Source organism: Vanellus vanellus (genome assembly GCF_965231255.1).
Source record: "Vanellus vanellus genome assembly, chromosome: 1".
Classification (NCBI taxonomy): domain Eukaryota; kingdom Metazoa; phylum Chordata; class Aves; order Charadriiformes; family Charadriidae; genus Vanellus; species Vanellus vanellus.
In genome coordinates, this window is record NC_138905.1 from 122867760 (window position 1) to 123011938 (window position 144179).

Sequence of the window (144179 nt, forward strand, 5' to 3'; positions counted from 1 at the left end):
GTGGGCAGGGAGGCATGTGCCCAGGCACCGGTGGATGCTGGTGCGGACCCTTCATAGCTGCTGTGCTCCTTCATCGTGATGTGATTTGAAAAATTAGAACAGGCGCTGTCGTTGCTTTAGGCTTGCTTCCCGTTGAAATTACCCACTTTTGAATTCAACACCTGAATAGGGCTTTATGTGTCAAAAACAAGCATTAAAATGGAATTACAAGATTTCGCTTGTTTTTGCTGAAAGCTAATCTGGCCCATTATCTTTGCATTAAGGACAGCTCCAATTCTAGAGATTAACATCTAATCCGCATATGCGTTTTCCAATAGTGCTTTTAGGTATTCTACAGAAGTCACAAATACTCTGAAGCAGCTACTAGAATATCTCTAATGTGTTTAGTGCTGCGTTTACATCATTTTGCCAACGATTTGCTGCAAATGGGCTAAACCCCATGTAAGAAAAATGGCAACGTACCTTACTGGGTCCAGCTCCTCTCTCACCTCTTCAGATACATTACAGCAGCTTTCCAGTATCTGAAGGGGGCCTGCAAGAAAGCTGGAGAGGGACTTTTTACAAGGATGTGTAGTAATAGGATGAGGGGGAATGGCTTCAAACTGGCAGACAGTTGATTTAGATTAGATATTAGGAAGAAATTTTTCACTCTGAGGCTGGTAAGGCACTGGAACAGATTGCCCAGAGAAGTTGTGGATGCCCCATCGCTGGAGGTGTTTAAGGCCAGGTTGGATGGGGCTTTGAGCAACCTGGTCTAGTGGGAGGTGTTCCTGCCCGTGGCAGGGGGGGTGGAAATGGATGATCTTTAATGTCTCTTCCAACCTAAACCATGCTGTGCTTTTTTGCCACTGTCAGCTCTTTTGGTCGTTTTGTAAACCTGCTAAGCTGCCTGTAAAAGGAGTGGGTTGTTGTTTTTTTTTTTTCCACTCACAGACTTGTGCCACTGCCGCGTCTGTCCTGACATGAGTGTGGCTGTGTGCTGAGCCGGCACGAAAACCAAATGAGCTGCTTGGTTTCATCTGGAAGAGTTCCCTGATCTGGTTTGTTGTGCCTGTATGCAGACAACTGCTCTGGCACAATAGGGCCTACTATGGTAATGGGAACCAACAACTAGGAAAGCAGTTGGATCTGTTCGCATAAACCAGTTTATGCAGTGACACTGGCTGCAGTGCCAGTGAAACATTTGTGAAACTAACCTGAGCTCGTAAATCTCACAAGGCCCTGCTAACTTTTTCACGTGTACTTGGATATTTCTCAGCCAGGCAGAAACAAACTGGTCTCGCGTAATTATTTTCTCGTCCACAGTTCTCCAAAAGGGCTTGTGTCACAGATGGAGAACTGCTGTGCTGGAATTACCCTGCTGAAAAAATTGTGTTCTTTAAGGTGTGTACACACACGTGTGCACGTATAATTATGTCTTACTGTGCAGGTATTTGTTATCAGTATTCTTAATTTGTCAGTTTCCCTAGTGAAAGTGTAGCCAATAAGAGTGGAGCCCACATAGCAACTTGCATATACTGGCACCAGGCAGCAGTTACTCTCTGTAGTTCTTACCTTAAGCAGATGATTTGGGAAAATTTTGAACGTAATTCTCAAAGATTGTGTGGTTTGAAGGGACATAAGACTCGATCTGACTGCATTTCATCATTGAGACTGGTTGACTTGATGTTATTAAAGTTGTCTGGATGTCTTAATTCCCTGTAAATCAGATTTTTCTTGATTCTAATGAAATCTAGGCAAGGATTTCATGCTGTAGAATTATTTGGGATTTAAGTTGTCTCTAAGTAGGTTAATTTTGTCAAATACAACATTCACAATTATTTGGATACTTTCTCATTCTTCAAGAATAGCTTGTTCATTAATATTTTTTTCAAACGTTTCTAATTTTAAACATTTTGATGGAGCGCTTAGATAGATATATTTTTCATCTATATGTGTGTGGTTGCAGCTGTTATTACCAGATGCATGTTTGTTGAGTATAAGGTTTGTTTTCCATTCAGGGTATCCAATAGCTGCTCAGATTAACTTTTGATCATACTTGCCAGCAAGCTTAATCACTGGAATTTTGTTAAAAAATGAACCTCTGCAAAACATAGACTGTAAAGCAAACTGATTAAAAAAATAGGGATGATTATATATGGACTTTGTGAGAAAATTTACATGTAAAAACTAAAAAACTTGCATTGGTTGTATGTGTAAATATGAGAAGCTACTATTTTTTTGTGATGCAAGTATTGTACTGTAGGGCCAAGTTGTGTAAGTACTCTGAATAGTTTGGTTTTTTTTTTTTAATGCTAACATTTGTTTCATTTTCAGTATAAAAATATTTGGAATAAAGTGATATCCTGGAGCCAGGCTGTCTTTTTCTAGATCTGTAGTTTCAGCCCTTTTTGATTTGTAGACCCCTAAATTTTTTTTAGTGAAGGTTTGGACCTTGTGCAACTAATCTAAAACTAATGACATCGGGTTATTTTCATTTAGAGAGCTTTAGAAGTATCTCAGATACCCTTAGGCACTCCTGTATTAGCAGCGGAGAAAGAGTTTTGCGGAGAAAGAGTTTTGCAGAGAAAACCTTGGTTTGGGGGAAGAGAAGGAGAGTGGTTAGAGAAAGAAGAACGCACCTCAGAAGAAAGGTCACGCAGTATACTTTTGCTTTATTTCAGTGGGGAAACCTCGACTAGGTATAGATGCTAAAATCTTTCATCTTGGTAAATTTTCTTTTGACACTTGTGTCTGTATAGAGAGGTTCATTCTGTACTTCGATAGCTTTAGGAGGATATACTGCTGCTGCATCCCCTTCTCCAAGGTAGTGTGGCTTTCCAAACTCTACGGTTCTCCCGTCGCTGCTGTAATAGCAGAAATGCAGTACCCAAGGGACAGAGAGTTGTTATGTCTGTCTTCTTTCCCACCAAAAACTCTGGAATTGCTATTGCCAAGGACATGTTGCAGAGGGAGATCATTAATCTCTAAGAAACTGCCTCCTCTTTCAGTTGGCCCTGAAAATCTTATCAGTGGAGCAAATGCTAATGCTGCAGGACATGCTATGGCTGTTACCCCGTTCCTTCAGATACCGGCTTCTATCCCAGAACTTCTTGGAAATTAAGTGCTGTTACTTGTGATCACAGAAAACACTTGAATGAACCGGTTCCTTTCAGCCACTGTTGAATGCAGCAAGTGTCTCTGGAAACACTAGAATACTAGAGGTCTAGCTTTATCAATTCCACGTGTTCTGCCAAAACACAGGTAACTTATAGAATTGCCAAAATACAGACACAGAATTTTCTACCAGTTTCTCATTGCTGACAGCTGTGCATGGAAAAGGTGCCTGGATTTTTGTTTTGTTTTGTTTTGTTTTTCTAATATATTTGTATGAAACCTCCCACAACAAATGCTAGCAGGTAAAAATAAATCTTACTTTTTCTAGTAGAAAACTGTCACTTATCTTGTCGCAAAAATGTGGACAGTTAGCAATATTCAGAGAGACAATCAGGCAGTAAGATACACAATGAAAATATAAAAATCGCAGTGATTCCGTAACTGCTGTGAAGTTACAGAAGTCAAGAACTGCTTTCTGAAGATTTTAATTTCTTATCAGGAAAATAACTATAATACAGTATAATGTAAAACTGTCTTCATTCCTGGAAGTGCTGTTTCTGAGTGCCACATTTTGAGCTTTTTTAGCTGTCACCCTCAGTCTTCTGCAAATAGCACAATCTAGTTAATATTTTCCACTCAGAATCCACATGCCTAGCGGCTCCGACAGTTTCAGATAAACGCTGCCAGACAACGACAAGCTAGATAGTAATATCGCCCTAGGAAACTGCTACATAGTAATAAACACATATCTACTTAAAAAGGTGATAGTTCCGTGGGTTGGACAATGATTCAGAGGAAAATACGCTACAAGTATTAGGGCATGTGTTCTCTAAGCGGGCAGATGGTCATGGTACTATGATTGTTGGTTAAAAGAATAACGTGTCTTCATTAGCAACTAGGAAGCCATTCCTGAGTACTTTAATAAACACCTTGATAAAAAGCTGTGGGAGCAGCTGAAATACAAAATCTGTCATGGTGCAGCAGATAGGGTGCAATTTCATGTTATCAGTTTTCACAGCTCTGATTAACTTCAGCTGGAGTTTGGTGTCTGAGCCTTCTAAAAATAAAATCCAGAGTATTCTGATTACAGTGGAAGTGTGTAAGACAATATTAAAAAGTGGCTTTGATTTCCTAGTTACAAGTGCGTACATCCTGGCTCTTTATTTTAGACAAACTGTGTGCAAAGAAATCCAGGAAAAAGCAAATGGAAAGACGGACGATATGGCAAGCGTATTGTATAATTCTGTCTGTATGCCAACTCCAAGCAAGGAAAAGCAAAGAAAAATGAAGTGTCATGTGCTTGTTATAAAAAAAGGAAGTCTCATGCTTTTGTTCATGTTTAGCAAAGTTTATTTTCAGGAATAATAAATGGAATGATAGTGCGAAATTTTGCATTAGTACAATAATTATGTTTATCATCCTGTTTTCCTGTAAATGTGGCTTTAGGGATCAAGTTTCTTGGCAGAAAGCACTGTGACTGTAGCCTCAGTTCTCTAGAAGGTTTATATAAGTGAATCAGAGCAACAAAGAGCTATTAGTGCTATGGTATATTTTAAGTCAGCTTGATGCTTTAATTCCTCGCTATCAGTCAGACAGTTTTGGCCTCAAACAACAGTCTTCTGGGGTTAGAGATTATACAGAGATGGTTGGCATTTTTCAGAGTAGCAGCAAGTGCATTTGTGTTTGTGCATTGCTAAGATGCTGCAAAAATGTGGTATATGTTGAGTAGATTATTTTTCTTTTCAGAAGATTGTAACCAATTGTTAGAGGTGATCTGTAGTACTCATCAAGTAAAAAATACAAAAGTTAGGAAGTAAACCTATTGGCTTGCTGAAAAATTGCATCTACATTTCTTTGCTTCATGAAATGGTAGTGGAATTGTTATTTCTAGATGGTACTTTTTGGTTTGTGCAGCCAAAAAGCAATTTTTTGGTTTGTGCATGTACTATACCTGAGGGTGCTGTTGTGTCACTGAGTCATTTCATGTGTGACATTAACGTACTGGTCCTAAGACTACAAAATGTGTATTCTGAGGAGAGCTTGCAATTTATAACAACTTTAAACTTATTCTTGTGCCATTCTGTGCATGATAAAGATAAGCCCATGATTTGAGATGAGGAACTGAAACTTGCTTTCAGGCAGTGAGTACAGAAATCCTGCCCTGTAACAACTGTGGGTCAACTTTTGCATTTCTATGGCCTGTGCAGTCTTACTGATGTCATCTCTGTACTGATTTATTCATTACTGAGTAGAAAGTTCAAGTGGAATAGCAAAAGTAACCAAGATACGGAATTACTGATGTCTTTATGTTTATGCTACTGGCTGAATTTATTATTGTCAATTCTGTACCGTCTAATTACATTCTTTGCATGATGAGTTCAGACCCAAAACAGAGCAGGGATTTATTTAGTGAATGTTGCTTTACACTTCTGAAGTACAGAAACAATGCTCTGGAAGAGGCCTTTTCCCCTGACCTGCTTCTCTGTCAATTTAGCGCTCTTCCACGCAGTTCCCTGTGGCACTTCCTTATGTATGAACCAATTATATACGGACAACAGAGAGGCTGATTGCCTCTCCAGTACAAGCATCTTGCTTGGGGCCTAACTGGTGGTAATGTGCTATATTCTAGGCATTTGGTAGGTGCGTGTGTTTACAAAGCGCTCTATACGCATGTCATTTTGAATGCTGAGTGTGGAGAGGCAAAATTTGGCCATGCCATTACACAGTTGGCTTCCCCTCCCTCAAATATACAAACATAACTCCCCCCAATGTCATTCTCTTAGTTGTGTTGGCAGAGATCATAGCTCTAGACTGCACATGACCAGTACAACTGGAATACTTACTGGAGAACAACAGGATAAGTGTTTCTGGTTGAAAACAACTCTGACGGTAAAATCACACACATGAGCTGGACTGCTTTGGTTGCCAGACTCTTCACAATCTGATGACTTCTTACAGCATCTTCCTTGGTGCTGTCATAGGACTTCTTGGGCAAAAAACAAACCAAAACAGCACTTAAAAATTTTTTTTTTTAATGGCCAGACTACCCAGAGTTTTAATCAAAGTTTGAAGACCTAATGGAGGTCCCTACACAGGTAGCTAAGCAGCAGGTCTCTCACCAAGAATCCTCATTTGACACTAGAGCTAGAAAGAGTCAGTGTCAGTAAGATGGAAATGATGGAAGGGAGGACCTCAGGCAGGGTACCTCAGTTCTTCAGTCTAAGCTAGGGTTGTATGGTGGTACAAATGCACATGCACTGCACGTGTCTCAGGGCTTCATATCTAAGTATCAATTTTGCTGCAGCTGTGGAGTTCCACCTCGCAATTAATGTCCTTTTGGGCAGGCTGCAGTGAAACTTCAGCGTTATGGTGCACATGACATGCATTGCCACAAGATAGTATCTGATGTTTTTCTGCACAAATTGTGAAGCTGAACAGAATCATTACAAAAAGGTTGAAGAGATGCAGACAAATCTGTGCTTTAAACTGTTCTTGATTTTTATACTTTGTGATGATTCTATGCCTGAGGCATTATTGTTTGTACTGCAGATATGAGAAGACATTTCACTAGCTGTGGTATCTGATGGCTCGGAACTGGAGAAGTCTTAGCTTTATATTGCCCCCAAGGTTGAAATTGGCTTTAAGGTTATGCAGGTATATTTTTACACTAGATTAGAAGATGGTGGCACTTACCAGTTGGCTAATTAAAGCACAGAAAATACTGAGAGTCTCAGAGGGGCATAGAAGGACCTGTTGTGTTTCAGTGTATGTGGCCATTCTTTCTCCTCTTACGGTCTCCTCCTATTTCCATCATAGCACAAAGTAGTATTAAAGTTGTCTCTAAATACAAAAGGGAAGTTCCCTGTTGGAGAGAACCTGGTGAAAATACAAATTTTCCTCTGTATGTGGACGATGGAGGTAGTCAAAGTGGGAAAAGATAGAGGATGCCATGCTGCCAGGATAGTGTACAGGTGAATTTTTGCTGGAACCTGACACACTCGCAGGAGAGATTAGCATTTTCCAGGCTAGAGAAGAGGGTAGGTTTGAGTGATTTAGAGCTAGTCTTAAATCCTGACCTCAGTGGCTGTGGAATCTCACCCCTGCAGTCTCGTCAATGGACTCTGGAGTTACTGAAGGGGCGTATTTGTTCCCAGGAATCTGCAGAAACGTGCACAGAAACGCTGTCCTCTTCTCTCTGGCAGGCTGCTCAACTGCCTGGGTATGGTTCCTCTTCCCCCTACCCCCCCGCCCCTTCAGCTGGACATTTTTTCATTTAATTTAGGGCTGTAAAAGTTCTGGGAATATGTGCAGGCTGTCTGCATTGGAAACTTTTCTGCATTGCTTCGCAACTGCTGCAGACCTACATTGTGATGAGAGCTAGTCTGTGGTCTTGTTTTATTTATTAGTACAACGCTGACCTGGAAGCGAGAAAGTGAGAGGGGATTCTGTAATTCATTACATATTTGACATCCTATTTTAAAAAGCTGATCAATTGATCTTTAGTTTATTTTGTTTCCTTAGTTGGCAGTGTTGCTCTTGGAGGCTGGCTGGCACGTGTGGTATTTTGGGTGTTGCCTAGCTTTTGTGTATGAGACCTGCAGAAGGGCAGACCTGTCCATTTTAAACTATAGCTTGTAGTAGATAAATTCTCCACTCTACCTGGATAAAGCTGTAGTAACCAACACTGTCTTGTGGTTTCTGTTGGCCAAACATTTTTGAAAGATTGTATCTGGAATTATTTTGCTGTTAAAGCTCAAATGACACACTTTCTTCCTTTATATGTTTCATCATTCCCTCTATTTTAGGTCAGATGATTCATCTCTGCATTAATGCTTCTGCATTTCCATTGCCTTAATTGGGTCTTTTGGAGTTATTACAGTCTATATGGAATTGACAAACACTATTTCTAACAACATACAGATTTGTCCCCCTCCCTCTTCTCTGCTCTGCTTTGCTCTGCTCTGCTCTGCCCTGCTCTGCCTTGCCCTGCCCTGCCCTTCTCCTTTCCCTGATTCCCCCTCCTCACCTTCCTCAGTCCCAGGTGGTTTCTTTCTTCTTGTCTTTTCTGCACTACAGCTTTTCAGGGAGTGAGATGGAGGGTTTCGCTCACTCTGGTGCTAAAATGTGACTTGTTTTCTTTAGCCATGGGTTAGCTCAGAGGAAAGTCCTCATGACTTTTCATGCTGTTTTAAGTTATAGCCAGGTATCTACAAAAGCCCTTTCAGGGAGAGGATGTCAGGAGATGGCCTGAACCAGCATGTTTGCTAAGTACTTGAGATACTATGTCTGCAGTTATTGGTATGCATTTTTTACCAGCAGGTCCCAGCGCACAGAGGGTGACATGGTTGCTTTTCTTCCCCGCTCTGACCGTTTCCCACCAAGGTGTGCCTTCAGCCACCAAGAACAGGCCTCCACTCGAGCGCATACCAACACAAGGGCAGCAATTGCTTCTGTGTACAGTGATTAAAAACTGGGCTCAACCTAATCGCCTATCCATATGTCAGTTGGGTGCAGCTGGTGGGTATGAAGAGGTAGTTGCAGGTGTTGTAGTTAACCATAGTTTAACAGATTACTGTTTGCTGTCTAAGCTGAAAAATCTGGCTGGAAACATGTTTTTAGCCAGTGGCAAACAAAATAAAATGCCACTAAGAATGGTGAACATCTAAGTGTTTAATATTTAAAAATGCCACCTATGATGCCAAATTGTTAACAGATTTGTGTTCAAAGATGATGTATGCATTTACATTTTAAAGAAAGCGTTTGAAAATGAAGTCATTTGTCATTACTACTTACACAGAACTCTCTGTTTGGGATTTTAAAATTCTGAAGTTAAAGAGGACTATTACAATCGTGTAATACACCTCTGCATGTAAAAAGTCCACAAAGCCTTTCATTAACCCTGCACTGAATTTATAGCTTCTGGTAGAGTTTTACCTTTTCTGCTTGCTTGAAAGACTTGAACCTTTCAAAGTCATCTCCTCTCTAGTTAAAAAAAAATATATTAGGAAAGCAAGGAGCATTTCCTCTGAAAATGTTTTAAGCAAAAAAGGTAATTAACATTATAGCAAAAAATCTAACAAATTTCCAGGACTGGAAGTTGTAACTTCAAGAACAAAAAGGTGGGGTTGTTTTAACAGTGAGGATTATTAACCACTGGAAAAATTTGCTGAGGGTTGTAGCGGCTTCTCTGTCATCAAGACTGGGTTCCTGTCTGGAGGTTTTGCCACAGACTGTGCATGTGGCCTGCACATTCCCACAGGTGTGGAGGTGTGTCCAGAGCCCGTGGGAAAGCTTCAGCAGGAAAAAGGCCCTCACAGGTCTTCTTGAAGCTCTGAATGGGGCAGGCTGAAGGATAATGTTGAGTGGACATAGCCAAATTCTTAATTCCTGCTAGACTGCATACGGATTGTTGTCACTTGATAGCTACAGATTTCAGTGAACTTAAGAGATTTGTTTGTGTTTTTTAATCTGCTGAAATTTCTGGACATCTGTTTAGCTTCAAGTATGGGCTTATTGGAATAAAACCTAGGTGAAACTTCGCATTGTATCACTAACGGATGACCTAAAAATAACAAATTCAGGGCATTCTCTCAAGACATAGCAATCATTTCCTGTTGCCTGGCAATATCTCCGGCACTGAATACAGAACTGGGAATTTATTTTATGATGCTCTGAAGAAAAATTTGTTTACAATTTTCCACTGTGATTCCCCCGAGAGGAAGAACCCATGGCTCATACAGAGAGAGCAAACGTTAATGACACCTTCTATTCATCTTGGCAAATTTATGACCAAGTTTGTGTTCCTCTGTCTATATTTCCATAAATATTTACTGAAAGACACCGTTGTGTTAGCTCAAATTCATCCCACTTATTTTCAGTGGGAATTAACTTAAACTTATTCTAAATAGCTTATTCTAGCATAATTTAAATTTTAGTTTATTTTTAAGTACTCTTTTTTAATAGTCCTGTCTTCACCTGGCATGCAAAAATCTTTTCCCTTTTCTTCAAGGAGGACTAAGAATTTTTCTAATGTCACTCTAGATGACGTTTTATTACCTATACAGTATTCATGATTTGTTTTAAAGGGAACCTCACACACCCACAATGTCCTATGCTTGATAGAAAAATGTGAAGACCCTAATTTCATAGCATGCTTCAAGCAAGTAAGCTGCTGCATACACCCCTGAACAACAGTATTTGTCATCACTTACAGGACTGGGGTGTTTTTGTGACTGAATTTGGCACCCAACAATAAAAATGACAAGTTGAATGTCTTTGTTCTCCTGGAATATACCAATAAGAGGAGGACAGAAACCTTCATGGTTTCTTGGGCTGGGATACATTTTTCCTATGACCTGGGATACACCCAGTGTAAACCTTCAATCTGCATTTTGGGGGGAATACATTAACACTGGAAATAGGCTTATATGAACCACCTCCACAAAGAAGGTCATGAAATAAATCAGGCAGAGCCATTCCGATGACAGCCACAGTGGACCTATTACACATTTAGAAAACAAACGCATGCTAAAATCAACAGTTTCAAATAGTTTGAGTTTCTTCTCATTTATTCAATCCCTCTGATAACAGTAAACCCCCCTATTTCCTTTTATGGTAAATTCTGTTAGAGTGGATCCTGCTGTTGATGGGAGAGCTAATCAAAATTAGGCTTAGCTGGTGATGAGCTCAACTGAGCAAGTGAGATTTTGTTCTTGTTTTTCTTTTGTTTACATGGTAACTGTCTCTTTCCTTTTCCCATACAAATAAATGTCATGTAGCATAGCTGAGATGTGCTGCCTTTTATTTGCCAGAAGAAGTTGCTAATAATTGAATCACTTGAACACTGAAATTCAGAGGCAAGACTTTTCATCAGAAAGAATATTGATATATGCTACAGGATGAACTTTGTGGCATGACACAACAACCCTGTCACACCTATGTCCTAAAAATAATAAATTTTTTTGTTCCTATAGGAAAGGTGATGAAGTTTTCCAGATCATCAAAATTCGCCATTCAAGTCACACATTTTTTTTGCAGCATCTCAATGGTTTTAAACATAACCTCAGCAGCAGCTTCTTTCATAGTACAGGAAAATAATTCAGACATCAAAGTGATCCAAAGTCAGTCCAACAAATACTTCTTGAAGAGAATGGATTTTGAACTGATCCTTAAACACACAAAACCAAAATAAGTTTCATGTGTTTTCATAGCAGCTAATTGCATAATGTGATTTAGCTTGAATGCAGAGAGCTGGAAAGAATAAACAAGTTAATAAGGTGCTATGGGACTTGCCTTTATGGTGCGCATGTAAAGACTTGTTAAGGGTAGAGGCTTAAACTAAAGTGATAGATTAAAGCTTCTGGAGGGTGCTTACAACATCCAGCTCAAGCATCCAATGCGCAGGGAGCCATTTCCCTCCTCATTGATTGCACACAGTTGCCAGAGACTGTAATGCAGGCCACTGCTTCTATTTCTTTTTTTTACTCTTGTCTCTCATCTACTTGTACCAGAACTGGTCCTTCCTTGTCATGATTGCTTTCTGTATAAATTGTAATGCTTGAAGAGTGTAATAATCATGGCTGAAAAACGAATTTTGTAAGATCAAGTTTGAACAGGCCGATATAGTTCCATTGTTTTAAATATTAATAATGTTGAATCAAATAAAATTCCTCTGGCAATGATTGTTTCTTTGCATGTCTGTATATATACACATATATATGTATGCATGTACCTGTATGTATCTGTTTCTATAGACATAAAGAAACATATAGTGCATATGTTTGTGTGTGAATGTAAACATATATGTAAAAAAATAAATGTATATAATGACAGAGACATGATAAGAAAAAAACCTGAGCAAAACGTTCATCTGCATTTACTATTCAGACTGCTAGAAATGTAAAAGTGGAAAGGCAGCAAAAGACCTAAGAGTAAATTAGACTAAAAAGACCTCTCTGCTTGGATATTCGTTAGTGCTGTTTGTAGGAATGCAGGAAAGATTTTCATAAGTGGACACTGAGTTATGTGCATAACCCTTACCCTTTTGGGAAAACAGTCCTCTCAAATTTATTTTTAGACAACTCTAGATTGAAAATCAGCCCATTTTGAGTTAGGGGCTATGTAGTTGCATAATCTGGGCACATGACTTCAAAATTCAGATGTTCGTTCTTAAAAAAAGAAGCTAGACCTCCCATTTTTGTACTTGGCACAGCCAAGATATGATCCTCCTGATCATATCTCCCTTGGAGGGTATTTCAGTAGCATCTTAAAGGCAAAAATGTTCAGACTATCCCTCCTTTTCTCTGCCCCAAGGACCAGAGAGAATTATGCAGAGCCCATTTTTCCACGTCTGCGTTACCCTTGTGGCAAATGAAACTGCAGGTAATTTGCTGTGGTTTTGGCTGCTTTCTGTCACTCACTGCAGCTCTTCAGAACACAAAACTGCCTCAGCCCTGCCATTTTTGACATGGAACTATTGCTTTAGTTGTGGGCCATATGATAAATGCTTTCTTACCGGACCCTTGTTATCATAAAGATATACTTGTTACCATGAGGATACATTTTGGTGTCCTTCCACAGCATGAGGTTTCTACCTTGCTTGTGAGGAAACATATTCACCACGTCCTAGAGGAAGCATCAAATTCCAGCACTGGCATCAGGGTGATTTTCTCAGACTGATAATTAAGGGTCTACCCATTTGCTGCTGTTTATAAGCCCCTGGGGCTCATCATGTGAACTTTTCCAGTGTCTAAAGTTGTGTTAAGTATTCTTCTTCCTCTTGCTTCTGGAAGTACAAGGTCTATCAAAACCAGATCTTTGCAAGCAGGAAGCGACATTGCCCTTCAGTGTATTTCGTCTTAGGTGCATGATTGCTTAGAATCAGGGGCGTATAAGCAAAGCATTCATTTGCTCTTGTCATCAGCTAAGCTTGTGCTTTCTTAAATCCATCGCAGCTAAGTTTTGTGGACTGTCCTGAAGCCTCTTGTGACTTTGCCAGTTGCCCCTGGTCCGTCCATCAATCCCATCAGATCTCTGAGAAGAAAAGAACAGTGACCTGACTGAAAATGTGCTAGATGCAATCCTATTTCATTTGCCTCCCACTTTTTAAGAAGTGCACACACATTCTCTTATCTCTCATTACACTGTTGTAACTGATGCACATAATTATGTCAGCCGTACTACCTTTTGGGGGAGACCGACACACCCTTGACTTCTGCCTTTCAATGAGAATTTGAGGCATTAGATCAGTTCATGAGCTCTGTCTCTCGAGTAGAACAATATTCAGTAGTTTTTAGAATATGATAGAAATTAATTGCAGAAATGAAGAGCGATGGAATATGTGTGCTGATATTTATACTTGGCATTTGAATGATAAATGAAAGTTAATCACAACAACAATCCTTCAGTGGTAGCATTATCATTATTATATCTATAAACCGAAGGCCCTATCATTTTCAGCAGCAAGTAACAGAGAAAACGCTCCCTGCCCCTGAGCACTTCCAATCCAAATATCATGAAGGACAGGGTTATGTGCCTCCTTAACCAAAGCCAGATGTTTGATTTCAAGGAGGGAATTAAAATCTATTTTCGCTAGGGAATTTTTCTCATGCAGAAGTTCAGCTTGGGAGAAAGCACACAGGAAGTTTCCCTACTGGCATTTGTGCTAATTAAGGGTGCAGAACAGATTCAGTAAATAACCCACTGTTTTCACAAGCCAATAAACATTTTGAAAAGCATCTCCTTTTGAGCTTTAAATATCAACTCTCAATATCTGGCAAAATGTGATTATTTTATTTCTTGAGTTAAATAGAGTGAGATAATTTTAGTTGGGGTTTTTGTAGTCTGAAAACTGGAAGGAGAGAAAAATCAAGAAAATTATTTCCCTCCTATTTTACAGTGCATGACCAAATATTTCTCTTTACCTGAGAATGCCAAAGCCTGGTGTGAAGTCTCTTTGCGCTCCAAACATCGAACCTCTTTGCCAGGCAGCTCTCCTTTTTCCTGATTAGGTTTGCAAAGAAGGTGATCGATTGTTTTGCTTATGGATTACCGAGGCAGTGGTGCAGTATAATCTTTATTCCAAATCAAGCATTTAGATTTCTACTTCCCCTTTCAGCACTATGCTATCATAGAGAAACTGCCAGTGTTTGTGTCAGCAGTTGATGCTGTTAGGAGGTAGGAATGGGTTTATTTTGCTGAGTACCTGGAGAAGCAGACGGTACTATCCAGCTGAGGCAGGGGCTGCATTTAGGGGAGGGTGTAGAAAAAGCAGCAGTTTTCCTGGCATCAGAAGTGGAAATACCAGTGCTGAAAAACTCTGCTGAGATGGAGCGCAGTTCTTTCCCAGTATAATGAAAAACTCACACTGTGAGGATGGAGACTTCCTGCTGGCCGCACAGCCCTGCAAAGTGCCCCCCTTGCAAGAGACCTGTGGGCTAATATTAGGCTTTCACTTTTCCATTACTTAGCTCATGGGTACTGATGGAATAACTGCTGCTAGCATGCTGGAAAACACTCTGCAAGCAGGAGGATTGCTCTCCTCTGTTAAAGCAAAAGCTTGAACTCGACAGATGCTTCAGATGACAGAAGTCACTTGGTGGGTGAAACCATGGCGAATGTGTATGTGTCAAAATGCAGAGTCAGAGCAGGATGCTAATAGCCTCCTGCTGAGTAATTCAGAGGGCCGTTTAGCCCCGTAGTGCCTTCCGGGCAAGTCTGAATATTTGTTCAGACCTGGCTTTGTTCTGACAGACACCTGGCGCAGGGGTTCTTACAAATAGTTGGTAATCTTTATTCGGGGCAAGGGTATAAGCAAGGGCGCGGAAAACCCATAGATCCTTTGATTTTAATCACACTGGTGATTTAGTATCAATCTCAAAACAGAAATAATTTCAAAACAACAGTTGCACTTCACAGCAGGCAGGATTTTCTTTAAAAAAAAAAAAAAAAAGAAAAAACGAAAAGCATTTCCTCACTGTATACAGTGAGATCTCTGAAACTACCGGTGACTTCACTGTTGTTCAGATTCCCTGAGAGATACAGGTTTGGGCTCATAACTGGTCATTACATTTTGTCAGAAAGATTAAAGATTAAAACTCTTACTCTTTTTCTTGCAGCCCAAGCTTCCCTTTACCCCAAACGTCCACTCCATATTGTTTTTAATCATTTGGCATTTTAGTCATTTGATGTTCTTCTGCCTACTTAAAAAGCTCCCTGCCTCCTTGTACTTAGTAACCCAGTGTTTGTCTGGGTCGATCACAATTACAGGTATTAATGGGGAGAAAAAAAAGAAACAATACACCTCCCCCCAAAAACTTACCGCATTCCTTCTTCTGAACAAATCTATTCAAGTGTTTGTACCTTCTAACCAGGTTAAAACGTGCTGGTTTTTTGCAACCTTTCCTGAAGTCCTTGCTCAGGACGCAGACAGTAGGAGCGGGGTACCATCACTTGCCTCGTCTGCACAGTAGGTTCCCTTAGTCCAGTGTTTCTGCTTTGAAAGGCTCCTCTTCCTTCATGAGCTTCTCTGCTTTTAATTGAGCTGGTTCAGGAGCACACGGAAACAATTTTCCTTTAGGTCCTTCAAAGTGAGAAGCTTCCTATAAGCATTTAAAGCTAATGCATCAATAGAAGATCTTACACAAATTGTGAAAAATCTTCTGGGGTTTGGACCATAGATTACCTTCTGCAACAATTTAGAAAAATCTCTCATCAGAAACGTGTACTTGGGTCTGTGTGTGTATCTCTGTATCTCTCAGCTGGAAGTAAGGGCCAAATCTTAGGCTGACTCACAGCGAAAAGCAGATTGTATATCTTGGTTATTTTATTTTGTGCTTCAAATCTGCTTAACAGAGGCAGGCTTTGCATGTGTGTGCAAGAGAGGGATTCACAAGGGGAATTGCCAGTTGCATGCACTGTCCTCTGCCCTTCCCATCCGTTTCCCGGCTGTGTGTTGGATGGGTTTAGGAGGGATAAGAAATGGGAAGTCATCCTTATTCCAAGAGGAACAGCAGTCAAAAATGGGTTACAGGCAGCAGCACCAGCACAAACCAGTGAAGCCTGGCCCCATCCGTGGGCTGGTCACTGGTGTTTGCAAGAGGTTGCTGTTCTTGAGCTCCGTGGCATCAGGTCAGCAAGGAAATGCGAGACCAGTGTTGGTGCTGTGTTCCCAGTCCTTTGCTGCAGGGAGCTGATGGTCCAGCCAGCAAGACACAGCGAGAAGGGGCTCTGGTCCCATCACTAAGTGGCGATACAGGCTGGGTGTGATACTCTTTGCTGAGTAGGACCTTCAGGTGGAGTTGGCCCTTGTACCCCAATGGGAGATGCTGAGCGGGAGACCCTTTGACTTTTCTTCCAAGTAAGTCTTCATAGCAAAGGGCAATACGCACCGCCCAGACCATTTTCTTTCAAAAACGCCTGTTTTTTAGAGTTATAAACAAAAAGTGTACTACGAAATGTCTTCGATGGGACTTAATTCCCTGCAGCACTGCTAAATCATGCACGAGGTGTGATCAACAGTCTCATCTGGTACCAAACTCAGCGTTGGGAATGGGACCGTGCCATCAAAGCACTGGAGCAAACAAGAGCTTCTCTGTGCTGAGATTGCACAAGCAGCACTGAGTTGGAGGAGCAAGGCCAGGCAGAGGTTCAGCATGACCTCCGCCTGACTCATATTTTTTCCTCCTGTTACCAATAAGAACTTTTTCCTCATGAGTCACTTTAAAACAGTTTGTGCGTGTTCAGGGAAAAAAACAAAACCCGAAGATTTTCCTGAGGAACAGTTTGTCGATGAGACGGAACAAATCACTGAATACAGTCAGGGACTGTTCTGCCTGCACAGTTGAGCTAATGAACTCTTAGGGCTTTAAGTGAATAGAGTTTTTTTACTGTCATTTGTGCATATCCCTTCATCTTTAATGCACTTTTCTCTGGAACACATCAGAGAAATAAGCAAGTGTTACTATTCTACTTTTTGGAGATGCATCTGAAGCTCAGGGAAACAAAGATCCCTTCAAAAAATTGCCAGTTTAGCTGTTGTCCATCCTAACATGGGCCTAGCATATGCTGGCAAAACAGTGCTTTTTCTATTCTACTTTTTTTCTCAGGTAACATAAGCAAAAGCGTATTTCTGGTATGGTAGCCACGGTTTTCACAAGGTCTGAAATAGCGGGCTTTCTCCCCGCCCCGTGACTTCATTGCAGTGGCAGATTTGACCTGTGTGACTTGCTCGTGGCTGCACAAGAGGTCCGTGGCAGGGGCAGGGAATTCAAGTCCCTGAAATCGTGGACTAGAGTTTTAACTCAGAGCTGAGTAGTTCAAGTTTCTGGGAAGTTCTGTCCTCTGCAGGGACTAGCCATTAAGGTGTCCATTATACGTATTGATTTTCAGAGGCTGGAATAAGTTTGTATCCTGATGACAGGAGTGATTTATTTTGTTTTGTCTTTACTGCAAAAAGGTTACTTCTGGCTAAGTCAGCCTGTTCCTCTCTTCTAACACCTTTTGGCCTTGCTGACCATTTTAAGCCAGTTTTGACAGATCAGCTTCAGGCTCAAAGTTACGTTGCTGCAGGCTTCGCAAATATCAGGATTGGAGAAGAGGAGAGAAACCTTAGCAATGCCCCACTAAGGGAAAGACTGTGGTTTGAGCTCAGCCCTTATCAGACATCGGAAATGTCACAGCAAAGGCAGTTTTTAAGACTGCCATGATGGTGAGACAAAATTCACTGAGAGACACAGGCACCAGGGAACACAATCGTGGGGCAGAAATCAGACAGAAATTGGGTCTCATCTGAATTTCTTGTCACCTTCATTGGCAGCTAGCAGCATGGTTTTGCCTTTGCATTCCTGACCTGGATCATTTTATTTCCACTGTGAGATCCTCAGGACTGGTGGCACCTCCATCCATTCCTGCAGTCTGCTGTAGCCGTAGTCTGGGCTTTCTCAGACTGACAGGCTCTAATCAGATTGAAATCTGATGGTGGGAGCCTGGAAGAGTTATCTGGGAGAAATTTCCTAACAGCTGATTTTGAGAGGTCAGGTTAAACGATTTAATGGTTCTCAAGCTTTAGGTCCTATATCTCTATGGGAAGTCATGCTGGCTTCTGGAGCACAGAACAGATTTGTTAGATTTCCCATGGAGTCCAAATGTTCTGTTTCCTGTGTGCAAACCAGTCTGTCTTGAAACATCATGATCATTTTGGGCATCTGAAATAGTGATTACTTCACAGACAAAATAATGCAAAGCAAAAAGAAATATTCCAGCAACTGACCTTTCTGTGTCAAATTCCTAGCCTAAAGAAGATCAGGATCTTCTAAATGACTAACTAAATCAAAAGTGAGTCTGTCTAAAGAAATAAATGCCTAAAAAGTATGATGAGCAAGCCTGCTGTCAGCCACAATATTCCAATTACTGATAGTACAGTCTAGGAGAGTCAAATTCCATCTTTAAAAATCGGCTTCTTGATCCTGGAAAATTATCCATGAATGGATTTTGACATGGCTTTTATTGGCACAGCCCTTCTTTGTATAAATTGCATACTTCAGATCAATTCAGACATTACAAACATAACTGCAGAAAATATAAACAGCAGAGCCAGGAGAACTGATCAGCTCCAGATGACTGGGCCAGGAGGACTGTGATGAGCGCCTTCCAGAGTAGAGTCCAGCTCACTAACAGCACCACACAGCCAGGGCTTTTAATCCACTAAACACCTCCTTCTCCATTCCTCTTTCCATAGACCTTCCTCACCACCAAAGCAAAAGTGAGCAAATTTTCTAATGGGGTCCTAAGATGATGCCTAGTTGAAAGCAATAAGGGAAAAAAGACCAAAAAATTGTCTATAAAATACACCAGTGGCTACTGAAAATATAATTACATGTAATCAGCCGTGCACGTACAGGTAGTCAGTTTTCCAAAATGATGGATGAATCTATCTAGTTTCCCTGCAGGAGACACTCTGTTGACTTATGCTGAGTAAGTGCAACTCATTCCAGCAACTGCAGTAATACGAAGAGCACATGCTAGTGCCTGGGATGCAGGGCGCCACCTTCAACTTACTGCAGTTAATGCAGTGCAAGAATATGTCTGGAAGATGTGAAAGCGGTTGAACAGGACATAGGATGCGTGCTTAATTGCCTGAGTGGTCTCTTCCAGTATCTGCATTTCTAAAAAAGTAAGTTGCTGTGTGCCTAAATGATTGTAACTGAAGAAATAACGCAGATATGGATCAGAACCTCAAGGAATTTGCGAGTTACAAGGTAAATCCTGAAAAACACGTGGCGTCTGTATCCATTTCTTGTTTAAATTAAACACCCACTGACTTTACTTACAGTTTTGTTTGAAAGGGGAGTTCTGCATATTCTGTATTTATGAATGGTTTCATTCACTACTGCAGCAACGTTACTCCCTGTTAATTGCCTCACCCTGAACGTAAGCCTGCTGCAGCTGCCGGCCATAAGACTAAACTGTAAATATGCAAAGTTTTATCCATGTTTTTTTTAATAGTCCTAAAGATGAGCATGTATACTTAAGTCTTTTAGAACGGGGACGTTAGTTCTTTACTGCAATTTGGAGGATCATACTTCAGTCATAGAAGTCCTCAGCGGTGAAGATGATGACATCTGTTTTATAGTTAGCTCTGGGAAGCAGCAACTGTTTAAGACATATGGCAACCCTATCCACCAATTTAGGGTTGTAAGTGGGAGACCCCAGTTGCAATCCAATTCAGATGCCAGTCTGGAATTACCTATATTTGAATCTGGGCAGGACATACACTTCTTGCAGAAGGTGCCAAGTAATTTCTAAGGCCTATAGACCTTTTCTGTTAGTGCTAGCTGAAAAAAATTCAATCAAGACTTCCCCCCCCCCGAAAATTGGGATAGTTTGTTAAAAAAAAAATAAAATGTAAAAGACCATGAACAAATCTTTTTATCTACAAATTGAACTTCACTGATTCAAGTTCTCTTTTTCTTATTAGTGGGATTTTTGAGTCAGATTGCATCCTCTGTGCAGCCTACAGCCGGGGTCTCCCTGTTGCCTCCCTGTGCTGACAGGAGATGGAAGTGGTGTATCTGGGGGATACAGCCTGACCACACATCCTGTTGAGTGCCAGAGAAGAGTGCTAAGGTACACATTCTCCTTAGGCTATTTTTTTTTTTTTAGTTTTTTTTGGTTGAAATATTCTCCTCTACCCATTTTTCCACTTTACAAAACCATTTTTCAATTGAAGTTTGAGCAAGCCTTATTTTTCCTTATTTTTTCTCTGCCCCCCCCCCTCCCTTTTTTTTTTCCTCATGAGCTTGATATTTTATCTTCCAAGCCAGAAGAACAGCTCACATGTGCCTCGACACTACGTGGATCCCCAGCTCTGCCCTCTGCCAGAGGATCTAAACCATCCAACAACTCCCCTGTTGGCCCTGCATGTCCTCCAGCCCCAGCTCTCCCACCTTGTGAGTGCTAACGTGGTGATTGCCCAGCAGTGTTTTACAGAAGCGCTATTACTGGTAGTTTGAACGTACACAAATGAGGGAGTTTGTGGTTCTGGCTCCCTCGCATCTGGCTCTTTCATCCACATGAAATTGGCTATAATACTGTAATATGTATTTAAGTGCTGGTCTGAACATATTGCCTGAGCTCCAAGAACCGTACCTGTGATTTTCCATAGTTCAGTGTCAGCTCCTCATAAAATGTTGTATTGTGTTTACTCCTTTTCTTTGCATGGGCCAAGCGATATTGCACTGAAGTTATTGTCCTGCATTGTAAAGCTGCAGGCACATTTATCTTGGGAAAATGCCTTCACGATTGAAACAATGAGAAGAAAGGGATTTTGGATACTCAAATCTCCTGAGTCATGCCCTGCCTAATAAGGTTCTTGTTTGCCCAGCGTTGCTCTGGTTTATGTGATGCTGAAATTGCGATGAAATGAGGAGCAGCTAGTGAAACCGCTTAAATTGGGGAAACACCATTGACATAGACATTTGCTTTTTACTCTTAGTTTGTTTGCAAAGTATAAAATTAAAGACCTAAAAAACAGTATCACCTGAAGTGTGGATAGAAATGAAATTCAAGATGCATATACCTGACATGCGAGGCATGTGAATCTGGCTCCTAGCTGTCAGGTGTTCAAGATGCGAGGGGGAATAAGTGCTCAGAAGGATAAACATGGACTAAACCAGCAGTTTTGAAGTGCCTTTTTCTCAAAGGCGGGCAGGGGTGTGGGCAGCCAAGCTGAGCCAGGTAGAAGAGGCAGGTTCCCCGGGGGAGAGCGCAAAGGAGAGAGAACCGGCAAAATTCCCACCGGAGCCGCTTTGTTTCTGTTGCCAGTAGTTATCACCCACTTGCAAAAGGTAAAAAAAAAAAACAAAACAGAGCGCCTTTTCCCCTAATCCCAAAGCCTGCACGTAGGGACGATCGAGCTCTACTGCCTTGGAAACGAAGAGATATGAAGGGTTTATCGAGGACGGGCGATACAATGGCCAGCATCACTCTTATTTCTGTTCTCATCCTCTGGACAGCCACACAGCAGGGAAGGGGAAATGAAATTACAGGTGAGTGATGCAAACCTGGTCAGAGGACCACAACTGTTATGTAGGACGGCTTAGTTTGGATGTGGGGTATCTCTTTATTTGAAATAAACCGGCCAAGGTGGCCACTCTCCAGAGAACTGGCAATGTCTCAGCGACTATTTAAGTAGATAATTAAACAAAGAAAATCTAACCAAGCCAAAAGACAACCTTTGTCCCCAACTCTTTGTCCCCAGGCATAAGCATTGTCATTTCCTTTGTACCAGAAATGAATGAGTAGGATTCCTGCTTTGCATTCAGTAATGTGCAAATTTTTCTGAAAATTGTTATTAAAATAAACTTTTGGAGGAAATCGTGTAGTAATATACCTGGCAAATTCCTAGCAATGCATAAAAGGAGGCTGCAGAATACATGGTATGGGTTGTAATTTGGAAAAACCTAACCCGATTGCTAGGTTGTAATCGCCAAATTAAATCCTAATTTGCTCTTAATTTCTGGTTTGATTTATTTAGATGATAAAAGATCGTGATTTTTGGCTGCCTTTTTTCGCATTTTTTTACTTAAGTGGTTTTGCAAGACTCAGTTAAAATACAAACTATATTTTTTGAAGCCTTGCAGACTTTCCTGTTATTTTGTCCAAGTCGCATTTAAAAAAGAGGCTGCTACAGACTGACGGTCAGCAGAACCCCCATTCTAGTGCCATTTAAAGTCAACGTTGTTGACTTTAAAAAGGATTTGGAATACCGAGAAAAAATTAAGCCCTTAATCTACTTTTCTTCATGTTTCGGAGCCTTTGCATTTTAAAGCTGAGTTTCAATCTGCCCTCTGTGAACCTGTTCCAACAGATTACTTCTAAGGTTATGTCAAGACAAGAAAGGGGCTTGCCTTTGGCTCTTGCTGTTCTCCGGCAAGAAAAGATTTTGCAGATCGCAGCTCACAGTGGCGTTTCTGGCACTTGAGCAGTGAAGTTTCCAGAATCGCAGCTAAGTCTGTGGCATGAATGAATGCTATCAACCATTTTTTTTTATTGCTGATTTTTTAATCATGCTCTCAGATCCGATCTGGGTTTGACCTTGAACTCTAAGCAGCCTGCTCCTAATGCAGGCTTCCCTTTCAGCTTTTCCTCTCAGTATTTGTTTCTATTAATAAATTATTTGCTTTAATTGTTTCTGCTCTTGCTTAACGTAATAAAATACATACTTTCTCTGACAGTGCTGAAAGCTGGTGGTTACTAAGATAAAAGCCTCAAATCCAGAAATGATAGGTGTAACGCAGCCCTGCTAATGTCAGGTGTCTGCCTTCTCCCGCTTTGTGACTGACTTCGTCTTTGTGTTGCTGGAAACAGCAGCCCGTGCATTTTAATTCCATTTGATCGTGCCATAATCCCATAGATGGGGGTAATGAGACTAGAAAGCCAATTTGCTAAAGAGCCCAAATTGATCTAAACCACATTGCTCTGCAGGAAACTGCTGTCAGCTAATAATTGAACTTTATGAGTGTCAAAGCTTGTTTTAAACTGGCTGGAGTGATGGATGACGGCAAGGTTGGTGGTGCTGCACCTTTCCCTGTCACCTTCAGGGTAACCTCTTCCAGCGAGGGTATCTTTTTGCACAACCATAGCCATATCTCAAACCTTCTCTTTGGGCTTTTGCAGCCTCATTCTGTACGTCGTATCAATGTTTAAGTATGAAATATGATTTCATATCTGCTCTGACAGCTGTAGCTTCTAATTATAAACTGTATCTAATTCTATACCGTTTTATTCTCAGTTTCATACCTGTATTTATGTTGCACATTGCTGTAGAGCCTAAGCCAGCTCAGCTGACTCTGGAATTTTTAGCTTTCCAGTGCTATGTCCTGGCTGCAGCCGCAGCTCTGCACGGACGACACGAATCTTCAGTGCCCTCCGTACTGGGTTGTTCTCTTCCAGCGTCTGCTTGGCTCTAGCCATGCTCGTATATGAGCTCTGGAGAAATGGAGGGCTCCTAGTGGTGAGGAGCCAGGCTGAACTCTTCTTGCTTACCTGCTCTCCCCCCTCTAACATCGTTTCAAAGGTTAATAGTATGATTCCTTAATATAACAGTTTCTTTTTCTCGTTAACATAGAAAAAAATTTGTCCTGCTCCTCCCACCTTCCCTGATCTCCAACAGATGTTTGTGCTCTTTCTCCAGATAGAGACTAGATCCAAAATTATTTAGATACTCTTTCCATTCCACTTTGGGTATTTAGTCATTCAGGTCCCAAACTAATAAATAAAAAAAAAAGCTGAAACAAAATTTTATTTTTTCCTATCTCTAGAAGCACTTTCTGGGGTAGATATTCTTGGAGCATTCTTAACATGCAGCAAGAGAATGCTTTACAAAATGTGATGACAGCTACCTGTTTCTTGTAAGGCACTCGTGCCTGATGTGAAGTGGTAATTGATCAAATGCATTGGATAAAAAGCAGTCCTTGATCTCCGATTTCTGCTCCAGAACCCACATTTGTTCTCTTTTCCCCTCTCCCAGAGGGATGTCCTAAAGCTAACGAGGGGAGGGAGGCCACCTTATTTTCTCTGGCTCACTTCACCTTCAATTCCCTCCTGCACAGCCACCTACATGCCACGGCTGGGTACGAGCCTTCATGGCCCTGGTCAGACCTCCATCCTGGCCATTGGGGTCCTCTCCTTGGTCAGGCAGGGTATGAGTTTCAGCCCCTCAGCTTGAGACAGGCTGGGTGTCCTTCCTACTCCTCATGACCATTGCCTTTCACTCTCTTAAGGACAAAGAACAGCCCTGGTGCTTTTTAAGGACGTGAAGGCCTTTCGGTTGCTGTCCCTGGAGCTAGCTTCAGGGACTGGACACAGAGGTACCCTGCTTGGGGCTGGGAGGAGGAGGAAGCAGGGAGTGGGATTTCCAGACATACCCTCATTCTTGATATTTTCCTGCTGACCTGGTCTAAGCAGCAGCTCCCTGGAGCCTGCTGGGAGGTCTCTTTTGAATATCTAAGGCAGGAGATATCTTTCAGGCTGTTCTTATTTGAGCAGTTCCTAGGATTAGGGCTGGAGGCAGACCTTCTGAGTGATTTGGTTGAGCCAGCTTGAGGGACGTTCTGTGGCTTATGGTATCTATGCCATGCATTCTTCTGGACTGTCCTCGCTCTACAAATGGATCGTCCTGTTCAAAGCTCTTTTGCCAGTCCTGTTCAAATTGCACGTTTATCTTTTGTTTAGCTGGAAAGCTAAGCATGATAAAACGAGATGATTCCTAAGAACCTGACAATATTTTCTCTTGAATTTTTTTACGTGACATGTTTTTGGGCAGGAGATAAACTATCCAAATAAGATAAGCTGTAAATATTTTAGTTGTGTGCTTGTTGTGTATACTATGTTAGCTTCAGTCTGTCTGTTGACAGGCCCTGGTCCCCTCAGACCTCTCAAAAATAACAGTCCTGCCATACTTGAATCCCTGCAGCTAATTCATATTTATCCTTATTAAAGTTTCTTTTGCTTTGTCTAAAGGGTGATATAGGCATTTTAATTCTATCCCACCTATTTCCCAAATGGGCCACAGGGTGACTCAGTCCCTCTGGCTTCTATGACATCTCATTAGGAGACAGCCTGATGTCTGTGACATGATTGTAGTTTCTTACTGCTAATTCTTAAACTCCATCTGGTTTTGTTGCTGTTGTTGTTTGAGTTTCTTTGTGGTGGGTTGTTGGTTTTTTTTCCTACTCCTGCTCATTTGTCTTTTAAGTAAAGCATGTAACAAATTTGCTCCTCATCACGACTGATTTCACAACTCCAGAAACTGAGTCCCATTCCCAGACCTGCATGAAATTATGTAGTTAATGAACTTATTACTAACTTCGTTTATACTGAAGTCAATGAACCGCAGCAGCTCTCAAAGGGCCTGGTCTAATATGGTCAGCTACAAATGTGGATAGGCAACATAGGAGCTCCAGGAATATCTTTTGTGTCAGATACCTGAAAGTCCTTCCAAATGATGCATGAATACCCAGTTTTAGCCTAAGGCAATGTCTGAAGGATGTCTTATTCCAGACATCTACTGTGACTCATCTGCCCATGAGTTCCTCACCCTTCATTCCCTTTATAGTCAGCGGAGAAAGGCGAACACTTTGGCAGCGTAAGCCTGGAGTGGACATCTAAAGAACTTGGATGAGACTGCCCTAGAAGTGCCTATTCTGGTCTGCTGTTAATTTCTATTAACGTATATTAAATTCTTTTGTACTTACTTGAGTTAAATTGCCCTTTATCTGCTTTGCACCTGAAGGCACTGAGACCTCTTTGAATGTTCTGCCAATCTGCATCCTTTCATGACTGAAGTGATGCCTATGACAAGCAGCCACTACTAATTCTTTCTTCTGTCTGTTTTCTGAAGAGATGTTCTTCCTAACATCAGCCTTCCTGGAAATCATTCATCTGAGCTGGTTCTGTCACTGCTTTCTCATAATACTATTTTTAACTAGATACTGCAGGGAACTTATGCTCTAGGGTGACAAGTTAGTGCTGATCCCTTTCTTTCCCATTTGTTTTTTGTTTTTCCTCCCTAGAAAAAGGCCTATCTTTGCTAGGGTACCATCTGTGCAACTATAGCCTGACCAAAAATGTGTTTAAAGTGATTGCCTACCAAAAGTCCTATGAGAAAAGCACTTCCTGTGGAGGATGGATACCATGGATGGTGTGTCCCCGGATGTACTATAAAACACAGTATCGTACTGTTGAAGTCCCTGAAACCATCGTTCTTACAGATTGCTGTGAAGGATATGAGCAAGTTGGACTCTACTGCTCTTTAGGTAAGTTTTAGTAAGATAAATAGTTGAAATAAATGTCAGATGGAAGAAGATTCACTTTAATTGAGACATGCAAAGACTTAATTCAGTTCTGGGCAATCGGTTCCTTTTCACTGACATCGGTGAGTCTGCAAAAATCTACAGTAAACGTGGTCCAACGTGGTAAGGAGTAGACATGAAAGACTAATGCTCCTGATTCTCACTCTTTGCCAGTCCTAGTCACAGATTCACTAAATTTCCGGGGGAGTGTGAAGAAGGCACCTGCTTGTTACCTTTGGAAGGGCTCATCACTTGTCCTGGTTCAGGCCAATATCTGTGGCCATGTGCAATAACTCACGTGGCTGTGCCTGGTGCTGTGTGTGCTCTGAGTGTGCTTGCACTTACAGTAGGAGCTTTCTTCTCAAAAATAATTCAGGATGCACTAGGATAGCATCTCCTTTGATTTGGAGCAGGGTCAGTTCCCAGGATGCAAACCCAGTTTTGGTGTTAATTTAAAACAACCTGTGGCCTCAGGACAAGTTGGTACCAACCGCTTTCTGATCAAAACTACATTTGGGCTCATTTTCTCAGGGCTTCCTTGGTTACCTACGGCTATGTTGGATGATTGGAAACTGGTGAACCTTTTGGTGGATCTGATCTAACTTCTGTGTTTTAACAAGACTCTACTTGGGAAGACTTGAACATCTTTGACTCCAGATGGAAGCTTTTTCCCCTTCCCACATCAGGGCTACCAGTTGTCAACAAGAAATTGCTAATTTTTAGCAGAAATTGAGTTGTAGGTAGAAGGGATTCCTCAGGGAAAATGAACATTTTAATTTTATTTTTTTCTTTAATGGATAAAGCAACATGGTTTTAAGCTGAACAGGCATTTTGGATTAGCTAGGCTAGCACTGAACTATTCCAGTATTCGCAAAAGTTCTGCAGGATATAATTTTGTCTCCTATTTTCAGTATGACATTGCATTTTCTCCATTTCCCCTTTTCAAGTTATTGTCCTGGGAATTTACATAGTGTCAACACTGTAACAAAAGATCAAAAAGGAAAGGTCCTATTGGAGCCATGGCCTTCGCTTTGGGTCATAAGACTTGGGTGACTCAGTTCTATGGGAATGTCCCCAAACCTGCTCCTGTATCGGATCATATAACGTGACATGAGAGGTTGTGAGCCACATGTCTTGTCATGGGATCTGTAAAGAACAATGTGTTCATCCTACTTTTAAGTTGCTTCAGAGCATTGGAAAATGAAACTCCAAACAGTTTTTGCAAGGTATTTGCTCAACAGTTACTGGTAAGATATTGTGTCTAGCAGGAAAATTCCTTTAACATAAAGATGGGAACACAGAAGTGGCCATTGTGTTTTACTTTTTCTTAAAATGATTTGCTAGAGAAAAGGAACGAAAGCATAATAAGATACACATCATCCCTTATTTATTGTATCCTGCAGTTGTTTGGCTCTGTGGCTGCTGTGGAGTGTCAGCCAGGGCAAAATTTGATGTGGAGGTTACAGTATATCCAGGCAGTCTTCTCAGACTGGCAACGGACCTGCTATTGATTGCATGTATTTTCCAAGCAACAGTTCCATGCTGGGGAAAATCTCCAGTAGATCTAATTAATGTCGAATAGTCATGTCAGTAAGGTCTTTTTGATATACATGCACGTGCATACATGTGTGCACAAATGTATCAAATGACAAGGCTGAGAAGCAATCGGAGAAAGTTGCTTTAGTTGCTTTTTAATTCTGTAGTACGAGGAAATAGCTGTCAGCTAAATGTTGAAGAGTTACTAGCTAGTTATGGTTGTCTCTATTTGCACAAGAAACTACATGAGCGATCAGGATTTTCAAGGTGTTTCAGAACCTCTCAAAATCAAGACTGTCCTCTTGGGCGGAAAAAAAAGGCATCCTGGTAACACTTTAAATCTTTTTCCCCGGAATAACTCTATGCCTTTTAAAAGCATCTCAAGGGATATTTTAGGCTTGGGAGCTGTTGATGAGTTTATTTCATCTAACGTTAACAAATCCGTAAAGCTCTTGTAAAGCTTAGCTGCAGAATTTCCACTCTGCCCATGCCACATTGTTGATGGGCACTCTGGGCAGGTTTGCCCATGAAATACTGTGGTCACCTTGACTCTTTTTCCTGTCAAAGTTAATTTGGGAATATTTTAAACCATAAAAGGGTTTGTATGGCTTCTAGGTGATTTCTGTGTTCGCATTATTCCAGTATCTTTGCTTTTCAGGGCATTAGTCATAAATTCTGTGAATGGTAATGCACTGTCTAGACACAGTCTTAAATAAATGATGAAAAGAGAAACTGGAACTGCTGAAATTACTGCACAGCGCACTGTTGAACTACTGTTACTTTCTTCTTGACGTTATCCATGCTGGCATGCTCTGCATCCTGCTAGGAGCAGAAAGGTCTGCATGACCTTTCACAGCAACCCGCTCCTGGCCGCTCCCGCCTTTTCTTCCTAGAAGGAAATATTTACCCCTGCCTGGTATATGGCAGGCCCCACTTTTCTTGTTTCTTTACTGTTGGGGAAAAAAATATCTAGATCATTAATCAAGTTACTGCAGTTGTTCTCACTAGTTGCCCGTCAATCCATTAGGATGGTATTACACACGCACACACAAACTACTTTAACATTTATAAAATGAAAATGGCAAAATTAAGTATCAAGAAGTTAGGAAGTGCTAGAATTAAGTGAAAACAATCTTTTTTCCCCTCTCTTTGTCCCTATGCATGCATACTAGTAAACTCTTTTAATTACCTGATCTGGCGCTGCCTTGCCGCGAGGACCACGTTTCCCTGTGGTGCGCAGGGACGATGGAGCCCCTCCAAGGAGCTTCCCAGTGGCGCGTCATCCTGGACTCCACGTTCAGTGCATGGTGCAGTGCTTTGCTGAGCTGCTCTCTGAATAGAGAATTATTTATCACCTCTTGAGGTGAATCCTGGGGCAACACACAGACAGCAATTTGTCTCCATGAAGCCTGTGGGAAGGGAGGGAGGTTCTCTGCCTTTCACAGCTGGGCAACGGAGCTGCAGAGACACTGATGTCAAGCCGTTTGGTGTGCCTGCTCTCAGACACCTAGGGTGCAGTTTTAATTTTTTTTTTTTAACTTATTTGATTTTGATTTTCAGAGACCTTAGTGCTGCTTATCACAACTTGCCTGGTTAGAGCGCAGAGCCTCATGTCCTCGATGGAGACTGTGAGCAGTCCCCTGATTGCTAAGCAGGTCACGGGGCTGCAGGTCACATTCCTGGACCTGTGAAACCCACAGCTCTGGAAGTTTGTTACGAGTTCGTTGTATGAAACTTTCCCAGCATCTTCCAGGATTTTTTTCAGGGAGAGAAAGGGTCCAATCCTCTGGGCTAGTTTCCAGTTGCTTGAATCAGTGGCATGGCTACTTCTGGTAGCTGGTTTGCTACCCATCTTCCACCTTATTGCTTGAGATGAAACCAGAGAGCTACAGGTAAGAGGTTCCTTCCTTACCTGCCGCCTAACCCTGCTGGATCCCCAGCCAGGGACCGAAAGAGTGCATCAACATGTGATGAAGGCTGGTTTTTAAGCACATGCATACAGACATGCTTTGAAATAAGAAGGCCCAGACAACTTTAATCCTGGAGTTTTGTAACTTGAGAGCTCTTAATTTGCAATGTTAAGGTCATGCTTCAATTGGAGTGTGCTTTGTGTGCATAACTTCTCAAGGTTTTCCGAAAAACAACTGTAAAGTTAAAAAACGTTCATTTTGGGTGTCCAGGTAGCTCGTCAGCAGGGCTGGGATCTTTCAGAGCCTGTGTGCAGACATTGCATGCTGGGTCTAACCAGAGCAGTCGGGACCTGCGCCATAGCTGTCCTCCCTGCTTGGGCTGCCACCAGAAAGCCATGGGACAGAGGTGTCACCCGGGGCATGCGGGCAGCATTGCACCATCCCTCTGGGGTGGGAAGGGGGGACCTCACCCAGAAGCAGGGGTTTCTGGCTGCCCTGGGGTTTGGGTCCCTTGTTTGCCCCCAGCAGCTGCAGAAGTGGGATTATGGGTGTTGGAGAGTACTTCCCTGCCCATTCCCCATCATGTCTCCTTATGGGCCTCTTGTCTGGGAATTGCCTTGTCCCTTTCTGAGCCCACTGAAGCAGTCAGGTGCTGCATTCTCCTGTGCTGACAAATTGCAGAAGTTCACTCCCCTTTGGGTAAAGAAGTGCATGCTTTTACCCATTTTGTTACTGTGGGCTCTGGTGAATAGCAGCTCTGTTTTCACCTTACTCTCTTCTTTTGGGATATCATAAACCTCAGTTGCATCCCCCTCAACCTTCTCCTCTCCACAGCAAAAAGTCCCAGACTTTTTAGTAGTCTGTCCTTGCAGGTTTTCTGCTCCATCCAGTTCCTCACCCCATGCCTTTCCTGGCTGCTTTAACCCCGGGGGGGAGCAGGGGTACCCAGAGTTGAATCCGAACTGCAGGCTCACCGTGCATCCCTGATGGCTCTCCACGGATTTCTGGTGCGAGTGCTGACGGGGCAGAGCATGGCCATGTCACGGTGCTGCTGGTGGGAGGAACCCATTGTCGGTGGCAGTGGCTAAATTTCATTAAGTTTATTCTGAGCATGCACAGACTGGTTTGGTGCTTTGAAGGCCATGTTCCCCTATTGTCCAACAGCTGTATCCTTGCTGAATTTCAGCCTATGGCTCCTGAATGTGCCTAGTGCATGATACAGCTTTTCATAGGGAAGAGTGTTAAATATTTGTCAGACACTGCCCTCCATCCTGGTTAACCCCCAGACAGGCAATCAGGATGGAAAAACATCCATCTGAGCAGGTAAAGTCTAGCAGTGCTCAAAGACCCCGAAAACAGGGTCATATGATGAAAACTGCCAGTTTGCCCTTGTAATTGGCCTTGCCAGGAGTTCTTTCTATAATCTCATAGATTTGTCTCCACCGTCTGCTACCTGAGACGAATGCGGGGTTTCAGTCCCTGGCTATGCCGCACCCTCTGGATGCAACCCGGCCCCTCCAGGTGGAAGGAGGGAGTGGAAAGGGGTTATGGCTGAGCTAATGGTGTCCCTTAGCATCGATCTCCTGGGAGATCCCCCCATCCTGTGGTCACAGCAGACCTAGCGGCTCTCATGCGGGCAAGCTGGTAGCTGAGCTTTCGTTGCTAAGCACTGGGTGCTGCATTTCTGCTTCTGTAGGTTTATGCAAATAACGGAGGAGAGAAGCCTATACTTTATCCAGCTGACAGAGGAGTTGGCTGGCTTCCTCCCCAGTGCTCGCAGTGTTGCTTGGTAGGTGACTCTCCCTGAGGTGATTGAAGTGGAGAGCATAAATTGAATTTTCAAAGTGCATCTGGTACAATTAGGCAGAAATGTGATGTGAATCCATCTCTGTTTCCGCTGATCCGAAAATGATGACCTTTTGATTTTAGATAAATGGCTGGTGTGGCACTCGGCCAGGATTCAATAGTGTTTTCTGAGATTGCATGTGACTCATTAAATCTTTTACACCACAGTAAAACATCCCCCAAAAAGACCCTGGTGGAAAAAGCTGCTTTGAACCTCAAACCTACTTGAACTGCACACCTGAATTGCAGAGCTGGAGGGATTTAGGTGCTTGTGTCAAGCTTACCAAGATCCACCTGGCTGGAATAGTAAGGAGGACTGGTGATGTATTAATAAAGGGAAATCCCTTGGTGCTCGTGTCTGTTCAAGCTCCCGCTGGGAGAGGCTGGTGGGATGGGAGAACCTCCCAGAAGGAGCAGGCAGAGGGTTTCTTTCTCACCCTTTTCCAGGCATGTGTAGAGTTTCCTAATTTGCTGCCCAGAGCTCTCATGGGTCTGACACCAATTCTACTTGAAAGATGCTCACAGCCCTGTGACTGAGCATGTGCTCATTGACTGCGTGCACACAAAGTATACACACATGGTGTATCAAATACCATATAAAGGAGTGTGGGAGAGTGCTGTCCCATGTATCCTCCATGCAAATCTTTGAAATTACGCCTGCAAGTAACTTGCATGCTGCTGAGAGGTCTCAATCAGTGCCTTCCCTGTTCTCCAGCTTGTGGGTTTTGGCAGGTATTTCAGTGGAAGTGTGGACTCCCATAGTTAAGCTATGCCTACTTTTCTTAATTACCTTTCAGAGACCTTTGACAAGGATACTTTGGGCCACCCAAAAGACACAGACAATAGTCTTAAAACCATTGGTCTCGATAGCCTATTTCTTTATGCAAATATGTCTGCACGTCCAGTGGATGACTTTAATTGCCCAGTAATGAATCAAGAGTTTGTAGGACCAAAAACCTGCAGGCACGTAATTACTGGAACAGAAAAATCTTTTAGCTTGATTGGAAAGACCAGAGCTGAGCATTACTTGGCGCCATCTTTGAGAGCGTGGGTGAAGCAACGTTTGTAGAGCTTAGAAATATTTTCATTCTCATCCAGAGAAGAGTATGTGTTGGCACTGAGCCAGGACCACTGTCTGCCCTTAGCTTGGGAAGCAGTAACCTTCTGCCTCAGCTCCCCTCTCTGCACGGCTGTCTGGTGGGGGCTACCAACCTCCTGGGCTGGCTAGCTGGCTGATACGGAGCTGGTGCTGCCAGGCTGCAGACCACAGGCCCTGTCTGCTCTCCTGCCCTTCGGTGTAACCCACTTACCTGTACCTGGGAACAGCATTTTGTCTCCACTCTCATGCAACATCTTCAATTACTATAACTAAAGGTTAACCTTGTCGCAACAAAAGGTTAAATAAAACTCACGATTCCTAGCTTAGACATGACCTATTTCCTTTGATCATTATATATTATTTGGATTAGTCATAGCTGACATCAGGCACATTTTCTGTTTTGTAGTGCTTCAATGTCCCCACATTTAGAAACTAACTATGTATGTATGTATGTATGTATGCATGCATGCATGCATGCATGCATCCATCCATCCATCCATCCATAATTATTAATGGAAAATTATCAATTCAAAACTTCTGTAACAGAAATGTCATGAACAAGAGAAAAATCTGAGAACTTTTACACTCTTGAAATGAAGTAATGGTATTTTAGGCTGCTATTTTCTCCTAAGCCACGACACCATGAAAACCTCAAAGTAGACACACTTCTAAAATGAGGGGGAGGTGTTTGCTGTAAATTAAATAGCACGATTTTATGGAAACAATTTTCTATATTTTTGTTCTCAGAAATGTTTTTGTTACTTAGCACTCAATAGATCCAGTGTATTTGCATCAAGACCTGGTATTTGTCCAATGGAGAATATGGAAACATCTGATTATCCTTGCACGTTCGATACTGAATGTCCAGGGCTTAAAAAATGCTGCAACTCATCCAAAGGAGCAGGCTGTGTGGATCCAATGCCAGAGGGTATGTTATTGATAAATTCAAGACTGCTTCTAATAGAAATATGCTTAATTTTTCCCTCTGAGGGTGGGAGTGGGCAGGAAAACTGTTACCATAGCTCTTCATAAAACAAATATGGGAATCTGCTTTGGACCAATTCCAGGATATTCAGCTTCAGTACTTGCACCCCGGAGCACTGAATGGTGCGTGGGTGCTGTGGGTCCAGTGGACCTTCCTTGACTTCTTGTCCTTCACTGGCGATGCTGCCTGTGTCATATGGCGATTGAGGCCATAGCTGATGGCTGTATGTGGGCCCTTCATAATTTCAAAGTTAAGGCTTGCTTCGTTTTTTCAGAGCCTTCCTATAGCTCTGTCGCTTTCTGTAACATCAGACCTCAGATGACTTGGCTGTTTTATTTTGTACACTTCAGGAAGATCATTCTGGTACAACGTGACAGTGCTTGTGAAAATGGATTTTAATGAATTAATCAGAGTGGATTCCTATCTTCTGAATCATTCACGCCTTTTGCACTCCATGGTATGTACCAACACGAACACTCCTGTGTGTAGCTCGTTGCATCCATGTTTCTGTTAGTCAGTAACCACCACTTGCTCCAGCACAGGAGGGATCTCATAGTCCTCTGTGCTGGGCATAACCTTGCCAGCCAGTCACCACCCCTAATTTATCCCTTATTGGTGAATGTCAGCCTCATCCTCAAGCAGCTCAAGCAACATTGATCTATCAACTTCTTTAGTAAATTTTTCAGGTCTTTCTAAAGACAATTTAAAAACATTCTGAAATATAGGGTTTTTTCCTGCTTAAGCGATGCTTGCTCCAGCTCTGGCTTAGTTCAGTTTTGGGTCTATGACCAACAGGGTCTGGATTTCAAGACCTGCAAAGTGTGGTGTTTTCTGATAAGGAGTTTTGAGTTAAACCTTTCAAGAGAGAAACCTGATCTACAGCACTGGGACCTATATGGCAGGTGGACTCAGCAGCACCAGAAGTTTCACTGTGAAACCCCAGGACTATGGCCAGGGACTGTGCCTGGGCCAAGGGTGTTTTGTTGTCATTCTTGCCACAGAAACAGTGCTGTGGGAGTCAGCAGGGTGTTGCTTTGGCTGTAGGAGGCTCTGCCTGCCTCGTGTGTGGATTAGCACTGGCAACAACACGTGCATTGCCACACGACAGCAGCACGGCATGGCTCTCCCTGTCCCTGACACGGCAGGTAGGAAGAGTCCAAGGCAACCAAGAAAAATACAGCCCTAGCAGAGGAGTGAGGCACGCTCCCCGAAAGGAGGGTCTGCAGGAAGAACCAGGCTACAAACTAAAGCTGCGCTCAGACAGGGGGGCTCGCTCTGTCCTCGAAGTGATATTTAGGAAATGGATTGATGAACTAGGACAAAGACCCTCCAGACCATAAACCCAAAGCATTTCCCTGGTACATATCACCATGCCATGGAGAAAACCAAGCTTGTATGTGTCCTTTGAAAGGTACCCAAGATGGCAGTTGCCTATTTCCCCCATTTTTATTTCTACTCCTCCCCAGTTTCCAGCTGGGAGTGGGATAGTAGCAAAGGATACCCTTCTCCCATCATCAGATAGCACTGACAGGCAGAAGAATAGAAAGTAGCAGTAGCATGGAGATGCTGCATGAATTTACTGAGTCCTCCTACCTGAATTCATCCTTCTCATTACCCTGGTCCTGTAACTGTATAGTAAGGAACAGAGGGCAATGATCTATGGAGACTTTCGTATCTTGGCCTTAAGCAAGCTACAGCAAAGTTGGACACTCAAAATATAGAAAATAAACTGAAGCTTTGCAGTGAGATGTTACTCAGAGGAATGTCTTCCAGACCCTGTCTGCTCCACTGATTGCTAATGCTCAGCCCACCGCCATGTCCCTTCTCTGATCCCTGACTCACGGTTGTGATGACTCGGTCAGTCCTGGGGTCTCTCTGTGTCTCTTAGTCCCAGCTTTCTTGCTCAGCCTATTGCTTTTCTTCTTTTTCTTTCTATTCCCTTTGCCAGCAGTCTTTTTAGTTGCTTAAAGTAAGAAGTGTTGGACAGCTTTATTACAGACGAATTGTAATAGCATGGCTAAAGTATATTCTGTCTATTGAGATTTTGATGTTTAAGCACTACAAGCCAAAGAGCTTTTTTGCTTATCTTCCTGGCTTGCGTTGTCCTGCCTAAACATTTGAGATCTGACATGCAGCTCCACACCTCCCTTTTAGCTTGGCATTACTGTCCTGTAACTGTCATGAAATGTGATAACAAGAAGAGCTCACCTTGCATAAATACAGACCTCAATGTTGCCACTTTTGTACGGTTTCAGAAGAGGTGCTTTCTACACTCAGATTATTATGCATTGCATAGGTTATGCCTTATTGGCATACAGTTGTGCTGATAAAGAAATGAGATACCAAAGTGTTTGTTCCCCTGTTTTCCAGATTACTGGTGCATTACAGCCTTTGAATGCCTCTGTGTACCATATCCAGAGCAACCGTGCAGAAGTATACGCTGGGACAGTGGCCTCCCATGTTCTCATTGGGCTGCATCAGCCAACCCCGCTAGTGGAGGTTTCTTCTTCCTTGAAGGACATTGTGAAGCGTGTGTATGAAGTGATTGACACAGAAGTGCAAGGTTAATTCTTATAAGCCTGTCATGGGGGGCGGGGGGAAGCTTTTTCACGGGGCTTCGTCCATCTTCACTTGGGATTTCATCTGTATGACTATCAATTTGCTTTCAAAAACAGTGTAGTGAATCTTGTAAACTTTGCAAGTACGGCCCTAACCTGTGCTTTATAGAATGGAGAGGGTTGTAGTTAGTTAGTAATTATTTTGGAGTGAATAGTTTGGAAGGGAATAGTCCTGCTTCCTCAATTAAATTTATTTTCTCCTAATAGCATAGCATAGACCATCTTCATATGAAAAAGCAAAGGTGTTCAAAATTTGTAGCACAATCGTTAGCTGTATTAAACAGGCTTTTAAAAAAAGTGTTTAAAGTATTCTTGGAAAGCAGATATAGTCTGTTTTTATAGACACTTATTACTTCCAGTAACTTGCAGGAAACAAGGAGTATCTATAGTCAGTTAATTACTATAGCGTATTACTACCTACTTTTTAAATGTTAGGTAAATATTTAAATATATTTTAATCTACGTATTATTGTGTAGTTATCTGAACATTTTCACTTCTGAAATGCATTCATAAGCACTGTTGTCATCACTTCTGTGTTTACTTTTGAAAACTCAGTCCAACTTTCAGTGAAACCACTGATCTCCTTCCCCTTGCTGCTGACGTTTCTTAGGTTTGGATGACACCCTGCAACTGTAAGCAGGAGCTGCCACTAAATGTCCTTTTATTCCAAAGAGTTGGAGTAAAAAGTGATAGGGTTATAACTGAATGGGGGCTAGCTTTGGGGAAGGGCAGCATTCTGATTTCATTGTACCCATATACACCCAGAACTGTTTTAGCAGAGTTACTGCAGATTTACACTGAATTTATCATATGCAGAGACCAGTCTACATACATTGCAGATCAGTCTCGATGCTGGTATGAATAGCTGTGCAAGATCTGTTCTTCTTCTTAGATGTCAATGAATGCTCCCATGTTGAATTCAATGGTTGTCCTGAGAAAAACACCTGTGTAAATCTGGAGGGTTATTACAGCTGTGACCCTCAGCATGAACATGCATATGTCAACCCTCACCAGCTGAGCCCAAGAAAGGAAGGTAAGAAACGTAGGTCTCACCTTGGGAAATACTGAGAACACTTCTGCAGGACTTTGTGGTCTACCGCAGGAGCCACCTGCGAGGCAAAGATTTCTGGAGCACACAGTGCCCCTTCTCCTCCTGTTGGGAGAAGATGCCAAATAAACCAGGTGTTGGCTATTTCTGACTGAAATGCAGTGTTTATATTTCACATTACCTGGCTGTTTCTCCTGTCTCACCCTCAGCTGTCCTCGCTCACCTGCCAAACCCTCTGGCTTCAGATCCTGACGGCTTCTCGGAGCAAGTCGCTCAGTGTGGGTACACCTCCCCAGCCTCCTGGGGAAATACCATTAGTGACCCTGTTTGTACATGAACTCACCTTCCCATTTTGACTGTGTGACTGCAGCCAGGACTCAGTGGTTGTATAATCCCACCCTGGATTATACAGGGTCCTCTGCTGGAGGTAGACGGCGCTTGGCGATGGGTGGAATAATACTTTTCCGTACCAATTCAGCAAATTATAGAGGCATGTGTTTCCAGCCCACAGACATCAATGGGCCTGCTAATAGGCTTAAAGATAATGAGATATATTATAAGTGCTTGCAGATTCAATGCTTTAGTTAGAAAACAATTTTACAATCCTTTAATCTCAAAAATTAAGATAAAGTATTACTTTATGCTTTTGTGATATGATAATACATTTATTTTCATTTCTATTTATATTACTTCTATTGCTGCTTTTCATCTGCGGAAAACATGAATGGTATTATTTTGGATTTGTTTTGTTAGGAATGATGTAACTCTCTGATAATGCTATTTTTCCCCTAGGCATGACAGCATCTACGCCAAGTTCAGCATTGGATCTTGTTAACACTAGCAATAGCTCTCCATCTATAAGTAATTCAAGTCTCTTGCACATGACTAACCAATCTACAGATGCTGGATGCTGTAAGTAACCTGGGATTTGAATGAGTGTTGTCTTGCTTTTGGTTCATCCACTCTTTGATCCCTTTGTTCGTGGGCTGGTTGAGTTGCAGGAGGGTGTTCACAGAAGCTGGTAATAGTTTTGGAGTGAATCTCCACCTATGGGAACAGAAAGAGAGCGGTTCCCCAAACAGGACATTCAGATCGGGGTCTGTAGTGCTGTGACCACTGGAGAAGCCCCACTGTTATTCCCATGGCTACTGAAGGGAGCCGGCCTCCTGGAAGTGGAGGTGGCCGTGCTGGCTTCTTGAGCCACTTGTGCCTGGTGAACCATTCAAGTGCACATTCCATCATAGGGCTTGTGCTGGATAATCCTCCAGCGTGAGAAGCATGCCAGGGAGGGCCGTGCAAGGCCAACACCACTCGCTCGCCCTCGACCCAGCTCACTGCGTGTTACAGGCTTGTCCTAGAACAAGGTGTGGGAGGATCTGCTGCCAACCACAGGAGGTCCTCCTGGCCACAGCCACCGGGATGCAAGCCTCTTGCTTTTGAGTCTGTGAAGATGTTGGTGGGTTACATGAGTAAGGGAGGTTGGCTGCAGCTACCCTATACTGGACTCAAGCTTTGTGAATACTCTTCCTGCTATACATGATAGCTGTCTGAAGGACTACGATTGGGAACAAACCCCAGTAGATTTGTCTTTATATGGGTGACGTGAGCCCTTTCAGGTGAGAGTTATCACAATCCTTTCAATGACATTTTCTTCTTGTGGGAGGAAATAGCTTTAAGTAGTTCTTTCCCTAGGTTGGAGAGACAGGCTGGATGTTCTTGATCTTCATCCACAACTTCTGATCCAAGCTGAAGTTAGAGGAATTAAACTGAAGTCCCTCTAGGGCAGAGGCAGTATGGCTTTGGGGGCATTTGGCCCCAAATATGATTCAAAGGCTTGGAAACAATTGGGTCCTATTGAAATAATTTAAGAAAACAGCCCTTTTTCTCAGGTTAACCATTAGCATGAAAGAATTGAAGTTGGGGCAGCAGCATGCCATGCTCTCTTGGTTAATGTGGGGGATGATGTTCATCTCACCTGATTCCAGCTGTCTAGAAGAGAGGCGTCTGGTCTGCTTACCATTCGGGCTCTCTCTCTAGTTGGTGGAGTCAGACAGGCTCTGCTGGAGGGCAATTCATCCTACCCAGTTTAGACACCTCCTTCTTCGAGGAGAGGAATAATCTCTGAAGGGTCCTGTCTTTTCCCATTGACATGACAATGATTGCATTGGACTAGAGTGGCATAAATAGGTGAAATACTGCCTACCACTCTGCCCCCAGCCTGTAAAAGCTGGGGTCTGTGGTTTTTTTCCCAGGCATAAATCAAGGCAGACTTTGCCTGAAGAGGTGCATTTTGATGATTAAAGTGACAAGAGGCAAAGAAGGTGTCAACGTATGTAGAGTACACAGATTCACTATTCCTAACTTGTTTCTGTTGCTTGAACCTGTAGCTCACTGGCTGATTATTAGTGTTACTACAGATTCAACACCAGTAGGTATAGTAAAAGGAAATAAAGTAAGCACCCAATCACTGTAATGGGGTGGTTCATGGATGAGGGTACTTGGTACGGTGAGAGGAGCAGAATCTGTCCTGATGTAATTTAAAAAGGAACTTCCCCTATTGATTGTCAAAGTGCTTCTTTATAGTAGATTTAGATTAACACAATGCTTTAAAGATGCAATGTTGCTTTTTCTGTGATGGCTCTTCCTGGGACTGCAATAGATCCCTCTGCAGTTAGAAACCACCGAATCTTCAGCGTCACCAGCAACAGTTTTGAAATGTCCTGGCATGTCAATTCTACTCTGAACCATACTTTCCAAGTCCAAGTGTTCAAGGGAAAAGAGGTTATACAAAACCTGAAGACAGAGGAAATGAAAATAGACGTGTCTGGTCTGGAAGCAGGTGTGATGTATTCAGCAGAGATCAGCTACGAAACCTGTGGAAAAAACAGCATCTCCCATCAAAATGTTAAAACAGGTAAATAGCTACTTCAAAAAAGACATAATTTCTCCCTCTTTCCCTCACCCTCTCTCTCTTCTCCTGCTCACTTGCAGCTCGCCAATGATCCATTTGGTCCTTCCTCAACTCCGTTTCACTCCTCCTTCAGCACTTTTTCTCTCCTCTACCCCAGAATTTATGCAACCCGGACTATCAGGCAGCAGAGCTCTGGCCTTGGTTGGGAAAGCAGTGCTGGAGCTGACTCAGACTATTATAGATATCAGGCTAAGCTAGAATACTTTTTTTTTTTTTTTTTTTTCCTGGCACTGTATACTGCTGCCACCCATCTCCCATCAGGCCCCATTTCTCCTGATTGGCGGCTGTGGCCAGTGAAAAATGCAGTCAACTGGTTTGACAAGGGCTCAGCTAAGCTAACAAGAGTGCCCAGAGGAAGGCCACATTCAGCTGAAAATTTGTGAGTGACCAGGATTAAAGGGAATAACAGGGGCTGTGTCAGAAAGCTTGCAGAATACCTGCATAATTTTGTTCAATTAGCTAGTGATGCTGGCTCCCTGAGAACCTAGTGTGTTGATCAAACACAATTTTGTTTTTCCTTTATCCTTAAATTATTTTCGAAGCCTTCATGCAAATAAAGAAAGAAATCTCCAGAGTGAGAATGCTGCTATTAATGTTTATCCGTAAGAGCCTTCCCTTTGATCAGGCAAGGGATGAGTCCAGTTTGGGTCAGAAGGAAATTACTCCCTTTGTAGTGGGAAAGTAGGAGGTCCAGTGGTTACGGAAACAGGGGGCTGAACTTCAGAGTATGAAGTTGTAGCCCTTGAGAAAAAGAAAAGTTTTCCAAAGATCAGTCCAAAGAGTAACAGCCTCACATTGTTTATACAGGTTAAAGTGGTTAATAGATTCCTTGGCTCTTGGTTTCAGCTTACGTGCTCTGTACATTATCTGTCAGGGCTTACCAGACAGAGAAGTGGCATGCACTGTTTTTTGTTATTATTTTCAGTTTAAGAATGTATTTACTATCCACACTACCAAGATTGGGAAAAAAATAATACTTGTGACTGGTGGGCCAGAGATGAGCTCACAGGCAATTCAACCCTGGATGTAACTCAAACGCAGGAGTTATGTAGGGCCAGGTCCACAAGGATATGTCTATACCCAGCTCTCACGCAGCTGGATTTAGCACCTAAATATCTTTACGGACCTGATGTAAGTGCATCTCCTCAATGTATGGGAGACTTGTAGCAGAATATTGCAGAATATTGGCTTTATTTTCTTGGTTTAATACCAAACTGGTAACCTTCTCCCCCTTCCAACCCCCCCGCCACAATCATCTGGTCTGGGTACATCAGTTCTGAACTGGATCCTTTCCTCTTCTGCTTTGTTAGTGTGTGTTTAAATATTGTGTCCTACAGATGCTGAGATATTTGGTATTACTATGAGGATTCTCAACTACAACTTCACTGAAGATTTCCATAATGCCAGCAGCCCAGCATATGAAGAATTTTCAAGATTGTTGCTCACAGAGGTAATGCTAAAATATCTGTGAGTAATATATTTTTTTCAATTTAGAATCGATTAATGTAATAGAGGATTTTATGCCTGGCTGAAATATCCCTTGAAAATCATCATTATATTTTTTCCTGTGACTTTTCTTTATAATTAAAACAAAATCCAACTGACTAAACAGATCAAGCCCTTTGGCCTTATTAGCAGTGGAGCCAATGAGAATTTTTCCCTACAGAAGAGTAAAGGAATTAAAAACGCAGGCATGCAACAGGGACTCCTTTCCTTGGATCTTTAGTTTGGCAGTAAACTCACACTGAATTGACTTGAGGCTTTTTGATGGATTATTGAAATGACGTTGCTGGCATTCATTTCTGTGCTGTCTTCTCAATGAATATCTGGCTGCTCTCAAAGCTCTTTCTTCTTAAGGAGAAGTGACCAGGTCAGGCTTTTTTCTGCAGCCCCATTCATTGCATGTGCACATGTAGCCCCTGTCCATACTCAGCTGTAATCAGCCATAAACAAAATTTGAGTCCTGAAGTCTGTTGCCAGCTTCCCAAACAGGGCAGATGTTTCAGACGTGGCAATCTCTTACAGTTTTGTTGTAGAGAATGGGGCTCATACAGAAGAACTGGAATCTTCAAAACAAATTCCCAAAACAAAGGGGGACTCATAAACATATGTGAATATAAATCCAAGGAAAAAAAGTGGTAAGGGAGCTATACTTTCGAAGGCAGGACAGAAGAGGTGTTTGTTCACAAGAAATTGCAAGTTGAACCTCCTGACATGGTTTTATTTCCCATAGCCACAAATTGTTTGCTTTTGTTATGGAGGGGGATTTTTGCCAGTCCTCTGAGACTAATGCAGACCTAAATTGGCATCATGAGGTTGGGAAGGAAAAGGGGTGTTGCCCATCTGCATTGATTCTGCCTCCTTGGGTGTTTGGGAGCACAACATCCCCCTCTCACTTCCTCTCTCCTCTCTTTTTCTTGCCTCCCCACCTTGATCTGAACTTAGAGCAGTTAAGCAGCTTGTTTGTAGGAATTTTTGGAGCAAACTCTGGCTGAACAGGAGCAAAGCTGTGTTGATGTATGGTGCTGCATTGTGTGCTCAAAGGCATGCTTTGAGGTGTATGTAGGAACAAAAGGCTCAAGCAAGGAAATGCCTTCTAGAGATGGAAGGCAAAACTACCAACTCCTTCACAGCTTAAATATTGACAGCAATATGCCAGCTTTAATGTTCAGAGTAACACCATTTGTTCAGCTGATGTGTCTACTTACTGGATTGGTAATCAACCATGGTGTAATAGCGATATTGCCTTGAAGCTTAGCTGTCTCAAACACGTTCTCTTGAAGTCATCCACCCCCATTTCTCTTGTCTCTCATAGAAACATGGAATGGTTAGAGTTTGAAGGGACCTTAAAAATCACCTAGTTCCAACCCCCCTGCCATGGGCAGGGACACCTCCCACTAGACCAGGTTGCCCAAAGCCCCATCCAACCTGGCCTTGAACACTTCCAGGGATGGGGCATCCACAACTTCCCTGGGCAACCTGTTCCAGTGCCTCACCACTCTCACAGTAAAGAATTTCTTCCTGATATCTAACCTAAATCTACCCTCTTTCAGTTTAAAACTGTTACCCTTGTCCTATCACTGATAAGGAGTCCCTCCCCACCTTTCCTGTAGGCCCCCTTTAGGTACTGGAACACTGCTATGAGGTCATCCAGAGATTTCTTTGTCATTGGACTTGGACTTGGTCTGGTGAGTTTCAAATAATCACTGGGAGCTAAAGCTATGTCCATATTGATAAATGAAACATTTCTTGAACCATTCTCTGGCACTGATGCCAACTGGCATAAACCATCCTGTACCTGTACAGTTGGGTCTTCCAAAGTACGGTGGTCACATTCAGATTGCCTGTTGGCACTGGCCCCTGGCTGATGCTACGTCTGCCTGGGTACTGCCCGGGAGACTGATACCTAGTAGTAGTCAAAATCAAGCCAGAGTCTGCTGCAGCGACAGTGGAGATGACCAAGTTCCAGTGTCTGGGAGTGCAGAGGTGAATACATAGGAGGCTTGGGACAAAAAGCTTACATGACATACAGAGCTAACATCAAGGGTCTGATGCGCGGAGGCTAACCGGGCCAGTTCAGCTGTGATGCAGGCAAACAGGGGCAGAAGGAATTCTGCTCCCTTGAGCCAAAATGAAGTTTGACTTGTAAGACCAGTGGTCAGATGGGTACCATTTTCAAGAGTACCTAGGTGCACCAAGGAGACTCACACTTCTCTATACCTCAAGAATCTCTGAAAAGTAAGATTTCTGAAACACTTTGAAACCTTTATTTTTACAACATTTTCTATGTTACGCATATATGAATCTTTAAAATGGTACCACCATAGTTCAGTTTTAAAACGAGCTGTTCCTATTGGTTTCCTAATTGTCGATGCTTCTCTCCCTTTGCTCAGCTTGAAAATTCATTTCCACCCAACATTTCTGCTTTATACAAATCTGGAAAGCTGAAAGTGCAGACCGAATCACTGCAAGCCGGAAGCATCATTGTGAGGCTGAGAATCACTGTGCAGGATCCCGAGTTTTCCATCGATACGTCCACATTTGCCCCAGTGCTTTCTTACCTGCACAATGGCTCTGCACTTTTGGTGGATCAGCAAAACACTGTAGTGGAAGGTAAACTATTTTTTGCCCTTTTTTTTTTTTTTTTCAAACAAGAAAACAGGGTTTGTATTTTGATCCTGCATGGTATCGCCAGCATTCTTCACAAAAACTACTTTATAGTGAGACAAAGTATGTGGTTTGTTGGAGGGAAAACCATGATATGAGAAGTCCCCCATGGGCTCTTATCCATAAGCCCAGAAAGGGTTGGACGACGGAGCGTTGGCTGTTCCCAGGTATCTGCAGGCACTGCTCCACTGTGTTTAAGGAGGAGCGCAGCCCTTGGTTTCCCTATTCATTTTCCTCCCTGTCCTCTTTGTGAGCAGTTGGAAGTTTGCCATGTATTTCTCGCACTGAAATGCAGATAGGATTACTGTGGAATATTTGTAGCCTTTAGATACACGTGCCCTCTAGACAGTTTTGTGCTTCAAGGCTGAGGGGCTGTATATGGGCCAGGGTTTAAGAAAAGAAATCTAACATCCTCACTGTAGAAATCCAACCAGAGAAATTCCCAGATGTCCTCTCAGTGAATAGGACTAAAGAAACACGCGTGGAATTTATGTCAAGCTAGGCCTTTGTTTGATCTTCAGTAATCACCATTTTTATCTTCAAAGGGCTGAGTTCTGGCTTCAGGTTTCCCAGCTGGCAGAGCCGGCCAGAGTTCAGAGAGTTGCCAAAGCCAACAGAATGGATTATTCTTCTCCCCCAGTGTATTGAGCCCTTAAAAGCTTATTTACTGTGATCAGGGAAAACTCCCTTTGGGGTTGCAGAGCACAAGGGGAACAGGACAGGAAAAAAGCAGGGGGGAGAAGTTGCACCTGAAGCCTACAAATATCACAGTGGTAACAGGTACTGAATTGCAAGAGGCTGATGTGTGCCAAAGTACTTTACAAACATTATTGATCCTGGGACCGAAAGAGCCAGGAGGAAGAAGGCAATAGCTCTGGACTGTTACTTTAATTGCAGAAAGCTGGGTGGCTTACAGTAGCACCACTCTTAGCCAGGAGCACAGCCAACTCCTCCACTCCTCCTTAGGGGCAGACAAAAAAGGTCGATTTCTCAGCTCTGCCTAAACAAGGATTTGTCTGACATGAGTTTCCTAAAGTCAAATGTGGAAAATAAGGCAAAGGAGTGCAGCACATAAAGGAAAGATTTGTATAATGGGCTGTTTTGCTTCCTGACCCCTGAGAGCCCTTGGACGTGCCCTTTGGCAGTAAGACCGCACAGCTCCTCTTCCACCAGAGGAGCAATGCCACCTGGATCCTCTGTAGAGCCTGGCCACCCAAAGGCTATGTGCTTGGTTTGGCAACAGTGGCAGAGCAGGGACTTCGACTTTGAAACAGCAAGGATGAGAAGTCAGAAAGGACAGCAAAACTGAAGGGAGTGGAGCAATTGCATCTCTCTTTGAAGACTCATAAATTATTAAGTTTACTGCCATGATTAATAGAGACACTAAAATGTCTGTCCGTTGTGTGAGGAATGGTAAGAAAAGAGAAAGGGATGTGTGCTGAGTCAGGCCAGAGATCCATCTAGCACAATATCACATCCTCAGTAGCCGCTAGGAGCCAGTGCCTGGAGAAATCTAAGAGCATGGCAAGTGTAGACGATGCCTCTTGCCAGCGGTCTCTTAACCACCAACTGTTTTCTACTCCAAGACTTCCTGAATCCAAACTGATTTCTTTGGGTTTCTCCTCCATGGGTTTGCTGTGAAATCATGCAAACTTTTAACATCTGCAACATCATTACACAAGGAAATTCACAGATTTTTACCCATTACATGTACCTCTTACAGGTATAATGGGTTATCAGAGTGAACACAAAGGTCGTTTTTTTATAATTCTTGGAGTAGTACTGTTGGTTGAGGTGTGTATGTATTGGGGGGGGGGGGGCACATGCCAAATGTGAAAGGCCAGAGAGATGCCAAGAGTGCAGAAAGAGAAGGCAGAGCACACCTTGGCTGAGATGTAATGGTTATAGAGGAAAAAAATGCAGTGTGTGTATGTATGTGCATGAGTGATGTACTAGTGCCAGTGAGCACCAAGAAGAGAATATAAATGTTTTGGCCTGATGCGTGATTGAATGTGGCCATCAGAGGTGAAGGAATTTGCTTAAATAGCCATGCTAAGTGCTGAGAAAGGAAACCCTCAGAGGCAGTGGAGCCAGTGAATGCAAGTTATTTGGCAATTAGCACGGGAGCTTCTCTCAAGTGGTGTTTGAAGCCATCAGGAGTCACAATTACCTCATAGCATAGTGAGGCATTAGCGAGAGCGCTCTCATAGCTGGTGCTTTAGTCAAAGCTGCAATGTATTCCCTCTGAGTGGCTTAGGCTGTAACATAATTGGCAGATGCTGGCCATGAAGTTGTCTAACTGTCTTGCTCTAATGAGCAAGAAAGGAAAAAGACTTGCAATATTAGCTGGGAGGAAGTAAAAGGGGAAGGCTGTGTGCAAGCAGAAAGATGAACGCAGGCATGTGCATGCACACTTCAGCTCTGCACTTTCTGTTTCTAGAATGGGACTTTCCTTTGTTTCAGGGAAATGATCACAGTGGTTAATCTCTGCATGTTTGCCGAAGAAGCGCTTATGATAATGCATTATTCAAAACGATTTTCTAGGCTCTGATCAGAATTATTTGTCCCAAGACACAGTTTTCAGTTTGGTTTTCTGCCCTCCCTCAGTTACGTCCCTGAGGCAGTGAAGGTGTATGCACAAGGGAGCGCACACAGGGGGGGCTCACATGGGATTCACTGAGATTGTTCATGTCCAAAGCATTAACTCGGCCTTTGCATATTTGCTGGAACAGGGTGTGAATGCTAATACAATACCTCAGATCTAAATCCCTCAAGAGTGAAGAGACTCGGCAATGGAATAGGTCTGTAACTCCACGAAAGAAGCATCTCTAACCGATTCAGAGCAGCTGAAATTGGACATCAGGAACACCCTTAGAGCATATTCATGCATTGATGAGCCAGAATCTCTTTTCTGAGCCTACTTGAAAGAGGGTCACAGTTTTACAGTATTACCTTTGAGAAGTCTTTTATGAAAAGAGTTTTTGCCCTTAGCACTTCCTCTGTTAAGAACTGAAGAGTGCTTCTCGTGGGAGTTACTTGCATTTACCTTTTATTTGAAGCAGAACATTATTTGGATTAAGTCTCTATTTAATATTCTAGCTACTGGTAGCTAGTGGTAACAGATCTATTCATTACCTGATGTATTTGGAGGTACTGTGCACAGAACTTGGCATAATGTCTGCTTTTGATATAGCTATAGTACAAACCTACAGTATTTTTTTCACTCCAAATTAATGTTTACTTCTAAAAAAAATATTAAAAAAGTCTTTACCTCGAGAAAATATTTTTGAGAGTGCAAGGGCAAAGGGTGATTTTTACGTGAGAGAATAACAACACAGATAGTATTCTGCATCATTCAGAGCTTGGCTGTCAGGTAAATGATGAAAAAGCAAGATCACATTCGTAAATTCAAAAACTGAAGACAGGACTACTTTATGATTATTCCTAGCTTAATGTAGCCAGAAGGGAGGCTGTCTGACGGATGTTCTGTTTTGGTCTTACAGACTGGGATGAATGTGCTTCTCATGCCGAGAATGACTGCTCTGTGTTTGCAGAGTGTATCAATTTGATGGGCTCGTACCTGTGCAGATGCAAGACAACCATGGATACCAATCCATCCCGACCTGGAAGAAACTGCGAGGGTGAGCAAAATACTGGCATGTAGTTTCTTATTGCCATGAAGAGTTGGAATAAGTTGTGGCTTTTTGCCTCTGCTTTTATTGCAACTGTTTATCTAGCACACAACATGTATATAGATGCACCTTTGCAGTCTCTGGCTGAAGGAGTACATATGGTCTGTCTCTGAACATGAAGGTGAACCCTATATATATATCTTCAGATGAAATCTCTCTGACATCCTTCTTGATTAACCTAATCACTGATGGCTGAGCAACACGAGGTGTGCTTTTTTCTCTCTTGGTATGTCTGTGGCTAATTTCGTCCCTCTGTAATGATCCATGGCCTGCCAACCAGGAGAGGGGACCCAGGAATCCAATCTGCTTCTTTGTGTAGGCACAAACCAGATTCAACACCATAAAAATCATGTATGCTATGATGTATTAATGAAATATCCAAGACCTGTTTGTGTAAACTTTTATACGTGGCTGACTGGTCTCAGTCCTATTTTCAGGTCATACCCTGGTGCCTCCTCATCCAGTCTGATGTCCCATTTCAACGTGCGCTTGCTGTGTTGCAGGTGAGATTGTGGACCCTCTCACTGAAACAATGGCTCCTGAAGTAACAAACAGCACAGAGTTTGCTCCTGAAGAAGTCAGCCCTTTCCCTGGCACCACTGAGACAGTGGCTGATGTAGACTCCGAGATGAGCACCACTGTACAGCTCTCTGCTGCACTGCCCCTGGGTGACAAGCAAGCACCCCGCGGTCATTTTCCCACCAGTGCTCCTCCAGTGCCTTTGGAAAAAGACCTGGCACCACAGGTGGTCTTTGGCAGGGACAACAACCCCACGGCCACGGGGGTCACAGCCAGCAAGGAACTGGCAATGAGCACAGAGCAGTGGGTGGCCATAAGTCCATCACAGCAAAGCTCTGTGGTGGAGGCTTCGCCCAGTGCATTGCAGCGAGCAGCTGCTCTCACAGATGCGCCCATGGGCACAGCCGGGCAAGAGCAACTCAGGTCGCCATTGCTGGTGTTTCCAAATCAAACAGCCTCTGCTACCACCAGAAGTCACACAGCTTTTGGTGTGCCTCAAGCCAGCTCTCAAGGTGGCCCCAATACAGTTCTGCCGGCCATGGGGGATGCTAGTGTTCCCACCCTCAACACCACTCTCAGAGCACACATAGAGATGGGAAGAGAGAACAACTCTTGGTCCGAGAAATATGCTGGAGCTTTGCCAGGTGCCTCTCTGGCTCCCAGCCCGACGCCAGGCCCAGCCATGGACCACAGTGAGTATATGTTCAGTGGGGGCTTGCACGTATGGTAGTTTGGCTGCATGAGAATCAAAGCCTCACTCAGAGTCAGGAAAGATGCATAGTTGAAATCAGTGGTCTGGGATGAAGGCATCTGAAAGTAGGTTTTTTATGTCAAAATTATTTTCTTGCAGGGATTGGCACTTTTTTTCCAAATTCAACACGTCAAAATAATTTCTCTTTCTGGTAATATGGCAGTTAGTTTTCTCGATGTTACATTCCTTCATCTCAAAGCAGATGAAGCAAATCACACGGTGCATTTGAGCATGGCTCATCGAAACGTACGCTGCTTGTCCTTTTGCCACACATCTTGGTTGCTCCTGCATGCTCTGCCACCAGGGTACTACAGCTCCATAGAGTTACCTCAGAGACACGGGAAGGCAAAGGACCTGCCTCCCTATTCCTCTCAGCAGAGGATGGATTAGGTAGAGTCCCACAAATCCCCTGTGGGGCAGGAGCTGCGTGGAAACCTGTGAGCCACTTTTTCGAAAGCTGTAATTGGGAGTAAGTAGGCTGGCGGGGAGGGCTTACTCGGTTTGGGTTTGGGCAGATGTATTACAGGTAATTAAGGGATTTTTCTGTAGACTGGAGCTGAATCATATTTCGAAATTAGAGTCAAATTTGGTCTTCAAATCATGGTTTTGTTTGGGATAGGAATGCTGCTGTCTCTGCCCATCACTAAATGTATTTTTTCTTTAGTGTGTTAGTAAGTGATAGATATTTTGGTTTTGTTTCTACTTGCCTTTATTCTGTCTCTCAGCCCTCCACATCTCCCCAATCCCAAACTGCACTCCCCCCTGCTCTTTTCTTTTGCCCTCCTGTATGATCTCCTGTTCCTGGGGGTCTCCACTCATCTAGCCCGGCTTCTGGTTCTCCCTCATTCCTTTCTCCCTGGAAAACCTCTTTTTCAGCTGTGTGAGACCAGCTCTGCTGCTTCTCCAGCCTCTCTTGTACCACCAGTCCTGATCACCAATGCCACCGTGTCCACTTCTTTTGTCCTGCTAAGCTCTGGGCACCCATGCCGATGCTCCTGTTCAGCTTTTGTCTTCTCTCTTCTTCATGTTGCATCCTTTGCTCTGTTTGGCACGGGTGAGACCTGTGGACAGAGCCAGGCAAATAACTGATTTGGGACCTTGGTGGCCAAATGGAGGAAACAAATAATTTTGGACCTAAGGACATGTTGACCTGAATTGAAAAGCTCCGTTTACTGCTTTGCTTTGTGCTCCTCCTGTTGCCTTTCAAAGTAGGGAAGAATGAAAAAATGTGGCTTTTTTTTTTTTTTAAATGAAAACAAAACCCGTTCATTTAAAAAAATATATAAAAATAGCTAATTTTAACTGAAAAAAGCAAAGGTCATTTTCTTCCAGCTGGAAAACAAACTGAAAAATTCTACACAAACAAGTTCAGTTTATAAAAACTTGTTTTCTTTTCCTGATGAATCAAATATTCAGCCAAGTGCTTCTGCTGGGAAAGAAGCTTGTGAAGGGATTATGCCTGGGGAACAAGAGGAAGAGCCACTCTGGAGTGGTATCTTACTAGCCCGGGGCAGGAAATTCAGAGAGCAAAAATCCATGTTTGATGAAGTTTGATATATAGCTCCTCCTTGTGGCAACATCTCTGATCTGGAGGGTCAACCTCAGCTAACTCTTCATAGTCAGTCATGTCTTTTAAATACTGATTATTTTTTTTAGTTTGAAAATTGTTTAAAATATTTTCCCTTCTCACCACCAGATGACTGAATGTGGTTTATCACCTAAATACCTATGCTCACATGACAGGACGAGCCGTAGCAAAAAGCAAGCCCAAATCCTTTGATCTGACTGTGGTTGGTGAGGGTTCCTTTGGGATCAGAAATATGCTGGAATAACGGAAGCCTGGTTTGGTGGCTTGCTTTAAGCAGGCACGACTTTCTCCTCTCCCCTGCAAAGCTTTACTTGATGACTATTTCTTTTCCTCCAGCACCTGTCCTAGTTCAAAGGATTATTGTCCCAAATGTGACTGGAACCGGCTTTGATGTAACACAGTCCACAGAGTTTATGCAGAGCCCTGCTTTTCAATTTTTGCTGCTTCAGAAAAAGCAGCTAATATGGGAGACTAAAACTCAGTATAGCAGTCTGACAGTCTCAGATCTGGAGCCTGGTGCCTTATATATTGTTGAAATCAGGACAGATGTGTGTAGGGAGGAAAGGAAGCTGGTACACAAGAAAGTAAAGACTGGTAACTTGATTCAGAAATATTTTTAAATGGAGTCCCTTGCCAGATGATAGAGTTCCTGAAGTCTGGTGAAGACTATCCTTTATTAATATAAAACATTGAAACGTTAGATCTTGGTATGCTAGGAGTGGTGATCTGTTAGCAGCTGGAAGGCGGTGTGAAGACAACTGGCTGGCAATGGTCACGGTGTTGGGTGATGGCAGTGAGCTTGCCTGGTTAGCCACTAAAGGGATATGAATCATGTCTTAAGAAGCCCTTTCTCTCCTGCTTGTGACCACCTTCAGTGTCTGGAGTAACAATGCCAAGACCAGTGATACCGAGAAATAACCTAAAACATTTGAGACTGCCTTAATGTGATTCAGCAGATAAAACTTCAGGCAGGAAGCGTACACCCTGTTGGTGTTCATCTTACCTTACAATAGCTGTCTAAAATGTAGATGTCTAAACTCAGGCAGCTGTCTAACCTTCCTCTGAGGCTGAGGGAGGACCTTGGTGCTGCAGTGATTTGCCCTCTGGAAGGACTGGTGTCTCCTTGTTGAGTGTAGAGGGAGCTGGGACAGCCTAGCTGAGTCCAGGAGAGCAATACAGGTGCCCAAGCATAGCCATAGAGCAGCATTTCAGATGCCCGAGAACACCCAAGACAGAGCTGGCAGATATAAGACCTACAGGAGGTCAGTGCCCTTCTTGAGAATCATCTGGGGGTCAGAGAGGGCAGACGAAGGTGCTGGATGCTTATGCTTAGGCGTTTGGGGTTTTGGCTGCATTTCAGACTGCTGGCCTTCTGCTGTCATGAGCCCGTGTGGGGAGTCATGCCAGTGACTGTCACACACTTGTCCATGGACTACAGTCCATGGAACATGTATTTAAATTGTCTTTTTTTTACTTTGCAGCTGTCCAGAAACTTAGTGGCACAGTACGGATAACAAACGTGAAATACTCTCCGGGCTTTAGCAATACAAGCAGTGAGGAACACCAAACCTTCGCACAGCTCTTTGTTGATGAAGTAAGTGGCTAAGAAGGACGTGACCGGTTACCGGCCTCAATGAAACCACGTGTACAGTCTTTTTCCCAGGAAGGCTATATGCCGCATGTGCATCCCTCGACACAGCTGTAAGGTCCGAGTTCCCCCGACTCTTTGAGACCACAGGATGAACCTGCGGCTGTGTTTTAGAGTGAGATCCGGATTTGGGGATTTTCTGGTGCCTCCATTTCCTCTGCTTTTCATACCCGGTTATACTGGCTTATTGATTTCCTCCAGGGGTGTGGTGAAAAGTTAATGGATATATTCAAAGTGCTCTGATATCCTTGCCCTGCACAGCGGTATATTAATGAACTGTATGATTGTTATTACCCTTTGTCATGGTACCTTAAGGCTGACGTTTCTTATAATCATCCTCGTTTTTGTAGCCCTGTATGTAGAAAGGGAGCGGTTTCTTGATAAGTCACCTCTGCCCTCACTTCTAATTAGAGCGCAGGATATCAAAGCACACCGTGATGTCAGCTGCACCTTTAATGCTCTTGTAATTCTCAGGCATTGCCTTTGACAGTATCACTCTCCTAATTTCTTAGTGAATTTATCAGAAGCCTGTTCCTGCTGGTGTTTACTCAAACACACCTGTGCTTGGAAAACCACTAGTTATGCTGGGCTGCTTTATTGCCTTCCTTATCTCCCCTTAACTGTCTGTGTTTTTAGAGGCCTTGATAGCTATGATGATAGATAAATCCATCGCTGTCGACCGTATGAATTTTCAAATCCTGCAGAAACCTCCCCAGACTCTCCCTGTGTACAGAGTTACAACCTGTCACTGAATTACAGCCGTCCGCAGCGCTTATTCAGGCGGAGGTCAGGCCAGCACAGGGTTAGAGACAACTGCAAGGAGGGAAAAGCATGGTCTGTTTAGCTGCGCATGATGTTTTCTTGGATATTAAATAAGTTTCCCACTGGTTGTTACCGGTTTGCACCTTTCCGGACGTGTTAGAGGAGCACAGCTTTCTCAGAGTTGTTTTGGCCCCAAGCTGTCACGTCAGAAAAACAGTCACAAAATGAGAGTGACGTGATTAGCAAAGTGAAAAGGGAGCAATTCTCCACTGACCTCACTCTCATTCAGCATTGCTCTGTGCCCGAGGCTCTTTTGCAATAGCATAGTATTAAAATGGGTTGAAATGAATATATTTTCTTCATTCAGTCAGATACCTTAATCCAGAAAATCAGGGATACAAATGTATTTGGAAAATTTGTAAAACGATTGCATAAAGGAACAAAAGTTAGTTTTGTGTCAGTTTTACCTGCTTCTCAAAGTTTCAGTCAGAAAATGCTCTCTTGGGATTATAAGGAGCTATCTCCTTTTTCCAGCACACCGGGTTTGTGGATCAGCTGGTGAGATGTATTAGTGGTCACTCCATCTACCTCTGAGCCACTCTATATAGGCTATAGTTGCAAAGCTACTGTAGATGACAAAATATGTTGCAAGTGTTTTATTACAAACGTTGTGTTTCTGGATGCCAAAGAAAAGGAAGTTTAGGAAAACAGAAAGATCTGCGTGTTTTCTTTACAGGTTATAAGGGCCAGAAATTGATCCTTTGAAGTAAGTGAGGAAAGTTTCATGGGCTTTAAAAGCACTATCAGGTTCCAGTTAAATAAACTTTGCCAGAGATTTTTTTTTTTTTTAAACCTCTTTGGAGTCACCATCTACAATTCAGAGGATTTATAAATCCTAATGTGTATAATGTTCTTTAGAGTAGAGCTGCCCCAGCACTTAAGTGCCATGTGGTTAAATTGGCAGCACAGCAAATGGAAATACTGTCCCTTAAATAATGTGTAGATGAGAATGAGGTAAAAACTTGATGTAACAACTTGCACTGTCATTGTCCAGGCTACATTCACCATCCTCCTTGCTGTGCAACTGAAAACCAACATAGCTAAGGGAGAGAGTCTCCTCAGGTTTTGTTCAGCCTGTCTTTTGCAACAGCCAAGAAGGATATCATGGTAGCTAGGGCTTGTCCTCAAGAAAATGAATCAGGAAAACAAAAGGTTTGAATTGAAAGTGCATTCACTGAGGTGCATTAAACTCCTGAGTGGAAAAGGTTGTTTTGATTTTGGGTGTCTTAAACTTCCCTGACTGAGAAAAATTGTGAAACTAATAAATGATATTGCCTTATCCAGGTGACCCCCTCATTTGGAAGTGACATACCCTTTGTTTGACGTAGCTTAATTCACTTAAAATGATTGCAGTTAAAGCTGTCTGAATGTGGAAAGAGTGTTGATACAGGGATTAAGGCAGTTTTGTTATTCCAGTATAATTTCACCCCTTTTATTAATTTGAGTTTATCTGCAACTCAGGACATCCTTAAAGCTGCTGGTGATGGTGGCTGGGCAGATGTGTGCTCTCGTACCTTCTCTCTGAAGGTGCAGCCAAAGCATGGGAGGTTTTTTTATTTTTCTCTTTGAATGAAAAAAACGTCTTCATGCAGGGTTCTCTTCAAATTAATGTATACCTTTTACTTACTTATTTCCGCTTTCCGAACTGTCAGTGCGTCCCCTGCTCTGCCAGCCACGCAGGCTCCTGTGCAGGTACCCATAATAGCTCCAATGAGCTGCTGACATTTTGCTTGGGACCTATGGATGGGTGGTCCCAGAAAACCCACCAAACATGCCACAGCCACCCATGGGGTGAGCCTGGCTGCCCGTGCCTGCCACTTTCCTTTTGCTCAAAAAAACTATTGGCCTTTCCCATCCTGTTAAATTGGTTTTAGTGTGGCTTCCAGCTGGCGCTGAACTTGGCCTTTATCTGCCTCCTATTTTTCTTGGCTAAGCAAAGGACGTTCCCTTCCTTCGACGCTGGTGTTAATTTGGCTCATGTTCTCTCCCTTTCTTGTGGTTCTTCTTTTGTTATACCGATTTCTCCTGGTCTGGCATTGCTAGTGTTTCCTCTGTGTGCTACAGAAATTGTAGATACAGTGATGGATCCCAAGCTAATTTATTTGTCTAGTAAGAAAACCTCATACTCAAGGGTATTATATATGGAATATTTCCTTTTAAGAAGTTCACTCTTTCTTTTCCTTTTTTCTAGCCCACTTCATCAACCATTATTTTGATAACCTAGGGTGTGGTGCCTGTTGTGAAATCATGTAGCCTTCTGGATAAAGGGTTTTGTGGTGTCACCTAGTGGCTAAATACAAATAACGTGAATGTCCCCCTGACACTCAAGCTCTGAGTCCCGCTTTGTGAGGAAAAATATGAATAAGGACAGAACCTAAACAAACAAACAAACAAACAAACAAACAAACAAACAAAGAAAAAGACAAAAATAAATATCCCAAGCCTTAGGTAAAAAGAACCACCAACAAAACAAAATCTTCAGGCGATAGATGAGAAGGGAATGCTGGTGAACTCAGGGATGGGCTAAGAGGATGTCACAGGTGTGTGTATTCAATGTCCAGAAGTTCAGACAAAAACTATGAAAGGTGAAAACTTATGGCTGGCTTCCAAATTTCCAGTACATGCTTGTGAAATGGCAGAAAGAGAGAGGAGAAGGGGCCCAAGAGCCTCAAGGCTTGGTGAAATGGGATATTTTGCGGCTGACAAAGACAGCCTATGGTCTGCCCAGACTTTGGTAGGGAAGTTAGCTCCTTCCATCACACAGTGGGCAAGTAAGTCAGGGATGGATAACACACAGCAGGCAGGTAAGTCAAGCTTGGCATGTAGGTGCGGAGGACCTGTGGTCACCTGGGAGAATCCAGCACGAAATGCATGAGCTCTGTGCATGGATGCAAGAGAAACTGCTTCTCCTGTCGGCTCCCGCCGCCGGCCCTTGCCTTGCCTCTTCCCTGGGCTCTCCCTGGTAGGGGTCACTGCCTGCACCCCTGGCATTACACCGCTGACATCAAGCTCAGCCTTAAACCGATGGCTGAAATCCAGCTGCTCCAGATATTTCCTGCCGAAGATGTGAAGAGGAAGAAGGGGTCGGAGGTGATCACGACGTAGTCCCCACCTGCCCCCTTAATTCTCTGGAAAGTTGAACTAGGCAAGGAAGCGAGCAATGTAGCCTAAAGAGAGGGCCTAAAGCGAAGCGAGATGCTGGGAAAGAGCTGCGACTCTCCTCGCCGGGCAGCGGTGTGCCAGTGCTCACCTGGGCCAGGTGCCGCTCATCCCGGTGTGGTTGCTCTGCTGCTTGGTGCCTTCCTCTCTGCTGGCATCTCCTGGGAGCCTGACAGCCACAGGACGGTGAAGGCAAAGGGCAAGTATGCTGAGAAATCACAAAAAACTAGGTGTTTCTGTGGGTGTTTCCATCTCTCTGTGCCCTGCATTGAAACTAGCGGCTGCTAGGTACAAGGAAGCTGCGTGTATCCCAGGCTCGGGAGGGTTGACAAGGACAGCGAAGGATTTGTCCTTCATGTGCGGCGGGGAGCTGCTGGTTTACTGTGGACAGTCTCCTGTTGCACGCTGCTGACAGTTTCTAAGTGCAATTTTAATGTCAATAGCTCAGAATAGCCTGTACCCCTCGCCTGTTACAGGCTTGAAAGTTATGTCCCACATGTTCTGTTGCTACATTTTACATTTTAAGTGTGGGAGAATGTAAAGAGACTTCTCAGACACATATGAGAGAGATTAAGACACAGGACCTGTGAGTGTCTCCTGGAGAAAGGGAGAGAAGAAAATATACAATACTAATGGAAAAGTTCAGGACATTGGTGGATGGTATCACACAGCCTGGGCTCACCCTGGCATCTGGTCTTCAGCTATGTGCTCTGCCTGCATTGTGGCTAGGGGTGTGTGTGTGTGTGTGTATGCCCTGCTTTCCCTGGGGACATGCAGGTAGACAGGGAGCCCAGTGCAGTCTTATTGGCCCCCTTGTCTGGGCAACTAGAGGAAAAGGACTGAGGTGAGAACTTGTGGGATGTTTACCAGTTTCTCTTTGTGGTGAGTTTCTCAGAAATAAGTTGTGTTTCTGTGTATAATATTTTCTCAACGTGTCCTTTAAAGCTGAATTAATATTAGCCTTGTGTCTTCTCTGGGGTTGGTCCCATGAGATGATGCCATCTGACCTGTGTCTGCTCCTCCTGTGGCTGGTGCTGGGCCTGGAGATGAAGGGTAATGGTTTTGGAAATACAAATGCTGTTGTATGTCCCCCCAGGGCTCCTGCGTATGTTCAGGTGCCCTACTCCATGGACTGCTGTCCTGTGGGAGGAGGAGATGTTCGTATGGGTGGCTGCCCTCCAGAGGTACCTAGCCTTGGAGGGCGGAGAGGGAAGAGGTCGAACACACAGCTCCAGTCTGTTTATCTCTTTGAGAGAGGTTTGTTTCTCCATCTGAGCTGGACAGTGGAGAGGCTGAGCAGCCCAGCTGATGCAAAGCCTCGCACAGGGCTGTGTTTTCCCATCCCACAGAAAGCAGACCATCCTGTTCTCCCATGAGGTAAAGGAGATAGCTTCTGGGGCTATCATGACTAAGGCTCAGTGAGCTTTGAAAAAAATGGCGTTTTCTTTCTTAGGCCACTCACTGGTGAAGTCCAAAGTTACTGTGCACAGACTGTGAATGTTTATTTTACTGATTTCTCTAGACTGACCTAAGTTAAGCTGTGATTTGGTGGTGTAATACTTTGAGGATGGTCGTTCCTATTCAAAATAGTGCAGACCCATTTTCTAGCCCGGCTCTTGGACTCTGGAGGACGACCGTGCATCAGGGCTGTGTGCCCTGATGACAGTCAGAATTTGCAGAAATAATATGATACTCCTCAGGGAAGACTTTAATGAAATATTTCTGACATCAAATGGAAGAATAGCTTGTCAGGAGGTTGAACTGTGTGGCAGCGCTGATGAAATGAAACACCTTTCTGTTTTCTTTACCCTGGTCCAAGCATTTAAAAAGAGGCATTATTTGCTTGGCTCTGGTGAGAAATCACCTGTGAAGAAAGGCTTGAGGGTGGTCTGCTCTAAGCTGTAATGTACCTGAGCTAAGGGAGCCCTCTGAGGCATATATGCAGTGTGGAGGGTCGGGAGGCATCTCCACTTCCATCGGCAGCTCCTCCTCATATTGGGTTGTCCCCTCTCCCTGGAGGCATTTTGAGAGGCAGAACATGGAAGCTTCCCTGTGGTCTCCTTCCTTGCTGTTACAAGAGGCAAGGACCTGTGCCAAATTAAACGGGGTATCTTAATTGTTTAGCTTGTTTAATATTCATGGTTAAATACATACCATATCCTTCAGCTGCTGTACAGTGGAAACTTTAAAAAACAAAAAAGGCCAATTTTCTGCTGCTTCCCTCCAGAGTGTGAATCACAATTGTAATGCATCATGCTCTCTTCTGGGCACTGTACAAAGCCTAAAATGTAATTGTTTCTATCATTCCATCTCCACATTAATTTTGTTTTTATTCCAGATACATAAATCTCTGCCCCTTAAGGTTCTTCAGCAGATGGATGCTGGTCTGATTAAAGTGTTGATAACGGATATTACTAATGGGAGCACAGTGGTAAGTTTCAATTTACTGATTGCAGAAGATGTGGATATCTACTACATCATCACCACTTTTCGTGATGCATTTGGACACAGCTCCTATTTCACAGTTGACAAGAGCAGTCTCTCCATAAATGGTAAGGAGCAGTTTGTATCCCACTAGTTCTTCAGAACTAGAAAGATGATAAAGCCTATGATTAATCTGTATTTTTTGAGGGGAAAGTATCTGTAAAACAGATGGATGAAGAGCCATTCTCTCTCCTTATATTGCTCCTGCTTATCTATCCAATAAGCTTTTTCAGAGAACATCAAAAGGTGAAATAAGAAGTGAGGTACTCTTGATGCAAAAGGACAAAACCGACTGATCTTTTTGGCTATAGCTAGCATTAATTTTATAGAGTAGATATGGAGATGTTAGAAATGGTGGTCACAAATTGAGGGTTTTGTAAGCTACCAGTGGAAACAGGTCCCTGTCCACAGACATAACTAGCTCTGTTTAAAATAATTTCGAAACACATTACCCTCTGCTTTGCACTGATAATTTTGTATGCGATAGAAACCCCCCAAAACAAATAAATGAATGTGTGAATTCTTCTGCACTGGGAGTATGTGTTTTCCTCACACGCCTGTGGGTCAGGAGTTCAGATGAAAGTCCACACTTTACCAAGACCAGCACAATGGCTTGATTGTAGAACTTCTTTTCCTTTATGTGTAATTTAAGTTGGTAACAAGAAACGTTAAGCTCCTGACTAACTGTTGTTGTATTCTGTTTCACAAGTCAATGCATCATCTCTGAAAAAAAAAAACCAAATTCTATATCCTTTATGTGATATATTTGTCCAAAGAAGACTGTCAATTAGAATCTTACGCAAAATGACTTCAGTAACATGTATGTGGTCTGCCCTCTACATTCTCTTTGCCTGTTAACCCTCACAGCTGTGAATCTGGAAAGTTACATACCCCATTAATTAGTAAGATCATGATGATCTTGTGGTAATGCTTTGTAGAGTGCCTGCCACCCTCGAACCTGTGCTAAAACAAATGGTTTGTTCCAGGGACAGGTCCCCACAGAGCAGGTGGTTAGCGCTGCTTTCTGAGTCCTACCTATGGTGGTACACCCTTATTCGCACAGTTTCAATTAGACCTTGGGAAGAGAAAGGGAAGTAAAGCATATTTTTCCTTTCAAAGGTGAAAATTTTGGCCAGCTGAAAATTAAGAAAGCAGCTAGACTGCAACTTGGACCAGTCACACAACCCTCCTGCTTCACTCGTGCTGGGCATTCACTAACCATCTCCTCAGGAGCATGGAATGGGGGAAGCAGCTGAAGAAGCCCCTGGGGTTAGAAGTGTCCCCTTGGGCTGTTGATCAGTTTAGGAGGATAGGAGCTCTGAGGCAGGGTCCCTACATTTCAGTGAGTATCTGCTGAGCAGCATTAGCAGCACAGCTCCTGGAGGGTTTGTCAGTGCCTTGCAATTAGCCCTCTAGGCTGTGCTTCCAGTATCCCACCTCTTCTAGACCCAGCAGCTGCCTGACACGTACAGTACAGTATCACATGTGAGAGGTGTAATCCCACCATGATATCATGGTGATATGACTGTGCTCCCGTTTCAGAACCACCACATTTTCATTTATATGCTCTCCACCTTTGTCTTTTGCTTAAATATGCCCAACAGATTATGATGAGTGCAAAAGCGAAGAAGATGACTGCTCCCCGGATGCATCATGCCATAACACACTTGGGTTTTACCAGTGCAGCTGCAACGAGGGATTTGCTGATGTGCACCCAGAAAGGCCTGGAAGAAGCTGTGAAGGCAAAAAAAAAAAATTATTATCAAATGGCTAACTGAATGCTTAGTGATCTAATCGTTGCTGGATCACGGTCACACTTGCCACATGTCTTGACATTTTGCCAGGGATGAATTTGGTTCATGGTTTTCAGCTGGATCCTAATGGCAAAAGTCTTGCAGTGGACTTAAAGTATTTTTGACTGTAGTACTCTGTTATGAGAGTTTACTATATTAATATTTAATGCTGTCTTTGTAAGGTTCTTTTAACAGTTCTGTTTTCTCATATTTGCCATTAAAATTAGATTGTCAAGACTGTTAGATATTTTCATTAGCAGTAGCAGAGGGGACGGCAGAGATAATAGAGAAGGTAACAGAAAGCACGGGTATGTTGTTTGACCTCTGTGTGGTGATGAAATATTCGTATTACAAACTACTTCACTGTATGAGTGAATTCATCTAGCTTCCCTCTTTCCTTAAATCATTTGTTAGCTGACGTATGATGGGTCTTTAAGCTCTTATATTCTTTTAGGCTTCTTCGGTAATTTGTATTTGTTATTGTAACCACAGCGATAAGTTACTGTTTGGCTGAAGTCACAAGGATTTGTCAGCTGATACCAACCTTTGCTCAGTGTTGTTTAACCAAGATATTTGGCATCACGATAATGAGCTTTTGAGTGATTCAGCTCTGAAAGAGCTCAGACTTTTCTTTTTCTTCCTCTTATATTCAATTAGGCAACTTTTTAATTTGGGGCATTTCCAAAATATGGGGAGTTCCAGAAGGATATATATACGTACAGAGTATACATGTTGCTTGGGAAATAGATGCTATTTGTATGCACAACCCATTAAAATTATTTAAGAGAATTTTTGAGCGATGAAACACATCCTTTGTGTTTCACTGCAAATGGAATTTATTATCTTGGTGCTCTCTAAGTCAGCGGTGGCTGAATACTTATGTTGTTTCTACCAGCAAAGGGCCATGGGGTAACCCCAGAGCCTGTGCTGGATGCTGGGTGTTCGACATACGCATTTATCTCAACCTGTGCTTCCTCTTTTCCCCTGCTTGCTTTCTTCCTGAAACCATTAAAAATTGCTCCTAACACATTTGTTCAACTCCCCACTGTGTCTCTCAGGACACATAAGTGCAACGTGGGCCTGCTACGTGAGGTTGGTCCTGCACTTCCCCCAAAATGGGTTTTTCAAAGCACTCAGGGTCATATCTTTTGGGTACCAACAGGTCACAAATGGGGCCGGGTTTTTTAACAAACTGTACTTGTTTTTACCCCACATCCAGAAGTGTGCAGTCTTCTACAGTACCAGGCAAAAAAAGATGAACACTTGCTGAGCAACTTACGGCTGCGTATCTCTTGCAAGCACTGATCTTCCAAAAGCTGTATATATGTTTTACTTGAGCACATTAATCACTGCAGCTTTCGGGAAATAAAGCACTTCGGCTTTACTCACAGGCACTTTGCGTCTCTCTTGTGCTTTTTCTTAAAAAAAAGCCGCAGCTTTGGCAGTAAGTAGAGCGGGTTAAAAAAACAAAAGCAGCTAGTTTCCTGCCAGGAATGGGGAGTTTCTTCCTAAGGGTTTGCTCTTACCTTACAAAATAAATTTGAATCTGTAAGTTACAACAGTACCTTTATTTTTGTCACTCTTCAGCATTTCCTGTCAGCCAGGAGGCAACACTGACAGATAAGAAACCTGCACACAACACAGTTTTACCTGCGACACCTTTGCAAACTTCAACTCATGTTTCCTCCCCTGCTTCATTGAACTTCTCTGCTGCTGAGCACAAAGCTCTGGAGGACACCACATTCTCCAGCGTGGTGCTGTCTTCTCTCACCACGGATCCTGTGTCAACTCCTGATGTTTCTCCTCAAGCATCTCCTGTCCCGCTCACTAAACCTGTCCAGGAGGTTTCAATTAAAGATGCAGTGAGAGTGTTCTGTGAAATCGAGAAGATCATCCTTGCTGTCCAGAAGAGATTTTTACAGCAGGAGTCTATCCCTGAAGCCTCCTTGTACCTGGGGGAGCCTCGCTGCAACGTGAGCATCAGCAATGGCACTCATGTTGTGCTGCAGGCAGGCTGGAGCGACTGCGGCACTGAAGTTGAGACTGTAAGTCCCTTGAGCTGGTGAAAGCCCGGAGCATTTTTTTTTGGTCTTGGGGATAGGGTAAGAAGGTGGGGGCTGGGGTGGGGAGGGGGGGCAATGGCAGATCCTTACTAGGAATACAGTCTATTAGTTGCTGAAAAGTTGGACAAAATAATTTCTTTGGAGTAAGAAAACCTCTTCCTGTGAGTTGAAAGTTACCTCACTGTTTGGGGAGAAGGGCAAGCAAGAAAGAGAAAGGGAATCTTTGGGGTCAGGCAGCAAAACTCAAGGGCTTCTCCAAACTGAGAGTCACTTCCCATGTCTCTCTAGGTTCTCTCTGCAGCTGTCAGAAGCATCTCTTTTCTTAAAAGCAATTTCATCATCATATTTAGACAAATACCCCCATTTCTACCAGCAATGGGGACAAAGAATGATAGCTATCTCTTTGGATCCCAACCCAAACATTATGCTCGGGTCATGCCAAAGTACAGAAATTCCTTTGTGGAGTGGACTGAGGTAGAGGAGGAAGGCTGGTGGTGGTTTTTTTTTTTTTGTCTCACTGTACAGCAAATAAGATACTACTAGAGGTTTAATCTATTTGATTTTTGCAGCCAGGAGAATGGAGAATTCCTAAGCACTTGAAGCTGGTAAGCCTGTAGCTCTGTTGTATCCCTAGATACACTGATGTTCACAAGTTGTGCTTTCTTCTTTTTGTGTTCCAGAACATGACTAATACTGTAGTGAAAACCATCCTTCGGAATGATGCTTCCACTCAGGGAGTAATCCACCACTTAAAAGTTGCCAGTCCCATCCACTGCGTCTTTCAAAATGATCTCTTGACTTCCTCTGGATACACTGCAGAAGGGTAAGTAACAACCCTCTCTGCTTTGTGATGCTGTTGTGTGGCTGAGTGCTGCTGCATTGGAAAAATCCCCAGGGACCTCAGCTGTATGCAGTGACAGTACTTGCTATGCCAAGTAGCCTGCCATCCTGCGAGTCCTGTGCTCAGATGATCCCTGCTGTGGGGTTCTCTCCTACTCCACCTAATGTGTCAATGGATCCAGCAGCCAACAAGATTGGCAATTGCCTGGCTAAACCATAGACGAAAATAAACCTTTGGGAGCTACTGGCGCAGGTTCAGGAGCCAGATTCCTGACTCCTCCTTGCCTTCCTGGGCAATCACGTGTAGCAATAACAGTATTTTCCTGCTTTTGGAACATAACAGTGATGTATCAACTGATGTTGGGTGCTGAGGATGGCAATTTTTAACCTCCACAAATCCTTATTTGATCAACTTGGCAAAAAGAGATGTAATGCAAATACATTTTTATGGAAGGCCCCATTTTCAAGATGGACTCTAATCCACTGTTCACAGAAAATCAAACCCACACTCACAGAAAAGTTGGCAGCACAAGCTTTGCGCTGATAGTGAATGTTGTCCCTTTGTACAAGTGCACCTCCTCTCTCTTGCCTAGCACCATGCTTATGCAATCGTCGCCAAATCTACTTTCTGTTTCCTAACCCTCCAGACATTGTATTTTCCCTTTCTATTTCCCCACAAAGTTTTTGTCAGGCCCCTTCTCTCTGAGCTCTATAATTTTCTCATGTCCCTCAATGACTGTTCGGATTTGTCCCTTCTTAAGTTTTTGGACTCTGCTCTTCTTCACTAAGTTTTTACCCTCTTTATTTTGAACTTTAAGATAGCTCATAGTCTTGTTCCCCTTCAGCTCCATTCAAATATCTCTTTCTGCTCTATTTGTGTTGCCAAGACATTCCAGCCTTTGGATTTTCCCACTTGCGTTTCCATGCTCCCTACCTTCCCAACTAAAAGCTCGATACATTCTCACCCTTTCCTCTTGAAGAGTGTCCTAATATCCTGGACTGCAGATAACACTTCACTACTTAAATGTGCAAGAGTTGAAGAAACAGGCACTGATTTATAGAAGCACACAGTCAAATTTGTGGTCTTTAAAGGAGGTTAATTGTTGTTTCAGACTTTACACCATCTTTGAGGATTTGCATGGATCTGGACACTTCAGAACAGAAATGCAGTTGTTTATTGGAAACTCCCCGATACCAAAAAATTTCAGTGTCTCTGCCAGTGATGATGTACTGATTGAAGTGGGGATCCAGAGAGCAGATAGCAAGCTCAAGGTGGTCCTCACTGACTGCTGGGCGACTCCAACTAATAATTCAGTGGATCCTCTCTCATTTGCTTTTATCAACAACAGGTACAGCAATGCCACTTGCAAGTAGCGTGTGCCACACCTTAGATCTTCCAGTGGTGCTGACTACTAATGTATTATATTTTAAATGCCTTTTATGTGTGTTCTCATCGTTCATATACACTGTCCCTTACCATTCTGACTGGTCACACCTTCTTTGAACAAGGAAGGTAGGTATGAAAAGAAAATGTTTTCAAAGGGTGATGTGGTAGTTGTTTGACTTTGGTTGTCTTCCCCATAGTTTTGTAAAGGAATAGTACTTTTGACCTGAAGAAATAGGGTTTGGCAGTCAGTAGCAAAAGAACATTGAAAAGTGTGTGCTTTATCGATTTCGCTGTGGTTTAGATATTACCAAGAGCTTATGTGACTTTCATCAATGAAGGTGTAGGTTAGTTGATTCCTATGTGTTGTGACTCACAGACAATATTAATGCAGCCTTTGGTAAAAGAGGAGGTTTGTTCCTGTCTGGATCCCTGATCTCACCCCGATGTCATATTCCCTGGGCTCACCTACCGCTTTAAAATACAGGATAGTCATTTTCCCAGTAACAAAAGCTATTCCTTTTAATATGATGTTATCTCACTTTGTGTTTGGCGAAGCCAAGTTTAAATCCTTCTTTCTGTCACTCTTTCCCTCCTTTTCCAACTCTCAAACCGCTTCTCGAATCTCCTATTCTATTTGGATACTGTGAGAATCAAGCAGCAAATAGCCCCTTATCACCCCTGCACTGATGGAGAGTTGGTGATAGTGGGTCTGGCTGAGGCTTTTTAAGGAAGCCTTACAACCTGAGTTACGTGCTATAACCACAACATGCCTTCTATAGCCCTAGCTGCTATGTATGGTTTTTTTTCTTCCTTTTCAGCTGTCCCATCCCAAATACATACACTACACTGCTAGAGAATGGGAATTCAAGCAAAGCACAGTTTAAGATGAAGATTTTTTCCTTTGTCAACAATTCTGTGGTTTACCTACACTGCAAAATACGTATTTGTATGGAGACACCAGGAAGAACCTGCAGGACAGTAAGTGTTTTGCTCTAATGAGCTATTTTTCTCCACCATGCCATATGCAGTCCTGCTATGGAATCAAAGGAGTAATATTTCCAAGCAGGGGTTAAAATAGCTCTTGAAGCTTTCCTTCATTCTCTGTTGAGAGCAAAGACGAGTGGAGAAGAACTACAACCATATGGAAGTGTCTACCTTTCTTCCTGTTCCTCACCCTCACAGTTAAAAGCATGGAGCTTGCACAGAGATGGGGAAATCAAAGTTGGGGAACCTGAGAACTGAACCTTTCGCCTCTTCATAGGGGTGGCCAGAAGGCAATGAACAGAAGTCACAATGAGACAGGCTGTTCAGAAACGTGTCAGCTCAGATGGACGTGTCACAAAAAAGTGAGCACCTATATTGGCAGCGTCTGCAGGAAAGTCTGAGTAAATTGATTTGGGATGTTTTTCTGTCTTTTTCTTTCCCCTTGAGGTTTGCTTGTCCAGGTGCGGGTTTAGGTGTCAGGAAAGGAAGCTTGGTGGCATTAAGTTTCTAGGGCTGTGACTCTAACAGTATTTATTATGGCTTTTAAAAAAACTATTGCTTTATAAAGCAATAGACCAAGCAATGTTCTGATAGCAGCTTCAGTTTCTGTCTGTGCTCCAAAGGATTGCTTTGTTTCTTTTTACTTCTAAGTAAGCGATACACACTGCTTCATCTAAAAATGTGTTGCTACCATAGAAATAAAAAAAAATGGGTTTTGTTGATGGCTTTTTTTTTTTTTTTTTTTTTTACTTTATAGTGGACACACAGGAATTCTCCTCTCCCTCTGCCAACCTTCCTGGTTCTTTTTCTATCAAGGATGTTTTCATTAAGAGTTTGGTGTTCCTCCATTGTTTAACACTTTCCTCTAGCCCTAAATAACTCAGTTTAAGCCCATTATAAAGCAAACGATCTCTTCCTAAAAGATTAAAAGTGGCTAGCAGAAGATACTTGTTTCCTTTCTCAAAGTATAAAGCTTCCTCCAGATTAAAAAAAAAAAAAAAAAGTAACGACAGGAAACACAACTGACAGATGGAAAGATGGCTCCAGTTTTCACAGCTGCATATGCATGTTGAAAATCAGTGCTTCAGCAACCCCCAGCCTATGCCCTCCTTTGGAGGAGGTGGCGCCCTCCCCGAGTTCACTGTGTGCCCTGCACAGCTGGGGAGGGACGTGGTGGCGGGTGCGAGGCCGGGGAATAAGAGGGGTGGGCAGGACAGGGACTGCGTGGGCTGCTATGGCTGCTGTAAGGAACCAAACAGTTGATTTGCCACTGCGTTTGCTGTTAGAGCAGGCTTATCTGTATGGATTAGATCACAGAATTAACTAAAGGACTGGCTTTGATGTGAATTACAGGGGTAAACAAGGCACAGCAGAGTTAATCAGTGAAGCCCTCTTCTTTCATGTGTTCTATATTATTCATTCCTACATTATTCTTACCTATGTATGAGATATATTGTTCTTTCTCCTATACAAAATTTACCCCCTATGAAAAGTTAGTGAATTCGGTATCTTAGATTGAAATTAAAACGTTACGTGGAGAAGACAAGTACCAGGCACATATACAAAGGACGACAATGGCTTTTGCAAAGAAGGGAAGGGGAGCTGCAGGAGGTGCAAAGGTCAAGGAAAATTGGAGCAAGAACAGAGTATATTTGGAAATAACGTGCGATGTCTGGGAAAGTGCCCAGGGTCTGGGATCTGATCCTCTGATCTGTCCGCTACTCTGAAGGATACTGACTTACTTCAGGGCAGATTTGCTTCAGCTCTTTGCTCACCAAATTGAGACTTACATTTTGCATTATTTCTTCTTACCCAGTCTTTTTATTCGTTCCTTTCTTGGCAGAAAAGAGTAATGTGCTCTAAAGTTTAAAGTAGAAAAAACCAGACAGGCTGGGGAGCAATGTAGCAAGAAATGAGTAAGAAACATGTCTTTGAACAGGAAGAGGAGTGATGTGCCACCACCATGCATGTTTGGTGGAATGTTGCTGCTCCATGGCCACGTGGAACCAAAGAATCAAGGAGCAGCTATGTAACTGTATTCTCTAATGGATCCACCTATCTGGGAAAAATATTCAAGGGTAGGCCAAAGTGGCAACTACATGGGTGTTTTTCAGGGGGCCGACCCAGCTAAAGACACCGTTGCTCGCGGTGGATTTTACAGGTTTTTCAGTGTAACCGGGTTGGTAACACTGGTGAGACATTCTCGTGTAGGCAAGCTGGTAAGACACCCTTGCACTTCCCAGCTTTCTTTTGCTGATTATAGTATGGTACCGCAGTTCCTCTGGTTTTATGCAAAATTCCAGGAGACCCACAGTACATTTTGAATAACTTCGACAGGCTACGGCTCCTATATCAGAGACCTTTAGGTTGCAACTTAAAACAACAAGGTAGCAAACAAACTGAACGGTGCTACCGAGGGAGCGTGCAGAAGATGAGCGTGCTGTGTGTCCTATGAGTGCTGCTCACACAAAGCTAAAGCAGTTAATCCCCAATATTTCACAGGGCAGGGCTTTCAAACTAGTAGTTCCGAGGTTAGTGGTTCACATGTCACTGAAAACTTGTGCGTTGCTTCAAAATGACACACAGCTTGGCAGGGGCTGAAAGTTGCCGCTGCTTTTTCTGGTGCTGGTTGTAGTGTCTGCTGTGCCTGCCATGGGCAGCAGAAACATCCAGCCAAAAATGTTTGCAAAACCTTAGCATATAGAAATAATGAGAAGCTTATTCTCCCATAAGGTTTCTCTAGAACAAACAGAAAGTTAATGAAAAGAAAGAGATTGAATGTATGAAATGTCTGTTCACGGCAGTATTTTCCAGTGTGACTTATTACAGATTTTATACTGATGTTTCCCTAATGCCATTTCTTTTGAACTTACATTTGGTGCCGATTTCAGTTTAACAGAGCATAACATTAAGAAACAAGAACCCCAATGAGTGAGAATAGCACTGGGCTTCCACACGCTCATCAGAAGGCTTTGTATTTTAATTAGTAAGCCATATTACTTGTTGGAGTTTGAATTGTTTGTTGCAGAGATGCCATGCAGTGCGATCCCTGAAGATCGGTGAAACCATCGCTACGCACAGAACATCCTGGGGACCCCTGTGTAAATCAGCTGGTGAGTTATGAATAGATGCTTACAAAAAGGGGACACCGAGTAACCACCATTTTAAGATTCTTTTTCACTGGCAAAGGAACCTGACGACCTGTGATACAAGGTTTTCATGCCACTCTGCGTATTTTTCTCACGAGCAAGTGTTCTTACTGAAGCCATGTGGCAGTGTGGAAAGGCATGTGGCCTCCTCGGTGAAGTGATTGTCAGATTGTCAAGGGAATGTAAAGGGAGAGGATAAAGTGCTTCGTGCAGCTGTTTGCACAGGGTAGCAAGTACAACAGGCACAAAATCAAACAGTTATTGCAATTGTAAAGTGTGAAAGCAGCTTGGAACTTTTAGATTGCAATCAGTTTTTCAAATGTTTACTCTATAGTGTTGTTCGACCGTAATTATATTGAGCTCTGAAGTCCAAAATCAGAGGAGATAACAGATTACGTTGTCGTGTTTCCTTAGACTCCCTGCTGTTGACTTTGTTACTACCATGGGGGAAGGCGGCAGAGCCTAGCTGATGCACAGCACCTTGGTTAATCTGGCAGAGTGGTTAGTTAACAGTCAGGTTAACAGAGATTGAACACCAGCAGCGTGTCCAAGCAAGGTCTAATTTGTTGTGCGTCTGCCTCTTCTGCGTTTACCCTGAGTGATGGTTTCGAGGGCAACTGTGGCCTCTAATATTTTCTGTCATTTGGCCTTCTCCAACCATTTGCATTCATATCTTAGTGTAAAACACTCATTGGGAGTATTTGTGCACACCAACATCAGAGTTTTAACACACGGCTACTGAGAATAAACAGAAGTCACACCCTTTCCTCCTGCTGGCTGCCTGTTTTGCCAGTCACTTAATCTTCTTCTGACTGTGGAGATAAGTTAACGCTGGACAGTTGATGGATCCAGGGTATTTTTTCTCCTATGCTGTGATGGCCACAATCTTCTTTCAGAACTTGAAATGAGCATATTGTATTTTTCTTCTATTTTATGCAAGTATTGGGCTGTTAGAATAGGCCTTCAGTGTTCATTTCAGAATTAGTACTTTTTGAAAAAAAAAAAAACCAACAACTTAGCAATTAATACAGCTTGCTTTGTACAGCACTTACATCAAGTAGATCTCACTCCCATTTTCACCAGACACCCCGACGCATTTGTGATATTGAAAAATGGTCATTAACAAAAGGAACTCTGGTGAGGGGAGCTTTATTTGGGTTGTACTACATCAATTTCTAGGCAAAGGTAGCATTACAAGGTGGTGTCTCCTAATTCCAAGTTGGATACTCACTCATTTGGTGGACAGCCAGCTGAATATGAGCCGGCAGTGTGCCTAGGTGGCCAAGAAGGCCAACAGCACCCTAGCCTGTATCAGGAATAGTGTGGTGAGCAGGACTAGGGAAGTGATCATCCCCCTGTACTCGGCACTGGTGAGGCCCCACGTCGAGTACTGTGTTCGGTTTTGGGCCCCTCACTACAAGAAGGACATTGAGGTGTTGGAGTGCGTCCAGAGAAGGGCTACAAAGCTGGAGAGGGGTCTGGAGGACAAGTCTTATGAGGAGCAACTGAGGGAACTGGGGTTGTTTAGCCTGGAGAAGAGGAGGCTGAGGGAAGATCTTATCACTCTCCACAAGTACCTGAATGGAGGTTGTAGAGAGGTGGGGGCTGACCTCTTCTCCCTGGTGACAAGTGATAGGACGAGAGGAAATGGGTTCAAGTTATGTCAGATGAGGTTTAGATTGGATATTAGGAAACAGTTTTTTCACTGAAAGGGTTATTAAACATTGGAATAGGCTTCCCAGGGAGGTGGTGGATTCACCATCCCTGGAGGTGTTTAAAAAAGGGTAGTACTTGGGGACATAGTTTAGAAGTGTTTTTTGTCAGGGTAGGTTAATGGTTGGACTTGATGATCTTAAAGGCCCCTTCCAACCTCAGCAATTCTATAATTCTATGATCGCATTGTAAGTGTAAGGCTAGACTGAGATAGTGATATACACCTCTATGTTGAAGGAGACAATGTGAATTATGATGTCAGGTAAGATGCTGCAGTGAAACGTGAAAAAAGCATGAACTGCTCTGCTTACGCTGCTTGGCCACACGCTATAGCAAGGACCATTCATACATGTCCTCAGGAAGGCCTGTTCTGTCTGCGTCTGGCTACAGGCTGCCATTTCCACTCTGTGTCTTCTTTTTTATTCCTTTGTTTCACAATGAAATTCAGAAATAAGCCTAAATATATTGTGTAACACTGCTTTGGCCTGTCTTGGAATGATGCCCTGGAGGTTATGTAGCTTGGACACCACTATTGCATACCTCCCTGGCTGCCGACAACGCCCTTTGGCCAAAGATCTTGTCTCTAATTAGAGGTGTGCATGCATTGGTACTTGTCTTTTGTGCATCTCAGGAAGTGCACAAGTGCTTGGCTAAATAAGTGCTGTCCTGCAAATGTATGCAGACAAATAGATGTTTTTGTAGGCGCATCAAGCATTTACAAGAATGAGTTAGAAGTGTGCAAGAGTAATGTACAACCATGAATAGAGGCATAATGTTACAGGGAGAGGGGATTCTACTTGCAGATTTGGACAAATACATGGAATTGTCTACAGGCAAACCAGGTGAACACATTGTGTCACTGGTCAGTGGAGCCTGGGGAGACAGCGGGCAACAAGGGACTTGACTCCTGCCCACACATAGGCATTTAGTGCTCATGACCCATGGTGTCCTGTTCTTTCCTTCCCCTCAGTGTCTGGGTGCTATTCCAAAAGACTACAGGTCTCCTGCAGGTCCCATGCCATGTCTGCCAGACCTGTGCAGACATTGTAGAGGTCCTTGGGCTTCTCAGGTGGCACTAGATGCCTGTGCTTAGGCTACAGAGTTGAGCCCATGGTGACCACTTCAGCATGACTCACTTACCTGCCTCCACTGACTACCCCTGTGGGATCTCTGCTGACTAGGATGGGAGCTTAGAGACCCAGCACACATAGAGAGTCCTTCCCCAAATACTTTATGTTTAAAAAAGTGTTACATATGAGATAAAAGCAAATCAAGTGGCTTTTAATAATGATTAAGATGGGAGAATTCTTTGCCTCTAGGGTCAATCTGAAAGTAAGACAACATTTCAAAATGTCACCAGTGCTGATCCTTTAATTCTTATTTCAACAGAAAATTGTACAGTCAAATTCCAAAGACACACCACACTCATGTCTGCAGGGACTCTACACCTGTATGTGAAAAGAGAACTTGGACTGGGGCTCACAGACCTTTCCAGGAGAATCACCCTCCCCAAAAGGCTGATTCACTTCTGCATCACAGCTCTGTGCTTCAACATGCATGCTGGCTAATTTGTAGGCAAAGCTGGTTTCTTACCCCAGGAAAACATTTAGGAATTTCAATGCTTTTTTCTTTCACTTGTTGTGGTTTTTTTTAGCATCTGATTTGAAGAGAGAGAAGGTGGCTGGGATGGGAGTTGGATACATCATCCTCATTGTCTTTGCTGTGTTTGCTTTTGTGGTGGGAGTTGTGAGCCTTCTCATTTTCCAGTACCAGCAAAAGATGGGAAAATACAACTTCAGAATCAAGTCTGACAACTTCAGCTACCAAGTGTTCTATGATTAGTGATTTCCAGGTTACAAGATGTAAGTACTGAATCATGATCAGTCACTTTTTTTAGCTATTTATCTCTTCCTGAAATGGTTAAATACTTGCAGACGAGCATCCTCTGTTTAAGGGTATTTGAACCTCCTGTCCTGTTTGCTGTGGTTGAAGGTCATAGAAGTATGAATGAAATCCCTACTATTCTCACCTGTTTTCAAATGCTGCAGACTACAGAGGAGGAAGACAGCCTTCTTTTCTTCATCTTCCTTCATGGCTTCAGTCTCTGTCAGAGTAAATGACACACCGCTTTAGAAGAACACAGTAACCGTTTCCACAAAAAGCATATCACTCCTGGTTTTGGATCATGGATTAGTACAATAAAGGAGAGAAAATTTACCACTCTCTTTATAAATCTGCTTCAGAAGCTAATTTGCTTCATAAGTTATCCCTGTCTGCAAAAGCTTGGGTTTAACTTTTTTTGGGGGAGCAGTGTTTTTTGAGAAAATAGTGGGATGTTAGACGTAAAGACCTTGAAATATTGATAATGCATAGGCAGTGCTTACAAGTGCCTGCAGAGAGTCTGAAAAGAAAGCTCTGAGGAATGTTAACCACTACAACATGTTCTGCTCCTGCAACTTGGGAATTTAACACTTTTCCAGAATGCCATAGGATTCAGCACATTTTCTGTAAAATGAGTGTGTTCTAGCTGCTCCACCACAGTTTGTGTGTTTGTCCCTTTAAGAGGAGGAGAGATAGGTGAGAAAGCTGACTTGTTGAAAAAGAACACCTAACCGTTGCTTCACAACTCAAGGATGTTTCCTGGATCAGATCGAATTCTGCTCCTGGAAACAGCCTTATTTGCCATTGTTACCAGAGTTAGTAAATCTTTCCTGATGGAGGCCTCATACATGACAATGCAGCTGCCATGACCACAGTAAATTCCCTAGACTCATCATGATGGTATTTGCAGATAATTTGGTTTGCATCACTAAGTATAATAATGGATTAACATATATCACAGAGAAAGGGCAAGGAAGACTGTACCCCAGCTATCTGCTTGTAAATTCTTGCATAGTCACTATTACCTCTAGTTCCCCTCGTCTTACATTATGGAGACCACCCCCTGGAGTCATGCTTATACACAATCAGCATGTTAGAATCTCAGCTAATGGCTCCTTTTAGATGCTGGAACTATTCAGCTCTTCTTGCTATGTATTTACTTTCTTTGGAAGGTAGTTGATTACCTTTCTCAATCATGATTAGTGTTTTTTTTTTATTTTTTCTAGCGGGATCACGTCTCATCACAGGGAGAACTGAAGCTTGTCTTCACTCAGCATTTGGCTTTCATTACTCTTCATGATGGTGGTCAGGACTGGTTGCAACACTGATTCTTCCAAATTAATTTCGCATATGAAAGGTTTCTAGGTTTCTGGCTTCTGTATCCCTCTTTTTTTTTTTTTTAGCAGTCTGGCTCTTCCCTGGCGTCCTAAGAAATATTTGTCACTGCAGCTCCAGGTTGAAGTGAATTTTGGCATTTTTTTTTCACGGATAAAACTGAAGGGAAAAAAGAAAGACTTCCTCATGATTCTCTATTCAAGTTCTAAGATTTGGCTCTCCCACTGTGCCACGTTTCTGCGTGCCCAGCTTAGCATCACCTGTCCCATTACTTTGGACAAGCTGCATGTTTCTATAAATATTCCAGGAAGAAAATCAGCAAACCCTTAGAGAGATCTCCTTTTCAGTCTGTAATTCACTATTTACTTAAGGTGGGGTTGAAACTTTGAGGCAATGTTGAAGACCCAATTGTGCAACGCCTTAAGTATACAGAAGCTGGAGAACAAGTATTGGATTTGCCACCAAATAAAGAAAAGGCACCACGAATCTGCAGCTTAACCTACTCAGAGTGTTCTTCGGCCTGAGTTTTGAGCTTTGATTGTAAATTATTTAATCGATAAGAACCCGGAGAAAAAAAAAGAAAAAAGAAACTATTTTTGCTACTGGCAGCCCATGTGTTTCAGATAAGGCAGTTGGTACCTATATATTTTGTTTAATTAGACCACAATGATTGTGCAGTCGAGCCACAGAATGTGCTGGCCACCTAAGTAAGAGCACTCCAATTTCAACACAGTAATTATAAATTTGAGCTGAATTTTGCCTGGCTGCAAGACCCTACCATTAATGTAGCAGCACAGGTTTAGCTTACGTGCTCCACTGGGTACAACAACAGTGTGTTCAGCTGGATAAAATGGCACAAAAATCTTTTCCACGCAGTAAGCATCTCCTGCAGAACTCTTTCGCAGAGCGCTCTTCACTCTGCTGCCCCAAACCTCCACTACAGTGAGCGTGTTAGAAGATGGAGAGTAAAGCAGTGTGGTAACGTGTTCCCACCACCCCTTGGTTCTGATTGCTCCATACACTCCCCCTACACAGTGACAGAATCTGCTGCGTCTGGGTTACATGTAATTCAGTAATTTACAGTGAACAAGCTAATCCCTCTTTAAGATCAACGGACACCATTATAAATAACTCTAGCGTATAAATGCTAGCATATAGTTATAAATAACTTCCACATTTTGCAACAGGCTGTGCTGATTGATCTTAGAGGTTATATATACACCTTGTAAATACATCAATATCTTTCAAAATAATCATTTGCATTCTGCTTTTGATTCAAGTGAATCTGTAAGGAGTAAAAAACTTTGACTTGTCTTTTCCTTGCTAAAATATCAGTTACCAGGTCCTGATATAAAAAAGGATCCATTTGATTGCAATTCAGTAGTGAAACTGCATTTTCTTTGCAGTCTTAGAGTCTGATGAACATAACAATTAGCTTTTTATTGTGTAGGAGTCTTAACATTTGTTCAGTTTGCTCTCAAATATATAATGTGTTTACCTTCTGCACACAGTGAAAGGATAAGCTATTTTACTATAAATATTTTTCTAGGTTTTAGTACTTACAATCATGAACTGTGTGACAGTGACAGGACTAGAGATTTGCCTCTTGATTTCAGTGGAGCTAAGCCATTTACGAAAACTGAACATTAGTCTTCAGGATGACATGCAAAGCAGTAGCTTGTATTTGATACCTTGCATGCTCAGCAGAAAGTGCTGTTGTGACTAAGTCTGTTTAACAGAGTTTTGGTGTCTTAATAAAAGTACGCTGGAAACGTATTGTTGACTTTTGTACTGTTATATTTTCCTTTTATGATGTAGTCACAGGTATTAAGATGTACATTGTGCGGATGTGGCAGCTTCTGAAGAACTGTTCAAGTATCAGTATAATGTTCAAACATCACTCAAAACACAATACATGACCTTATCCAAACACCAATGGACTGCAATTACCAACAACTACGGACATGCACTTACTAAGGGTCACTCTTCAACATTACAAAGGGAAAACGTATTCTTAGTTTCATGCTTTGCAGCAAAGACAGCCAAGAGTATTTAATGTTCCCAGTCCAATAATAGTATTGCAGCAATGTGGTGATCCAATCTAAAACCAGTGTCACACCAGCCTCCCCGGGCATTTGATTTGTACAGTTCTGACAGCTGCTCCAAAAGCAGCATATTCAGGGCTTACCCACAATGAAGCCTACCCTGAGGGCATTAGTAGACCTGAGGGCATTAGTAGACCTGACTGGACTCGAGTGTGAAAAGCAGGGAAGAGCACCAGCACTTGCTCCAAATGCTTTCTTTCTCATCCCTGTGCAAAAGTGTTGCACAGGTCCCACCCATTATTTTATTTGTCATTTTTTTCTGTTCTGTTTCAGTGGCTAGCAATCACTGTTTTCTCAGCGCTGTGACCCTTTGTGTCTCCTTTTCATGCTGAGGCACAAACCAGGTTGTTCAATTGAGGTATCATAGAATCACAGAATGGTTTGGGTTGGATGGGATCTTTAAAGATCGTGTAATCCAGCTCTCCTGCCACAGGCAGGGACATCTTTCACTAGATCAGGTTGCTCAAAGCCCCATCCAATCTGACCTTAAATACTTCCAATGATGGGGTATCCACAACTTCTCTGGGCAACCTGTTCCAGTGGTTCACCACCCTCATCTTCTAAATCAACCCTCTTTCAACTTAAAACATGTTGTGTCTCTACAGGCCTTAGTAAAAATTCTCTGTCTTTCTTATGAGCCCCCTTTATATATTGAAAGGCTACAATAAGGTCTCCCTGGAGCTTTCTCTCCTCCAGGTTGAACAACCCCACCTCTCTCAGCCTTTCTTCATAGAACAGGTGTTCCAGCCTACTTATCATTTTTGTGGCCTTCTTCTGGACCTAGTGCCACAGGTCCATGTCTTTACTGTGCTGAGGGATCTAGAGCTGGACACTGTACTCCAGGTGGGGTCTCACCAGAGTGGAGTAGAGGGGGAGGATCACCTCCCTCAACCTGCTGGCCACACTTCTTTTGATGCAGCCCAGGATACAGTCGGCTTTCTGGGCTGCAAGCACACATTGCTGGCTCACATCCAATTTTTCATCCACCAATATCCCCAAGGTCTCTGCAACGCTGCTTTCAATCTATTCATAGATTCGTAGAATCATAGAATCATAGAATTGCTGAGGTTGGAAGGGACCTTTAAGATCATCAAGTCCAACCATTAACCTACCCTGACAAAAACCACTTCTAAACTATGTCCCCAAGTACCACATCTACCCTTTTTTAAACACCTCCAGGGATGGTGAATCCACCACCTCCCTGGGCAGCCTATTCCAATGTTTAATAACCCTTTCAGTGAAAAAACTGTTTCCTAATATCCAATCTAAACCTCATCTGACATAACTTGAACCCATTTCCTCTCGTCCTATCACTTGTCACCAGGGAGAAGAGGTCAGCCCCCACTTCTCTACAACCTTCTTTCAGGTACTTGTAGAGAGTGATAAGATCTTCCCTCATCCTCCTCTTCTCCAGGCTAAATAACCCCAGTTCCCTCAGTTGCTCCTCATAAGACTTGTCCTCCAGACCCCTCTCCAGCTTCATAGCCCTTCTCTGGACGCACTCCAACACCTCAATGTCCTTCTTGTAGTGAGGGGCCCAAAACTGAACACAGTACTCAAGGTGGGGCCTCACCAGTGCCGAGTACAGGGGGATGATCACTTCCCTAGTCCTGCTCACCACACTATTCCTGATGCAGGCTAGGGTGCTGTTGGCCTTCTTGGCCACCTAGGCACACTGCTGGCTCATATTCAGCTGGCTGTCCACCAACACCCCCAGGTCCTTTTCTGCCAGGCAGCTTTCCAGCCACTCTGCCCCAATCCTGTAGCGCTGCATGGGGTTGTTGTGACCCAAGTGCAGGAGCGGCACTTGGCCTTGTTGAACCTCATGCCATTGGCATCAGCCCATCGGTCCAACCTGTCCAGATCCCTCTGCAGAGCCAATCTACCCTCAAGCAGATCAACATGCCCGCCTAGTTTAATGTCGTCTGCGAACTTACTGAGGGTGCATTTGATCCCCTCATCCAGATCATTGATAAAGATATTAAAGAGAACAGGCCCCAGCACCGATCCCTGGGGGACACTACTTGTGACCAGACACCAACTGGATTTAACTCCATTCACCACCACTCTCTAGGCACAGCCATCCAGCCAGTTTTTCACCCAGCAAAGAGTACACCCATCCAGGCCATGAGCAGCCAGTTTCTCCAGGAGAATGCTGTGGGAAATGGTGTCAAAAGCTTTGCAAAAATCCAGGTAGATAACAACCACAGCTTTTCACTCATCCACTAAGTGGGTCACCTTATCATAGAAGGAGATCAGGTTTGTCAGGCATGACCTGCCTTTCACAAACCCATGCTGACTGGGCCTGATCACCCTGTTCTCCTGCATGTGCCATGTAATGGCACTGAGGATGATCTGTTCCATGACCTTCCCAAGCACCGAGGTCACATAGTTCCCTGGATCCTCCTTCCAGCCCTTCTTGTGGATGGGTGTCACATTTGCCAACCTCCAGTTAGCTGGGACCTCCCCAGTTATCCAGGCCACACCAAAGGGGCCAGCACAGAAAGCTGTGCCTTATCTTCACTGTCCCCTGGAAGTGTTTTCATCACCCCACAAACCTTGGGGCTCAGGGCTTTCCTCTTGACTTCAGCCTCAAAACCACTTTTTTCCATTTTCCCAATGGCCGGGGCCAAAAATACCCAACGTCTAGCCATTGCTCCCACACCAAAGGGGCCAGCACACAAAGCTGTACCTTGACCTCACTGTCCCCTGGAAGTGCTTTCACCACCCACAAACCTTGGGGTTCAGAGCTTTCCTCTTGAATTCAGCCTTCATACCCCAGTCTGTATTGATACTGGGGATTGTCCCAACCCAGGTGTAGGAGCTTGCATTTGACCTTGTTAGACTTCATGAGGTTCACATGGACCCACTTCTCAAGCCTATCAAGGTCGCTCTGGATGGCATCCCTTCCCTCTCGTGAATCAACTGCACCACTCAGCTTTGTGTCACCTGCAAACTCACTGGGAGTGCCATCAATTCCACTGTCTATGTCAATGATGAAGAAATTAAAGTGTATTTGTCCCAGTACTGACCCTTGAGATACACCACTTGCTACTGGCTTCCACTCAGACATTAAACTGTTGACTGTAACTTGTTGGGCACAACCGTCCGTACATATGCCCTTAAAGAGGGCAGTTTTCCCAGGGGGTCCCATCCACTAATTCCTTAAACAACTGAAAGTTTGCTTTCCTAAAACTCAGAGTCCTGACTTAACTGTTCACCTGGCCCATATGTCTCAAGATCGTGAATTCCACCAGGGCATGATCACTGCAGCCCAGGCTGCTGCCAGTCTTGACATGTCTATTTAGTTCATCCATGTTGGTAAGCAACAGGGCTAGTGACATTTCTTCTCTGGCTGGGCTGTCTATCACATGGATTAAGAAATTATCCTCAGTGCACTCCAAGAGTGTCCTGGATTGCTTACAGCTTGCTGTGCTGCTTTTCCAGCAGACGTCAGGGTGATGAAACTCTCCCAGCAGGATCAGAGATTGCAAGTGTGAAGTAAGAACACTTTGTCAACACTCCCCTCGATCTGGTGGCCTGTAGTAAACGCCAACTGCAAGGTTTCCTTTGTTGGCTTTGCTCCGAATTTTTACCAATGAGTTCTCAACCCATTCATCACTGTTTTTCAAAGGTAACTCTGTGTGTTCAATCAATTTTTTTTTTAAGAGAGTGTGACCCCCTCACTCCTCCTTCCTTGCCGGTGCCTTTTGAACATTTTATAGCTATTGATTGCAGTGCTCCAGTCATGCGATTTGTTCCACCACTTTTCAGTGATAGCGATTAGATCATAGCTTGCTAGCTGCACAGTGGCTTCCAACTCCTCCTGTTTGTTAGCCATGCTGTGTGCATTGGTATAGAGGCACATAAGTTGGGCTATTGACCACTTCACCTTTTTAGAGGAAAACACCTTAATTCCTTTGAGGCATTTCACAGGTGTTTCCTGTGAATGAGGAAAAGTATGGGGTGCTGCAGGATCTCTCTGTCCCTACCGTTTCACCTCATCTGCTGCTCAGACAAAGTTTGATGGCTTTGGAGGGGTAATTTTAGACTGCTGTGGTCAGTTCCCCACATCAGTGATCAGGCAATTTCAGCAAACAAGTAGTTCTGAGACCAAAGAGAAATCTAGAGGAGCAGCACTGACCATCTCTCCAGTCTGGTGTTGCTCACCTTTTGTTCTGTTAATGAAGCACTGACTCTAGATAATTATGTGAGACAATGGCTGAAAAATGTGTAGAAATGAAATATCAGGATTTAGTTTTGATCCCTTAAATTTTTTCCTAAGAAGCACTTTAGACCAGTGATATGTCTGCCTAATGTCCCTATTGTTCACTGAGAACACAACACTGATGACACCTAATGCAAAACACTCATAGTTTTTTCCTTTCTCTCATATTATAATGCTGCCAAACTCTGGTCCCAACAGGGTTGGGAAAAAGCTGAGATAATTGGAAAATTTCCTTATCCATTAAATTATAGAGGAGCTGACTTTTTAATGCCTATTTGGAAAGTTTTCTTGTAGGCTGCGGAAGGAAACAAGTTAAAGGAACTGAAAATGTTTAACTGAAATTGATTTAAAAACATGATGTCGGCTACGATCTCACAGAAAGCCTAGAGCACAGAGCCGCCTAACGTCGTCTTTGATTTGTTCAGTAACATCTGCTCTGCCTGGGGTAATGTCCTGCAGGGCTTGTGGCTATGACTGAGTAGTATCCTCTCTGCAGAGGTACGTCGTTTCTTCAAGACCTCTCTCTTTTTTTTTTTTTTTTTTTAGATTTCTTTTCTCTCCTTGCTCTCTCCTGATCCTAGCAAGCCCATTGCGGTCAGTGCTTCAGCCTAGAGTTTTCAGGGAATCTCTGCCTGTTTCTCCAACTCACCTCCCTCTGGCTGTGTGAACAGCGACCGCTTTGTGCTAAAGACACTCTTGGGTACGTAGTCTGGATGTGACACTGTCTGCCAGGGCGTAACGCAGAATTGTCAAAGTAGCACCTTTCCACATGCAGCAAATTCCCTTGAAATTGCTCTCTGCCTCTCCTGCCCTTCTTTCCCAAAACAGAGATTTTTCCTCTGAAATCCACAGAGTTTCAGAGACTTAACACAGACACAAAGACTTGTACACTAAAGACAATCATAACACAACTATAAAAGAGGAATCGAGAAAAGCCAGAACATTTGGACATGGCAAGGAAAGGAGCAGTAAAGGACCAAAACAGTGTAGTTCAAATGTTGTACGAAAGTGTCAGTAATAAATCATTGGTGGTGTGCTTGCAATGGATCCTGAAATGTCCACTCACATTATTTTCCTTAAATCAGCTGGTGCTCAGCTCTACCTATAATGAAGGCCATAAAAGTATTGGGATGGTTAGGGTAAATGTGTGTTGCTGCCTAGAAACTGGATTTGTTGAAACAGTAACTGTAAGGAATGAAAAAATATAGCAGTTTTATCCACCTACTTTTGTGTGTGTTTGGGCGTATGTGTTAGACAAAGTTCAGCATGTTTAGGAATACTGCGATTATACAGTGCACAGAGCTTGATTTGATCCCACTTTTCCCCACTTTTCTCCCTTTTTCTCTGCTGATCCCTTTCAGAGAAACTATTAGTAGTAGTGTTTTTTTCCTATGCAAGCTTCTCACACACAAAAATATTTGACAACTTCTGGAAAATTGCAAGTATTTGTAGGACAGACAAAGTTATAAACATTTATTTAAAGAGTAATCTTCTCCTTTTCCTGCTTTACTATGGAAGTTATCAATTAAAAGAAAAAAACAACAGAAAAGTTACATTTCTCTTCCATAATCTTTCTGTGTAATCTTATAAAGAATAAAATCTCTTGAGAGTTGCTTTTCTTTGACTATTTTGTGTCTGCTTTTGCCACAGATAGCTCTGAGAAGGATCAGAACCTAAGGACAATGAGAAGAGAAAATATGCCCCAGGTAGTTTATTGATGGTGCAGTGAATATTTGGCACCTTGCTACGTGGGACGTTTTATCTCAACTGCATGGAGGCTTTGGGCAAATCCAAGAGAAAAATAGGAAAGCTTGATGTAAGCATTGAGGAGTGTTGGGGAACTCCAAGTGTGGTGGCATTATGGAACTACTTTCACTGATATTTGGAAGTCGATCAGGCATGGTGCAGTAGGTTATGGGATAGCAGTATTCTCACCAGGATGATGCAAATCCATTTTAAAGTGCCAAAAAACCTTGCTCGCTCCAGGATTTTGAAGGTGACTGGATTCCAGGAAGAGACTGCCTTTCTGACAGAGACAGTTAGGTACAATTTTCATTTAGGTAAAATATTTCCGGCAAACCATATCACTATATCCTTGGGAATGTGCTGGCAGCTAATAACACTATTGACAGTGTGAGTTCTTCATGCCTTATGTTCAGTAATACTTAAACTCTTCAAATCCACTCAGGAAATATCTGGCTTTGCCTCTTGTACTGCCTAGAGCTTTGATATGAAATGCCAGCCACAAACAATGCTCCTATTTATTAGCTGCCTTTGGCATCTGGCAATTTGAAAGGACGAAGGAAGTGCTTCACATCAGTATTTTGAACAAATATGGCTATTACTAGTACATGAAGATAGAAGGGTCTTGTGTTTGTTCTAGTGCCAACCTTGAGAGAATAATTACTGAGTGTTACATATGAAGAGCTTTCTTAAGCTTAGTCTAGTATATTTAATTGTCGACTGTATCGTACCTGCTCAGTGAGAACTTAGTGTTGTCCATTGAGTTACTCAGCAAAGAATGTGAAAATATAGTTGAACTGGAATTTGGAATGGGATGTTTACTGAATCCAACTTTAATTTTTACAGAACAGCTTTTGCAGAGCACAGGGCCAAAGTCCACAGCTCTTGTCTATGTCAGGAAGGCAAAAATCAGAGGTAACAGTTGAACAAGATGCTGTTGGCTCTTGGAGGTGTTTTGTCTATGTCCCAGAAAGATTTTCAGCTGATAGGTAGTCTGAGGCTACATTATGCAGTACATTTAAAAGTCAGCTGACTTATTCTCAGGAGATACTAGATACTGCTGCCAATTTCCTGAGTTTCTCAGAATTTGTTTGATTATCTGTTCTCCTCCTTTTCACTTGTTGGGCTACAGCTACGACATCTTATTCTTAAACAGAAGGAAGGCACCTCTGTTGTCTTATAGGCATATGAAAAGCACCACCTTGTAAAGTTTAGTGTCTCCCCTGAAATGACATCTAACTCTCACCTGACTTCTATGAAAGCTGAAGTCAGTGTGCCAGGATGTCCAGGCTGTGCTCCTTGTCCTATATCCTGGATGTCCTATACCCTGGACTTCTTTTATGAGACAGTATAACTGACGATAACATACTATCCCTCTTCTGGTACTCCCTAATACAGATCATTGGAGGCTGCACGGCCTGGGAAGATATATGTTTGGTAACTTCCAGGTTTGTTATTTCTAGCACTTCCCCCAAAAGTTGTTTCTTAAACTGATATTGGTATTTTCATGGAGTAAAGCCGTACACATCAGAGAAAAGAACACCTCAGATGACCTATGCTATTGACTTAATTGTCTGTCTTTGTTGTAACCACAAATGGTAGTGTCTTTCAACTGATATGAACAACCGATACTTGTACCATGTCTTGGTATAATGCATCATTGCTTTTACCGCTTTCAATTCCCCAGCAAAACACCAGCGCCATTCATATTCATTCAAATGCTGTGACTGCCTCAGCCAGTTGTCACTGAGAGCAAAGTGTAACATACATTGTCTCGTAGAAACCTCATTCAGGCCTGTGCAGGCATCTGCTCTGTTATTTCACAGGGGCAAATGAAATTGGAAATTAAGGGTAAGAAGTGCAGTTGAAATTAATGTGATGGTGCCTGGGCTTTTTGAAAGTGAGATGCTGAGTAAAAATACAACCAAATCAACCTCCCTTTGTGCAAGTTCTTGATATTTGAAGGAAGTCTGCATGTCAGCTTCTTACTGGAGCTCCTGCTGCGTTTGGCAGATGATGGACGAAGCAGGAGATCTGATAAAGGATGGAACAAGCCCTCAAATTCTTTCAGTGATTGTACAGCTTATTTTTCCTTTGTTAAGGAATGTATGTTAGCAACTGTCAGCTGAACAAAATACGTCTGTGCTCTAAGCCCACTTTCTAGGAGGTCATTTTCTCTCCCAGTCCCCATAAAGACACAAACAGTATGTTTTCTTTTAGTTCCCTCAGGGAGGAAGATGGACCCTGCTAACTTACTTCTGACAGAGTCACTTAGCCATGCTCTGCACATTTAGTGACACAGGTTTAGTTACTTCCGTTACACACAAAAACTAAGATTACAACTGCTGTACTTAAGAAGGGCTTCGTCGTGCCCTTGAAAACCAACTTTACATTAATACCACTATATCTAAGTAAAATCTCATGGAAATTTTTATTGCATTTTTCCTGCAAATGCAGCATTGACCAATACACTCAGCACAACTGGGTGAGTTACTGTTTTGTACCCGTTTTCCCTTTCTCTGTGCTCTCTCCTGGGGACACATGATGATGTCTTTGGCCTCTGCTTTGCTAGGAGACAATTTCACAGGGTCACGAGAAGCAGCTCCTCACAGCTGTACAGTTATATGCACCTGTTTTGAACATAAGATACAAAGAGAGACTTGAACAGGCATAGACGGGGAGTCCGGCAGCTGATACGACATCTTGCTCTGAAAACAAATGGGGAAAATCACAGTTGGTTTTATAGAGCAGCACCTTTCTGGATAAGCTGAGTGGTTTGGTTTGGTGCCAATCACCGGGTACGTAGCAGAAGGACCAGGAGACCGGCTGACAGAAGCTTGCCTGATGTGCGGTTGTAGCCTGGCCGGGCCAGCCAAGCGGCTGCTCTCCGTTGCCACTGTGTCTGGATCAAAGCCGGAGACTGGCACTGGCTGGTGTCCCTGCCTGTCACCTCACCCCAACCTGTTGCCCACCCTGAAGCCAACCCTGGCAGTGGCACAGCTGCCCCCCTCCTTTCTCCAGCCCCTACTTGCCTTCCAGCCCTGCCCTGACTGAGTGCTGGTGGCTGATGGTGGCCTTGGGGTCCAGCCCTGAGCCTGGGGTGGCCCATCCTCCTCAAGTGGTGCAGGAGCCACCTCACCCCGTTCAGTCCCTGACCTCTGCCCATGCTCAGCCGGTAGCAAGCGGCTTCCTTCTTCTGAAGGAAGAGGGGGCAGCCCCTCCTCTGCCTTCCCACATGAACGTTTTTTTTCCTCCCGCCAGCAGTGTCGGGTTTGTTTTTTTTTAACCTGAGTCCTGCCATCACTTTGCTTTGCCGTGCGCTGGTGCCAGTAGTGGGGGAGCACCCAGGGCGGGCAAAGATGGTGGGGAGGCTGAGGACCATCCAGGTGGCTCTGCCAGCTTGCTTGGAGGGTGTCTGCTCACTGCTTGCTGTGGTGGGGAGGTGGACGGGAAGGGCTTGTGGAGGCCCGGAGTACGGAATGTGAGGGGCTGCTGGCCTGGGGCAGGGTGGACAGAAAAGGGTCTTTTTTGTCTCCCCTCTGAGGACCACCTCCTGTTTGGGAGATGTTTTTGGGGACCTCTCCCCTTGCAGGAAGCAGAGCCAAGGGAGGACAAGTGTCATGAGGCTTCTGTAGCAGGAATCGCCCGGCTCACTGAAAGGCAGGGATGGGAAGAGGCCTGAGACTGCAGGCAGGGCACGGGCAGCTGTGGAGGTCTGTGGAGTTCCTGCTGGACTTGGGGGTTTCTGTTTTCAACTGCTCCACCCTGTCAGGGCTGTGTCCACAAAAATGTGAAAATTACAGTATGGGATTCTGCATACGATTTTGTATCTTACATCCCCGTACTTTGATACTCAACTGCTTCCTTTCAGGGACAGATTTTACCAGTGCTCATTATGATGTAGCAGAAGACGTGGACTGCCCAGGTGTTTGGCGTTGTCACAAGTCCTAAAATGTATGTATGCCTCACTGGCAGCATAAATTGCACCATACCACCTCTGGCAGGTCTTAAACACCCTCTGCAGTCCCTTCAGAGGAAACTTGTTATGCTGAGCAGGGCCTAGAGCCTGCAGCCAAATAATATGAAGAAACTGGTATGAGCTCCTGCCCTTCTCTGCAGCTTGGTTATCTGAGTTAGCCCTCAGTAGGAGGACCTTCTGTCCACTCAGCGTGAAGACCCTGGAGTCTCTATGAAGCTGGGCACCTCCGATTTGATTGTGTTGTTTTTCATAGAAAGCGGCCAGACAGGGAGGAGGAGATAGTGATGGTGATTCTAATCACTGTGACTAATCCCACTTGTAGGATATCCTAATAAGCATGTTTGAAAGAAGTTAGCAAAGGGACGTCTCTGAGGCTGCATTGACCAAACTTTGTAAAGATTGGTGGAGCTGTTAAAGTAGTAACCTTGCATAAGCAAGATAAATGTTTTCAGCTGAGAAAGGCTGGTGTGGAAAGCACTTAAATTTCCCCTTTGTATCAGCAGGAGCAAAAACAAGCCCTAAAACTTATCTCTTATGGTAAATTCTTATCCTACTGCATAACACTGCAAAGTTAGTTGCCTCCTTTTCCAGATTTCATAAGTACAAAACCAGGGAGATACAACTGTGCTACACATGCTGAGGTAAGCCAGCAATGAGCTTTGCCTGGAGAAAGTACTTTTGTCACATTACTTCCATGCTTTGTGACTCTACATTGATGGATTTTCCTTCCCAGAAGAAGGTGGAAGCTGTTCAGTATCTGAAATGAAAGTATTGTTTAATTCTTACTACAGTATTTCATTCTGTAGTGAGAACTTTCTAGCAATTTGGCACATTATGCCTGTTTGTCTGCTAAGCAGAAGACATAGAACTAACTGTTCGAAGTAGTTTGAAACCATGCCCCAAATATATCAATCAATGCATGTTTTAATTTTATTTTCTGAATATAGGATATGGATGTTGGATAACTGCATTAATATAAATATTGTGACATTTAATACTAAGTAAAGCAGAACTTTGTTGGAGAAGCTGATCTTCCCATTTCTAACAAAGTCACTTTTTGCATTGCCGTTAACAATCACTAAGGCTGAACAATTCTTGTACTTGGGTGAAAGCTGCACACCTACTAAAAGCTCTGTCTGGTAGATACACGTATACTTGGTAAAAAGGGACTCTCTGCTCTGTCTTTGTATGGCCTGGAAAAATAGGGTGCACTCTTAACGAGATGTTTGCTAATTAATCCTAAAAGATGTGGAAGAAGACTGTCAAAACCAGTGCCAATTGCCTCTAAAGCTCACTCGGTAATTGCTGAAGGGGAAACTGAGCATTCTCACAAGCTTTACGTTACCTTGGATCCCAGGAAATGCTTAGCGCCTGCATACAGACTTCTGTTTTGCGGAGTAGGTGTTAGATATAGATGCTAAGAATACCACAGGTTACCACATTCTTTACAGGTAAACAAAAAAATGTTTTTACTGTTGTGAATGTGTTTAATATTTCCAATACAAACTACTTAAAGTGCTATATTTCCTGGCAGATCTTAAATCTTAATGACTTGGCATGTCTTGGCAGAGTGCATTATATGCATAAATATGTGCATAATATATGTTGTATTCTTTTGTACCACAAATGTATGTAAATTCTCAATGTGTGGTTTTAGCTGTCAAAGGGATTTGCAGAGCTATGCACAAGGAACTCATTATTGATAATCCATATGTGATACAAACATGTAAAGGACTTTTTCCCTAGCTGCCTCATCTGTAACTACCTTTTAGGTTAGTGCTGGTGGTTCTGACCTCAGGAAAGAATTTTCTCACTCATTCCTCCACATCTTCCTCGACCTCTCCCTTTAGAATAGCAACAGATATCGTAATTTAGTTGTTCGCAGTTTGTTGCTGTTCGCTGTGTACTCTTATCTGATAAATACACAATGCCTGTTATGGCTTTCTCTGTTTTTTTTTTTTTTTTTTTTTTTTTGTCCTATGGCAAATGATACACTCTAAAAAATGCCATATCACTTCTTTACAGAACTGGATACTGAGTCATTTCTATGCTTCTTCAAATGGAAATAGCTTCCATAACATAGATCCTGTTCTATAGCTTTAAGTCACCCAAATAACTCTTCCCCTACTGCAGCCAGTGGCATGATTTGAGCATTTATGGTCATATGGGTTGAAATCAAAGAGGAAATGCAGCCCTTTGTAGTACACAGTATGACCCCTGGTAGAAGCCAAGGCCCAAATTTTGGAGGGCAGAGGTAGTGTGAGCCTTCCGTCATATAGTTTTGCCTCTGCTGTGCTCTTGAATGTACTTCCTGCTCGTCTGCCCATGACCTCTCCAGAAAGCATCCCACGGCCTAAAAAGGGTTTGGGGCCTGGTGCATATATGCAATATTTTAGCTCTTCCAACTACTGCATTCACATATGTGGATGGGCATGTATTTTGCATGCTCCCATATTTATATGCAATATAACATTTATTTGTCACTGATGTTTAGAGATGACAAAATGACTCATTTTATAGTTCGACTTCTCCATTGATAACCATCTGGCAAAGCTGTTAACTGTCTACTCGCATTGTTAGAGGGAATTTCCCCAGGTTAGGACACCAAGCTGCAGAAAGCTGTGAGTGAGCCAACTCCAAGATTAGGTGTGTCGTTAGTTCTGTCCTACACCTGTTCATTTTTTCTAGTTTTGACCAGCTAGAAGGTGAGCAGGAACTTTCTTAATTAAAACTGGAATGCGCTTATAGCTCTACCTTTTTGAGGTATCTTACTGTGTGATTGCATCACTATTGAAAACCGCTCTTTCATTCCTGATTCAACGCTCTCCCCTTTTCCCTCTTCCCCCCTTTCTCTTGTGGCTTGTTTGAAAATACTTAGAAAAACTAGAATACTGAGCTTCTGGCAAGGCTGGAGGGCAGCAGGTAAATTCACTACACCAGCCAAATGAACTCACCTGTGGTGGCAAGAGACCACAGTTTGGGTGGTAAATCTCACCAGAACCCTCCATGCTTTTGTTCTCTTATCTGCAGAGAGAAGCCTGGAGAGGCGAAGATTTTGCTTACTTGGAGAAAGGAGGAAAATTTTGGGGAATTTAAGAGAGTTTGGGGAGCCAACCGAAATGAGTCGAATCTCAGGCTTCATGGCATAAGAGTGGGTCCTTTCTGGGATCCTATGAGAGGATGTCTTTGAATGAATAACTTAGCAGAGAGAAGACTGGCCTGTGAAAGAAAACATGCCTTTCCAGTCAGAAAATGAAACTCTACCCGCCATCCCTCCCCATCCCCCTCTATTTTGGGATTGGCAACAATATTAATAACTATTAATTCTAAGTGACGTGGCTCAAATATAATTTGGGTAAGTGTTGCTTCCCAGTGCTAGTACGTAGCAAACAAGCAAAACCAGAAGCCTGTCTATAGATATAGACAGATAATAATACTGTAAAGAATAAATTTATATGCAAACAGGAACACAAATTGGCATGGACTAAGCAATTCCAGTGTGGATTAAGCTACCTGTTTTAACACACCAAATCAAATAAGCAGTTTCTGAACAAATAAAGAAGAAATATGAGTACACACTTATAAGTTTGATTCCTGCGTGCACTGACTGATCCAGAATTTTTTTGCTGGGTCATACCTAATCTTTGTGCTGTTGACATCTCTTCTCATGGGCTCTTTATGTAAGTAAGCATGACTCCCCCTCCGATGTTGGTTACAGGCGAACGTGGGGGAACAGGGAGGAAGGAAGGGGGAGTGGATTTCACAAAAACGTGTCCAGTTGGAGAGTAATGGTGCCTAAGAAACAGTAGAGGCTACATATTTGTTTCTGAATAGCAAGCACCCATTTCCCAGAACTTTTGATGGTCTTAGCAAAGACACATACTAAGGCTCCCTGACTTCCCTAAACACAAAAATGCCCCTTTTCTATATACTACTATTGTCATCTATCTTTGTATTGGAGTAGTGAAAGCAGAAGACCCGTCCAGGGCGCGCTCAGACTAGAATTAGTGACCTGAATGGGAAAGGGCAAAAGCTTTTCTAGCTTAAGGCACCTTCACGTTCATCTACCCACCCTTGCAGTGTAGACTAACCAAGTACATCCCTCTTGGCTAACAGAGGGACACCTTAGGCTCACATCATTTGCCAGTACAAGAATGAAGCACAGACCAGGCCAATGTCTTCCAGCAGGACAGGATGACACAGTTTCCATCTCCCTTTCTCTGCCTGAATCATCCAAACCAAAGCACTGGCTACAGAGCTGTGGGGAAAGCACCCTGGGACAGTGCGTGAACATATTATACTCAGAACTAACTTATTGGCAGACTGTTGAGAGGACTCTCTTCTGTGCCTATTGCTCAGGGATACTCTAAAGCCCCCAAATGCCATGCACACAGCCTTTTAGCTGTCCTGGTAACCCTTTGCTGGACTTGCTTCAGTCACAGTTTGGTCAGGCACAGTTTGTGATCAGTAAATTCACTACTTTCGGGTCGTGTTGCTTATTTGGACATCCTGTATAGTGAAAATCTGAGTCAGGTTTATAAAAATACTTCCACTCAGCTAACAAATCCTGCAGTTAACTAAGAAATCTATAAAGATGTATACTTCCAGAGTACTTGTGTCATTACATTTCTTTAAATAAGTAGGGTGTGTACTTTTCTTTTGTACCTGTATATAAAACTTTCCCCGTGAATTTTTTTCACATGCTGTTTGAGTCACCAACAGGTTAGAAGCAGAGGTTAGAAAGCACTTTTCACCTCACTATTAGCACTGCAAAGTGAGGTGTGTGCTTAGGATTATACAATGAAGGAGAGGCTCCTTCCTTGTCTCCCCATTCCTTTTCACCCCACCTGCCAGTGTGATTTTCCCCACCCCCGTTACTTTGCAGAGCTGAACAGAGAGCTGTCAGCAGCTTGTTGCAAGAGTAATTCAGAATCATCTGGCTTGCGCAGCCAGTGTTCACTTCTTGAGACTGAGTTCATAGTTTCTTTCGTGTCTTCAACAGTAACTAGAAGAAAAGGTTGATAGAAATGCTAAACAAATGTTTTTAACTTGTGTTATGGTAGAGCAGGAAGGCCAGATTGGCTGTGGAGTCACTGTGCTCGGTCCTGACACTCTGTAGACATGACTGTCCCTTCTCCAAAGAGGTTTCAGTGTAAAAATTGACAGTGGAAGAAATAAGCATTGTACAAAATACCCAGTTGCTGGTGTAAAAAAGATTTATGTTTAGTTTTTAACCATACAGTAATATGTCTCCCATACAGTAATATGTGTCATATCATAGAAAGGGAAGTTGCTTATCAACAGCTAGTGTTCTTTGTGGTTTATATTTCATATGTGCATGTATTTATGTATTTCCTGTGTCCTTGTACACTGTAAATACACACATGCCATAAAGACCTTAGCACTGAGGCTTTTTTACTTCAGCGACTTCCGAGTCTACCTCTCCTTATGTCCCACATAAAGGGGCATACACGACCCTCCACCCAATCTACTTTGCACACTGTGGTTTCCGTTCACCTGCAGAAACCTCAGAGAGACAGTGAGGAATGAGTGATGAATGTGTATATGGACAATGCACCTCGAAGTACTCTAGTTACCAGCAGGTAACCTTTTCGTCCTTTCTTGAGGGAGCATTTATGATTCATTCACACTGTAGGTACAGCACTCCCTTTTTAATCCATCTGGAGAGAAGGGGTGCATCTCAGAGTCTTTAGTGAAAGGCAACTGCGAGAACTTTCTGTCAAATATTAAGTCACATTGATATAGGTCTGAAATTGTTCACTACTGGATAAGATGAACTGAAAATATGAGTGTCTGTGCTACTCATGTATATAGTTGCGAGCTTCTACAGGGAGGCCACAGAAGAATCCTGACCTCTTCTGCAATGTGCCATGATTGCTGATTATTGATCCAACTTAGCAATTTCATAGCAAGTGAGTCTATCATCCAGTTTGACATTCTGAATGTGGAGACTAGTATCAGCATGGACACTGACAGCCATGAAGATCCTCAAGTAGGTTTCTGTTGTGTGACCAAAGGACAGTGCTCTTCTAACTTCCAGGGCCTGCAGTGATGCCCCGGCTGTGGTTGCACAAACCAGTGAACTGTCTGGCTCAGGTGCAACTTTTGGATCTTGAAGTGGATCCTCAAGGAAACCGTGTCTTGAAAGATGACTGTTAGAGGGGTCTGCTACCAACATCTGGATTTTTCCTACTTTCCTTGTTGGACAAATAAATGCCAGAAAAGCTGCTTCATAAAGAGAAAAAAAAAAAAATATCCAAGAGTGACTAAGTGCTCTCTGAAAGCTAGGACCTCTTATTTTAATCCCACTTTACCACTACCCTTTGGGAAGACTTTGCCGAGAGTGAACCGATGTCAGACGTTTCAGTGATCAGCCTTCATGCACGGGGCAGAGCCCACATGCTAGTATCACCCATTGCAATCTGACAACGCGAGGGGGCTTGTTTCTGCCCATATCTGATCAGTTAGAAATTGCAGGATCTTGAGTGAAATTTGTATGTCAGACAATGTCCTGCAAAGAATTTCTCCGTCCATTATTAGTGCAACAGGGTGCCTGTAGAGCCCAGGTTCTTAGCACAACTAGCAGGAATGTCAGCCTCATCTTGCATGAAATCCCTGAGAGAAACAGATTCTAGTATATACAGTAACACAATTTCTGTGTTGTCAGTCATTTAATGAAATGTCCAAAACTTGAATTAATTCAGTGGAATGGCTGGTTTCACACCATGACTGTAACATGTGAACCATAAGGAAGTGTTGCGGCTTTCTTCTCAAAACCAAACAGGATTTTCTTAATATAGGAATATAGTATTATTCCTAAAGCTTCTCTGCTTCTGTTCACCTACCACATAGTAAAGTTTTCTACATACAGCTCTCCCCAACTTGCATTCCTATTGTAGCAGTAAATAAACAGGATACATATCCTCACATTGTTTAATCACTTCTATTTATTTGTCTTTTAAGCTTTCTTCAAGGAAATAGAAAGCTTTCCAAGTGTTTGAAATTTCAACATACTGGTCCTCCACTTCTCGTAGTACCAACCGCTCTGCTGCACTCATTCACTTGAAAGCTATCCTTGACAGAAGTGGACAGATTTCTAGCCTCTAAGCAGTGGTATTCATAGCCTTCAGGAACTCCTTTATGTGAGCACTTTTGAGCCAGATATCTAACCATTCACTTGCTCTGTTAATAAAATCAGGGAAATGAAGCTTAGAGAAACCCTTGGGGTAGACGCATTATAAATGTAGTCAAATCATTTTCGTAAAACATTCTGAAAATCTCAAATGGCAGGTGCTATAGAGATGCAAACTTTAAGCTTGTGTTTCACTGTCCTTAGGCATTGAAGTCAAATGACTTTGCCAATGTCGTCAGCACTGGCTTGGAGAGCTTGGAATTTGCTCTGCTAATTGTTAATATTTCCAATGTTTTTAATATTGTTTTATTTGCTGGTGATCAAAGATACTCTTGTTATCATATGCGCTCTACACTTGAAGTGTTTTCCTGACTCAGCTCTGTGTTGTCAAACTGTAATAATCCAACAGTACCTGCTTGATTGTAAACATGTGCTTATGGCCTTTCCTCCTCACTTAAACACTCCAGTGCCTTGCTAAGCTGTGATCCTCACTGTCAGCAATGTGTTGCCATGCAGGTTATCTGGATCCCTCAAGTGGCTATGGCATTATCAGTAAACTGGTATGACTTTTCAAAGGCATAACAATAACAGTGAGCATAGGGCGTTCAGTATTTCTGCTGAACTACCAATGATTCAAAAAGCAGCAAAACACTTCAGCTCTTGAGCGATTCAACAGGAGGTCTGTAGCCATAATCAGACTAAAAAACACTATCTGAAGAAGTTTCAGATATTGTGTCTGATGTCCGGTTTGCACTTTCTCAGGCTTACTTCCTTTGCAGGGCTCATATAGGAGTTTGAAGAAACTTTTTTAAAGGATTGATGCTTTAGAGAAGGATCATTAGCTAAATTTGCCTGGAGTAAGATCTTTTTACTGCATCAACTGTTTCTGGGTGTATCCTTGCTAGATAAAGATGCCATCTTATTATACGTGTATTTTGAAAGCTATGGACAACTAAGGCTGATGGAGGAGAAGATCTCCAAATCAGAAGGTGGGCTAGAAATTTATTAAATTAATATACTCTGGAGAGCAAATCAGATCAACTTAAAGAAAGTGAGGAAAGAAAAGAGCATTCTGAAGAACTGAGATGCAAAGAAACAACAGCGGGGGACAAATCTTAGTCATTGATATCCCGCTGGAGTCTACAGAGGAAGACAATAACAAAGAAACAAAGCCTTCCATTATATTCAATCCTGAAACTGAACAAAACAAGAATATGGGTCACATCCTCCTCCCGCTAATTCTGGCAGGCCCCAGAAGAGTAATTTGCATTCCAGCTAAGCCCTCGCTGTTTGCCATATCTGACTTGCAAAATGATTCCTCCCAAATAATGTCAGAACAGTCACGGATAGCTGAAGCCCAGCTGCCCTTGCCTTGCAGTTGTGTTAACATAGAAAGGAGCTTGATGGCTTTGAGTTGCCCCAGGGCAACATCAAAGGCAAATCAAAAGTCATTCCTTAAGCTAAATCGTCCTTCACGAACTTATGCAGAGCACTAAAAAATTGGCTGTCCTGGTTGGGATGGTAGCAAGCCAAGGCTCTTTAAGCCATCTGTACCCTATTCACAAATGTCACCGACTTCTTGTTCCCACAGCTGTGTTGCACGGCATCATTTTTTGTGTAGATCTGGAGTACAAGAAGGGATTGTGCTGCTGTGCCAGGTACATTGAGCAGTCATTACAGGCAATTATTTTTTTTCAAAATCCACAAAGCTTGGGACTGTTATTGCATAGGGAGTAAAAAGCAGCTGGAAGCATTCAATAGTCCACATACTCATGGAATTAACTTTGTCACCGATTGCGGTAATTGGCATTGACATTCTGTTATGGTGCTGAGGATAGGCAGAAGGGTGGGAGAGTCATATTTTATATTTATATAGATGTTGTGCACATCTTCAGGGTGATGCATGTTATAATACATATAACATTTATATTTGCACAATTATATGAATCACTTATTATCTTTTTTGCGTATGCTCACTCCTTCAAAGATATTCATTATGTCAAAATTTACCTGATCTATGCCTTCATTTACTTACTGTATTTAAGGAGGAAAGAACTGTCTGTGGGATGATTCTATGTAAGGGCTACCTGTTCAGAAAAAAAGGCTGTAGCTGTCTTGTTGCTGGTGAGCAAAAGTAATAATTCTTCATGAAAGAAAAATTAAACTAGTGAAAGAAAATTTAAACTAACAGCCCGTGGGTTCCTCTACAGGCTGGACTAGTGAGAAATACAGTGTCAGTCACTCTACCTGAACATTTAGCAGGGAGCAGCTCCGTTGCCTTCATGCTATATGCACGGGGGGGATCCAACCCAGACTGTAGAACTCAGCTCAATTTCAAGGGTGTTCAAACAGGGAATATGTAGCTGATACACGTAGTTGGTTAAGCCAAAGATATAGAGTGAATTCTTGGAAAGAAATCACTCGTGTAACAGAGCAACTAATTAACGTTCATCATTTAGTCCTCAGGCAAAAGAGATCCCCACATACTCTTAGCATCACTACGTTTTATTCATGATGGTCTCATCTTCTGATTCTGGTTCTGACGTCTTCTAGATCTTACATGTGCCAGTGAGACAATGGAAAAGGCATGTTGGAGCCTTTTCCTGCAAAAATCAGGGAAAAGCTTCCACAAATGTCTTATCTGAACAAAAAGAGATAACGCATTCTCACCAGTGACATCTACGTTTCTAAATAAAAGTGGATCAGGGAGAGAGTTGTCTCACTGAACCTCTGATCTCCCACAGTACTTAACTGTTAGCTCACTCCCTGGTTCTCTCCAAGATAAACCTGTTTTAGAGGAATGAGCTTTTAGCATTGCAATTTTGAGCCAGCTGATGTCTCTAGCCTTGGGGTCCAGGAGCAGTGCATAGCTCTCTTCTATTTAGCAACATTTGTGTTGATGGAGATCTTTTGGCACCATCTGTTCTTTTTCACTTCCCATTCCTAGGAAAAGACTCCTCCTCTGTAAAACCTTGACCTTGTGCCTTCTGTGCAGCCACATGAAGCTAATCACAGCTCTTTGGGAAAAAAGCGATCTAAATCTGGAATCCTGATCCTGGCTGTGGTCATATTCTCTGCATTGGTTTGTAGCAGAGCTCATGCTTTCTAATGAAAGGTCTATAGGTCGGAAAGAGGGTAACCTAAAATGGAGCAAGGTCTTCTTGCATAGTCATTCACTAAGTTATGTAAAAGAAAATGATCAACATAGAGGAGTCCCTGGCAAAAATACTACTCCATTGAAAGGTCTTCAACTTTTTTTTTCGCTGGCTTGAGAACGGAACTGTTGAAAAAAACCTGTTTATGTGAAAAGAAACTCTTCCTGAGAAGTGTGATGATTTCACTGAAATTACTGGGGAGAAGATATCACAAAACTTCTTTCCAAAATACTGTCAAATAGGTGTTATTTTGCCTTTATAATTTTGCATTTTAGATAACTTTGCAATTTAAAACAATTGGGAAATCAAAGTGTTTAAACTCAGATAAGAGTCAAAATGAGACCATTCAGCCTTACTGCAATCAAAAGTTTCCTTAAGACTGATTTTTTTTCCCAGAACACTTTGCATCACAACTTCTCTGGAGAGAGACAGAATATTGAATCCTGAGTCAATATGAGGAAAAAGTTCAAAGTCTCAAAACAACACAGATATTCCTGTGGCTTTCATACCTTCTGGCACTTTAGGAAATGCTGAACCCAAAGGATTTTCAAAATTGTGTGATTGACTTCTATGGACTAAGGCTCGTAAGAGGAGAAAGTGAGTTATAAAATACCCTTCTTAAAAACATCGTGAAACACTATCTGCAGCAAAAATGTGCTTATTGAAAGAGTTCTCTGTTCCAATATGCAGTGGGTGAAATAAAAAGAATTGATCATGGGGGTAGATACAGAGTAGCAGAGTTCTGATTTCAGACTACGTTCGTGGAACAATTAGAACTAGCTCAAAATGTTTCTGCACAGTTCCTGGTTTTGCACCAGGATTTGCTTCACAGAAGACACTGAAGCTGCAACACGACGTGACAGCCCTGCCAGTCTAATACCTGGCAGCTGCCGAGAAGGGCAGTCCCACCCTCTTCTCTAGCTGTATGCCTTGCGTGCCCAGCAGTTGTTGCAAATTCCATGATTTTGTGGCCTCATGAAGAATCACTTCAGCTGGCCGATACTACTAAAATGGATCCTTCAAAAAAGATAAAAAATGGTTGCAAAGAGCTTTCTGGTAGATCAACTAACTTGGTCAGCTCCCTCCTGTGGCTGCATTATTCAACCAATGCAAAACCAGAGAGCAGGGGAGCATACAGCCCTTTTCAGCAGCAGTTTCAGCTTTGCTATAGCATGGAACCACGTGCTGAATGTAAAAAATCTCTTCTCCATTTGCTAGTCTTAGCAGAATAAAACAACTGCCCCCCAATGAGCAGTAAGGCACAAGCTTAGAATGTATACATGTCCGTACATGGAAACGGTGTATTTTCTTCGAAGAATAGCAATTTAAATAGCCCATAAAAGAAAGTAAATCTTCATCTTGCAGATAGAGGATGGGACCATATGTTCAGAGTCTCAAAAGGTGGCTGTGGCAGACCTGAAAAATGAGCTAATTTCACAGAGGCCCAGTCTGATGTTTTAGTCAAGAAGTTCTTCTGAGGTTCTCCGTCACAGTTATGTCTCTGCATCCGTAGGAGGTTTGACATGCTACATAGAATTACAACTGCTATGCTACAGAATATAGATCATCTTCTACACATGAGAAACATCTCAGTGATGCTAGGAAGTCCTATTTTAGAGAAAAAAAAAGAAAATATTTCAGAATTGGGAAAATGAAACGTGAAGAGGAAAACAGAGCCATCGGAGCCATCATATTTCTGTTAGTTAGCAAGAAAGGCATTAGATCCCATGCAGTAAGCCTCCAAGACAGGAGGATCTTCCTTGGGAGTCACTGTTCTAGTTTTGGATGCCTGCTCTATGTAAGTTATATTGTTATTGTTGGTAATAATCCCTGGCAGAGTGCTGTCTTTTGAATTCTACCCTGGAACCCGCAGCTAATTTCTTAATTCTCATCTGTAGCTTATGATTAACATGGATATTTGTTCTCTGGCAGTGGGCTATTTGAATGTGTTTCTGAAGCAGACACTGCGTCAGTGATGCTGCTTGGTGGAGAACTGGATTTTCCTGTTTGGAGTAATTTTCTCTTCTTTCTCTTCCAGTCCAGACTTATGGGCACAATTTTTCTACACAGCTTTATGCAGTGTTGTGTTAGAAATTCCCTGATATAGCTATAACCAAGCTGATGCATCTGCACAGCACAGAAGAAAGTCATGAAAGGTTGCTAATGAAGTCACAGAAGCAGCATAGTCTCATTAGTATTATAGTGGTACCTTTTTTTCAGGACTAATTATCTGTAGTCGAACATCAAGATTACTTGGGCTTTCCTGATTCTGGTTCTAGGGCCACCTTGGCTGGTCCTGTCTCAGGGATGTCTCTGTGGAGTGCTACTGGGTGAGGTAGACATATCTTCTGATGAGGGTGTGCTTTTGCTTTTGTGCCCTGCCCAAATGCAGAACTTAATTTCCCTCTCCCAGAAGACATATCTCCTCTCTTGCACAGAAGGCTTCTCTATACTTTCTGCTATGCTTATTTCCAGAGTAGAGCATTTCAACAAATCCATGAGATGCCTGTTTGGAAGCTGCAGAGTTTCCAAGTTAGATTGTAAACACTGTTTTGTTTCAGCTGTATCTCTGATTCTTTATCTCTGCTGTTTGCTATTGTCCTGGTATTTTGTACTTGATTTCACTTCCATTTGCTCTTTTCAGGATAATGCAATGCAAGTCTGTGAAGGAAAATGTGGGTTTCATCTCATCAGAGTTAGTTAAAGCACACTCATTACCTCTGCGGCTCTCTACTCAGCATCATGCCTCGTTAGCCCTCCACAAAAGGAACTATGCTTTGCCAATTTTAAACAGGAATTGTTTCTAGGAAACCCATTTTCTTTCATTGCAAGGCTGGCACTTCTTGTTTGATGACACTTGGGTTTTTTAAAGCCTCAAACTCCCATAGAAACATAGGTCTTCAGTCCTAGTTCTTCTGTCCTAAATTTTCAATGTTTATAACGCAGCAAAAAGTATCTCAACATGAACATCAAAGTTCCCCAAATCTAGGAGGCAAATGGAGGCACCTCTTGCCCTTGTTTGTTTCCTTTTTTGTTTCTCTCATTATTGTTTTCAAGCCAAGATCACAATTTTTCTTAGCCTGGTTCAGCTGAGCTTTGGATAGTTAGGTATGGGGAGATGGAAGTCAAAAGAGTTCAAGGCTCCTGTGAATTGTTTCTCTGAATTAGGTAACTTTTTTTGTGACTTCTGTGGTCAGAGAGCCACAAAGGTGTCTTAGCCACCTGGGAGTGTCGTTCCCCTTCTCTCCCTCCATATTATGCTGAGTCCCAAATGGCCAAGATGCATGCAATATTCTGTTTTCTAGTAGGTCTTTGTCTTCACAAAGTATACTTTAGAATTGTCTCACCATCTATGTAATATGGACATGGGCTGTGTATAAAGCCCACCGTGATTCATTGCCAAGGAGTATTGACCAATCATTTCAGAAATGGTAGCATGGTTTACAGCCTGAGTTTACAGCTCATAAATGACTTCGTTTTCTGTAGTTCTTCCACACGTGAGCAGGATAACAGCAAGTCTAGGCGTATCTTTCGTGAAATATAGATGAGCCTTAGTGAATAGGAATGTTCTAAAGGTATCTGGAAGTCCTTTGTAGCACAAGGGAAAAATTTCCTTTCTTCTTATCAGCTGGATTGTTCAGGGGCCTGCCAGTCAGGAATTTTTTATCTCAGTCATGCTGTGAGTAAATAAATGCCCCCAGCCCTCAATTTGTCCATGTATAAGAGAGGTTTCACAACACGTAGCTCACATGGTACGCTAAAAAGCAAGTAGCTTCTCAGAGTTATCCCAGTACCCATGTGCACGATATCTATAGTGAGGGAGTTACATGGCTCCCATATTCCATGGAATGCCCCCTGTGCACTGATTTCCTGTTGGGGAGAGGGACAGGAATACTCCTGTTCCTCCCTCAGATTACTTTCTCACCAAATGTAAAGAGGCAAGAGGGAAATCCATCTTGTTGCAAACAGGTCTTCAGTATGGATGATGTGGGAGCAGGGACCCTGTTGGAACATGGTGTGCTGTTTAGGTCTCTGGCCCAGACAGTTTATACAGTGTTGTGTTTGAATGCCTAGTGCTGATACCATCTAACTTCCTTATATCTGATTAACTTTTAATGTTCCTCAGCATTATTTTTTCTCTGGTACGCTTTAAAGCCTCATGGCCAATAAGTTTTGAGTGCACATTTAAACCCATATCCTTTGAATGTTTTTGTATTTTTGTGACCAGTAGAAAATACATATCACGTCTGTGCTATTTGGAATCACACTGAATTAGAAGTGCACGAACCGGCTCCAAATAGGAGAATTGTTGAAAAAAACCCAACATTCTCTCTGACACTGAAACTACAACATGAGAAGGCAATTCTTCTGGAAGCACTTTTGGACAAGGAAGAACCTCACTTCCGTTCATGATTAATGAGAAGGCAAACATAAAATAAAAATCTAAGAGACAGTCCTGAGTTAACATATAATAGGCTGATATTGGAACAAACGCAATGATTTCCACTGAATAATGCAGCTTTACATTGTTCATGTGGGCTGAAGTCTGTGAATTGAAGAGAAAATTCAGTGACAGGGGACTTCTTGCACAAGTAGATGATACAGAATGTTAGCTGGAAATGCCACTGTCGCACAGCTAGTATTAAAAAAATAATAACAATCTATGCCTCCTGCACAAACCTCTTGAGTGACTGTAGAAGGCAGGAGGGTTTGAATGTCTGAATTCCATACTGTGGCCACATTTTGTGACAGTGCAGGTACATCCTGCTTCTAACTAAGTCTGTTTAAATTACAGGCGTTACAGAGGTCCTTTTGTGTTACTCTAAGAAGATGGTGGAACAGATTCTGGTTTCTAACAGTGATGACAGTTATGTGGCCTCACAGACATTCTTATACATGTGGAAAGTACAGTTCCTGCCTAAAAAAACCTTTTTATTTCACTCCCAACACCCACAGAGCAATACACATTCTCACTGCCAGTACTGATATGTTTTTGGAGGTTCTTGGGTGTCTTAGTTTGGCACTACAACATGATAAAAGAAGTTAAAAACAGTATTATCCTCTTGCATTGTGATTTCCCCAAGATATTCCATCTTTCACTAATAAATGGTCAAGTGAGAGTCCGGAAGTGTTTGGTGATGGCTGGCAGAAGGGAGCATTAGAAAATTGAGTACCTCAAAATGGGTTTATCTTTCAGCTGTGAAGTAACTAGCATTTCTCAGTATTTGCTGCTTGTGATTCAAGCTGGCTGAGGGGCTTAGATGCTCACAAGAGTTTTTTTTTCTCCCCACTGTATTCTTTGACTTAATAAAAGATACCGCCTTTGCTCATTCAGCTGCCCTCCATATTTCTTTTAGCTTCATCTTTTTTTTTTTTTTTTTTTTTTTGAGACTCTCAGGCCTTGGTAAACATGGGCTTTTAACAATTTATTATTAAGCAGATGGAAATTAATATCTTAAGTTTTTTTTTTGCAATATAAAGTCCAGAGTCTTTGAGCATCCCAAAGGAATGACAAGGTTTTATAAGTGAACTATACAGCATTTCAATCTTGTTATTTCCCTGTGTATCTTCACCTCCTACCTCTAGATGTAATCTTAGTTTGCTCACAGGCTTTGAAAGATACATGTAAGAAGTAGGTGGTCAGTCAAATCCTGAGTTTATAGGTTGGTGAGATGAGTCAAAAGGCATTTAAAAAGTTTGAGAAGCGTCACTAGTTTCATACTGGAAATTCTCATATCTTTAAGGTGTGTGGCAAAACTTCCTTTATTTGCCAGAAAGCAACACTTATAGTAAAATATATGGCAAGCTGAATTAGAAGTTAGCTTGATTTTCGCACAGGTGTAAAAAGAGAATCAAGGCTGCCTAACAGAGAGGCTTACCTGAGCCTCAGCTTTGGTGGAAGGCTGTAATGAAACAACCAGCCACCCTACTGTATCTATTCCCCTGAAAAAAGGGAAGTCTCTTTTTTTTGTTTTTTTTTGTTTTTTTTTTTAGTTAATGTCATTTGCTATATTTTAGTAAAAATGAGCTTGTACTACTAAATATGAACCTGGTTTGTTCCTTTGGTTCAAAAAGGACTTCTTTCATACAAGTGAAATGCCACTGTACTCTAAAAACCAGTGGTGCTTCTTCTAAGGTAGTTAAAAACCTGATTTAGTAGACTTTGCAGCCAATTTCCTGTGGCTCCCATTTCATAGAAGATGATCGTGGTTAAGAGAGGCAGGGAGTGGCATATCCTGCCCTTTCCTTGACAGCGACAGAAGGCTCTAGTTTGCAAGGGCATTGATGCTCATACATTGTTCACAGATGAGCAGGACCTGTAGAGGTTATGGGAGGGGTTTAGGTCCAAACACTACTCTCGTACCTGGAATGGTACCACCATAAGTGCCCAAGCTGAGGATGAGTTAAAGACTGGTGTTAGGCTAATGGGACCCCAAGAGAGAGAGGAGCCTGAAGACATTGACCCCCTGTGTAAAAGGAAGATGGTATTTCCAATGGTTTATGCAAGAGGAAATAGCTCATATGCATTCTTTAAGCATTTCAGTTAAAGTTGTAAACAAGTGATTGCTAAGAAAACAGATCTGACTGCGTCAGGAGTTCCTACATCAAACAAGGCACGAAGCTGAAATCTGCTACCTCGCACCAGAGAACAATACCTTTTCTTGGGTTCATTTCAAGGACTGTTTGCCTTCATCTTACTTCCCTGTAAAAGTAAAACCAAAATGAAACTAATTTTAGAAAACATAACTGCTGGAGCAAAAGCTAGAATTCATGTAGTTATAGGCATGCCAGCTCTTGGCATATCTATAAAAAACTTGAAAAAAGTTCAGATAAATAATGGTCTTCCTTCTTCAGGCTTTACTTTGCTCCACTTCATACCACCCCACTCCACTCCAGACAGGGAGTGCAGGAAATTTAAGTAAATTCACTGCTCTTGCTACGCCAGCACTGGTAGCATCCCTCAGAGAGGCAGGTATTACCTCCCGGTGTGCTGCAGAGTAAGAGGGAGCCCTTTCCCTTTGCAAAGGACGACAAGAGCTGTCTGTTTAGCAGCATTCCTCTGCACACAGTGTGGCTGAAAAAGAAAAAAACTCACTGAAAATGATTTTAAGAAGGCTTTTATCAGCATAAACCTCGGGCAGGCAAGGGTATTAAAAATATGACATAATGTAAATGTTTAAGTCATTGATGAGCCCACAGGCACACAGAGGCCTGGGGTTTCCACAATGATTTGTCACTGAAGCGAAGGAAGGCAGGTATGGTATCATTGGGGTAAAGCTGTGACCCAAAGTAGGTGATCAGCAGTGACTGTTCGTATCAACTGCCTGTAGTTAGGAGGAGCTTACCTGCTAAAGAAAATGTGGATAAACTCAGCTAAGAATCATAGAATCATAGAATGGTTTAGGTTGAAAAGGACCTTGAAGATCATGGAGTTCCAACCCTCCCTGCCATAGGCAGGGACACCTCCCACTAGACCAGGTTGCCCAAGGCCATGTCCAGCCTGGCCTTGAACACCTCCAGGGATGAGACCTCAACAACCTCTCTGGGCAACCTGTTCCAGTGCCTTACCACCCTCAAAGTGAAAAACTTCTTCCTAATGTTCAATCTGAACCAGCCCTCTTCCAGTTTAAAGCCATTCCCCCTCGTCCTGTCGCCACATGCCCTAGTAAAAAGTCCTTCCCCAGCTCTCCTGTAGGCCCCCTTTAGGTACTGGAAGGCCGCAATAAGATCTCCCCGGAGCCTTCTCTTCTCCAGGCTGAATGGCACCAACTCTCTCAGCCTCTTCTCATAGGAGAGGTGCTCCAGCCCTTGGATTATCCTCGTGGCTCTCCTCTGGACACGCTCCAGCAGGTCCATGTCCTTCTTATGTTGGGGACTCCAGAGCTGGATGCAGTACTCCAGGTGGGGTCTCACGAGAGTGGAGTAGAGGGGCAGAATCACCTCCTTTGACCTGCTGGCCACACTTCTTTTGAGGCAGCCCAGGATATGGTTGGCCTTCTGAGCTGCGATCGCACACTGCTGGCTCGTGTTGAGCTTCTCATCAATCAGCACCCCCAGGTTCTTCTCCTCAGGGCTGTTCTTCAGCCATTCCCCGCTGAGCCTGTATTTGTGCTTGGGATTGCCCCGACCCGGATGTAAGACCTTGCACTTGGCCTTGTTGAACTGCATGAGGTTTGCTCACCTCTGCAGCCTGTCCAGGTCCCTCTGGATGGCATCCCTCCCCTCCAGCATGTCTACCTCACCAAATAGCTTGGTATCATCAGCAAACTTGCTGAGGGTGCACTCAACCCCACTGTCCATGTCGCCGACAAAGACGTTGAACAGTACAGGTCCCAGTACTGACCCCTGAGGAACACCACTTGTCACTGGTCTCCACTTGGACATCGAGCTGTTGACTGCAACTCTTTGAGTGCGACTGTCCAGCCAGTTCTTTATCCACCAAGTGGTCCACTTGTCGAATCCATGTCTCTTCAATTTAGAGACCAGGATATCGCGTGGGACAGTGTCAAACTCTGCACAAGTCCAAGTAGATGATATCAGTTGGTCTTCCCTTGTCCACTGCCGCTGTAACCCCTTCATAGAAGGCCACCAAATTTGTCAGGCATGACTTGCCCTTGATGAATTCATGCTGGCTGTCACCAATCACCTCCTTGTTTTCTACGTGCCTCAGCAGAGTTTCCAGGAGGAGAGGCCTGGTTATCCAGTATTTTCCACCTAGTTCAAAGAGGTGAAGTAGCAGAGATTTATAACCCCTCCAGCATCCTTACAGTACTGGAGAACCAAAGGCTGATATCTGTTTGGTGCATTTCTAGCTATTTGACATTCCAATACAATAAAAATACAAGTTAGAACTGAATACTTAAACATTTACTACTAAATAATTAAAAATAAAGGAAGATTGGGAGGACAAAGTTGTATCTCCTGACTAGAAACTCCTTTGGACTCAGGGCTCTTCAGTTCTGTATCTTAGTCATGCATTGCCCAGGCCCAAGGTGGTTAAAATATTCTGTTTATTGAATATCCTGAACAAAAATTATGTTCAGTTGTGATGCACTGCTCACTGCATTCTGTCTGTCTTTCCTTTTGACTCACTAGCCTTTGAATCACATTCAGACTTTGTTCCATTAAAAAAAAGCAAGCATACTTCAACAGAAAACTTTGGAATTTATTATAGTACAGGTCAGGTGTGAGAATTTCATTACATTGGCTGTGATCCCGTTTGTGTGAGGGATTAGCTGAGGCTGAGATGTAACAATGCAGCCTCACCCCTGTTTAAATTACTGAAGTCTCCAATTCAAAATGTCAGTTTCACAAATGGAAAGAGTACTGCAAGGAGGTGAAAGCTCAGCATGGGGACTTGGAATTACCTTTGGCAATTCATTTTCTCTTTTATTCTGTGTAAGTTAAAATCTATTTGATTTTTACCAGTGCTATTATATTTAAAGGATGTCCTTGAGATCCATTTGAAATGATAATCTGGGGGAAGGGTTGGATGGCTAAAATCAATATAAAATTCAATAACATGTAATATTTACAGTATTTTTTTTAATTTATCTTGAATGTGTAGTATTTCAGCAGGTTTTTTAGTAGAGACATAAAGCTGCTAGTAGATTAAAAAATGAGAGCAAAGTATTTGGAAAACTCTCATCTAAAAAAAGAAACATGCAGTGTCCGACCACTTTTTGTGACTTTTTTAGCCTTAAGCTTGGTTCTGAGACCAATGGATGATCTATTTTGCACTTTTTCTCCCCTGAGAGACTCTTTAGGAGAATATTCATAAGAAAACATGGACTAGGTTGTATTAATTGTGCTGTATTCTCACTGTACTGCAAGAGTTTTTTGAAATAACACCTAGAAATTCAAAGGGCTGCATTATTTTATTCTTACTGTCTAGTTTCATGCCATTCAATGCAGATAAGTCTAAGTCTCTAGCAATCAGTACTTGCTGTTAATAACCCAAAGGATATGAGCACAGGGTCTTACAGTTCAAGCTGTACTGGGATGCAGAAAATGTATGTCGGTAGGAGGGATTTTGCAGAATAAGTATTGTTACATAAGAAGCTTTTATCCACCAAATGATATGAAAATACCACTTTGGTTTTATGGGTAAGTAGATTCAAAATAAGTTAATTAATGTGGTTTATAAGAACTTGATAGACCTTCTCCAGTATAACCTCTTTGAGAATAATTTAAATTTTACACAGAAAAAAACAAAGACCCAGGATAATAACTAAGTGTTGCTCAGGAGTAATATTAACATGAGACAGAAGACTATGTCTGTGTTTTTAGTAGGAACAAAACCACTCCTCAAAGTGAAGGTTAAATTACTTGAGCAAGTAAATGAAATGAGCACGAATTAGCCTGAGAATTTAATCATAGTGGAAAAAAAATTTTATTTTCCCTTTAAAGAAATTTCAGGATTGTTAGAAATGTTGTCATCTTCATCCGTGCAAACTAAAGTAGTAATGATTTATTCATAGAGTTATAGGTAAACACAGGAAAACAATTATATCATCCCATGATTGCTGTGATTTATCATATCAACATAAAGATATGCACAGAAAAAGCAGTCTACCTGAGAGCCAGTAAATATGAAATACGTAATTGCCTTGTAAAAAAAAGAAATGGAAATAATAAAATATACACTAAAAGCTAACAAGAAAATGGTGCTGATAAAATACATTAAGTTCATTATTAATTTTCCTTCTCAAGTATCTAGACATTTCAGATCAGAGAGATCATAGAAGCCTTTAGGTTGAAAAATATCTTTAAGATCATTGACTCCAACTGTACGCCAAAAACTGCATATTACATCACTAGACCATGTCCCTAAATGTAAAAGATATAATATTTTCAGAAAGAAATAACCAAAAAAAAAAAATTGAAGACTATGTGCACTAAAACAGCAAAGCAAGAAATAAGGTAACTAAAAACTGTACTATGACAACAAAAAAAATATTGCAGAAAATCAGTACAGGAAAGAGATACTTAAATCTATGCAAATGAAAAAAGAAATTGCAAAGAAATTTAATGGCAGTGAAGGAAGAGCAAATAAAGCATGTAACTGAAAAAGACGATAGAAAGGAAAAATAAGAAGCTGAAAAAAAATTATACTTGGTAGAGTACTCAAGTAATTCACATAATTACAGGGCAAATATCCAGAATCAACACTGCTAACATGGAAAACGGTAGAGAAACTACGATGGCAATAACAGAAAGAAAAAGCATAACAATTGCTGCCTCTCAGAACAACATACAAAATTCTACAAACAGAGACCAAGCACACAAAACTGTACTCGCTAAAAAAATTTCAAATACGATTACAACGCAAGAAGAAACAGAGACATCCCATTTACTCCCAGCTGCATCCCTGGCCTCAGACACCACCCAGGCCAGCCTTTCCTCCACGCTGGCTGGCAGTGCGGGAACGTTGGCAGGGCGGCCCACCTCCAGAGCCCTCACGCAGGGGCAGGGCACGGCGCAGGCAAGGACCACCTCGTCTTCCACAGGGAGCCCCTCTCCTCCTGCGGCCTCGGCCTCTGCGCCCAGCCGTGCCACGACTGCTCCCGCCGAAGGCCAGAGTCCCACCACGAACCAGGGCAGCAGCATGACCACTCAGCCCAACACCAAGACCTCCCTTTCCCTCCTCGACACCTCTGTGGTCCCCCCATCCACGACAGGGACGGCAGGCGGGCAAGGGCAAACGCAGACGGCGCCCAGCACGACAACGCGGGAAGGGAGCTCACTCGGGCTGTCGGCCAATACGCAGGCGACCAGCACCGCCGTCCCGACGACCAGACCCGACGCCATTGCCACCAGCGTGGGCACAGCCGGTGGCAGCGCTGCCGCCTCCGTGCCTCTCACCCCCAGCTCGGCAGCCACGAGCCGCTTCTCCTCCTCCTCTCCTGCGGGCTCCTCAGCTGCCACTCCCAGCCCACACAGAAGCACCACCAGCGGCACCACTGAGGCGGGCTTGCCCGCCACGTCCCACCCATCCACGACACTCGCGTCCTCCGCTCCTTCCTCCACCCACGGCGCTACGAGCGTCGGGTCGGGCGCTGTGAGCGCAGAGGCCACGAAGCACAGCCCAGCTCCCAGCACGCCCAACGCCCCGCCACCGGCTTCCGCCTCCGGTGCATCCCCGGCCTCAGACACCACCCAGGCCAGCCTTTCCTCCACGCTGGCTGGCAGTGCGGGGACGTTGGCAGGGCGGCCCACCTCCAGAGCCCTCACGCAGGGGCAGGGCACGGCGCAGGCAAGGACCACCTCGTCTTCCACAGGGAGCCCCTCTCCTGCTGCGGCCTCGGCCTCTGCGCCCAGCCGTGCCACGACTGCTCCCGCCGAAGGCCAGAGTCCCACCACGAACCAGGGCAGCAGCATGACCACTCAGCCCAACACCAAGACCTCCCTTTCCCTCCTCGACACCTCTTTGGTCCCCCCATCCACGACAGGGACGGCAGGCGGGCAAGGGCAAACGCAGACGGCGCCCACCACGCCAACGCGGGAAGGGAGCTCACTCGGGCTGTCGGCCAATACGCAGGCGACCAGCACCGCCTTCCCGACGACCAGACCCGACGCCATTGCCACCAGCGTGGGCACAGCCGGTGGCAGCGCTGCCGCCTCCGTGCCTCTCACCCCCAGCTCGGCAGCCACGAGCCGCTTCTCCTCCTCCTCTCCTGCGGGCTCCTCAGCTGCCACTCCCAGCCCACACAGAAGCACCACCAGCGGCACCACTGAGGCGGGCTTGCCCGCCACGTCCCACCCATCCACGACACTCGCGTCCTCCGCTCCTTCCTCCACCCACGGCGCTACGAGCGTCGGGTCGGGCGCTGTGAGCGCAGAGGCCACGAAGCACAGCCCAGCTCCCAGCACGCCCAACGCCCCGCCACCGGCTTCCGCCTCCGGCGCATCCCCGGCCTCAGACACCACCCAGGCCAGCCTTTCCTCCACGCTGGCTGGCAGTGCGGGGACGTTGGCAGGGCGGCCCACCTCCAGAGCCCTCACGCAGGGGCAGGGCACGGCGCAGGCAAGGACCACCTCGTCTTCCACAGGGAGCCCCTCTCCTGCTGCGGCCTCGGCCTCTGCGCCCAGCCGTGCCACGACTGCTCCCGCCGAAGGCCAGAGTCCCACCACGAACCAGGGCAGCAGCATGACCACTCAGCCCAACACCAAGACCTCCCTTTCCCTCCTCGACACCTCTTTGGTCCCCCCATCCACGACAGGGACGGCAGGCGGGCAAGGGCAAACGCAGACGGCGCCCAGCACGACAACGCGGGAAGGGAGCTCACTCGGGCTGTCGGCCAATACGCAGGCGACCAGCACCGCCTTCCCGACGACCAGACCCGACGCCATTGCCACCAGCGTGGGCACAGCCGGTGGCAGCGCTGCCGCCTCCGTGCCTCTCACCCCCAGCTCGGCAGCCACGAGCCGCTTCTCCTCCTCCTCTCCTGCGGGCTCCTCAGCTGCCACTCCCAGCCCACACAGAAGCACCACCAGCGGCACCACTGAGGCGGGCTTGCCCGCCACGTCCCACCCATCCACGACACTCGCGTCCTCCGCTCCTTCCTCCACCCACGGCGCTACGAGCGTCGGGTCGGGCGCTGTGAGCGCAGAGGCCACGAAGCACAGCCCAGCTCCCAGCACGCCCAACGCCCCGCCACCGGCTTCCGCCTCCGGCGCATCCCCGGCCTCAGACACCACCCAGGCCAGCCTTTCCTCCACGCTGGCTGGCAGTGCGGGGACGTTGGCAGGGCGGCCCACCTCCAGAGCCCTCACGCAGGGGCAGGGCACGGCGCAGGCAAGGACCACCTCGTCTTCCACAGGGAGCCCCTCTCCTGCTGCGGCCTCGGCCTCTGCGCCCAGCCGTGCCACGACTGCTCCCGCCGAAGGCCAGAGTCCCACCACGAACCAGGGCAGCAGCATGACCACTCAGCCCAACACCAAGACCTCCCTTTCCCTCCTCGACACCTCTTTGGTCCCCCCATCCACGACAGGGACGGCAGGCGGGCAAGGGCAAACGCAGACGGCGCCCACCACGCCAACGCGGGAAGGGAGCTCACTCGGGCTGTCGGCCAATACGCAAGCGACCAGCACCGCCTTCCCGATGACCAGACCCGACGCCATTGCCAACAGCGTGGGCACAGCCGGTGGCAGCGCTGCCGCCTCCGTGCCTCTCACCCCCAGCTCGGCAGCCACGAGCCGCTTCTCCTCCTCCTCTCCTGCGGGCTCCTCAGCTGCCACTCCTAGCCCACACAGAAGCACCACCAGCGGCACCAATGAGGCGGGCTTGCCCGCCACGTCCCACCCATCCACGACACTCGCGTCCTCCGCTCCTGCCTCCACCCACGGCGCTACGAGCGTCGGGTCGGGCGCTGTGAGCGCAGAGGCCACGAAGCACAGCCCAGCTCCCAGCACGCCCAACGCCCCGCCACCGGCTTCCGCCTCCGGCGCATCCCCGGCCTCAGACACCACCCAGGCCAGCCTTTCCTCCACGCTGGCTGGCAGTGCGGGGACGTTGGCAGGGCGGCCCACCTCCAGAGCCCTCACGCAGGGGCAGGGCACGGCGCAGGCAAGGACCACCTCGTCTTCCACAGGGAGCCCCTCTCCTGCTGCGGCCTCGGCCTCTGCGCCCAGCCGTGCCACGACTGCTCCCGCCGAAGGCCAGAGTCCCACCACGAACCAGGGCAGCAGCATGACCACTCAGCCCAACACCAAGACCTCCCTTTCCCTCCTCGACACCTCTGTGGTCCCCCCATCCACGACAGGGACGGCAGGCGGGCAAGGGCAAACGCAGACGGCGCCCAGCACGACAACGCGGGAAGGGAGCTCACTCGGGCTGTCGGCCAATACGCAGGCGACCAGCACCGCCTTCCCGACGACCAGACCCGACGCCATTGCCACCAGCGTGGGCACAGCCGGTGGCAGCGCTGCCGCCTCCGTGCCTCTCACCCCCAGCTCGGCAGCCACGAGCCGCTTTTCCTCCTCCTCTCCTGCGGGCTCCTCAGCTGCCACTCCCAGCCCACACAGAAGCACCACCAGCGGCACCACTGAGGCGGGCTTGCCCGCCACGTCCCACCCATCCACGACACTCGCGTCCTCCGCTCCTTCCTCCACCCACGGCGCTACGAGCGTCGGGTCGGGCGCTGTGAGCGCAGAGGCCACGAAGCACAGCCCAGCTCCCAGCACGCCCAACGCCCCGCCACCGGCTTCCGCCTCCGGCGCATCCCCGGCCTCAGACACCACCCAGGCCAGCCTTTCCTCCACGCTGGCTGGCAGTGCGGGGACGTTGGCAGGGCGGCCCACCTCCAGAGCCCTCACGCAGGGGCAGGGCACGGCGCAGGCAAGGACCACCTCGTCTTCCACAGGGAGCCCCTCTCCTGCTGCGGCCTCGGCCTCTGCGCCCAGCCGTGCCACGACTGCTCCTGCCGAAGGCCAGAGTCCCACCACGAACCAGGGCAGCAGCATGACCACTCAGCCCAACACCAAGACCTCCCTTTCCCTCCTCGACACCTCTTTGGTCCCCCCATCCACGACAGGGACGGCAGGCGGGCAAGGGCAAACGCAGACGGCGCCCACCACGCCAACGCGGGAAGGGAGCTCACTCGGGCTGTCGGCCAATACGCAGGCGACCAGCACCGCCTTCCCGACGACCAGACCCGACGCCATTGCCACCAGCGTGGGCACAGCCGGTGGCAGCGCTGCCGCCTCCGTGCCTCTCAACCCCAGCTCGGCAGCCACGAGCCGCTTCTCCTCCTCCTCTCCTGCGGGCTCCTCAGCTGCCACTCCCAGCCCACACAGAAGCACCACCAGCGGCACCACTGAGGCGGGCTTGCCCGCCACGTCCCACCCATCCACGACACTCGCGTCCTCCGCTCCTTCCTCCACCCACGGCGCTACGAGCGTCGGGTCGGGCGCTGTGAGCGCAGAGGCCACGAAGCACAGCCCAGCTCCCAGCACGCCCAACGCCCCGCCACCGGCTTCCGCCTCCGGCGCATCCCCGGCCTCAGACACCACCCAGGCCAGCCTTTCCTCCACGCTGGCTGGCAGTGCGGGGACGTTGGCAGGGCGGCCCACCTCCAGAGCCCTCACGCAGGGGCAGGGCACGGCGCAGGCAAGGACCACCTCGTCTTCCACAGGGAGCCCCTCTCCTGCTGCGGCCTCGGCCTCTGCGCCCAGCCGTGCCACGACTGCTCCCGCCGAAGGCCAGAGTCCCACCACGAACCAGGGCAGCAGCATGACCACTCAGCCCAACACCAAGACCTCCCTTTCCCTCCTCGACACCTCTTTGGTCCCCCCATCCACGACAGGGACGGCAGGCGGGCAAGGGCAAACGCAGACGGCGCCCAGCACGACAACGCGGGAAGGGAACTCACTCGGGCTGTCGGCCAATACGCAGGCGACCAGCACCGCCTTCCCGACGACCAGACCCGACGCCATTGCCACCAGCGTGGGCACAGCCGGTGGCAGCGCTGCCGCCTCCGTGCCTCTCACCCCCAGCTCGGCAGCCACGAGCCGCTTCTCCTCCTCCTCTCCTGCGGGCTCCTCAGCTGCCACTCCCAGCCCACACAGAAGCACCACCAGCGGCACCACTGAGGCGGGCTTGCCCGCCACGTCCCACCCATCCACGACACTCGCGTCCTCCGCTCCTTCCTCCACCCACGGCGCTACGAGCGTCGGGTCGGGCGCTGTGAGCGCAGAGGCCACGAAGCACAGCCCAGCTCCCAGCACGCCCAACGCCCCGCCACTGGCTTCCGCCTCCGGCGCATCCCCGGCCTCAGACACCACCCAGGCCAGCCTTTCCTCCACGCTGGCTGGCAGTGCGGGGACGTTGGCAGGGCGGCCCACCTCCAGAGCCCTCACGCAGGGGCAGGGCACGGCGCAGGCAAGGACCACCTCGTCTTCCACAGGGAGCCCCTCTCCTGCTGCGGCCTCGGCCTCTGCGCCCAGCCGTGCCACAACTGTTCCCGCCGAAGGCCAGAGTCCCACCACGAACCAGGGCAGCAGCATGACCACTCAGCCCAACACCAAGACCTCCCTTTCCCTCCTCGACACCTCTTTGGTCCCCCCATCCACGACAGGGACGGCAGGCGGGCAAGGGCAAACGCAGACGGCGCCCAGCACGACAACGCGGGAAGGGAGCTCACTCGGGCTGTCGGCCAATACGCAGGCGACCAGCACCGCCTTCCCGACGACCAGACCCGACGCCATTGCCACCAGCGTGGGCACAGCCGGTGGCAGCGCTGCCGCCTCCGTGCCTCTCACCCCGAGCTCGGCAGCCACGAGCCGCTTCTCCTCCTCCTCTCCTGCGGGCTCCTCAGCTGCCACTCCCAGCCCACACAGAAGCACCACCAGCGGCACCACTGAGGCGGGCTTGCCCGCCACGTCCCACCCATCCACGACACTCGCGTCCTCCGCTCCTTCCTCCACCCACGGCGCTACGAGCGTCGGGTCGGGCGCTGTGAGCGCAGAGGCCACGAAGCACAGCCCAGCTCCCAGCACGCCCAACGCCCCGCCACCGGCTTCCGCCTCCGGCGCATCCCCGGCCTCAGACACCACCCAGGCCAGCCTTTCCTCCACGCTGGCTGGCAGTGCGGGGACGTTGGCAGGGCGGCCCACCTCCAGAGCCCTCACGCAGGGGCAGGGCACGGCGCAGGCAAGGACCACCTCGTCTTCCACAGGGAGCCCCTCTCCTGCTGCGGCCTCAGCCTCTGCGCCCAGCCGTGCCACGACTGCTCCCGCCGAAGGCCAGAGTCCCACCACGAACCAGGGCAGCAGCATGACCACTCAGCCCAACACCAAGACCTCCCTTTCCCTCCTCGACACCTCTTTGGTCCCCCCATCCACGACAGGGACGGCAGGCGGGCAAGGGCAAACGCAGACGGCGCCCACCACGACAACGCGGGAAGGGAGCTCACTCGGGCTGTCGGCCAATACGCAGGCGACCAGCACCGCCTTCCCGATGACCAGACCCGACGCCATTGCCACCAGCGTGGGCACAGCCGGTGGCAGCGCTGCCGCCTCCGTGCCTCTCACCCCCAGCTCGGCAGCCACGAGCAGCTTCTCCTCCTCCTCTCCTGCGGGCTCCTCAGCTGCCACTCCCAGCCCACACAGAAGCACCACCAGCGGCACCACTGAGGCGGGCTTGCCCGCCACGTCCCACCCATCCACGACACTCACGTCCTCCGCTCCTTCCTCCACCCACGGCGCTACGAGCGTCGGGTCGGGCGCTGTGAGCGCAGAGCCCACGAAGCACAGCCCAGCTCCCAGCACGCCCAACGCCCCGCCACCGGCTTCCGCCTCCGGCGCATCCCCGGCCTCAGACACCACCCAGGCCAGCCTTTCCTCCACGCTGGCTGGCAGTGCGGGGACGTTGGCAGGGCGGCCCACCTCCAGAGCCCTCACGCAGGGGCAGGGCACGGCGCAGGCAAGGACCACCTCGTCTTCCACAGGGAGCCCCTCTCCTGCTGCGGCCTCGGCCTCTGCGCCCAGCCGTGCCACGACTGCTCCCGCCGAAGGCCAGAGTCCCACCACGAACCAGGGCAGCAGCATGACCACTCAGCCCAACACCAAGACCTCCCTTTCCCTCCTCGACACCTCTTTGGTCCCCCCATCCACGACAGGGACGGCAGGCGGGCAAGGGCAAACGCAGACGGCGCCCACCACGCCAACGCGGGAAGGGAGCTCACTCGGGCTGTCGGCCAATACGCAGGCGACCAGCACCGCCTTCCCGACGACCAGACCCGACGCCATTGCCACCAGCGTGGGCACAGCCGGTGGCAGCGCTGCCGCCTCCATGCCTCTCACCCCCAGCTCGGCAGCCACGAGCCGCTTCTCCTCCTCCTCTCCTGCGGGCTCCTCAGCTGCCACTCCCAGCCCACACAGAAGCACCACCAGCGGCACCACTGAGGCGGGCTTGCCCGCCACGTCCCACCCATCCATGACACTCGCGTCCTCCGCTCCTTCCTCCACCCACGGCGCTACGAGCGTCGGGTCGGGCGCTGTGAGCGCAGAGGCCACGAAGCACAGCCCAGCTCCCAGCACGCCCAACGCCCCGCCACCGGCTTCCGCCTCCGGCGCATCCCCGGCCTCAGACACCACCCAGGCCAGCCTTTCCTCCACGCTGGCTGGCAGTGCGGGGACGTTGGCAGGGCGGCCCACCTCCAGAGCCCTCACGCAGGGGCAGGGCACGGCGCAGGCAAGGACCACCTCGTCTTCCACAGGGAGCCCCTCTCCTGCTGCGGCCTCGGCCTCTGCGCCCAGCCGTGCCACGACTGCTCCCGCCGAAGGCCAGAGTCCCACCACGAACCAGGGCAGCAGCATGACCACTCAGCCCAACACCAAGACCTCCCTTTCCCTCCTCGACACCTCTTTGGTCCCCCCATCCACGACAGGGACGGCAGGCGGGCAAGGGCAAACGCAGACGGCGCCCAGCACGACAACGCGGGAAGGGAACTCACTCGGGCTGTCGGCCAATACGCAGGCGACCAGCACCGCCTTCCCGATGACCAGACCCGACGCCATTGCCACCAGCGTGGGCACAGCCGGTGGCAGCGCTGCCGCCTCCGTGCCTCTCACCCCCAGCTCGGCAGCCACGAGCCGCTTCTCCTCCTCCTCTCCTGCGGGCTCCTCAGCTGCCACTCCCAGCCCACACAGAAGCACCACCAGCGGCACCACTGAGGCGGGCTTGCCCGCCACGTCCCACCCATCCACGACACTCGCGTCCTCCGCTCCTTCCTCCACCCACGGCGCTACGAGCGTCGGGTCGGGCGCTGTGAGCGCAGAGGCCACGAAGCACAGCCCAGCTCCCAGCACGCCCAACGCCCCGCCACTGGCTTCCGCCTCCGGCGCATCCCCGGCCTCAGACACCACCCAGGCCAGCCTTTCCTCCACGCTGGCTGGCAGTGCGGGGACGTTGGCAGGGCGGCCCACCTCCAGAGCCCTCACGCAGGGGCAGGGCACGGCGCAGGCAAGGACCACCTCGTCTTCCACAGGGAGCCCCTCTCCTGCTGCGGCCTCGGCCTCTGCGCCCAGCCGTGCCACAACTGTTCCCGCCGAAGGCCAGAGTCCCACCACGAACCAGGGCAGCAGCATGACCACTCAGCCCAACACCAAGACCTCCCTTTCCCTCCTCGACACCTCTTTGGTCCCCCCATCCACGACAGGGACGGCAGGCGGGCAAGGGCAAACGCAGACGGCGCCCAGCACGACAACGCGGGAAGGGAGCTCACTCGGGCTGTCGGCCAATACGCAGGCGACCAGCACCGCCTTCCCGACGACCAGACCCGACGCCATTGCCACCAGCGTGGGCACAGCCGGTGGCAGCGCTGCCGCCTCCGTGCCTCTCACCCCCAGCTCGGCAGCCACGAGCAGCTTCTCCTCCTCCTCTCCTGCGGGCTCCTCAGCTGCCACTCCCAGCCCACACAGAAGCACCACCAGCGGCACCACTGAGGCGGGCTTGCCCGCCACGTCCCACCCATCCACGACACTCGCGTCCTCCGCTCCTTCCTCCACCCACGGCGCTACGAGCGTCGGGTCGGGCGCTGTGAGCGCAGAGGCCACGAAGCGCAGCCCAGCTCCCAGCACGCCCAACGCCCCGCCACCGGCTTCCGCCTCCGGCGCATCCCCGGCCTCAGACACCACCCAGGCCAGCCTTTCCTCCACGCTGGCTGGCAGTGCGGGGACGTTGGCAGGGCGGCCCACCTCCAGAGCCCTCACGCAGGGGCAGGGCACGGCGCAGGCAAGGACCACCTCGTCTTCCACAGGGAGCCCCTCTCCTGCTGTGGCCTCGGCCTCTGCGCCCAGCCGTGCCACGACTGCTCCCGCCGAAGGCCAGAGTCCCACCACGAACCAGGGCAGCAGCATGACCACTCAGCCCAACACCAAGACCTCCCTTTCCCTCCTCGACACCTCTTTGGTCCCCCCATCCACGACAGGGACGGCAGGCGGGCAAGGGCAAACGCAGACGGCGCCCACCACGCCAACGCGGGAAGGGAGCTCACTCGGGCTGTCGGCCAATACGCAGGCGACCAGCACCGCCTTCCCGACAACCAGACCCGACGCCATTGCCACCAGCGTGGGCACAGCCGGTGGCAGCGCTGCCGCCTCCGTGCCTCTCACCCCCAGCTCGGCAGCCACGAGCAGCTTCTCCTCCTCCTCTCCTGCGGGCTCCTCAGCTGCCACTCCCAGCCCACACAGAAGCACCACCAGCGGCACCACTGAGGCGGGCTTGCCCGCCACGTCCCACCCATCCACGACACTCACGTCCTCCGCTCCTTCCTCCACCCACGGCGCTACGAGCGTCGGGTCGGGCGCTGTGAGCGCAGAGCCCACGAAGCACAGCCCAGCTCCCAGCACGCCCAACGCCCCGCCACCGGCTTCCGCCTCCGGCGCATCCCCGGCCTCAGACACCACCCAGGCCAGCCTTTCCTCCACGCTGGCTGGCAGTGCGGGGACGTTGGCAGGGCGGCCCACCTCCAGAGCCCTCACGCAGGGGCAGGGCACGGCACAGGCAAGGACCACCTCGTCTTCCACAGGGAGCCCCTCTCCTGCTGCGGCCTCGGCCTCTGCGCCCAGCCGTGCCACGACTGCTCCCGCCGAAGGCCAGAGTCCCACCACGAACCAGGGCAGCAGCATGACCACTCAGCCCAACACCAAGACCTCCCTTTCCCTCCTCGACACCTCTTTGGTCCCCCCATCCACGACAGGGACGGCAGGCGGGCAAGGGCAAACGCAGACGGCGCCCAGCACGACAACGCGGGAAGGGAGCTCACTCGGGCTGTCGGCCAATACGCAGGCGACCAGCACCGCCTTCCCGACGACCAGACCCGACGCCATTGCCACCAGCGTGGGCACAGCCGGTGGCAGCGCTGCCGCCTCCGTGCCTCTCACCCCCAGCTCGGCAGCCACGAGCAGCTTCTCCTCCTCCTCTCCTGCGGGCTCCTCAGCTGCCACTCCCAGCCCACACAGAAGCACCACCAGCGGCACCACTGAGGCGGGCTTGCCCGCCACGTCCCACCCATCCACGACACTCACGTCCTCCGCTCCTTCCTCCACCCACGGCGCTACGAGCGTCGGGTCGGGCGCTGTGAGCGCAGAGGCCACGAAGCGCAGCCCAGCTCCCAGCACGCCCAACGCCCCGCCACCGGCTTCCACCTCCGGCGCATCCCCGGCCTCAGACACCACCCAGGCCAGCCTTTCCTCCACGCTGGCTGGCAGTGCGGGGACGTTGGCAGGGCGGCCCACCTCCAGAGCCCTCACGCAGGGGCAGGGCACGGCGCAGGCAAGGACCACCTCGTCTTCCACAGGGAGCCCCTCTCCTGCTGTGGCCTCGGCCTCTGCGCCCAGCCGTGCCACGACTGCTCCCGCCGAAGGCCAGAGTCCCACCACCAACCAGGGCAGCAGCATGACCACTCAGCCCAACACCAAGACCTCCCTTTCCCTCCTCGACACCTCTTTGGTCCCCCCATCCACGACAGGGACGGCAGGCGGGCAAGGGCAAACGCAGACGGCGCCCACCACGCCAACGCGGGAAGGGAGCTCACTCGGGCTGTCGGCCAATACGCAGGCGACCAGCACCGCCTTCCCGACAACCAGACCCGACGCCATTGCCACCAGCGTGGGCACAGCCGGTGGCAGCGCTGCCGCCTCCGTGCCTCTCACCCCCAGCTCGGCAGCCACGAGCCGCTTCTCCTCCTCCTCTCCTGCGGGCTCCTCAGCTGCCACTCCCAGCCCACACAGAAGCACCACCAGCGGCACCACTGAGGCGGGCTTGCCCGCCACGTCCCACCCATCCACGACACTCGCGTCCTCCGCTCCTTCCTCCACCCACAGCGCTACGAGCGTCGGGTCGGGCGCTGTGAGCGCAGAGGCCACGAAGCACAGCCCAGCTCCCAGCACGCCCAACGCCCCGCCACCGGCTTCCGCCTCCGGCGCATCCCCGGCCTCAGACACCACCCAGGCCAGCCTTTCCTCCACGCTGGCTGGCAGTGCGGGGACGTTGGCAGGGCGGCCCACCTCCAGAGCCCTCACGCAGGGGCAGGGCACGGCGCAGGCAAGGACCACCTCGTCTTCCACAGGGAGCCCCTCTCCTGCTGCGGCCTCGGCCTCTGTGCCCAGCCGTGCCACAACTGCTCCCGCCGAAGGCCAGAGTCCCACCACGAACCAGGGCAGCAGCATGACCACTCAGCCCAACACCAAGACCTCCCTTTCCCTCCTCGACACCTCTTTGGTCCCCCCATCCACGACAGGGACGGCAGGCGGGCAAGGGCAAACGCAGACGGCGCCCACCACGCCAACGCGGGAAGGGAGCTCACTCGGGCTGTCGGCCAATACGCAGGCGACCAGCACCGCCTTCCCGACAACCAGACCCGACGCCATTGCCACCAGCGTGGGCACAGCCGGTGGCAGCGCTGCCGCCTCCGTGCCTCTCACCCCCAGCTCGGCAGCCACGAGCAGCTTCTCCTCCTCCTCTCCTGCGGGCTCCTCAGCTGCCACTCCCAGCCCACACAGAAGCACCACCAGCGGCACCACTGAGGCGGGCTTGCCCGCCACGTCCCACCCATCCACGACACTCACGTCCTCCGCTCCTTCCTCCACCCACGGCGCTACGAGCGTCGGGTCGGGCGCTGTGAGCGCAGAGGCCACGAAGCACAGCCCAGCTCCCAGCACGCCCAACGCCCCGCCACCGGCTTCCGCCTCCGGCGCATCCCCGGCCTCAGACACCACCCAGGCCAGCCTTTCCTCCACGCTGGCTGGCAGTGCGGGGACGTTGGCAGGGCGGCCCACCTCCAGAGCCCTCACGCAGGGGCAGGGCACGGCGCAGGCAAGGACCACCTCGTCTTCCACAGGGAGCCCCTCTCCTGCTGCGGCCTCGGCCTCTGCGCCCAGCCGTGCCACGACTGCTCCCGCCGAAGGCCAGAGTCCCACCACGAACCAGGGCAGCAGCATGACCACTCAGCCCAACACCAAGACCTCCCTTTCCCTCCTCGACACCTCTTTGGTCCCCCCATCCACGACAGGGACGGCAGGCGGGCAAGGGCAAACGCAGACGGCGCCCAGCACGACAATGCGGGAAGGGAGCTCACTCGGGCTGTCGGCCAATACGCAGGCGACCAGCACCGCCTTCCCGACGACCAGACCCGACGCCATTGCCACCAGCGTGGGCACAGCCGGTGGCAGCGCTGCCGCCTCCGTGCCTCTCACCCCCAGCTCGGCAGCCACGAGCCGCTTCTCCTCCTCCTCTCCTGCGGGCTCCTCAGCTGCCACTCCCAGCCCACACAGAAGCACCACCAGCGGCACCACTGAGGCGGGCTTGCCCGCCACGTCCCACCCATCCACGACACTCGCGTCCTCCGCTCCTTCCTCCACCCACGGCGCTACGAGCGTCGGGTCGGGCGCTGTGAGCGCAGAGGCCACGAAGCACAGCCCAACTCCCAGCACGCCCAACGCCCCGCCACCGGCTTCCGCCTCCGGCGCATCCCCGGCCTCAGACACCACCCAGGCCAGCCTTTCCTCCACGCTGGCTGGCAGTGCGGGGACGTTGGCAGGGCGGCCCACCTCCAGAGCCCTCACGCAGGGGCAGGGCACGGCGCAGGCAAGGACCACCTCGTCTTCCACAGGGAGCCCCTCTCCTGCTGTGGCCTCGGCCTCTGCGCCCAGCCGTGCCACGACTGCTCCCGCCGAAGGCCAGAGTCCCACCACGAACCAGGGCAGCAGCATGACCACTCAGCCCAACACCAAGACCTCTCTTTCCCTCCTCGACACCTCTTTGGTCCCCCCATCCACGACAGGGACGGCAGGCGGGCAAGGGCAAACGCAGACGGCGCCCACCACGCCAACGCGGGAAGGGAGCTCACTCGGGCTGTCGGCCAATACGCAGGCGACCAGCACCGCCTTCCCGACAACCAGACCCGACGCCATTGCCACCAGCGTGGGCACAGCCGGTGGCAGCGCTGCCGCCTCCGTGCCTCTCACCCCCAGCTCGGCAGCCACGAGCCGCTTCTCCTCCTCCTCTCCTGCGGGCTCCTCAGCTGCCACTCCCAGCCCACACAGAAGCACCACCAGCGGCACCACTGAGGCGGGCTTGCCCGCCACGTCCCACCCATCCACGACACTCGCGTCCTCCGCTCCTTCCTCCACCCACGGCGCTACGAGCGTCGGGTCGGGCGCTGTGAGCGCAGAGCCCACGAAGCACAGCCCAGCTCCCAGCACGCCCAACGCCCCGCCACCGGCTTCCGCCTCCGGCGCATCCCCGGCCTCAGACACCACCCAGGCCAGCCTTTCCTCCACGCTGGCTGGCAGTGCGGGGACGTTGGCAGGGCGGCCCACCTCCAGAGCCCTCACGCAGGGGCAGGGCACGGCGCAGGCAAGGACCACCTCGTCTTCCACAGGGAGCCCCTCTCCTGCTGCGGCCTCGGCCTCTGCGCCCAGCCGTGCCACGACTGCTCCCGCCGAAGGCCAGAGTCCCACCACGAACCAGGGCAGCAGCATGACCACTCAGCCCAACACCAAGACCTCTCTTTCCCTCCTCGACACCTCTTTGGTCCCCCCATCCACGACAGGGACGGCAGGCGGGCAAGGGCAAACGCAGACGGCGCCCACCACGCCAACGCGGGAAGGGAGCTCACTCGGGCTGTCGGCCAATACGCAGGCGACCAGCACCGCCTTCCCGACGACCAGACCCGACGCCATTGCCACCAGCGTGGGCACAGCCGGTGGCAGCGCTGCCGCCTCCGTGCCTCTCACCCCCAGCTCGGCAGCCACGAGCCGCTTCTCCTCCTCCTCTCCTGCGGGCTCCTCAGCTGCCACTCCCAGCCCACACAGAAGCACCACCAGCGGCACCACTGAGGCGGGCTTGCCCGCCACGTCCCACCCATCCACGACACTCGCGTCCTCCGCTCCTTCCTCCACCCACGGCGCTACGAGCGTCGGGTCGGGCGCTGTGAGCGCAGAGGCCACGAAGCACAGCCCAGCTCCCAGCACGCCCAACGCCCCGCCACCGGCTTCCGCCTCCGGCGCATCCCCGGCCTCAGACACCACCCAGGCCAGCCTTTCCTCCACGCTGGCTGGCAGTGCGGGGACGTTGGCAGGGCGGCCCACCTCCAGAGCCCTCACGCAGGGGCAGGGCACGGCGCAGGCAAGGACCACCTCGTCTTCCACAGGGAGCCCCTCTCCTGCTGTGGCCTCGGCCTCTGCGCCCAGCCGTGCCACGACTGCTCCCGCCGAAGGCCAGAGTCCCACCACGAACCAGGGCAGCAGCATGACCACTCAGCCCAACACCAAGACCTCTCTTTCCCTCCTCGACACCTCTTTGGTCCCCCCATCCACGACAGGGACGGCAGGCGGGCAAGGGCAAACGCAGACGGCGCCCACCACGCCAACGCGGGAAGGGAGCTCACTCGGGCTGTCGGCCAATACGCAGGCGACCAGCACCGCCTTCCCGACAACCAGACCCGACGCCATTGCCACCAGCGTGGGCACAGCCGGTGGCAGCGCTGCCGCCTCCGTGCCTCTCACCCCCAGCTCGGCAGCCACGAGCCGCTTCTCCTCCTCCTCTCCTGCGGGCTCCTCAGCTGCCACTCCCAGCCCACACAGAAGCACCACCAGCGGCACCACTGAGGCGGGCTTGCCCGCCACGTCCCACCCATCCACGACACTCGCGTCCTCCGCTCCTTCCTCCACCCACGGCGCTACGAGCGTCGGGTCGGGCGCTGTGAGCGCAGAGGCCACGAAGCACAGCCCAGCTCCCAGCACGCCCAACGCCCCGCCACCGGCTTCCGCCTCCGGCGCATCCCCGGCCTCAGACACCACCCAGGCCAGCCTTTCCTCCACGCTGGCTGGCAGTGCGGGGACGTTGGCAGGGCGGCCCACCTCCAGAGCCCTCACGCAGGGGCAGGGCACGGCGCAGGCAAGGACCACCTCGTCTTCCACAGGGAGCCCCTCTCCTGCTGCGGCCTCGGCCTCTGCGCCCAGCCGTGCCACGACTGCTCCCGCCGAAGGCCAGAGTCCCACCACGAACCAGGGCAGCAGCATGACCACTCAGCCCAACACCAAGACCTCCCTTTCCCTCCTCGACACCTCTTTGGTCCCCCCATCCACGACAGGGACGGCAGGCGGGCAAGGGCAAACGCAGACGGCGCCCACCACGCCAACGCGGGAAGGGAGCTCACTCGGGCTGTCGGCCAATACGCAGGCGACCAGCACCGCCTTCCCGACAACCAGACCCGACGCCATTGCTACCAGCGTGGGCACAGCCGGTGGCAGCGCTGCCGCCTCCGTGCCTCTCACCCCCAGCTCGGCAGCCACGAGCCGCTTCTCCTCCTCCTCTCCTGCGGGCTCCTCAGCTGCCACTCCCAGCCCACACAGAAGCACCACCAGCGGCACCACTGAGGCGGGCTTGCCCGCCACGTCCCACCCATCCACGACACTCGCGTCCTCCGCTCCTTCCTCCACCCACAGCGCTACGAGCGTCGGGTCGGGCGCTGTGAGCGCAGAGGCCACGAAGCACAGCCCAGCTCCCAGCACGCCCAACGCCCCGCCACCGGCTTCCGCCTCCGGCGCATCCCCGGCCTCAGACACCACCCAGGCCAGCCTTTCCTCCACGCTGGCTGGCAGTGCGGGGACGTTGGCAGGGCGGCCCACCTCCAGAGCCCTCACGCAGGGGCAGGGCACGGCGCAGGCAAGGACCACCTCGTCTTCCACAGGGAGCCCCTCTCCTGCTGCGGCCTCGGCCTCTGCGCCCAGCCGTGCCACAACTGCTCCCGCCGAAGGCCAGAGTCCCACCACGAACCAGGGCAGCAGCATGACCACTCAGCCCAACACCAAGACCTCCCTTTCCCTCCTCGACACCTCTTTGGTCCCCCCATCCACGACAGGGACGGCAGGCGGGCAAGGGCAAACGCAGACGGCGCCCACCACGCCAACGCGGGAAGGGAGCTCACTCGGGCTGTCGGCCAATACGCAGGCGACCAGCACCGCCTTCCCGACAACCAGACCCGACGCCATTGCCACCAGCGTGGGCACAGCCGGTGGCAGCGCTGCCGCCTCCGTGCCTCTCACCCCCAGCTCGGCAGCCACGAGCAGCTTCTCCTCCTCCTCTCCTGCGGGCTCCTCAGCTGCCACTCCCAGCCCACACAGAAGCACCACCAGCGGCACCACTGAGGCGGGCTTGCCCGCCACGTCCCACCCATCCACGACACTCACGTCCTCCGCTCCTTCCTCCACCCACGGCGCTACGAGCGTCGGGTCGGGCGCTGTGAGCGCAGAGGCCACGAAGCACAGCCCAGCTCCCAGCACGCCCAACGCCCCGCCACCGGCTTCCGCCTCCGGCACATCCCCGGCCTCAGACACCACCCAGGCCAGCCTTTCCTCCACGCTGGCTGGCAGTGCGGGGACGTTGGCAGGGCGGCCCACCTCCAGAGCCCTCACGCAGGGGCAGAGCACGGCGCAGGCAAGGACCACCTCGTCTTCCACAGGGAGCCCCTCTCCTGCTGTGGCCTCGGCCTCTGCGCCCAGCCGTGCCACGACTGCTCCCGCCGAAGGCCAGAGTCCCACCACGAACCAGGGCAGCAGCATGACCACTCAGCCCAACACCAAGACCTCTCTTTCCCTCCTCGACACCTCTTTGGTCCCCCCATCCACGACAGGGACGGCAGGCGGGCAAGGGCAAACGCAGACGGCGCCCACCACGCCAACGCGGGAAGGGAGCTCACTCGGGCTGTCGGCCAATACGCAGGCGACCAGCACCGCCTTCCCGACGACCAGACCCGACGCCATTGCCACCAGCGTGGGCACAGCCGGTGGCAGCGCTGCCGCCTCCGTGCCTCTCACCCCCAGCTCGGCAGCCACGAGCCGCTTCTCCTCCTCCTCTCCTGCGGGCTCCTCAGCTGCCACTCCCAGCCCACACAGAAGCACCACCAGCGGCACCACTGAGGCGGGCTTGCCCGCCACGTCCCACCCATCCACGACACTCGCGTCCTCCGCTCCTTCCTCCACCCACGGCGCTACGAGCGTCGGGTCGGGCGCTGTGAGCGCAGAGGCCACGAAGCACAGCCCAGCTCCCAGCACGCCCAACGCCCCGCCACCGGCTTCCGCCTCCGGCGCATCCCCGGCCTCAGACACCACCCAGGCCAGCCTTTCCTCCACGCTGGCTGGCAGTGCGGGGACGTTGGCAGGGCGGCCCACCTCCAGAGCCCTCACGCAGGGGCAGGGCACGGCGCAGGCAAGGACCACCTCGTCTTCCACAGGCAGCCCCTCTCCTGCTGCGGCCTCGGCCTCTGCGCCCAGCCGTGCCACAACTGCTCCCGCCGAAGGCCAGAGTCCCACCACGAACCAGGGCAGCAGCATGACCACTCAGCCCAACACCAAGACCTCCCTTTCCCTCCTCGACACCTCTTTGGTCCCCCCATCCACGACAGGGACGGCAGGCGGGCAACGGCAAACGCAGACGGCGCCCACCACGCCAACGCGGGAAGGGAGCTCACTCGGGCTGTCGGCCAATACGCAGGCGACCAGCACCGCCTTCCCGACAACCAGACCCGACGCCATTGCCACCAGCGTGGGCACAGCCGGTGGCAGCGCTGCCGCCTCCGTGCCTCTCACCCCCAGCTCGGCAGCCACGAGCAGCTTCTCCTCCTCCTCTCCTGCGGGCTCCTCAGCTGCCACTCCCAGCCCACACAGAAGCACCACCAGCGGCACCACTGAGGCGGGCTTGCCCGCCACGTCCCACCCATCCACGACACTCACGTCCTCCGCTCCTTCCTCCACCCACGGCGCTACGAGCGTCGGGTCGGGCGCTGTGAGCGCAGAGGCCACGAAGCACAGCCCAACTCCCAGCACGCCCAACGCCCCGCCACCGGCTTCCGCCTCCGGCGCATCCCCGGCCTCAGACACCACCCAGGCCAGCCTTTCCTCCACGCTGGCTGGCAGTGCGGGGACGTTGGCAGGGCGGCCCACCTCCAGAGCCCTCACGCAGGGGCAGGGCACGGCGCAGGCAAGGACCACCTCGTCTTCCACAGGGAGCCCCTCTCCTGCTGTGGCCTCGGCCTCTGCGCCCAGCCGTGCCACGACTGCTCCCGCCGAAGGCCAGAGTCCCACCACGAACCAGGGCAGCAGCATGACCACTCAGCCCAACACCAAGACCTCTCTTTCCCTCCTCGACACCTCTTTGGTCCCCCCATCCACGACAGGGACGGCAGGCGGGCAAGGGCAAACGCAGACGGCGCCCACCACGCCAACGCGGGAAGGGAGCTCACTCGGGCTGTCGGCCAATACGCAGGCGACCAGCACCGCCTTCCCGACAACCAGACCCGACGCCATTGCCACCAGCGTGGGCACAGCCGGTGGCAGCGCTGCCGCCTCCGTGCCTCTCACCCCCAGCTCGGCAGCCACGAGCCGCTTCTCCTCCTCCTCTCCTGCGGGCTCCTCAGCTGCCACTCCCAGCCCACACAGAAGCACCACCAGCGGCACCACTGAGGCGGGCTTGCCCGCCACGTCCCACCCATCCACGACACTCGCGTCCTCCGCTCCTTCCTCCACCCACAGCGCTACGAGCGTCGGGTCGGGCGCTGTGAGCGCAGAGGCCACGAAGCACAGCCCAGCTCCCAGCACGCCCAACGCCCCGCCACCGGCTTCCGCCTCCGGCGCATCCCCGGCCTCAGACACCACCCAGGCCAGCCTTTCCTCCACGCTGGCTGGCAGTGCGGGGACGTTGGCAGGGCGGCCCACCTCCAGAGCCCTCACGCAGGGGCAGGGCACGGCGCAGGCAAGGACCACCTCGTCTTCCACAGGGAGCCCCTCTCCTGCTGCGGCCTCGGCCTCTGCGCCCAGCCGTGCCACAACTGCTCCCGCCGAAGGCCAGAGTCCCACCACGAACCAGGGCAGCAGCATGACCACTCAGCCCAACACCAAGACCTCCCTTTCCCTCCTCGACACCTCTTTGGTCCCCCCATCCACGACAGGGACGGCAGGCGGGCAACGGCAAACGCAGACGGCGCCCACCACGCCAACGCGGGAAGGGAGCTCACTCGGGCTGTCGGCCAATACGCAGGCGACCAGCACCGCCTTCCCGACAACCAGACCCGACGCCATTGCCACCAGCGTGGGCACAGCCGGTGGCAGCGCTGCCGCCTCCGTGCCTCTCACCCCCAGCTCGGCAGCCACGAGCAGCTTCTCCTCCTCCTCTCCTGCGGGCTCCTCAGCTGCCACTCCCAGCCCACACAGAAGCACCACCAGCGGCACCACTGAGGCGGGCTTGCCCGCCACGTCCCACCCATCCACGACACTCACGTCCTCCGCTCCTTCCTCCACCCACGGCGCTACGAGCGTCGGGTCGGGCGCTGTGAGCGCAGAGGCCACGAAGCACAGCCCAGCTCCCAGCACGCCCAACGCCCCGCCACCGGCTTCCGCCTCCGGCGCATCCCCGGCCTCAGACACCACCCAGGCCAGCCTTTCCTCCACGCTGGCTGGCAGTGCGGGGACGTTGGCAGGGCGGCCCACCTCCAGAGCCCTCACGCAGGGGCAGGGCACGGCGCAGGCAAGGACCACCTCGTCTTCCACAGGGAGCCCCTCTCCTGCTGTGGCCTCGGCCTCTGCGCCCAGCCGTGCCACGACTGCTCCCGCCGAAGGCCAGAGTCCCACCACGAACCAGGGCAGCAGCATGACCACTCAGCCCAACACCAAGACCTCTCTTTCCCTCCTCGACACCTCTTTGGTCCCCCCATCCACGACAGGGACGGCAGGCGGGCAAGGGCAAACGCAGACGGCGCCCACCACGCCAACGCGGGAAGGGAGCTCACTCGGGCTGTCGGCCAATACGCAGGCGACCAGCACCGCCTTCCCGACAACCAGACCCGACGCCATTGCCACCAGCGTGGGCACAGCCGGTGGCAGCGCTGCCGCCTCCGTGCCTCTCACCCCCAGCTCGGCAGCCACGAGCCGCTTCTCCTCCTCCTCTCCTGCGGGCTCCTCAGCTGCCACTCCCAGCCCACACAGAAGCACCACCAGCGGCACCACTGAGGCGGGCTTGCCCGCCACGTCCCACCCATCCACGACACTCGCGTCCTCCGCTCCTTCCTCCACCCACGGCGCTACGAGCGTCGGGTCGGGCGCTGTGAGCGCAGAGGCCACGAAGCACAGCCCAGCTCCCAGCACGCCCAACGCCCCGCCACCGGCTTCCGCCTCCGGCGCATCCCCGGCCTCAGACACCACCCAGGCCAGCCTTTCCTCCACGCTGGCTGGCAGTGCGGGGACGTTGGCAGGGCGGCCCACCTCCAGAGCCCTCACGCAGGGGCAGGGCACGGCGCAGGCAAGGACCACCTCGTCTTCCACAGGGAGCCCCTCTCCTGCTGCGGCCTCGGCCTCTGCGCCCAGCCGTGCCACGACTGCTCCCGCCGAAGGCCAGAGTCCCACCACGAACCAGGGCAGCAGCATGACCACTCAGCCCAACACCAAGACCTCCCTTTCCCTCCTCGACACCTCTTTGGTCCCCCCATCCACGACAGGGACGGCAGGCGGGCAAGGGCAAACGCAGACGGCGCCCACCACGCCAACGCGGGAAGGGAGCTCACTCGGGCTGTCGGCCAATACGCAGGCGACCAGCACCGCCTTCCCGACAACCAGACCCGACGCCATTGCTACCAGCGTGGGCACAGCCGGTGGCAGCGCTGCCGCCTCCGTGCCTCTCACCCCCAGCTCGGCAGCCACGAGCCGCTTCTCCTCCTCCTCTCCTGCGGGCTCCTCAGCTGCCACTCCCAGCCCACACAGAAGCACCACCAGCGGCACCACTGAGGCGGGCTTGCCCGCCACGTCCCACCCATCCACGACACTCGCGTCCTCCGCTCCTTCCTCCACCCACAGCGCTACGAGCGTCGGGTCGGGCGCTGTGAGCGCAGAGGCCACGAAGCACAGCCCAGCTCCCAGCACGCCCAACGCCCCGCCACCGGCTTCCGCCTCCGGCGCATCCCCGGCCTCAGACACCACCCAGGCCAGCCTTTCCTCCACGCTGGCTGGCAGTGCGGGGACGTTGGCAGGGCGGCCCACCTCCAGAGCCCTCACGCAGGGGCAGGGCACGGCGCAGGCAAGGACCACCTCGTCTTCCACAGGGAGCCCCTCTCCTGCTGCGGCCTCGGCCTCTGCGCCCAGCCGTGCCACAACTGCTCCCGCCGAAGGCCAGAGTCCCACCACGAACCAGGGCAGCAGCATGACCACTCAGCCCAACACCAAGACCTCCCTTTCCCTCCTCGACACCTCTTTGGTCCCCCCATCCACGACAGGGACGGCAGGCGGGCAACGGCAAACGCAGACGGCGCCCACCACGCCAACGCGGGAAGGGAGCTCACTCGGGCTGTCGGCCAATACGCAGGCGACCAGCACCGCCTTCCCGACAACCAGACCCGACGCCATTGCCACCAGCGTGGGCACAGCCGGTGGCAGCGCTGCCGCCTCCGTGCCTCTCACCCCCAGCTCGGCAGCCACGAGCAGCTTCTCCTCCTCCTCTCCTGCGGGCTCCTCAGCTGCCACTCCCAGCCCACACAGAAGCACCACCAGCGGCACCACTGAGGCGGGCTTGCCCGCCACGTCCCACCCATCCACGACACTCACGTCCTCCGCTCCTTCCTCCACCCACGGCGCTACGAGCGTCGGGTCGGGCGCTGTGAGCGCAGAGGCCACGAAGCACAGCCCAGCTCCCAGCACGCCCAACGCCCCGCCACCGGCTTCCGCCTCCGGCACATCCCCGGCCTCAGACACCACCCAGGCCAGCCTTTCCTCCACGCTGGCTGGCAGTGCGGGGACGTTGGCAGGGCGGCCCACCTCCAGAGCCCTCACGCAGGGGCAGGGCACGGCGCAGGCAAGGACCACCTCGTCTTCCACAGGGAGCCCCTCTCCTGCTGTGGCCTCGGCCTCTGCGCCCAGCCGTGCCACGACTGCTCCCGCCGAAGGCCAGAGTCCCACCACGAACCAGGGCAGCAGCATGACCACTCAGCCCAACACCAAGACCTCTCTTTCCCTCCTCGACACCTCTTTGGTCCCCCCATCCACGACAGGGACGGCAGGCGGGCAAGGGCAAACGCAGACGGCGCCCACCACGCCAACGCGGGAAGGGAGCTCACTCGGGCTGTCGGCCAATACGCAGGCGACCAGCACCGCCTTCCCGACGACCAGACCCGACGCCATTGCCACCAGCGTGGGCACAGCCGGTGGCAGCGCTGCCGCCTCCGTGCCTCTCACCCCCAGCTCGGCAGCCACGAGCCGCTTCTCCTCCTCCTCTCCTGCGGGCTCCTCAGCTGCCACTCCCAGCCCACACAGAAGCACCACCAGCGGCACCACTGAGGCGGGCTTGCCCGCCACGTCCCACCCATCCACGACACTCGCGTCCTCCGCTCCTTCCTCCACCCACGGCGCTACGAGCGTCGGGTCGGGCGCTGTGAGCGCAGAGGCCACGAAGCACAGCCCAGCTCCCAGCACGCCCAACGCCCCGCCACCGGCTTCCGCCTCCGGCGCATCCCCGGCCTCAGACACCACCCAGGCCAGCCTTTCCTCCACGCTGGCTGGCAGTGCGGGGACGTTGGCAGGGCGGCCCACCTCCAGAGCCCTCACGCAGGGGCAGGGCACGGCGCAGGCAAGGACCACCTCGTCTTCCACAGGGAGCCCCTCTCCTGCTGCGGCCTCGGCCTCTGCGCCCAGCCGTGCCACGACTGCTCCCGCCGAAGGCCAGAGTCCCACCACGAACCAGGGCAGCAGCATGACCACTCAGCCCAACACCAAGACCTCCCTTTCCCTCCTCGACACCTCTTTGGTCCCCCCATCCACGACAGGGACGGCAGGCGGGCAAGGGCAAACGCAGACGGCGCCCAGCACGACAATGCGGGAAGGGAGCTCACTCGGGCTGTCGGCCAATACGCAGGCGACCAGCACCGCCTTCCCGACGACCAGACCCGACGCCATTGCCACCAGCGTGGGCACAGCCGGTGGCAGCGCTGCCGCCTCCGTGCCTCTCACCCCCAGCTCGGCAGCCACGAGCCGCTTCTCCTCCTCCTCTCCTGCGGGCTCCTCAGCTGCCACTCCCAGCCCACACAGAAGCACCACCAGCGGCACCACTGAGGCGGGCTTGCCCGCCACGTCCCACCCATCCACGACACTCGCGTCCTCCGCTCCTTCCTCCACCCACGGCGCTACGAGCGTCGGGTCGGGCGCTGTGAGCGCAGAGGCCACCAAGCACAGCCCAGCTCCCAGCACGCCCAATGCCCCGCCACTGGCTTCCGCCTCCGGCGCATCCCCGGCCTCAGACACCACCCAGGCCAGCCTTTCCTCCACGCTGGCTGGCAGTGCGGGGACGTTGGCAGGGCGGCCCACCTCCAGAGCCCTCACGCAGGGGCAGGGCACGGCGCAGGCAAGGACCACCTCGTCTTCCACAGGGAGCCCCTCTCCTGCTGCGGCCTCGGCCTCTGCGCCCAGCCGTGCCACGACTGCTCCCGCCGAAGGCCAGAGTCCCACCACGAACCAGGGCAGCAGCATGACCACTCAGCCCAACACCAAGACCTCCCTTTCCCTCCTCGACACCTCTGTGGTCCCCCCATCCACGACAGGGACGGCAGGCGGGCAAGGGCAAACGCAGACGGCGCCCACCACACCAACGCGGGAAGGGAGCTCACTCGGGCTGTCGGCCAATACGCAGGCGACCAGCACCGCCTTCCCGACAACCAGACCCGACGCCATTGCCACCAGCGTGGGCACAGCCGGTGGCAGCGCTGCCGCCTCCGTGCCTCTCACCCCCAGCTCGGCAGCCACGAGCCGCTTCTCCTCCTCCTCTCCTGCGGGCTCCTCAGCTGCCACTCCCAGCCCACACAGAAGCACCACCAGCGGCACCACTGAGGCGGGCTTGCCCGCCACGTCCCACCCATCCACGACACTCGCGTCCTCCGCTCCTTCCTCCACCCACGGCGCTACGAGCGTCGGGTCGGGCGCTGTGAGCGCAGAGGCCACGAAGCACAGCCCAGCTCCCAGCACGCCCAACGCCCCGCCACCGGCTTCCGCCTCCGGCGCATCCCCGGCCTCAGACACCACCCAGGCCAGCCTTTCCTCCACGCTGGCTGGCAGTGCGGGGACGTTGGCAGGGCGGCCCACCTCCAGAGCCCTCACGCAGGGGCAGGGCACGGCGCAGGCAAGGACCACCTCGTCTTCCACAGGGAGCCCCTCTCCTGCTGCGGCCTCGGCCTCTGCGCCCAGCCGTGCCACGACTGCTCCCGCCGAAGGCCAGAGTCCCACCACGAACCAGGGCAGCAGCATGACCACTCAGCCCAACACCAAGACCTCCCTTTCCCTCCTCGACACCTCTTTGGTCCCCCCATCCACGACAGGGACGGCAGGCGGGCAAGGGCAAACGCAGACGGCGCCCAGCACGACAATGCGGGAAGGGAGCTCACTCGGGCTGTCGGCCAATACGCAGGCGACCAGCACCGCCTTCCCGACGACCAGACCCGACGCCATTGCCACCAGCGTGGGCACAGCCGGTGGCAGCGCTGCCGCCTCCGTGCCTCTCACCCCCAGCTCGGCAGCCACGAGCCGCTTCTCCTCCTCCTCTCCTGCGGGCTCCTCAGCTGCCACTCCCAGCCCACACAGAAGCACCACCAGCGGCACCACTGAGGCGGGCTTGCCCGCCACGTCCCACCCATCCACGACACTCGCGTCCTCCGCTCCTTCCTCCACCCACGGCGCTACGAGCGTCGGGTCGGGCGCTGTGAGCGCAGAGGCCACCAAGCACAGCCCAGCTCCCAGCACGCCCAATGCCCCGCCACTGGCTTCCGCCTCCGGCGCATCCCCGGCCTCAGACACCACCCAGGCCAGCCTTTCCTCCACGCTGGCTGGCAGTGCGGGGACGTTGGCAGGGCGGCCCACCTCCAGAGCCCTCACGCAGGGGCAGGGCACGGCGCAGGCAAGGACCACCTCGTCTTCCACAGGGAGCCCCTCTCCTGCTGCGGCCTCGGCCTCTGCGCCCAGCCGTGCCACGACTGCTCCCGCCGAAGGCCAGAGTCCCACCACGAACCAGGGCAGCAGCATGACCACTCAGCCCAACACCAAGACCTCCCTTTCCCTCCTCGACACCTCTGTGGTCCCCCCATCCACGACAGGGACGGCAGGCGGGCAAGGGCAAACGCAGACGGCGCCCACCACACCAACGCGGGAAGGGAGCTCACTCGGGCTGTCGGCCAATACGCAGGCGACCAGCACCGCCTTCCCGACAACCAGACCCGACGCCATTGCCACCAGCGTGGGCACAGCCGGTGGCAGCGCTGCCGCCTCCGTGCCTCTCACCCCCAGCTCGGCAGCCACGAGCCGCTTCTCCTCCTCCTCTCCTGCGGGCTCCTCAGCTGCCACTCCCAGCCCACACAGAAGCACCACCAGCGGCACCACTGAGGCGGGCTTGCCCGCCACGTCCCACCCATCCACGACACTCGCGTCCTCCGCTCCTTCCTCCACCCACGGCGCTACGAGCGTCGGGTCGGGCGCTGTGAGCGCAGAGGCCACCAAGCACAGCCCAGCTCCCAGCACGCCCAACGCCCCGCCACCGGCTTCCGCCTCCGGCGCATCCCCGGCCTCAGACACCACCCAGGCCAGCCTTTCCTCCACGCTGGCTGGCAGTGCGGGGACGTTGGCAGGGCGGCCCACCTCCAGAGCCCTCACGCAGGGGCAGGGCACGGCGCAGGCAAGGACCACCTCGTCTTCCACAGGGAGCCCCTCTCCTGCTGCGGCCTCGGCCTCTGCGCCCAGCCGTGCCACGACTGCTCCCGCCGAAGGCCAGAGTCCCACCACGAACCAGGGCAGCAGCATGACCACTCAGCCCAACACCAAGACCTCCCTTTCCCTCCTCGACACCTCTTTGGTCCCCCCATCCACGACAGGGACGGCAGGCGGGCAACGGCAAACGCAGACGGCGCCCACCACGCCAACGCGGGAAGGGAGCTCACTCGGGCTGTCGGCCAATACGCAGGCGACCAGCACCGCCTTCCCGACGACCAGACCCGACGCCATTGCCACCAGCGTGGGCACAGCCGGTGGCAGCGCTGCCGCCTCCGTGCCTCTCACCCCCAGCTCGGCAGCCACGAGCCGCTTCTCCTCCTCCTCTCCTGCGGGCTCCTCAGCTGCCACTCCCAGCCCACACAGAAGCACCACCAGCGGCACCACTGAGGCGGGCTTGCCCGCCACGTCCCACCCATCCACGACACTCGCGTCCTCCGCTCCTTCCTCCACCCACGGCGCTACGAACGTCGGGTCGAGCGCTGTGAGCGCAGAGGCCACGAAGCACAGCCCAGCTCCCAGCACGCCCAACGCCCCGCCACCGGCTTCCGCCTCCGGCGCATCCCCGGCCTCAGACACCACCCAGGCCAGCCTTTCCTCCACGCTGGCTGGCAGTGCGGGGACGCTGGCAGGGCGGCCCACCTCCAGAGCCCTCACGCAGGGGCAGGGCACGGCGCAGGCAAGGACCACCTCGTCTTCCACAGGGAGCCCCTCTCCTGCTGCGGCCTCGGCCTGTGCGCCCAGCCGTGCCACGACTGCTCCCGCCGAAGGCCAGAGTCCCACCACGAACCAGGGCAGCAGCATGACCACTCAGCCCAACACCAAGACCTCCCTTTCCCTCCTCGACACCTCTTTGGTCCCCCCATCCACGACAGGGACGGCAGGCGGGCAAGGGCAAACGCAGACGGCGCCCACCACGCCAACGCGGGAAGGGAGCTCACTCGGGCTGTCGGCCAATACGCAGGCGACCAGCACCGCCTTCCCGACAACCAGACCCGACGCCATTGCCACCAGCGTGGGCACAGCCGGTGGCAGCGCTGCCGCCTCCGTGCCTCTCACCCCCAGCTCGGCAGCCACGAGCCGCTTCTCCTCCTCCTCTCCTGCGGGCTCCTCAGCTGCCACTCCCAGCCCACACAGAAGCACCACCAGCGGCACCACTGAGGCGGGCTTGCCCGCCACGTCCCACCCATCCACGACACTCGCGTCCTCCGCTCCTTCCTCCACCCACGGCGCTACGAGCGTCGGGTCGGGCGCTGTGAGCGCAGAGGCCACGAAGCACAGCCCAGCTCCCAGCACGCCCAACGCCCCGCCACCGGCTTCCGCCTCCGGCGCATCCCCGGCCTCAGACACCACCCAGGCCAGCCTTTCCTCCACGCTGGCTGGCAGTGCGGGGACGTTGGCAGGGCGGCCCACCTCCAGAGCCCTCACGCAGGGGCAGGGCACGGCGCAGGCAAGGACCACCTCGTCTTCCACAGGGAGCCCCTCTCCTGCTGCGGCCTCGGCCTCTGCGCCCAGCCGTGCCACGACTGCTCCCGCCGAAGGCCAGAGTCCCACCACGAACCAGGGCAGCAGCATGACCACTCAGCCCAACACCAAGACCTCCCTTTCCCTCCTCGACACCTCTGTGGTCCCCCCATCCACGACAGGGACGGCAGGCGGGCAACGGCAAACGCAGACGGCGCCCACCACGCCAACGCGGGAAGGGAGCTCACTCGGGCTGTCGGCCAATACGCAGGCGACCAGCACCGCCTTCCCGACGACCAGACCCGACGCCATTGCCACCAGCGTGGGAACAGCCGGTGGCAGCGCTGCCGCCTCCGTGCCTCTCACCCCCAGCTCGGCAGCCACGAGCCGCTTCTCCTCCTCCTCTCCTGCGGGCTCCTCAGCTGCCACTCCCAGCCCACACAGAAGCACCACCAGCGGCACCACTGAGGCGGGCTTGCCCGCCACGTCCCACCCATCCACGACACTCGCGTCCTTCGCTCCTTCCTCCACCCACGGCGCTACGAGCGTCGGGTCGGGCGCTGTGAGCGCAGAGGCCACGAAGCACAGCCCAGCTCCCAGCACGCCCAACGCCCCGCCACCGGCTTCCGCCTCCGGCGCATCCCCAGCCTCAGACACCACCCAGGCCAGCCTTTCCTCCACGCTGGCTGGCAGTGCGGGGACGTTGGCAGGGCGGCCCACCTCCAGAGCCCTCACGCAGGGGCAGGGCACGGCGCAGGCAAGGACCACCTCGTCTTCCACAGGGAGCCCCTCTCCTGCTGCGGCCTCGGCCTCTGCGCCCAGCCGTGCCACGACTGCTCCCGCCGAAGGCCAGAGTCCCACCACGAACCAGGGCAGCAGCATGACCACTCAGCCCAACACCAAGACCTCCCTTTCCCTCCTCGACACCTCTTTGGTCCCCCCATCCACGACAGGGACGGCAGGCGGGCAAGGGCAAACGCAGACGGCGCCCACCACGCCAACGCGGGAAGGGAGCTCACTCGGGCTGTCGGCCAATACGCAGGCGACCAGCACCGCCTTCCCGACGACCAGACCCGACGCCATTGCCACCAGCGTGGGCACAGCCGGTGGCAGCGCTGCCGCCTCCGTGCCTCTCACCCCCAGCTCGGCAGCCACGAGCCGCTTCTCCTCCTCCTCTCCTGCGGGCTCCTCAGCTGCCACTCCCAGCCCACACAGAAGCACCACCAGCGGCACCACTGAGGCGGGCTTGCCCGCCACGTCCCACCCATCCACGACACTCGCGTCCTCCGCTCCTTCCTCCACCCACGGCGCTACGAGCGTCGGGTCGAGCGCTGTGAGCGCAGAGGCCACGAAGCACAGCCCAGCTCCCAGCACGCCCAACGCCCCGCCACCGGCTTCCGCCTCCGGCGCATCCCCGGCCTCAGACACCACCCAGGCCAGCCTTTCCTCCACGCTGGCTGGCAGTGCGGGGACGCTGGCAGGGCGGCCCACCTCCAGAGCCCTCACGCAGGGGCAGGGCACGGCGCAGGCAAGGACCACCTCGTCTTCCACAGGGAGCCCCTCTCCTGCTGCGGCCTCGGCCTCTGCGCCCAGCCGTGCCACGACTGCTCCCGCCGAAGGCCAGAGTCCCACCACGAACCAGGGCAGCAGCATGACCACTCAGTCCAACACCAAGACCTCCCTTTCCTTCCTCGACACCTCTTTGGTCCCCCCATCCACGACAGGGACGGCAGGCGGGCAAGGGCAAACGCAGACGGCGCCCACCACGCCAACGCGGGAAGGGAGCTCACTCGGGCTGTCGGCCAATACGCAGGCGACCAGCACCGCCTTCCCGACGACCAGACCCGACGCCATTGCCACCAGCGTGGGCACAGCCGGTGGCAGCGCTGCCGCCTCCGTGCCTCTCACCCCCAGCTCGGCAGCCACGAGCCGCTTCTCCTCCTCCTCTCCTGCGGGCTCCTCAGCTGCCACTCCCAGCCCACACAGAAGCACCACCAGCGGCACCACTGAGGCGGGCTTGCCCGCCACGTCCCACCCATCCACGACACTCGCGTCCTCCGCTCCTTCCTCCACCCACGGCGCTACGAGCGTCGGGTCGGGCGCTGTGAGCGCAGAGGCCACGAAGCACAGCCCAGCTCCCAGCACGCCCAACGCCCCGCCACCGGCTTCCGCCTCCGGCGCATCCCCGGCCTCAGACACCACCCAGGCCAGCCTTTCCTCCACGCTGGCTGGCAGTGCGGGGACGTTGGCAGGGTGGCCCACCTCCAGAGCCCTCACGCAGGGGCAGGGCACGGCGCAGGCAAGGACCACCTCGTCTTCCACAGGGAGCCCCTCTCCTGCTGCGGCCTCGGCCTCTGCGCCCAGCCGTGCCACGACTGCTCCCGCCGAAGGCCAGAGCCCCACCACGAACCAGGGCAGCAGCATGACCACTCAGCCCAACACCAAGACCTCCCTTTCCCTCCTCGACACCTCTGTGGTCCCCCCATCCACGACAGGGACGGCAGGCGGGCAAGGGCAAACGCAGACGGCGCCCACCACGCCAACGCGGGAAGGGAGCTCACTCGGGCTGTCGGCCAATACGCAGGCGACCAGCACCGCCTTCCCGATGACCAGACCCGACGCCATTGCCACCAGCGTGGGCACAGCCGGTGGCAGCGCTGCCGCCTCCGTGCCTCTCACCCCCAGCTCGGCAGCCACGAGCCGCTTCTCCTCCTCCTCTCCTGCGGGCTCCTCAGCTGCCACTCCCAGCCCACACAGAAGCACCACCAGCGGCACCACTGAGGCGGGCTTGCCCGCCACGTCCCACCCATCCACGACACTCGCGTCCTCCGCTCCTTCCTCCACCCACGGCGCTACGAGCGTCGGGGCGGGCGCTGTGAGCGCAGAGGCCACGAAGCACAGCCCAGCTCCCAGCACGCCCAACGCCCCGCCACCGGCTTCCGCCTCCGGCGCATCCCCGGCCTCAGACACCACCCAGGCCAGCCTTTCCTCCACGCTGGCTGGCAGTGCGGGGACGTTGGCAGGGCGGCCCACCTCCAGAGCCCTCACGCAGGGGCAGGGCACGGCGCAGGCAAGGACCACCTCGTCTTCCACAGGGAGCCCCTCTCCTGCTGCGGCCTCGGCCTCTGCGCCCAGCCGTGCCACAACTGCTCCCGCCGAAGGCCAGAGTCCCACCACGAACCAGGGCAGCAGCATGACCACTCAGCCCAACACCAAGACCTCCCTTTCCCTCCTCGACACCTCTTTGGTCCCCCCATCCATGACGAATTTGCATAATTCAACACCTGTTAATCCTTCTTTTACTGCAAGTTGCTGTAAGTAGTTTTATATTTAATGCTTCATTTATTTGTTTTATTTTTGTGAAAATCTAATATGTATACTTGTATTTTTTTTCTGGTTTTTTGTACTATACATTTGTAGGGTTTTTTTGTATTGAAGCACATGAAATACTGGATCTACTTTCTGTTTTCAAAATCTTTAGCTGTAGTCTGCATTTCTATTAGTAATGTCACACGTTATGTTTATGCAATGTTGTGTCCCACAGTGTTAGTATGCAGTGTAGTTTTTTTGCATAGGTAGAGTTTCATTTGTGAGAACTTTAGTTGTTTTTTTTTCTTTAATTTTGAAATTATCTTTTATGAAATAGTAGAGTCAATTCCATCCTTAGTTAAATTTCATCAAAGTTATTTATTCTGTCTGTGTTCTTTATGTCTTCAATAGTAATCCTCTTGTTGTTACTTTAGTTTTTTCCAAGTGTCTTCTGCTGCCTTCAATGAATATTGAGTAATGAATGTTTTATCATTTTTTAATGCTTAACAAAGTAAAGATGGAAACAAGAAGAACGCAGCCTTTTTCTATTCTGCACCCAAAAAAGTACTTTGGGAAATATTTTTCATTTTTAGAGCATCATAGTATTATTCTAATTTGAATTCAAATATAAGGGCTTAATTCTACCCTGATTTAGAGTCGTATGCTCTCTTGGAATTTTATAGGATATACACAAATTCATGATAAGATATAACTTGGTCTTTCACACCTTTATAAAAACATTGCAGAGACTTCAAATTTTCCTTATGCAATCAGTTTTGCATTAATACTTTTTTCCTTAAAGACACACAGACTATAACTACATTTCTCACAGGAATTTCCTTTTTGTTTTTTAGTCCCTGTTATTTTCTCCATACAGCTGGAGAAGGTGACCAGTACAATGATACAGTTCAGCTGGAAACCTCAAGGTGGCACAAGACACAGTTTTTACAGAGTACGCCTGTGGGAAGGCTCTAGAGAGATTGAGAACAGAAGCCTAAATGAAACAAGTACGGCATTTGAAAATCTCCTTTCTGACAATGAATACCAAATATCCGTGGATGTTTCAACTTGCTCTAAGAACGTCAGTTCCTCCTTGACAGTTCGGACAGGTACTTCCTCAGGAAACTTTTCATTTTTCTATTAGGAGCCTAACACATAGATGGCATGCAGGTGAAATCTTTGTCATTGAGTATCTACATGGATGTGGATAAGCTATATACTGAAATGAATAGCCAAAGGGAGGCCAAACTTAAACCCAGCCTGCAAATTTTTCATAGGGCTAAAATCCAAAGCCTCCCTTGTCCTCCTGCCAAATTCAAAACTAAAACTACAGTAGTTCAACATGCCAGTCTCTCCCAGCTCCGTACTCTTTAATTCCCGAGCCTGACCTGCTCCTGCATCTTACATGCAAGTTGTGCCCACTTTTGAGTTCTCAGTCACATAGCAGCCAGCAGGTTTAAAGCTGTGGTTCTCCTGTAGCCACTTAGCCTCTGACAGCTCAGAGTCCTGCATCTCTTACTGCTTGCTCACTTTGCAAAGCCCAGCTTCTTCTTCAGTAGAAGCAGCAGCTGCAGTATGGCAAATGCTTACAGTAGGATATAGCAGTGTAGTTAAATTCATAAGTGAAATACCTATTCTATTATCTGTTACTGGGAGTCTTGCGCTGTCCTCCCATGGGACAGCGTCTGTGATTCTGGGAGCAACTGTGCCTGGCACATGAAGTGACATGTTGGAAGGAGCAGGGTCAATGCACTGCAGGTCAAGGGCAGGCCTCTACGTGTTCAAAGCTGCCTTGCTGTAAGACACATAACCCAAGGGTATGGTGGTTCTTCCCCTTCACATCACGTAACAGCTTGTCCTCTTCCTTCAGACACACATCAAGTGAAATGCGAGGAATACAATGGTCAGTGCATGGTGCAGAGCATTTATGAAATATATTGTGGCCAACTGTGGTTCAGGGAGTTAACTTGTCTGCATTCGCCTCTGGTCTGCTTTATCCTTAGAGGTACATGGCTGAGGAACCATTTTAAAGAACACTTATATTTTGGCTGGTTATTCTGTCTTGAATATCTCCACAGCTGCTGAAGTCTTCAGCGGAACCACCAGGATTACCAATGAAGTTTTCATACCTGAATATCAGAACAAATCAAGTGCAGCATTTAAGGACTTTGAAACTAAGTTCATTAAGGAGGTATTTTGCTTTTGAATTCTAAACCAAAATTTATTTTCTATTGAGTTCTTCGTAACATAAATAATTATGAGGATCCAGGTATGAATAATCTTAAATGTGGGGAGGAAAGATTTTGTGATGGTTAGAAACAATACAGTACTTCCTAAGGCTCATTTATATTGTGGTCCTCTGAGGCCCTGGTTTAGGAATTCTGTCTGGGAGTTATACATATTCCAGCACTATGAGAGATGTTTCTAAATGAATTGTGGCCAGCATATTGCTCTAACAACTCTTAATGTTAAAGGAGAAAATAAATAATAATTTATACCTTTTACCTTACAGGTAAAAAAAAATCTGCCCCAGAAGATCCTAGAATTAATAAAGGAGAAAAAAATGCGTATTGTGATTAATAGCATCCAGAATGGCAGTGTGATTGTGCTCTTTGACATTGTGTTGGACGTAGGAGAAAATATAACAAAACCAGAGATTTCAGATGCTTTTACAGAGGCCCTTAACATGAGTACAGTATTGAAAGCTGATCTTAAAAAGACTGTTATAGAAGGTATGTATTCATCCATCACGGTGAATTCAAGCAGTAGCGTATATTTCACTGATGGCAACATCCAGTGTAATGGGGTTTAGGTGGGGGAAGGCAATTGCAAATAGTATTCTGTTTATCTCTTTTTATAATGCTGACTGAAACCCTTGTTCTTTTTCTGATTTGTTTAACTTCACTGTAGCAAGGAATAGTTGTCAGCCAGGATTAAATGGCTGTTCCCAACATGCTACCTGCACGGCTGAAGGAGCTAGTTATTCCTGTCAGTGCAACAACGGATTCACAGACAACAGTCCCCGAGTTCCAGGGAGAGTTTGTCAGCATAACCAGAGCCTACCTTCACGTAACTGCTTTGTATATTGTTGTTTGTTTTTTTTTTTTTTAAAGACTTAAAAATTTGCATATAAGGTCTTTTCCCTCCCCTGACCCTCCCTCAGGTTCATTATGATTACTTACACTGGCCTCTGATGGATTGGATTTTATATGAGAATGGGTACCACAGTCAACTATTTAGGAAAACAATGGAAATGTATTTTCTGGGCTTGTTTTTTGAAAGTTGTTTATGAAAATAAATAGGATAGACTTGGTGAAACTTTAAATTCTACTCATTGCCTCCAAATTGCTTTTTTACAGAACAGATGACTACAGTCCCTCCAAAAAGTGCTACAGCTAGATTTACAAGATCCACAGCTAATTCTGTTTTCACCACCACAGGTGGTGCACCAGGACCTTGCAGTAAGTAAATATTTGATATTGAATACTAGAATAAAAATTATCCAAGATGGGTTATTAAAATATTCTTGTTCATCAGTGATATCAGCCTTCACGGCTGAGAAAATCTCTGGATATAATTTCAGAAAGGGAAGCCTGAGACAACCACTGAAAATACATAATTATACAAATATCAATCAAGACAGTTTCTACGCATTGGTAAAGCCCTCCTGGACCCAGTAAGGTTCCACTGGGTGCCTGCCTCCAGTGAAAAAACACTGTGATATGTGATTTTTCTTAATGTTATCATGAAGTACATTTATTAAATGCCTGTCTATTGCTTTGAACTTAGTGTTTCCCGGTTGCATTTTAGTAATCCATCCTCCTGATGATTTCAGTAGGAGTCAAATGGCAGTCCACCTCAGAACACTTATCAGAGCAGCTGCCTTGACTGCAGTGAGAAAGACTGGAAGCAACTAGAACATCACTCATTTGTGTTTTGGAGCCATCAAATGAAGTACATTAATGTATGATTTACATCAATAGAGCAAACAGTTTATATGTGCCCTTGTGGGAGAATGAGGTGAAAGGCTGAAATCAGCCCTAAGAATACTCACAAAAATTTATATTGGTTTAATTTGTATTTTTTTGCTTCAATAGTACATGTGTTGAATTGCAGAAGTGAAATGAACCACCCTTAGCTGTATGAAATTTTTTCACTTTGCAGTGCCAATGTCCATCAAAGTTCAGAATGTGACTGAAGAAGCAATACAATTCAGCTGGACCGGTGGCAGGAGAGGCAGCCTCTACACTGTCTCCCTCATGGAAGGAAACCGGGAGATAAATACAACAACTACAAAAGAGACAAAAACTGTGTTTAAACATTTACTTCCTGGCCATGTATACACAGTATCTGTGGCAGTATTATCTTGTGCTGAGAATAGCTGGACTTCTGTTAGTGTCCGAACAGGTATTTCCTCAATCATCCTGTCATTTCTTTTTGATGAATATACTCTCTTTTAATGAATATACTATGTTTTTACAATATGATTTGGATTTGATTTTATAGACTATTTTTCCCATAAGTTGTCTTTATTTATCTGACTTATCCCCTTACTTGGATAGGACTATTTGGATTAGACAGGAGTTTGCAAGAGGAAGTGCTTATTCTGTAAAATTTCTGACCACGCTGTATTGTTGAACCAGACAATTCTGTACAAAAGTTAGGACATTTTTGTTGTAAATTTACCTGGAAATATTCTGGTAATGTGAAGTTTAGCTTGTACATGCTTTTGGGAATGCAGGCAGTCCTTAATTGTCATTGTTAACCTTTTAATTTCATCCTAGCATATAGACATTAAGACAGACTGTTTGATGATA

At 48.4% G+C, this 144179-nt stretch overlaps 1 protein-coding gene across 1 annotated transcript; it reads left to right on the forward strand.

Annotated features, from left to right (window-relative positions):
- Positions 1 to 26293: 26293 nt before the first annotated feature.
- UMODL1 (uromodulin like 1) lies at positions 26294 to 73061 on the forward strand (the record flags this gene model as incomplete). Its single annotated transcript, XM_082490052.1, has 20 exons — positions 26294 to 26411; positions 33604 to 33765; positions 34173 to 34279; positions 36193 to 36385; positions 37334 to 37474; positions 38282 to 38401; positions 40149 to 40403; positions 41798 to 41910; positions 44354 to 44573; positions 48131 to 48268; positions 48823 to 49530; positions 52659 to 52771; positions 59145 to 59358; positions 60895 to 61032; positions 62671 to 63128; positions 63827 to 63969; positions 65099 to 65335; positions 66192 to 66351; positions 69386 to 69470; positions 72874 to 73061. The coding sequence occupies 20 exons, from the start codon at positions 26294 to 26296 to the stop codon at positions 73059 to 73061; spliced, it is 4011 nt and encodes a 1336-aa protein (XP_082346178.1).
- Between the last annotated feature and the right edge of the window lie 71118 nt (positions 73062 to 144179).